The sequence below is a fragment of the Dicentrarchus labrax genome, unplaced genomic scaffold (genome assembly GCF_905237075.1).
Source record: "Dicentrarchus labrax unplaced genomic scaffold, dlabrax2021, whole genome shotgun sequence".
Classification (NCBI taxonomy): Eukaryota; Metazoa; Chordata; class Actinopteri; family Moronidae; genus Dicentrarchus; species Dicentrarchus labrax.
The window spans coordinates 3,190,960-3,335,138 of record NW_026136708.1 but is presented as its reverse complement, the minus strand read 5'-3'; the positions used below and the strand labels follow the sequence as shown (position 1 = coordinate 3,335,138).

At 40.3% G+C, this 144,179-nt stretch overlaps 2 protein-coding genes across 5 annotated transcripts; one reads left to right on the top strand and one right to left on the bottom strand.

Annotated features, from left to right (window-relative positions):
- Window positions 1-33,620: 33,620 nt before the first annotated feature.
- Window positions 33,621-43,425, bottom strand: LOC127368099 (spermatogenesis-associated serine-rich protein 1-like). 4 transcript variants are annotated; one of them, XM_051408565.1, is made up of 5 exons: window positions 39,900-43,425; window positions 39,641-39,787; window positions 36,645-36,750; window positions 35,644-35,703; window positions 33,621-35,390 (listed from the first exon to the last, which is right to left on the bottom strand). In XM_051408565.1, exons 2-5 carry the CDS (start codon window positions 39,777-39,779, stop codon window positions 35,255-35,257), a joined length of 441 nt encoding a protein of 146 aa, XP_051264525.1. In that variant the 5' UTR covers window positions 39,780-39,787; window positions 39,900-43,425; the 3' UTR covers window positions 33,621-35,254. The 4 variants fall into 4 exon arrangements, with proteins under 4 accessions (XP_051264525.1, XP_051264521.1, XP_051264522.1 ...); XM_051408561.1 differs by having other exon boundaries at window positions 39,641-41,216; window positions 41,621-43,425; XM_051408562.1 differs by having other exon boundaries at window positions 39,641-39,993; window positions 41,621-43,425.
- Window positions 43,426-43,761: 336 nt separating this feature from the next.
- Window positions 43,762-122,744, top strand: cnih3 (cornichon family AMPA receptor auxiliary protein 3). Its single transcript, XM_051408558.1, is given in 7 exon segments — window positions 43,762-44,682; window positions 44,685-44,783; window positions 61,942-62,010; window positions 73,669-73,716; window positions 104,025-104,137; window positions 111,025-111,168; window positions 121,047-122,744. Coding segments are annotated over 7 exon segments (537 nt in total). The 5' UTR covers window positions 43,762-44,646; the 3' UTR covers window positions 121,075-122,744.
- Window positions 122,745-144,179: the final 21,435 nt, after the last annotated feature.

Below are 144,179 nucleotides of genomic sequence, written 5' to 3'. Positions count from 1 at the left end.
AGGTATGAAAGATAACTTATGATCTTTTCCTAACCCTAACTACTAAAACTAGTAGTTTTTGTGCCCAAACCTAACCAAACTGCAACTGTTTCCAGCTTTAACCACACAAGCTTTATTTTGAAAGTCTAACCACTGCATATTTATTCTGGCTAACTTGACCACAGAGCCCTGTGCGACCTGAAATGGCGCTGTCGGTATCCCTCTAGGGTCATTTGTGAATATTTTGAAGCAGAGGGGCCACTGAGCATCTGAGTTACTGGTACTTTACTTGAGGCACACATATACTCCACTACATTTCAGAAGAATATATTGTACTTTTTTTTACTCTATTTTTTACAAAATATATGATATGAGTTTACAAAATATGACGCATTGTCATAAATTAACAGTACATAAAGTATTTAAAGTTTTTTCCACCTCCCCAAGCTCCAATATTAAAATTCTACTTGGCACGTCATCACCCCTCTAATTGGGGACATGCAGGAATCTGAGGTTAAGCAAGCAACAATAAATATGTAACATACGGTCAGATTTTCAAAATAAAACCTGGTTATGATAGTGAAACAGTCCCAGTTTGATTATGATTAGCTACAATAAATACTTGATTAGGTTTAGTAAAAAGGTTGTAAGTTAGAGGGACCTAAAGTCCTAAAATAAATTTTACTTGTGTATCGTAACTGACGTACTTTACTTAAATAGATTGTTTACTTTTGGTTTCACATGAACAGCAGTATCCTGGGTTAAAGTCCTGTGTTTGTTTGAGCCATCCATCCACTCCAACACCTCCCTATCCAGACTTTCTCTCTCCTTATACTACATCACCTGAGTGTATTGGTGGGAATGTCCAGAAATTACACTAAAGGGATACAGCATCATATTTGGAGGTGGAGAGACCAAGCGGCAGTATTAGACAACTTGGGAGTGAGACTGGGTTGAAACAAATCCAGTCCAGTCCGAGTGGGAGCTTGTCTTAGAATAAACCCTAACAGCAAGTAGAAAAATACCAATTGTGTTTCCACTAAAACAGGCAAACTGGCAAAATAAATTGGTTGTATAAACCCTTAATTTGTAGGAAACACGGTTGGATTCTTACAAGAGGTTTAATAATATTTAGTCCATTTCATTTAACAACCAAGCTTTCCTCCATGTTTGCTGTATATTTACATCATTTCTGTGACAGTGAGTGTGTGATTCTGTGGTGTGTCCTCAGATCCTGCAACTTACTTACCTCTTTAATATTTACCTCTTTTAACACAGCACAACCAGCAGACAGGATACTAAGACTACTGTATTGGGCCAAGAGACAACAAAGAGAGCATGGTTTATACTGTCGGCTGTGGAAAGGATGCTGGTAATGGGAGGTTTCACTGAGATAACTGCCTGTGGCCATCGTGCCTGGAATGGCTAATTAGCTCGCTGTTTACTCTGCAGTATATTGGGTAGCGAGGATCATTTTATGTGACACTTGACGCTACCTTAGAGGATCTCATTTCAGATGCACGGTTCGTCATACGATTACATTCTGCGTACCTTTAGGGTTTGTTATGTTTTAAACTGTCTCATAAGACAGTGGAGGACGTGGTGCACAAGGGGTGAAATACATATTGCACACACACACGAATACGACAGGCTGAGAGTGAGTGACAATGTGCTGTTGCTGCTCTTGAGGTTTAAAGCCATCACCAAGTGAAATTGTGTGACAAGGCAGAAGGAGCCTGTGATCATTTTCACTCCTTCTATTTCAGGGATTTTGAGGCATGTCTCTTGTATTCCATTTTTACCCACATTCTGCCCTCTTTTATCTTCCTGCAGCTATTTTTTGCTTCCTCGCATTGGAACAGCACAGAGTGCAGGATTGCAGGCTGATGCAAACAGGAGGCTGAGATGAGATAATGGTGTTTGGCATTGTTTTCTTGTACCGGTCTGGATTGTCTGCATTAGCGCTGTTTACCTCTGCCATTTGAATTTAGCCTTTGTGCAACTGACAGCTCAAGCTCTGATAAATATATGTTCCAGCAGTGCAGTAGGGTGAAGTATAGAGCTGGGATTTGCACGCACTGTGCACAGTAACGTGGGCTGAAGTGTCTTTGAGCAAGGCAATATCTCCAGGGATGTTGTTAGGTGGCTGACACTGACCTTCCTCAATGCACTTACAGAGACTTTTACCTGATGTTAAAGCTGAACTCTGGAGTATTTCAGTAAGAAGACTAATGGGCCGTTCATACATAGACTTAAAAGCTAGGACAGCCATAGAACTTTTTCACAGCAGCCATTTTGACATGAAACAGTAGGGTCAACACAGGGGTTACTGATGATACTAATTAAGGTTCTAAAGGTTATATTCAGGTCAAACAGAGTTGGAGAGCTGCTGTTTTGTGACTCACTGGAAAGGCTGTGCTGCACTAAATGGTATGGATAGTGTTACCGGTGTTTACCCTACTATTTTATGTCAAAATAGCTGCTGTGAACTGTCTGCTAGTCATTGTGATTGGGAGCTGGCCTTGCAGCTTGGTGCTGTCCGCTGAGCTTCACAGATTTAAATGGCGTCTATGGAAGAAAACAACTTTCCACTCAGAGCAGAGTATGTAAATTATGGGTTCAATACAACACAGACACACAATTTAATGAATTAAGGGTTTATTTAGCCCAAACCAGAGTTGGTGCTTGTTGGAACGGTGGAGAGACAAATCAAGGTTTTGGTGGGTTTTTTTATGTTTCTGTTGTGTTGTAACAATATTGAAAGGTAAAATTATTGTTTTTGTCAATAGAGTCTGGTGTTTTGAACACAACAATATAACTGCTGTTTCTGGTTAAACAAAAAGGATCTTACTCTTTCACAACAAGGTCTATCTCTGTAGGGTCCTTTCCATAATGTTGTCAGACACTTAGAAGAACAAAGTGAGCCTGTCAGTGGTATCGGTATCAAAAACCAGCACTTTTAATGGATGTACTTTGACCGTGCCTATAAGGATTACATTGTAGACTGTTCCGCCACTGCCAGCTGCAGCCCTCTCTCGCTCGATATACAGGACCAGTTGTAAATTGTTGTCCCCATTACTCACTTAGACACAATACACATTGGAATATAGAGCACAGGGTGAAAAATAACAAAGTTACCCTTTAAGTGTTGAGCAATTCAAATTTTAACCTGACAATGGTATTAGAAAAGAATCCGTCCAATAATCGATGAGATCAGTTTCAGTCTGTGGTGGCCCGACTGACATTACACTGTCTGTGTTAATAGGAACCCCGTAGATTGGCCCTATTTACCTAGTATGTTTCCAGAAAGGATCCAGTAGTAAACCTAAAGCAAAAGCATGAGCCAAACATCTCTGTGTACATTTCTTACGTCTTCATATGTTAATGTAGGATCAAATTTTTCTCTGTCAGCCAATGAAATCCAGTGTCTACAGAGTATCAGGACTAAGAGAAGAAGACACAGTTGGAGAAGAAGAAGAGCAGAACAGCAGTTCTACAGTAAGTTAAAAAGACCAGACAAGAACATTGATATTTGATGACTGCAAAAACAACAATATAACTATAAGAATTTCTTGATCAAACCAGTTTAATTAAGTTAGGAAGAGTATCACTGTGACAGCAGTGCAGCGGGATAAAAGATCCATTAAATGTCAGCCTAAAACTGACATTAAGTGGCATATAAGTCTAAAAAAGTACTTTTCCACAACCTTCAGACTCATTATAAGCAAAAGAGCAAAGTTTCAATTAAGCGTGACATTTAAAAAAATCCATTTCATTTCACAAGAATCCCAGATTTTTTCAGCTGATCTCTCCACATTTTCCTTAAAGCACCAGTGGATAACAGTAGTTCCAATCAATAAACCCACAGAGGCCTTGCAGACAGTATACAACCTTGGCAAATGTCCTATAGGGTCTCAGAATGGAGGAGCGGGCCATAGCTCTGGTGCTGTCTGAAGCCTACAGTAGCTCTGTTTATCTCGGGCTGCAACAAGGCGTTCAGTTGGCAGAGTGGGAGGTACAGCTTGTGAAAACTGCATGTTGAATAATTGATTGTGTACATAAAGCATGGATGTGGAAGAAAAGGAAGAGGAGGGGGAGGAGGAAGAGGAGACAGGACTGGGGTGGGGGGGGGGGAAGGAAGGAAAGGAGGCTACTGGAACAAATAAATCCACAGATTACCTACAGTGAAGCCTCACTCCAGCAGCCTATTCAATTCCTGCTTTATCTTTTCTCCACTTTTCCTCCACTTGTCCCTCTAATGCTTTCCTCCCCAACCCACTCATTTACTAAATTAACAGAATTGCTTTTCCAGTAAGAATTTTTTTGATAACACCGTAAGTAGACAATTATTGTGGCTGTTTAAAAATGTACTGGAATGTCACATCCACCACAATCCTCCGGGGACTATATAGATGTGACACCGTTTGCAGAGGGACGTCTGTGACATAAATTATGAAAGCTGTCTCCTGGAATTGGCTTTTGGACGCGCATGGAGATGCAGGTGGAGTGTGAGTGTGATGCCGCTAATGGTGCAGCTAGAATGGCTCCATCTCATTTGTGGGCTGCAGGTAGGGAAGTTGGTGGATCAACGTGCAGCATATGAACACATTTGTGCTGATCAATATTTTAAGTCCCGCTGAAAGACCTTTGTAATGTGTTTTGTATTTTCATGCTGCGCAGGGTGCAGTACAATCAGAGAATGTTCAGAGTAATCCATCCGTTTGGATCACATTTCAGCCCTAATAAGCATAGCCTTGTTCACCATTCTTAAAAATCCCTTCCAGACATGTATTCAGACATATACACAAGTAATCTGCTTGGAACAATATTGTGTGATCAGTATAGTTTTTGTTCCTGCTGGCCTCACCCCCTGTGTTCCCACACGACAGAATCTTTAATTTGAGCGACTAATTGATTGAAAAGGGACATCAAAAAAGATGCGTTGAATGACTCTGAATGCTGTGGCCTGTCCGTAAAACGTAGCTCTTGGCTTCAGGGAATTATGGGAGTTTACCGGCAGAAATTTAAAAAAGGAACACTCACGCAAGAAGATGAACTGCAGAAGAAACCCAGAAAACATGCAAACGCTGGCTGATAACAAGCTTCTCCACAGTGTTTTTTGACACAGCAGCTTGACAAAAATTTGCCATCTCAAACAGCATGTGTGACAGCAGGAGGCAGTCTGGATGCCCAGCCACCTGATGTTATTGTCTTAAAAACAGCATTGTATTTGCTGTATAATGAGAATATGGTGAAATAATAATCAGAATGAGGGCAGCAGCTAACAATTGCTTCTACCATAATCTGATAATATACATTTATTAATTTGATTCACTTACAGCCACAGAGGGAAATGGGGCAGCAGCTCGAGCCACTTTACCTTCTACGTGTGCACGCCCCTGTTTCTGTCTAGCTTGACAAAAGATAAAATGTGAATGGCATTGCTGCTTAAATGCCAGTAATCCACTGACAGCAATCAGGCAGACAATCACAAAGTTTAATTTCCCTGAGAGGCCTGGCTAGTGTCTGATAAAAGGAGATGTCACATAAAACTACACTCATCGATTAAGTATAAACATAAAACAAATCTGCACCATATATAACTGAGCTGACAGTAAGCAGAGAGCTTTGCAACTAATGGAGTTCAGTGAGAGGTTTATCCAGGATGCTTCCCGGGAGAGAGAAACAGCAGACAACAGTCCATCATTACTTACTTACTTGCAGGCCTGGGAATTCAAAGTAAAAGGCACCGTATCACTTAACAATGCAGTACATTAATGGAATGAGTCACTTAAAATGATGGCTGTGCTTTTTATAGCTATAAGGATACCACCAAAATGAAATATGATTAACAAAAAGAATTTGGCCAATACTTCAGATTCTACTACAATTCAGAAAGCAGGGAATAAATAGAAGGGACAGTTTTTACTTTTTTATTTTCATTGTTTAAACGATACTGCCCAATATTTTGAATTAACGCTGGATCAAATGTGTAATCAGCTCTAGTCAAATTAATCCAAAAGCATCATATATAATAGTTAAACACTGTCAGGGACCATTTTACTGCACAATTACTTCTTTAAGCAGATTTTGCTCCAATACATTTTACCTCAGCAAGGTGTATACGAAAATAATATGGATATGGTGTAATGCCAGCTTGTTCTGCTGACCCCAAGTGGCCAAAAATATATCCATTAATGCAGCTTGAAGAAGATTACACATGCATTAAACTGTGAAGTACATGTACATGCATGGGTGATCCACCTCCTTGAGAACACAGTAAAATATAATATTTGGATATATAGTAATGGATTTCATAAAATACACACTGGTATATATCGAAGACATTTAGTTTACTCAAGAAAGACAAAAATAAATCCCAATATTAAGTGGCCAAACTACCTCTGAATGATCAGCCTTTCAGCAGAGCTTGAAGCAGAGGAATAATGAGTGCTTGGGAGGTTTTAGTGGATTAGGAGGAAATATTTGGTTCTGCTATTCTGGAAACTGTGAAAATGTGTGATTATAAACTAGCCAACAGCCAGTTTTACTCAGGGTATTTCAGTCTACCATGGAAGGTGTTTCTTTCTGCTGCATACAAACTGTAGATTTGACTGAACCAAATATAGACATAAGCAGGGACATGATTTTTAAATAACTAGACGAGAAAACGGTTTATGTTTGAAAAAGAAATCTGAGATGAAATTTTTAAGTTTGCCAATTCTTTAGTTTGAGTGCAAATATAGAGGATAACAGAAACTAGAATTTGATGATGATATATAAGATATATAAGATTTATTAGCTGCAACTATTCAGCATACAGAGATAATGGTAAGTTATACACTTAGGTGTTTAAGATACTATGGTAGCGACCAGACAGGCTCCAAATAGTTTTTTCATAGTGTAAACCTCAAGCAGCATGTTTGTATGCGTGACCAACCGGCTGCCAAATATCACAACCAACAGCTTAGAAACGTAGCCAAGACAGCTGGTACTGTGTGTGCAGCTAAGGACTGATCCTGGTGAGTTTGGAGGACAACCTCAAGGACAAGTAGCTCTCTCTGCTGTACATTAACAGACAGGTACATTTGTATTGGTCATATTTTTTGACCATAGACCATTACAACATAGCTTCAGTTTGTGTAGAGTTGAATATAGAGATAGTATATAGTTCAGGAGGACATTTGTAACTACATTAACAAGTAAATATATAGCTTTGGAACCGCACTGTGGTGTTCATTTGATATTTATGTTTTTAGCTGCCTTTAATGAACAATATTCACCTTCGAGATTTATTATAGCAACTGCTGTAATGGGTGTTAATTTCTCTTAATTTTTTTTTAGAAAAGCGATTGAAAGAAATGTCAAATGAGAGACTGGTTGTGCCCTAATTTTTACTCTCTTTTAGCTCGGAACGGAATTATCTGGCTTTTTGGCTGCTAAATGTTCCACTATGTTCCGCACTAACTTTCTGTCTGCTATGGGGTGTTGAGTAGTTTACAATGGGATTCATCACTAAAAAAACAGCTAACTGCTAAAAATGAGTTAGCAGTGAGAGTGCAAAAAAAGCAAAGCTGCAGGTCGAAAAAAAACCCCGAAAACAATGAGCTAAAAGATGCTAAAAGAATGCTGAAGAGAACAGAAGAAAGTTGGATTATAATTTTCTCTGGTTTCATTACTAATGGAACCCTTCCATATAAAAATTGTAACATGATTCACTGTTAATATGAAAATATTAATATATAAATTGACAATTTTAAATTTTTGTGTCTCCCAGTTCGCTGTTACATGAAGATAACATACTTTTTACAAGTACAAGTATAATCACAGTAAAATGTGTCCATAGCTGTGCTCTTAAATAGAGCAACTTTTATTGAAAACAAACATGTTCTTTGAATGGTTCTCTCCTCTATTCTTGTGATCAAATCATTCTAAAGATCAATTCTGAAGCTGTTCTGCAAATAATTTCTTATAAATATAATTTCTGATCAACCCATATTAATTTCAGGCTTAAAATACCCACTTAGAGTTTAACACACCCAACCCAGTCAAGTTTAAGCCCTGCCCACTCAGAGTACATATGTGACCTGCTCCATCATTTTGAGTCACTTTGACCCAGAAACACATTTTGAGTTTTCTTCATGGCTGTAAAGAGGAAAGTCTCAGCTTTATGGCGATACCAAAATTATTTTTCTACTCCAAAGATTGTATGAGACAAGCCCTTCCAAAGGTCGACTGTCACCAAACCTTGTTTTTGAGAAAAAGCGCTCTAAAGATAGCAATCAACATTCCGCCATATTCCAAACGAATTGAAAGACATTTATAGACAGTTTATATTCAAATAAATAAACTTTACTGCTTTACATAATTATAATCAGAGACATTGTATGCTACCATCGGGTCAGCCACGAGTGGAATATCTTCCTCCTGGCCTCCGTCACACTCACTTTCTTCGCCATCACAATCGGAGCCGGCCGGTGTCGATAGCGCAAAATCCGAGTCAGACTCGGAGGTCGAGCTGTCACTCTCACTCTCAGCTGCCGGTGCGGTGAAATAGTCCATAATAAGGTCGATCCAGTTGTCGTCTGAAGTAGCATGTCTTACAGGAATTGAATTTAAAAGTCGAGCAATTTCGTCGTCGCAAAAATTAATTTTGTCTAGGCTGTCAATCTGTCAATCTGTCTCCGTGTCCAACTGACAGTTGACAGATGACGTAGATGACACAAACACGCTGTGTTTTGAACTCTGACACCTGTTTCGTTTTATTTATGCTCGCTATATTTATCCTTTGTATTTTACATTAATTTTGACATTGTATGAAAGCTGAGACTTTATTTAATTAGAAACATGTAAAAACTGAAAATAGCCCAAAATTGTATTTTCTTGTAAAAACGTGTTTCTACACAAACGGGCCGCTGCGACATCCGACTCATTTTGATGGAACGCGTCACATATATGAATACAGATAATTCAGTTAGACGAACAGATACAGATAGTAGCGTACTCACTCATCCCTAATAACTGTACTGAGCACGCTACAGCTGCTGAAAGACAGTGTGGAAGACATAGAAATAATGGGGTGGCACTTGGGGTGGCCAATCAGAATTCAGGCCTTCCCTCTGGATGTGCCCCTGGTGGTGTCCTAATACCAACTGTGCTTTATTAGCATACCATATGGCCACTTACCACAGGCAAAAATAACACCCATTTTTAAACTTGTTGTAGTCAGCTAGCTCCGTTTACCCAGTGAGAATTAGCTGATAACACAGCACAAAGCTGTTGCTATGGTTACCTGCAGTATAATATACCTCGAACTTTGAGTTTCAGTGATGCTTAAAATATGTTTGATATGTCCCAATATATATTTTTTCTACTAGCACGTATTTTCTGTGGCTATTGTACACACTACAGCCACTGAACACAGCGCAGAAACTTTTTTATACACACGCAAATGTCTAAACAAAGATCCACTCACATACAATCAAACCCATGTGTTCATTTAACACATATTTTTACTCAGCGCTGCACTACGGCCTCAACACACACAGGGGCATGTGCGTACCTATTTTCTGCCCTACCGGGATTTGTAAATCATTGATAGTACCGTGGGAGGCTGGGCAGTTTAATTTGACTGCTGCTGAAATTACATTATTATTTGACGGTGACAAATCTGAATGCGTTGCGACAGAGAGGGATGGATGGGGGTGGCACATTGTAGTATTAGCCCAGTTGAGGGTGTTTGGGAAGTAGAATTTAAGCTCATAGGTTAACAGATTCAAACAAACCGCGGTATTCCTGCCTCGACTGTTGCTCCTCACCTGCCTGTGTTGGTGAACTGACTGATTTAACAGATAATTTAAACTTGTTCAAGTGTGCTTTAACATACTCGAGCACATCCATCCAAGTCTGAGCAGATAAGGGAGTTCTCTCTCCATCTCTGTTTCTCTAAGGCTCACGCATGCTGCCAGCCCCCCCCACCCTTACACACACTCAAAGTCATTAGTCATCCACCAGAGGAATCACCCCCCCCACACCACAGCACACACACACACACACACACTAACATATATGCAAAAACACACACACAAGCGCTCTTAAACACAAAGACCGTAACTAGCATTTTCCTCTTGAATATTTCCCCAGGGCCCAGTATAATGTTTCTGACTAAGGTGGAAGCATACATTATAAATCTGGGTTGCTCCCTTTATGGCTTGTTGCTGAGAGGTTTTGTGTAAATAACAGGCCGAGTTACCTTGATTACTTCAGCAAGAAGTACAGCCACGTGATGATGTGCAGTCAAAGCAGATATCAGATAACAACATGCCAGGAGATCCCCTTAAAAGGGGAAAAAGAGCTGCATACAAACTAATCAAACTGTTGTTGAATATAATTAATCATTCTTTAAAAAAAAAAACTGCAGGCAGCACCCCAGAGAGTTCCTCACTGTAAGAATAAAAAATGCTGTAAAAAAACTGTAATGTTCCAGTAGCTGGAGCACCAAAAAATACTGTAAAATGACTAATTTTCTATAATTAAAATACTGTCTTAAAAACAATGAAGATTCCTATAAATACAGGTGAACACTGCAGTAATACCAACAGGCTAAAATGTACAGAAGAGTGCTGTTGTTATGTGATTCATCTTATTTCAATCTGAAGTTACAGAACTGTAATAAAGTCATTACAAATTACATACAATGACAGTAATAATTGCTGTTTTCAGTGATAAAAACTGTATTTTGACAGTTTACCGATGCTTATACACTGATAAAAAATAGATATTCAGCAATTTTTGCTGTAAACACATTCATAATTGAGATATCTGTCAATTAACTAACAAATGTATAATGTATTAACAGTACAGTACAGTACATTTCTGTGAAAACAATTATAGATTTGCAAATGTATTTTTAACAGTTTTTTGTAGAAAAAAAGGGAAATTTTCTTTAAATAAGCAGTAATTCTATGATTATTTACAGTTACAGATATTTCATCAAGGATTGCCTTTGTCACAAAAGAAGGTCACATGACACACAAGACAATTTGATACGTCCCAGTAAAAGCACAGGTGTAAATCATACAGTTAATGATGGCTGAATTCCATTTAGCGGCTTCAGTTTCAGGCTCCTGGTATTTGTGCATGCTGGCTCACTGTCACAGCTTTCTGGGACACCTGAATAGAACGGAGCCATCGTTAATGTTATTAGTAACACCTGTGCTTCTCATACTATGACGAGTCGAAATGGCTGCTGTGGAAATAGACAGAAGAAACAGCTGTAAAACACACACATTTCACACACATTTCGAAATGATTTACATCACGTGGTACAGTACACAACTCACTGCAGCTACATAGAGCCGAGGGGTACTGCAGAATTGGGTAATATTTCTCTGTGGGTTTTAAACAGTGAGAGAGTCCTTTAACACATTTAAATTAATGTAATCCATTGTTAATATAAAAATATTGATGAGTGCAGCTGCCTTTAATGTAATTATCTTCTACAAATAAGTCAGCGTGACAATGAATGAAAAGTTATATTGTACTTAGGTTCAGGTCGTACCTTTGGTAGATTTGGTTTGCAGTATAAGACACTCAGATGCATCTGAATGCACCGGACCACAGAACACTCTCCTGCTCTCCAAAGAAAATGAAAAGAAAATCAGTCAACGGTTCCAGTGCGTCTGTACCATAATACAAGGCATTTCTGATTTTACAAACGACTCAGACAAAAGAGACAGTGCTTCTCTAATAATCAGGACTTAAAGAGAGAGAAAAAATACAATAAATAACCGCTAGAATAAATAAGGTAAAATTGCTCATTGTACTATTGAGTGGTGGCTGCGGGAACAAAGCTATCTTTATGCCGCGTTGTTCTACTCTTTGGGACTATAATCCTCCGCCCAGACGGGAGTGAACCAATGACCTGAGACACTGAGGTTGCATTTGAGTTTTCTGAAAGGTAAAATTTGTTCTTCTTACTCTTCTACTGTACAACCTCATTACAAATATAGATATATTTTTGGCAGTTATTTCATAGTACAGCTGAAGAGTGACAGGGAGAGAGAGATGGGAATGACATGCAGCAAAAGGCCAAAGGCTGGGTAAGGACCTCTACCAGGTGAGCCACTGGGGGCGCCACTACAGTGCAACCCCATTTGTTTTGCAGTTGACTCAGACCAAACCTCAGCCAGTAGAGAATTCAACAGTAGAGCAACAGGAGGCTGATCTTGTTAACGCGGTAATGGGAACCTGCTTTGGGGGAAATGTGCTTTGTGACAGAATGTGATGAATAAATGGTATGAATTTAAGGTGATGGGGGAAAGAAATTAGGAATTCTAATTAGCAGTTTCTGGGCAGTGAGACTAAAAGATATTTATAGACAAAGACACAAAATATGAACCACCCCAGAGATGAATGAATGGCTGGTCAGGATATCATTTTACAGCACTTCTGTCTGATAAAGTAAAGCAGCTTACTGTGCTATGCAGTAATGTGAGCCTGTGGTTATGCTTTTACACTGACCACCAGACAGCTCCCTGGCATGTGAGCACAATACCGCATAGACAAATTGATAGATGCATGATACAAGAGTTAAATGATCTTTGCCTGGGGCATGTCAGAGTGTAAGGCAATTTTATGGTTATTGATTCTGGCTCCGGCCACATCTACCGCCTCGATATTGTCTGCGACCTGTCCTGCAGGTCAAGCCGGGGTCAGTCTGAGGTTGCTGGTGGCAACAAACGGAGCTTCCCCAGAGGCTCCCATGCAACAGCGCTTCCCAGATGGTGCAGTTCATTAAAAACAGCAGAGCCAATTTAGGTGAATTTAGGAGGATTAAGAGAATATATAAACTCTAGCAGTGGCTGTATAGGAATATGCAGTATTGCCAAGCTTCCTCCCACACTGTTATTCAGAGATCAAAGGGAACCGGCGAGAGCTGAGATTCCCTTTGTGGACACGAGGAGAGAAAAAGAGCAGAAGAAGGAGAGATGTTCTAATTTAACAGGCTGCAGAGATGAGATAGACGGTGGCTCCCTTTGGCAGTTCATCAAAACAAAATCACAATCTGCTGCATCACCACTTCCTAAGGTCGTCCAAGTGAAGAACACAGACCTGGGACTGATTTGCTTTTTTTTTTTTTTTGTGCAGCTAACGTGGGTTTATATAAATAATAACAAGACAGACAGATATATATTTAACTATGCTAATGGCGTGGCTCTCCACTTTTGTCCAATATTCATTTGATGGACCACTATGACGTTTTGTACAGACATCCGTGGTTCCCACACAATGTAATGACTAATGACTTTGATGATCCCATGACAACAGCTTAATAAGTGAAATGTTTCCATTTTTTTTGCATACTTGCCATGAAATTTGGTATAGACATTCATGTTCCCGTCGACATGGAACTTCTAATCTAACACCATTTGTCCAAAACTAGTTGGTGACAAAACACCTAAAAAAAACATTTTCATCGACAAGAGCTATACTTGTATTTACCACTTATTGGCTAAAATAATGACTGTGGTAAACATTAAACATCAGCATGTCACCACTGTCATTATGAGCATGTTGCAATGCTGATGTTAGCATTAAGCCAACATGTTGTGTTAGCATCACTGTGACTTAATGAAGGAGAACTGGATACAGCGTTGGAGGAAGGTCTCCATTCTATCCTGTGAAAGTTGCTCAATGGTGCATAAAGCCAAAAAGACACTTCCCATTGGAAAGAAATAACTTGCATGTGCACCACAGAAGTTAGCCAAGCCGGCTAGCATCCAGTGTAGCCCTTTGCTAGCTTGAACGGGGATGATGACACTACATGGACTGGCAGTAGGGCTGCAGAATTCATCGAAATATTATTGAAATTGCAATATGGTCAAGTGCAATATGCAAATGGAAGACGTTATAATGTTTTGATGAAGGTATAATGTGTGACTAACAGCACTATAATGAAGTGCTGCAGAGATGCCCTGACCTACAAGTCTTATTTTATAAGGAATCTAAGAAAAGATGTTTGTTTGGCACGGACCCCCAAATATTTCACATCATCATGATTTTAATAGGGGTTTTTTTCGGTGAAAATTAAATATGTGATGCAAAAATGATCATTTCCACACATCACAAATCAATTGCAATTGCAGTGTCTGTCAAAATAATCTGAATATGTTTTTACCATATCATGCAGCCCTAACTGGCAATAAACATGTCAGCACATTAACTCACTAGCACCATGCTGGCTCGACCTGCATCTTGAAGGTTGTAGCACTGTCTCAAGAGTTGATCCTGCAGTATATACTCAATAGATGTATGTATTCATCTTCAAATGTCCAAACAAACCCAGTCTAAATCAATCCTTTACTTATACTACTAATACTCCACGAGCACTTAGGACTGCATTATTTTGTGGTGAAGGACATCAGTGATGAACATCACAAAAGCAAATTTGCTTTGAGCCTTTCATGACTCATCACAGTGCCTCTTTTAACAAACATTCTCTCTTCATTAAAACTTATAAATTCAAGCAAAGACAAGAGTGATGTATTCCTCCAAGATATTGTTTCTACAGTCACTCTTGACTCATTCCATCACGCTGCCTCAGTCTTTCCTTGTGTCGCGGCTCCCCTGCTGTGCTGATTGTCTCTGGCGTATAGCTGACTCTATACTTCGGAGATGAATGTTTTACGAGGAAAAGAGAGGATGACACAGTGACTAAAAAAAGGCTCACTGCCATCCATTCCTGTCAGCCCAGTATGTCATCCATAATAGAGTACGGTTAGCATGTGTGAAATGGCTTACTGAAGAGCAGAGGAGAATGACTGAGGCTGTTCACAGAGAGCTGGCAGATCCTTAAAATACTGCCTGTTACTTTACAAGTGAACAGATCAGGATTTGTGTGTTCAGACAGTTTATTCATTTGCTGTCATTTTGATATCGATGCAGACAGTTAAGTGCTGGACAATCTGTGAAACCACAAACAGCCACTGCACCTGATACAGATATAGGCTGTAGCTGGTTAACAACATGCTCAAGTCTCTCTCTGTGTGTGTGTGTGTGTGTGTGTGTGTGTGTGTGTGTGTGTGTGTGTGTGTGTGTGTGTGTGTGTGTTTGTGTTTGTGTGTGTTCCAAGTTAGACTTGGAATGATTTCAAAACCTTCGAAGAACTCCAGATGGATCTTTTATCATGCTTCAGACCCTCTCCATTTAAGAGAGAGGGTCCTGGCCTGGAAACTGGAGCGTGTTTGATTCAAGTCAAGCACAGACTACCACCGCTACGTGGTCCACATTTGCATGTCTGTACACCCTGTGTGTGTGTGTGTGTGTGTGTGTGTGTGTGTGTGTGTGTGTGTGTGTGTGTGTGTGTGTGTGTGTGTGTGATTACATTTTGTGCCTATGTGTGTAAAAACTTTGCAACATTTCAATTCAGATTCATTTCATATCAGATTCCAGTGTGAACCCACATGATGAATGTCAATCTAGAGTAACACTAAATTCAGATAAATTCTGATATGACTGTTCTGAATCTAATTTGGACCACATATGAAAGTGGCCTAAATCAGAATTAAAAACATCAGATTCCATGCCATTTGTGCTGTTCACATTGTCATGAAAAAATCTGATCTGACTCACATTTGAGCGAAACAATCTGGTTTGGGCCACGTTGGCCAGCAGTCTGAATGTGGCCCTAGAATATGCTATATCCATTCTACATTGACTTTTTATGTAATTGCTTAGCTTCGATTTTCAGATAATTTTTAGATAATTTACATCAGTTAGCTTGGCCGACAAACAAAAAATATCTTCAGACACATCTGCAAGCAGTCTTGTTACTGTGGCTGCTGTGGAATGATGTTAGCGCTCCCCTTTGTCAGTTTTGGGAATGTGGTGAAAAAGTTGTTTTCAAACCATGTGCTATAACTCTCATGCATCTATAGACATATCTGAATTTGCTTTAGAATAGCAAGTGGCATCGGCCACTGAAACACCAATATTGGTCGACCACTAGTAAAAAGTAAAGAGTAAAGGAAGGTACTTTCAAATTGTACTTAAGTACAGTACTTAGCTATATTCCACTACTGTACCAATGTTGATATTTTGTGGTGGGTCGAGGTATTTTTGACACTATGTCAGAAACGTTTCAAAATCCTACACACAGCGACTTTAGGGGAACAGACAGTATTACCCCATGATAGGGAAGGTGAACCTCTCAGCAACCTATCAGGAGGAAAAAAATGGATGTCATATGAGTGCAAAGTGACAAAAAGAGATACAGGTGATTTCCATTCAGAACAATTCAACCAGAGATGGCACATTTCTTCCTCGCTCACTGACTGGTGCTCTCAGTGCTTCCACTGCTCGCTAGAAGCTAACAATACTGATGAAGGAGAACAGACTGGTGCAAAATAGCTAAGCTAATATTTTATTTATTCTTCCATTAACATATTTTATGAACACTGAATGCCTGAAATGAACGGGTTAGCACTACAGGGCTGTGATACTGAGTACGGCAGTTTTAGAAGACATAACGTGCTGTAATTGCACCGTTTCAGTCCAAGAAAAATCAAGTCCCAATTTATTTGCATATGTGTCAGCAGATCTTAGCAATGGAGCAGGGGGGGGGTATCTTCCATGATATTTTTGTCTAACAACTTGTATTTGCTGGCTGCCCTTCAAAGTCTACGTATAGCTTCTGCTGTATGGTCATTATGATTTGTGTGTAATATTTGATGTAGAATCCCCACTCTTTTCTCTTTTCCCCTGTTTTCCATTTATATTTTTTTTCTCTCTCTCTCTCTCTCTCTCTCTCTCTCTCTCTCTCTCTCTCGTGCATCATTTCTCCCTCCCTACTCATACATACACATCTCATTAGTTTCCTGACTGTTTGCTCCCCTGTGTGTCTCATCCTTGCACATACATCACCACATGTTTGATGGCAGGCCTGAGGGCCTCGCATGAACGGGTGAGATAGATGGCGAAAGGGTGACACAGGAACTGATGGGGAAAGTGGTGGAGTGCAGTGCAGAGCGTTGGATATGAAGGAGAGCTGGTTGGAAACAAGTCCGGTAGAGTTGTTGGGGATCAATATTTGGCAGTTTGATTAATATGTGTACTCTGCATTTCTCTGTTAGTTTTATAACTGGAAAATACACATACACATGTAAACTGTCCACATACAACACGTTCTCACTCCCAACTCTTAAAATATGCCAGCTTGGTCAGTGGCTGTAGGGAACCTTCTAGTGCCTGCACATACAGGGCTCTGCAGTCAAGTTAGCAACAATTAATATACAACGTCTGATTAGACTTAAAAATAAAGCTTGCTGAGAAACATTTCACATTTTATTAGATTAAATAGTTGCAGTTCGGTCAGGTTTAGGAAAAGATTGTGGTTTGGGTTCAGATAGTAGTAGGGTCAATAGTAGTGTTGTTTTTTGCGGCCTGTTTTAATTTTAGTTTTAGTCTACTCTTTGTGTCAAACTGTCGTTTTAGTTTTTATTAGTTTTAGTCACGTTTATACTCTTTTTAGTCTAGTCAAGTTTCAGTCGACTAAAAGTCTGAGCATTTTAGTCTTATTTTAGTCAGAATTATCCATGACTATTTTCGTCTAGTTTTAGTCGACGAAAACTGATGACATTTTAGTCTAGTTTTAGTCATGAAAATTGTATTTTAAACTCTTTTTAGTAATGCAATTCTATTTAACCCAGTTAATATAGTACAAATACCCAGTATAGTATAGACAAAACCAAAATTTTCTTTAAGTCACCCATTTCACAAGTTAAACAAGGTTATAGATACAATGTCACTCAGGACAGATGCAGCGCTGGAAAATCTAATTCAGTAGCATAAATCCTTGTTATGATTTTTACCTTACTAAATCAACCTCTGAGTGAGTGACTTGACTCGCAGATATTTTGGAGAAACCTACTCTCTCTCTCACACACACACACACACACACACACGTTTGTCTGAGTCGTTTTCAGCTTTTTTCTTGAGTTGTCGTTAACGTTAACCCACCGCAGCTGCATCTCCTAAATAATGCCGCGAGTGGGGATTGAGGCGGTGACGTCGCCTGCGTCTGCGCAGTGCGCTGATGCAGCCCCGAGACTCAGGAAACAGAAATATTGCAAAATAATAATAATAGTGATAATAATGCCTACTGTTTACATGGGTTTTGTGGTGTAGTAATAGTTCTAGCTTACAATTTACTTTTTCCCTGTTCATTTGATATGTGGACAACATAACAAATAGATGGAGGGGGGTGAATCTGATGAAATAAGTTCAACTCTCTTTCAAAATATCAGGTATTTCATGGAAATTACATAATCCAATATGACGCCATATGACGTCATAACATGCAAATTAGATGGGAAAATGTACTCCCTATATAAACTTTAGGTCATTCTGAATATTTGTCTCATTTACACTTTGTCTCTATCTCAAACCACTTTCAAGCCAGAGCCTTCTGAAATTTAGATGTCAAAATCAAGTATTTTTCAAAATAAAACCCGGCGACTAAAGGGTTAAAAAGAACTCAACTTTGACTTTTGGTTTCACATGGCACACAAACCGCAGTCTCATAGGTAAAAAGTTTGTTTGTCAGAACCAACGACCTAACCTCCTCCATATGTGGACTTTCTCTCTTTAAACTTTATCATCTGACTTCTACAGCACATCAAAACATTACTTCAGATGGGCGTACCCAGAAATGACACTAGAGGGGTTACTACTTCACCCTACGTTGAAAGCGTGGGGCCACAGACCAACCTCCCGCATCTGATGACTTGGAAGTGAAAATGGACTGCTTCTGCCCTCCACTGACTCGCTCTGACAGAGGGTGTAATGGACCACTGGTGAAAACTCCAGTCACACAATCACCAATTACCTATGTTGTTACGATGAGTGAATGCAGTTGGATTTCATTTATTTGAAAACCATAGCATTTTTGAAAGTTAATAATCATTTGTTAAGGTCCACGTGTTTAAAGCTGCATTCATTAATTTGGGAACACTGGCACACCAGGGGCCACTGCTCCTGTAGCGAACAGCAGCTGGTGAAGTATTGACACCCAAGAACCAGGTACCATTGAGTCAAACATTCCTTTTTAGTATCTGCAATAAAATCTGTGAATTTGCACTCACATTTGCAGTTAGTAAAAAACAGCCCCTCTCTTATTGTTGTGTTGGTTTTAATTTGCTCTTTGCCAGTTTCACATGTTGTAATTTGTTTTTACACAGTTTAATATTTTAGTTTTTGTTTCTATTCACCTTTTTAAAATGCAGTATAAGGATTTTGTGTGCCAGTTTTTCTTCGCCCTGACCCCCATGAACCTTAAAGCTAACAGACCATTTGCAGATCATTCTGCTACTGCGTACTCTACTATGTTATGACTTTATCGGTGTCAAACAGTTAATTTTAAGGGTTATTCTCCAATATCCCTGCTTGGAGAACTTATAATCACTGTCATTACTCTGACAGCCATTAAATAGCCTAAAAGCAATAATAATTGAAGGAAAACCACCAGGTTGAAGGCAGTTAAAGGCACAGCGTGTTCAGGAAAAGGTTGTGCATAAAATTACACATTAGCATTCAGCAAATCTCGGCTGATGAGTACCACAGTTGTTTTTCTGACATTTAGCCACATGTTCCCATGTTACATTTTCATGTGTATTCGACACTTTAACGATATGTTTGATATTCCTAGAGAGAGTATGATAGCAAGACCAAGCTGAAAGAATGAAACATGACATACTTTTCGAGAAATGCAACCCTGCGTGTAGCGAATGCGTCTCTGTGGCCACATCTGTGACAACGTTATAGGACATGTCCTGTCAAAGAGGGTTCAGTGGTGCATTTCTGTGTGTCACGCAACAGAAGCAGAGGTGGTCCCACGGCACCCGATGTCACACGACATGTGTTAAGCCTGTCGGGGAGTCTCTCTGTACATGGATTTATTTTGGTAGTATAATAGTGAGGTGACTTTAATGAATGGCTTGTCATGCCCACAAGTGAATCAGGAGGTGCTGAGTGGCATTCTTATTAGTCCTGATACAGCAAGTAAATAAAATGCTGCTTATCCAAGGTAACACACATTAACATACTATATAGCATTTATTAGCAGTATACAAACACTGAAGTACTAATGTATAACATACTGTAATGTTGTTGTATGCAGCTATATGTATGTTTTAAGTGTTTAAGTGTTGCAATAATGTACAGTTTATGTCAGCATATACATAACTTAACAACTCTGAACACATTTTATATTATTACAGCTGTGTTTTATTATATTGTCATTATCTGTTTATACAGCAGCCCCCTGGTGTCCACAGGAAGAGTTGTTAACCATTACATTATTAAACACTGAAATCTGCTTACAACTTTATTATAGTGTTTAAGTGTTTATATACTGCTTATGAATAAATGGATCTTCAGGCAAAATAGGAAGCTATGAAGGTAAGTGAAAGGACCAGTGTGTAGGATTAAGTGGCATCTAGTGGTGAAGTTGCATATTACAGCCATTTGAATACAGCTCAGCCTTCCAAGTGTGTAGGAGAAACTACGGCGGTCACGGAAATGCAAAAGGCTAGAAAAAATCTAGAGCCAATTTGGTTTGTTCATTCTGGTCTACTGTAGAAACATGGCAGTTTAACATGGCAGACTTCGTAGGTAAAGCTGGCTCTTTTTAATGTAATGAAAACATGGTTCTTATTTTCATACCTATAAATATTGTATTGTAATATATATATAGAACAAACTTAAAACACAACAGCAGCATTTTAAAAGCTTAGAAAGTTGTTATGGTTAACATGTTAGCAAACAGTTGCCCATTTAAAAAAACAAAATCCTTTTTGGCTCTGTTTTGGTCTCCACCAACTGCTGAGAAAAATATGTGGCTCTTTAAATGCTAAATGCTTCACAGTGTTCACCTGCTAGTTGCTAACTTTGTCATGGTTCAGTTCTGTCAGCGGAGGTGGGAGGTGGATGGGTGCTGGCAGATTAATATAGGTGGAGACTGCTTGCTGTAAAACTAAAGCTAAAATGCTCCACAGAGATTCTGGAAACTGCAGAGTTGGTTAATAATTGTCTGTAGGTTCATCAGTTTGAGTGACTCTATTTACTTTACACAAAGTCTTTTGATCTGCTGTTAATAGAGAAATATTGAACAGTGCAGCTTTGAAGAAAATACTGGAGTAAATTGAGGGAGTATTTATGTGCCATGGTCTCTCTTCTGCCCTACTTTTTTGTTCTGTTTTGTTGCTGTCTCATATCCTTGGGCAATTATCTGTTACCTGCTTAGAAAAAAAGGAAGTAGTTGATTCTTTTTGGATGAGCGCAGGTTTATACATTAAAGCGCTTTTTATTTTGCTCGAGGCAATCTTCCCTTAAGACCAAAATGCTTGATAATGAGGTCAAATGAATGAGAGGGATGGGAAGCAAGATCTGGTTAACATAACTTTACAGCACATCCTCAAAGAGGAAGAGTTGCCTGCTTTCATTTCCCACCCAAGATTAACCTGCAAAAGGAAACCAAATGATCGCTGGGAATTAGAATCATGTCAAAGCTCACTTATGTAGATGAGAGGATGGGGTATGTAAGTTAAAAGTCTTTAGAGTTATCAATAAAAAGTCTCCCACTTAGTCGTTAATGTGGTGAATAAAATATGAAAAGAGAAACTTATATATGATTTACAAAGGTATAATATCTCAAGTATCTCATGTTATGTGATCATGAAGATAAACTTTATAAATTACAAATAATTGATCAACAGCCATAAGATTTGTTATCAATGGTACCCAAAGGATGAATCCTAATGACTCGGCTCAGAATTTTAGCATGCTAACACACTAAACTAACGGTAAACATTATACCTGCTTAGAATAAGCATGTTAACATTATGTTATAAGCATTGTGATCATGTAAGCATGCTGATGTTAACATTTTGTTAAGTTGGTTCACCTTAAAGGACCAGTGTGTAAGATTTAGTGGAGTTGCTGATTGCAATCCCCTCGCCTCACCCCCCAGTTCCAAGCACGCAGGAGAAACTACGGTGGCCAGGTAACTGTTTGGTTTGTCAGAAAAATGGTGGTTCAGTATGGCGGACTCCGACAATAGAAGAGGACCCGCTCACTAGATAAAAACGGCTTATTCTAAACTAACAAAAACACAATGATTCAGATTTTCACAGGATTATACACTAATAAAGAATTTACATTATAGTCCATTTCTGCCAATAGATCTTCCTAAATGTTAAACACTGGACCTTTAAAACAGGAATAACATACATGTGTAACTCATATCCTGCACACCCAAAACACACTGCTCACAAACAATATGCAAAAAAGGAGAGGTAAACAATAACAATTAACAATTAAGATTACCTGAAAGGGCAGCTGATGTATGCTCTTCTTTCTTCTTCTTTTCTAAATAGTCAAACACATGACCTTTCAGATTTATCTTGCGACCTCTTGGGGGGATCCCAACCGACATTTTGAGAACCCCTGGTCTAACTGACTTTTATTAGATGTATAAACAAGCTTCACCAAAGGGCCATATATATTTACATGGATACTACATAGATGGTCAGTCAGATGAGCACAGAAATTAGGTTAATTGTTGCAAGAAAACCCCTTCAGGAAAGCACTATAAACTATTTATTTTTGTCAGAAAGACACATTTTCTTTAAAAGAATCCATCTTACACCATAAACCCATGGAGTGAAAGCTTTATTCCATCAGAACTCACTTCAACAACGTCCATATAACACTCACACACTGTCCAGAAAATAAAAACATATATGGTAGATAAGAACATAAAGACCAATACTCACCCTCCAATACATCATATGTCTCTGGCATCACGTCACATTAGTAAACTGATCAGCTACATTATTATAAACACAGTAAACAAATATCACACACTGTAATTTGTTTCAAACAGTCAATACAAGGGCAGTGTGTGTGTGTTTTTTTTGTGTGTGTGTACATTGTTGCTTGACTAATCTGTCTTCATTAGCAGAATGGGTCCTGAGTGACTGGTGTCCTTTTGCCCTGTAGCTCGGTGTTGCAGTCTCAGAAGCCGAATAAACACCCCTGATGCCGCTTTACAAAGGAGCCGAGTCAAATTAGAAAGGTGAGTCAAAGTCAAACATGCACCGGCAGCAGCCCTCGCCTGCAGGAGAGATACCGGCCCCAACAAATTAGTCCCAAAAAGACGGCGGGCCGGGTGACGGGGAGTGAAAGATAGAGAAAAAAGGGGAGGGAAAAGAAAGGGGAAAGACAATATCAACTTTTCTTTTCTATAACAAGACTAAAGTAGCACAGCTGGCAGTGAAGGAGCTCTTAAATAAATGAACCCAATTCCCCAGTGTGCCTTTAAAGGGGCAATTCGCCAAGCCTATTGTTACTGCTTTAATGTTGTGTATTGACTCACTGCACATTTACATCAAGGTGAACTCTTGGAGGGATTTCACGCTATGTTGAACTGGGCCTTATACTGTGTGCTCTCCTCCTCTTTTCTGCCAATGGCACTGGCTCCGCTCGGGGGGGGGATATCTAACAATTGATATGAAGAATGCTGACTCTGCTGCTGTCTTAAGATGAATTGAAAAAAAAATGTGGAGGAGCTTTCTGATTTCATGGCGGGAGCCAAATGATGAGCGATACGGGTTGAGAGCAGGGGACGCAGGGACCGGAGAGGAGAAAGACCATGAGCACAAAATGCCTAAAAAAAGATACAAGTTAACACAATTAAAGGAGGAAAGAAAAAAAAATAACAGGTAGTACAATGGGAAGAGACTCCAGCATGCAGCACCCCGCTCCCTGTGGCCCTCCATGAGCCCCATAACCCGAAAATAGAGTTATCTCTCTCTGTCTCTTTGAGCAAAACGCTGATCCAGCAGGCTGTGCCCTACACAGATAGGCCCTGATGCTAGCTGGCACCTTCAGAAAGGCAACTGTGCGACGCCTCGTCTTTGCTGCTACAGCCCCTAAAGGCTCACAAACTCCCAGCCGGTGACAAAACTGGCTCGACGTTCGGTGAGAGACACGGCGGAGCAGATACGGATAACCTGATAGATATTCAGATGGATGCAACAAATTGTGCTGCACGTCTCTCTCTCTCTCTCTCTCTCTGATTTCTCTCTGCTGGAGAGAGGGGATGCTGTGACTTTGCAGCAAAGCTCGCTTGCCCAGGCAACGCTTCAGCAGATCGTTGCTCCCTCTGTGCCAGGGCCCTAATCAAGTTCTCTATAGTCCGTCACGTTGTGTACAAACAGCAATGCCGCAGGTGATACGGAGGAGCCACGGAGATGCACTGGAACAACAGCAGCAATTACGTGGTGCAAAAGCAGGATATTGCGGCATTATGTGTCAGCGTACGTCTGCAGGTGTGACTCACCCTGCTAAAGTCACATTTCTTTCATTATCCTGCGAGATTCATTTACACGGTCAGTGATGTACATCTTTGTGACTTCTACTTGTGGCTTTTATGCTTTGACCATCTCACAATGGTTAAATTCAATGAAAGACCCCCTCCCGTCAGAAATCAGTGTTTCTTCTTGTTCCTACAGTATGAGGTTTGGTCTCCATTGTGCATAATGTGCAGTCTAACGTCATCTGCTGAAAGTGGAAAGTTTGTACAAAAAAAGTCCCCTTATTGAATTTCTTCTGGAGATTTCAGTCTCTTATCAGTGGATGGAATCTGCTCAGTTGTCATGGAGATGGTTCAGTTACATAATAATATAACAGGTGGCGTAACAGGTGCACTGTCCAGCTCCACAACAACAGAACAAACTTGTATCTGCTGATGAAGGCCACAGTGGCTGAAAGATCTGGAGGAATCCAGTAAGTGCACCTTGAGTTGTGAATCTCAGCTTGAGCCTTTAGACTTAGGTACCAGACGGGTACTAATTAACGACTATCACATTAAGAAGTTTAGGATGCAGCATTTATGAAACCTGACCCATATTAGGGTGTAAAAGTCAGGGTATCTCAGCCTCTGCGGGGCTGATTTTGACCATCTGTCTTTCACAAGTTCCCCAACTTATGCAAGTGCAAACATTCAATTGCCAGAGTATTCCTGACTGGAAAACTGACTGAGATCCAGTTAAACCATTTTTCTTGGAATGCATATTCTTTATATTGGTTTCTGTGGGCTCTCACTCAAATGTGGTTGCTTTGGTAAAAGATCACATGAATGATTTTTTGGGGATTTGAAAGTTTACCCATTGAACATATTTCCTCTATGCCTTTCCAGGAATGTTCCTAAGAAATAACAATTCCATTTCAGTTCCTTTCTAGGGAATTATTAGGAAGCTATGGAAGCTGCAAAATGTTACATATGTACGGTCTTCTGTTTGATTTTCTATATATAAAAAGCTTCTTCTCTTATGAAATAATGAATGCTTTAAGCTTGTGGGCTTTTTCCTTTCCTATAAAAGCAGAGTAAAAATAAACTGAAAGAAAAAAACTAAAATCCTGCTTTTGGTGTCAAAGGTCAGTGCTCCACACGTTTCTGCCTGCAGCAGTGTGGGGAAGCATTTGGCATCAATTTTATACAGGCAGTAAGAGCCAAGCAGGATGAGAAGTGCTGCTTCAGACGGCAGCGTATCGATCGGTGATTCATCTCAAACACACAGCAGCGAGGAATCCTGTGTGGGCTCCTGTGCAACATGTGCTCGTGGCGCTGCGCAGTACGAATGTAAATGATGCTCTGTACCTGCATGTGTCTGTAGCAGGAAGTGGCAGTTTGTCTCTCTGCATCCTCCACGCTGGACAGCTGCAGATCCTACTGGAGACTGTTGACAGGCAGCATGCTGAGAGGACAAAATGTTATAGGTCCATCGATGAGGGGAAGGAAATTAAAGACTGCCATCTAGTGGTGAGGCTGAGAATCACCTCTAGGAAATCCACTCATGAACTAATGAACAATTGTAAACTGCACTGCAAAAACAGGAATCTTGTTTCTGGGAGAAACAAGGCTGTTTTTTGCCTAAACAGAAAAATTATCTAAAAGTTTTTTTTTTGTTTTTTTTTAAATATATCTGTCTTTATAAGATATTACAGCTAATATTGAGCTGTATTTAACCAGTAACAAGTTACAACAATGGTAGAGTAAGACCACTCACACAACTTCTCAGTTTAAGAGAAAGTAGTCTTGTCCCAGTGTTGGAAGTGAAGCTGCTGTTTAGTTCTTCATTGTTTTAATAAAAAATGCTAAAAATAAGAATGCTTCTGCTGCCTTCATTTAACACAAAGTCCCTTATTTTTATTATGCTTTTTGAAGATGCTGTTTGCTAGCTAATTATTAATCTTAGATTGAGGTACATTAAATTCAGCACAGAAAATTGCCAAAATACTTTTAATTCTAAGAAAGTCTGTCTTAAATAACCTTAAAAAAAAGTTTTCATTGTTTGTAATAAACACAACTTTTTGGCATTTTTGGATTTTTATACTTAATTTAACAAGTTTTTTCTAGCCAAGCAAAATTGGCTTCCCCCACTGGCAGATGTGTTTCTAGAGGGGCTGTTTTTGCAGTGTGGGTGGGAATATGGATATGGATGGAGATAGATATGGAAAAAGCAATTCATGTAAAAAGCAATTCATGTAAAAAGCAATTCATGTAAAAGAAAAATACTATGTATAAAGTAGCTGAGGCTTGTCTAACTCAAAAGCACTTCTGTAAATCAGCAGATTCATTATGGTTGCCTTGCTGAGTAACAAGCACTTTGGGTGTCCCTTTGGGATCCTCCTATGCTCTTCAAATCAAGCAGCGTCAACACGATCAATGACTTTAAACAGGTGGCTGATCACATTAGGACACATTTAGGTCAGCTGAACCACTGAAACTAATGAGTCCTTGAGACAAAACACTTATTTGTATGCAATGATGAAATTAGGACAGAAATTGAACGGAAGACATGGTGGTATTTAGCTTTGTACAACATGTTTCATTTACCTAGCTTTAGTTTTTATCTGTAGTTTCTATGCACATTTCCAATTATTTGGAAAATCAATTACTGATTACAACTAATGGAAAGTGATTACATTACTTAACTTATTACTCAATAATGGAAGTAGTTGCATTGCTCATCACATCACTCCAGTTCTAGTCTGGTACCAGACTGGCTACCAATCCTGCAGGGATTTCTAAATGCAAAGTAGTTGCTTGAACGGTGGCTAGAATGGCCGCTAACAAACATACACCGCTGACTTCAAGGACACGCTTTCACTGAAACTAACTGGAGATATAGCCAATCACACTGTAACAGGGAGAGAGCTTTATAAAACATTGAAAATGGATGTTACGAGCAATGTTTTTTGGTACGAGGTTTACAAGCACAGATTGGTTCTGCAATGCAGATTTTTCTTAAATTCTGAGGCTAGGAGAAAGACCTTAGTCTCTAATAGTTAGCTCTGTCTAAGGTGCCTTTTAAATAATTCCAAATCCTCCACAACCACGTCAACAACGTTAGCAAGCCAGCTAAGGGACTGAGGTGAGACTTTTTATATTTTGACCCTCCCCAGAGCTACAAATATTTTTCCTTGAGCCTCCCTGAGTAACAGGGGGAAATGCATGACCTTGCCCCACCATATAAAACCATATTTTATTATTCACACCAAAGGTATCAGAGAAAATAAAAAGCAACGGCTGACCTTTTGACCGTTTAATAGCAAACTGTGACTCTTAAAAATTGGCCTTCTGTCCCCCCTTCCCTCACTGGGAAAAAAAGCCAACTACAGCCCAACTTAATGCCTCCTAATATAGTAACGTTACCTATGACAATCCCAGCTCTGAAGATGCATTCTGATGATATGTAAGGAGCTGATAGGATATTTGAAAACCATTCATTATTTAACCAGGAAGTCCCACTGAGATCAAAACTCTCCTTTCATTCAAATATAATATACAACAGGATGTCTCTCACGCAAACAACCACATGCCCTGTCACCACATTCTTTATGATGTACTTCAATTCATCAATGGATATAAATGTGTCTCACTTTAGATCTTTTGCAGATTATTCCATCCCCAAGGTGCATTCTCCTCTTCATCAGTCAAAACCTGGGTACATTAAAAAGCAACCTCTTGGGCGAACGTAGCTGGTAACTACCAGAGCTGAGACAGAGCAAGTTACAGAGATATGCTGGAAGTTTACCCAGAATTGCTTTGTAAATGAAAATGTTGCCTGCGAGTGATCAAGCTGCCAGTGTCCAACCCACCAAATCATAAAGAATGCGATAGTGAGTGAGGGATTTTCAATTTCAATTATCAACCGTAGAGATGCATTGTACGGTGAATCAAGGTTCCATAAAATGGAAAAGGCAGCATGCCGATATAATCCAATATCAATCACAAGAATTCAAGGATGGAAGACAAATGAATACAGTTTGACACTGGATGCCCATACAGCCAATCAGCCTTACACTGTCAACCCATACAACAAACTACAGGTGTGCAAGCAGCACTTTGTGGCCCTCCTTAAAATCAAGAAGGCCTCACGACCTCCCTGTAAAGCTTTGGCGACCTCTAGTGGGGATCCTGATCCCCAGGTTGGGGACCACTGGTCTACAACACAAGCACCAACAAACAAAACGGTTTTTGAGAAAGGCCACACTGCCAGCATATGAAGGAACACTTGCCAGTGAAGTTTCCATCCAGCAGCTGTCACTTTGAATCCAATCCAGCAAACTGACTTATCCATTGCTGCTCATATGTCCAAAACAGTTTCACATGCTTGGCTAGCAGTGGAGCTAATGGCAGCAGGACACTTGACAGACACAGAGGGTTGAGTTGCTGAGAGTGAGAAGAAGTTGGCCGGCTTGTACTTACCCCAATTGTAGCTAACACTGACAGCATACAGCTATCTTACACACCACAGGAGTAATGACAATGACTTCAAACAGATTTTTTACACTTTCACTGTAACAAAAGACAGAAAGGGAAACAGAATGGAACAACAATATAAGGCAGTGGTGGGGAGTGATGCGGGAAATAGTAAAATCAGAGGTATTGGGGGGGCCGGCTCTGCAACTTCCCAGGTTTGATTGTAGATAGTGGCCCTTATTGATAGGCTACCCCATCTAGACTAGAATGGAGTTCATTTACAGAAGTTCCATTTTCCCTGCAGTCAAATGTGTGACAGGCGCCACAGAAAATGGAAACGCAGAATACTAGAAACCTCATTTATCTTGGTGATACGTATTGACACATTGCCTGGGATGGATGGCGAAACAAATTGGAGCTGAGACAAGTGAGGGGACATAATGGATATGGTCGGCATGGGTGGTCATGTGGTTAAAGCATATAGAAAGCGTGGCGCAGTGGGGCAGGTTTGCACCGCTGTTACCCGCAGGCTACAGGCAGTTAGGGACTGAATGAAGATGTTCTTTGAAGACATTCATGGCTCTGGTTTCCCACTGGGCAGAGAACACAGCTGACTGTTAGGTAGGGTTGGGTAGATTCCATGTAATAGGGATTATGTAATCAGATTACAAAAAATAGGTGACTATAATTGCCACCATTTCCTGTGTGAAATATCAGGTTCTTTATTTGCTAAATGCTGCACTGTGAACACCAGTTAGTTGCTAACTGTGTTTGCTATTGGTGCTGGGTGGGTAGGGTAGTGTACAATAGTTATAGCTTTTTTTTCTTTTTATGGCTGGAAAACAGGGCAATGAGAGTGGATTTGAATGTATTGATCAGTGCTGCTTTAAAAATGTTAAAGCTATTAAAGGTTTTAATTTTTTTACAAATGGGACTTAATATAAGAAATCCACTGAAAGATATCCTGTCCATCTATCTTAGTAACCACTCTGACATACTTATCAACTATTGAGAAAGTTATTGCATGATGAATACCTTTAAAGGAAGTAAGCTCAGTAAAATGTCAATGAACCTCATTCATTCATTTTGCATTTGCAGCATTGTATAGCCACAACGAAGGCATCTAATAGAATATATGTCACTGAGCTATTCACTTAACTTGCTTGGAAGAACAAGTATTTTATTTGAATATAATTGTATTCTTCTAAAGTCTTCATCATATTGATGAGCTTGGACAGGCAAAGCAACATGTCAGCGTTTCTGTATTCAAAGCTCGTCATTAAGCAGCACTGTCGGTCCCGTTGAGCACAGGTTCCTGTGGGAGACAGCAGAAACACACCAGCCGATGGAAGCTTCTATAAAACAGATATTCTCCTCAGCTTTCAGCCCTCACTGTCAGCACTTTATGTGCAATGCAGTTTCAATGACCGCATTTTCAATTTCACTGTTATTAGACCTTTACAAAATCATTATTCAAGATGGGCTACACTGGCTTGATTTGCTCTGGTATTATACACATACTATATAATCTGCATCTCAATTTCCACAGAGTGAATGTGGTTTTTCATCCACTCCTTGTATGTGCAGGCAGAAATGCTGTTATTTGTGGTAATAGTTCTTGCTTTGGAACAATTGCCATGGGCAGGGTGGGGAAATTGCGTGCGCCTCCACCTTCTGCTAGAGTCGCTTATTCTTTCTGCATGCAACACTTTGCTGATTGTGATTCACCTGCTTTTCTGTTTTGGATGGCTTTATTCCCAGTGGCTGTGTTTAATACACAGTAAAAAACAAACAAAACAAACTAACATTTTAAGCAGCTGGTGTGCCAAAACAATACAGTAAAAAAATAGAAATAACTGACTCGTAAATTTTCTATGATTAAGATACAGTTTTTAGATTTTATTTTACATAACATTTTGTGTAATGTTTCATAAAATAGTGGTAAAATAAATGGTTCTTAAAGTATAAGTACACAGTATTAATGGTTCCAAAGCGAAAGCTATTAGGAGGAGAAGTGTGAATCAGGAGTTCCCCTTTTCCATCAAATTAACTCTGGTTCTTGAACTTGTTCTGTTCAGGATTCAGGAAGTTATAAATAATCAATATATTCTTATTAGGAATAAGCCTGCCTCCTGTATTTTACGGTTGGTCATAATGGTGGTACTTGTTATGAGGATGAGTGCGGTGTAGAAAGCTTGAGAAAAATAAGTACTTACTGATTTATCTCATGTTTAGCGACTAATGGATGAATTAATTAAGTGTAGCAGTTGAAGCAGCAACTACTGACAACCTACCTTGTCGAGGAATAGGTAATCTATTAATTATTTTTTAGCACTGCTTTAGCACTTAGTGGTAGAAAAAGATCCATGATCCCTGATTCCGCTCTGGGATCAGAACAATTTAAAAGACGCTTAAACTCCATAAAACCTCCACACATCTGGAAAACAAGAAGAAAACACACAGCACCCAGCTCCATTTTGCACTGAAAATGATCAAACACATGAATACCACCATAAAATAACATCTATGGCAGCTTCAACCTCAAAGCTGCTGTTGATGTTTTGGCCATGAAAATATAATATGGAGCCAACCCTATACTGCACACACACACAACACACACACACACACACACACACACACAGACACACACATCTGTGCTACCCACAAATAACCACTTAAATGCAAAACACCTTCCATCTCCATCCCCAGCAGGAGTTGGTGGTGCCTGTGGTGGTGGGGTGTGAATGGGAAAGCAACAAGGTGGTTGCATATTAGCTTATCTAGCCGGCCCAGGCTCTGTACTTGATTGCCACTGTACCCTCGCACCGCTAATTACATGCAAATCTTCAGGGGGGAATGGGTGTGCATGTGTCTCAACCATTTATGTGTTTCTGCAGTTACTGTCACCAGTGTGCCACATACAGTGTATGTATGTATGCTATGTACACTGCCTCACTTATGCTTTATATTTTTGCTTTATAGCAACTTTACAACTTAAGTCCGAATTGGACGATGTAGAAGGTGGAGGAAAAATGTTTTGTGTTTTGCTCTCAGATAGGTGAGTTACATCACATGCACTTTAAAAATGTCCTGCCTCATTTTGGGTAAATCAAACCTTTGACATTCCAGTTTGAGAGGACTGGGCTGGCTCAGGGATTCGGACGGGTTAGACAGGTGTATTTTTAGCAGGAATCTTAAATACATCTTCTTTCTTTCTTTCTTTCTTTCTTTCTTTCTTTCCCATGCTCAATAAAAAAATAAAAACTCTCACTTTCTTTTTGTCTCCTGCATTGTCTCTGCCTGTTGACATTTAAAGGGGTGACCTTATGGGTGGCAAGAAATTCAGCGTTCTGACATTCATTAAGAGCAATGGCCTGCTCAGTCAAGAATCACAAAAGATTACCTTTAAGATATCGGCGGCACACAGCAGAAGTCCATTCATGGCACTAACAAATTCTGATCTGGCACAGAGATAAACAGCAAATGTCACTGTAGCCAGGCGTTATAGCCGGGGGGTGGGCGGCGCATGGTAGCATGGCTAACCCTCTACCCACAGTAGTAAGCATTGTGTTCAAAGCCAAGGAGCACATCATTGTATTAGGACTTGTGTAAGGAAAACACAGTTTCAAAATGTCAGCCTCTGTGTTTGACACTGTACAGTTTCTGTAGCAAGCATCCAAAAAGACTGAGGCTGAAACAAAGCTAGCTAACTAGTTTGTAATTTTGATGTCTGGTGGGAAGGAGACTTGGGATTTAATACAGTATTTGAGAATTTTTATTTTTTATACGTGTTAAAAGGAGGTACACGCAATAATTTTAGTTTAGAACATTCAAAAATGAACTAAAATTAGCAACATAGTGTGAAGAAAAACCAGTTCTGACGTTGTGTTAAAGACGTACTGTTGCTGAGATATCTACTGCAGTTAGCATGGTAACCAGCTAGCCTTGGTCCATCCCGTCTTGTACTTCCACTTCGTACCTCAGGAGGCGATAGTGAGTCACATGACAGCGTAAAATTGCTTTTGTTAAAAACATATCTGCAGCCATCAGCAGGAAGGCTCTCTGGATAGGAGACCCTTTAATGTGGAGAACGACGAGAGAAAAAAAAAAAGGACTGGTTCATATTATAATATATGAAGATTTTATCACACAATACCAACATTTACACAGACTGGGGAGGTCTACCCAACAACATTATTTATAAAAAAAATTAATGATTTCAAATATGAAGTAATCCTATAAATATGTAACTCCTAATGAAAGCACTGAGGTGATAAATATTTTAAAAAGTAAGAACCTGTCAGAGAGCATTCGGGATGTTTGGTGGCTGATGTCTGTGGGAGGACTTCCTGTTAGAGCTGTTGTGTCTTGGAGTTGTAATGTAACAACAAAAAAAATGTCCAATGATTAACTTCAACGATGATGAGACACAACAGCATCTTTTAATGGACTGTTACAGAGCTCGGGAAGTCTGGGACGGATTGAAGGAGTTTGGACTACTGATAGATATAGAAGCAAAACCAGACTTGAGAATGGCCTCGCTTTCCACTGCCTGAGACAGCTCTTGGTCAGTAAAGAGATTGTTTTAAGTTTGAACATTTCTTCGAGACTGGAACGTAAACAGCTGTTAATGCTACACACTGGTCCTTTAAGCCACTGCTGGACTTTGGCTCCATCCCATGTAAAGGTTATGTAGGGGAGACACTGGGTTTTGTGTTAGGACAGTGAAAAGATCCCTTCACTTTTAATGCATAGAATAGAAAGAAAGAAAGTGGAAGGCACACATCATTCACTGACACAACAATGTGAAGCATTCAAGGTTGACGCCTTTTTATCAGAAAGCCCTTATTGCATTTAAAAAGCCATGGAACATTTTACCATAGCAGCAGCAGATACATCCAGAACTGCTGACTCCAGAGACGTAACAGGACGAGCAGCAGCGTAGTGTTCAGGATAGAGGCAGTAATTCTATTTTATTTGGTTGGCTTGAGGGCCATGGGGCTTATTGATTAAATCATTATCACAACATTGATTGGTCCATATCACAGAAACCCCCAGCACAGCACTTAGGGTGGCTCTGCTGTAACTATTGCTGTGACCGCATATTATTAAAGGGGTACTTGAATTGTATTGAACTGACCTAAATGAGTATTAAGATAATCGTTTAAAAATAATTATACAATTATTACAGTTGGGGAACAATTACCCCTTTTGGTAACTAGCAGTATTATAAGAATTAGGATATGCTGCATGCACAGTTGTAGTAATCACCAACTGTTTACAACAGTCAGCCAAATTTTACAAGGATATTGCCAAGTGGTCAAATGCACTTAATTCCTGCCCAGAATATGGAGAGCTTTACAATCATCCATAACTCACATTAAGCATTAAGTTACTTAGTTGTTGCTGTTTGGAAGAACACCGTCACTATGCACTATGAAAAAGAAGACATTATGAAATAATCATGTGAATAATTAAGTATAATAATTAACTGATACATTTAGAAATAATTACAGCTCAACCTCATCACATGACCCAGCACTGTACACTGTGTGTTCAATACAGATAGATGTATCTTACCCAAAGTAAATAGAGAAGGTGTATTACTTTAGTTACCATTCAGAAGTTAACGGTGGCTATTGGAGTGGCTAAAACTTTGAACCTATCTGCAAAGTTTGGTAACTGTAAAGGCCCTGACACACCAAACCAACATCAACCAACTAGCAGCATCAAGAGCCAAATGTTACATCACCTCACGTCGCCTGTGTCTTGGCCAAAAAGTGACACTAGAGCACACTGCACGTACGTTCTATGCCTGCCTCTCCATACCAGCAGGTGGAACACTGGAAGACCTAGAACTGCACATATAGACAAAAGCAGCCCTGTGGACGTAGGTTTGCCCACTCTCGCTCAGGTATTGTTAAACAGCAGCTTCTAATCGAGAAATATCCGTGTTCAGATCAGAGATAAAGCTGAAAAACGAGACGATCCTTTCATACGTGCCCTTTTCATGAAGTCGTTTGCTCACTTCTGTTTCTCTTCTGGTGCACTTAAGCTGCACAGCCAATCAGAGCGATTTCTCTCACCGATGGCCTGATTCAACATGATCAGTCGGCCTGACGAGAGCTGACGGTGCGGAACACACCGAAAAAACTAGGGCTACAGATGCTCACCAAGGGTGACAGGGCCATAGGTCTTACAGTAACTGATATCCAAGCACTTGTAGGCTGAAGAAGAAACAAATACAAGAACAGCAAAAGCTAGAACAGCCACCCTGAGTGACGAAGAAAAATGGAATAGAGAGACAAATAGACAGATGACTCTTTGACAATGTGGTAGATACATTTTGCTCTTATTTGTCTTAAATACATCAAAAGTGTGTATTTCTTAAAGAGTTCAGATGAAGATAAGAGTGTACAGTTAATACTATAGTAGCTGTATGATTCGTCAGCTGGCTTTGTCATCTAAGCCCTCCAGCACTGCCGTAAAGATGCAGACAGCAGGCTTCCACTCGTCTAGCTGCTTCACCTCCTGGATCTCCTCTTGTCTGTCCAGGAGTCTCTTTTTCTCTGGGTACGGCACGCTGTCAGTAAAGGCAAAAAACATCTTATTCCCTCACCCTACCCTTTTATCCTGCTCTATTTAAACCTTTGCCTAGCTTAAAAAAAAATACCCATTAAATTGTAGCTGTGTGAGCCAGCATCGAGGCAGTTCAAGAAAGCAGTTCTCTGAAATGCTGAGGGTAAAATCACTAAATAAAGCCCATCATGCAGTATAATGTAATACACACTGTACATTGGACAAAATAATGTTTGCAGGAATAGCTGTGAACTCACCATGTATTGGTAGAGGACTGCAGAGGGATGGAGGTATCTGCTTTGATATTGGACATTGTTCTGAAAGAAGGATCAGTTCAGTAATTTGGTTATCAGAAATAAAAATATTTAAAAAACAGAATACAAGCCCTCATCCCATGTGTAAAATCTGTTTTGCAGTTGGCTTCAGCTCTTCTCCTCTGCACGGATAAAAATGGAAATGGCACCATCTGCTGGACAAATGTCTCCAGTTCCTCTGATACAGTGCAGAGAGGAGCACCCTCAGCACTGTGAGGCCCTTTGGACACAAACATCCACCAACAGGCTCTGATGTATTTTGACTCAGTTTGCCCCCACATGACTACATAACGTATGAACACATCATATTGCTGCATTCACTTGTAGCTTGAAAACATTCAACTTCTGCAAATAGAAATACATTTTGTGCTGGTATGGGCAATATGAATATATAGCATGAAAATCAACATTCTGTGCAGTTTTCTTTTTTGCAGTTTTTTAACAGCTGCACAGATGTGATGGATACACTGCACTCTTTAGTGACTGACTGAGTTTATTCAGTAAACACTGTGTTGATTAAACTCCTTTACTCTTACAAAAGCTCCATTCAGCAACTTCAAACTTTCACAGCACAGCTTTAGGAAACAAACAGGAAAATTCAGATCACAAATGTTGGTACCCATCAGTTCACACCCACTGAAATTTTGGTTGGGAACACGCGTCCACATTTATGAGGAGGTCGTGTGACCTGACGCACTCAATCCACCAGATATCAGATTAAAAAGACCTATGCTGCAAAATTACTAAGCACCTTGTTTCCACCATTACACTTTTTCACCCAACTATGTCATATTTTTTCTTTTACTGAATACTCTGTTTGCTGCTAACTGTTGTTACTACCTGGCTTTATTATTAACCAATTACACAACAATCTATCAGGTGTTGGTGCACTGAAGAGCGAGACAAGCTTATATTACAGTAAGACTGTTCGGTAGAGGAGTTACCCGAATGTGCTGTGAGGTAATGTTGAGCCTAACTTGTGGAAGTTGTGGCTGTACTCAGGGGAGCAGAAGGGTCTGGCTCCAATTACTGCATGGCGGGGGGACACACCTAGAAGTAAGACATGGACACATGTAGATAGAGGACTTGTCTCAATTCACACCCCAAAAGATCCAGGATCAAGTGATATCTTTATTATTGACTATAACCTGTAATCTGTTCCTGTGTTTGAGGCTACCAGCTAATAAACGAGAATGTGAGGACTGCTTCAATGAAACAGGAATACAACATTTTCATAAATATATTATCAACATTAATACAGTACTTCAAAGCTTTCAATAAAAATACATCCACTGATGAGCTTTCTTACAACCAGTGTCCACATGAAAGTCAAACGTAAGCCTGTCGTCAGCTACAGTGGCCAGACCGGGGGAAAAATGACAAGTATTCGCATTTCGCGTTGGTGGAACATAACCAGGTTCTAAGTAGAGCTTCAAACTGCCAAAAGAAGAAACAGGAGCAAGAGACAAAACAATAGCATAGGCAAGTTATTGAAAATTGCATTTAAACTCAAACAGGCTGTTTATCAGCTGATCAAAAGTTTAAGACCATAGCCCAAAAAAACCCCAAAACAGAACTAAAAGTGTCAAAAAAAGGACTCAGTAGTGAATAGCCCCACCATTGTTGTTGATCACTTCAAAAATTTGTTTAAACATGCTTGATGCGAGTGTTTCCAGGAGGATGGTGGGAACGTTGCTCCATGTGGTGAAGATGGCTTCACGAAGGGCATCCACGGTCTGGAACTGACGTCTGTTTTTGTAAACTTCCCTTGCCATCCATCCCCAAACGTTCTCAATGGGATTTAGATCAGGGGAACACGCAGGATGGTCCAAAGGAGCAACGTTATTCTCCTGGAAGAAGTCCTCCGTCAGGCGGGCGTTGTGAACTGCAGCGTTGTCCTGTTGAAAGACCATCATCACCACACAGACGAGGGCCCTCAGTCAAGAGGGATGCCTGCTGCAACATCTCTACATAGTCAGTCGCAGTTTGACGTCCCTGCACAACCTGAAGCTCCATTGTTCCATTGAAGGAAAAAGCACCTCAGATCATGATGGAGCCTCCTGCACCGTGCCGCCTAGAAAACATCTCCAGTGGGTTCTCCTTGTCATGCCAGTAACGTTGGAAGCCATCAGGACCGTCAAGGTTACATTTTTTCTCATCAGAGAATAAAACTTTCTTCCACCTTTCAATGTCCCGTGTTTGGTGCTCCCTTGCAAAGTGCAAACCGGCAAGTTTGTGGTGTGGGAGGAGACGTGGCCTTTGAAGATGTTTTCTGTTCTTTAAGCCCTTCTGTCGTTGATGCTGTCTGATGGTTATTGCGCTGCAGTCAGCATCAGTAAGGGCCTTAATTTGGGTCGAGGATCGGCCTGTGTCTTCACGGACAGCCCGTTGGATCCTCCGGCTCAGCGCATGTGACATTTTTTGGGTCTACCACTTGACCTTTTTGTCCCATAAACCTCTGGATCTTTTAAAAAATTTTAAATGACTGTCTTACTGCGTCCAACCTCGGCAGCGATGGCGCGTTGCGAGAGGCCTTGCTTGTGCAGCTCAACAATCCTGCCACGTTCAAAGATAGAAAGCCTTTTTGCCTTTGCCATCAGGTGGTCATGACAGTGTGAATGCCTGATAGAAAATGACATGAAAGCCAGATTTTTGCACAGATTTGGACTTTTTAAGGCTATGGTCTTAAACTTTTGATCAGCTGATGAACAGCCTGTTTGAGTTTAAATGCAATTTTCAATAAATTGCCTCCTCTATTGTTTTGTCTCTTGCTCCTGTTTCTTCTTTTGGCATTTTGAAGCTCTACTTACAACCTGGTTATGTTCCACCAACGCGAAATGCGAATACTTAAAATTTTTAAGATTATTCTTAAGATTTTGTTCAGGAGTGTATCTGCACTGCTACACAAACTCAACAGCCTGAGATGAACAGCACATTGTTCCTGAAATCTAAGAAGGACTCGCTGTATATGCTGACTGACAGGCAGTGTTTAGTAACCTGCTCCCTGAGTTGTCACATTATCCTCTGTAACTTCACATCATCACCAATGCCATCATCCATGTTTGATCAGTTATGCCACAACAATGAAGCAGCAAGACTGATCCCTCTCTTTGTCTCATAACAGTGTCCTCATTTTCTTCCTAATCATTCACAGCATTGTCCGGCATTCCGTATGTTTCAGTATCACAGTGCATTTACTGACATTTAAATGCCAATAATATAACAAACTGCCCCTGCGTCAAATGTGTGTAACAAGATATATCAGGGTATCTACCAGAGTAACTTGTGAAGCCTGGCTGTGTGTCTGTGTGTGCGGTTTGTGTGTTCTTTACATTGTGTTAAAGTTTGACTGTTTTCTTACTCTTAGACTAGTCAACTAGTCTAAATTTTAATTTGTTTTTAATCGACGGCAAAATTAGTCACCAGGAACATCCCTAGAGAGGACAAAAGAACATCTGATAAAACCTCATTGACCTTCACACATTGTGACCTTTCGGTTAGGAAGTCAGCCAGTGTGTCCAGTCAGGATCAATGTTGTCTAAAATGGGAGGCTGCACATGGTTCAAAGCTGAGGAAAAATCAATAAAAACTAGTCTTGCTGTCTAGGTGTGCCAAAATCACATTTAAAAGTGTGACTGTTGCATCATCAACACTGACCTGTAAGCAAATTGGAGCGGGTCTAATTTGGTTTGAACCGTGGGAAAGAGTTCATCCTTCACAATCTTCTCAAATGGCTTTATCATTTTTGGCACAGGTACTATTTTGGAATCATCCTACACTCGATGGTGCATTCAGTTTTCAATCATATCTAAAAGAGACCATGATAACCTTGTTTTTAGAATCTTATCATTAAACAGGAGGAACGCTCTCTTCTCATTGTTCTTATGACTTAGCTGAGAAAGTGTATCACATATTGAACTGCTACATTTTCTGGACTCACTTTGTTTTTTCCTACTGTCGAAGACTCCTGTGGCCTGAGGTGGGGAATCCTGCACAGAACAGCTTTCCTCAGCTCGCACTGTGTGAGCTTGGGGCTGGTGGAGGTTCAGCATCGATCCATCCTGTTCCTTCCACTCCATCTTAGCACCTAAACGGGACATAGATTCAATACACACATACGGCACAAAGGTCGACCCAGTACTCTGAGCTGACCCGGAAGAAGACTTGAACTACCAGTTGCTACCATGATGACCACTGACCAATAACTTTACAGAAGAAGTAGTCCCAGGTGTGAACAGCAGCCACTGTAAGTGCATACCAAACAGCTGCTCCTGAGAAGGAGCTATGCTCTCCCTTGGATAAATAATGATTAGGAAACAGTGCAGAAAAAGCTTTTGATTGGACAAAAAGGATTATTAGTTGCTATGCAACACCATTTGAAATGCCTACTGGGAACTGAGCACATTATGGCCTTGGCCTCTTTCCAAACAAAAAATTAGAGGCTGTGCCAATTTCTGGCAATGCTGCTTTCACAAAGAGCTGTAAAAAAGGGCAACACCGACACATATAGCTTATCAGTGCTAAAACTGAATCCCCAAGGCTGCTGATACTGATGGTCCACTGCTCACAAACTGCTCCGAGGCGTGGGCACAACCCTGACACGCTGTTTTGTTTTTTGTTTGTTTTTCCCTTTATTAGACAGTGCAGCTTGAGAGTTGAAAGGGGGAGAGAGAGAGAGGGGCCACAGGTCGGATTTGAACCCTTATATATTTGCTACATGAGAGACCTGTGGGCCTTTCGCATATCTCTAATTTGTGCCTCCTTGCCTCCTCTCTCTCCTCCCTCCTCCTGTCTGTGACCCAGAAATCAATCTCAGTGCACCACTTGAATTCAACTTCAACTGCATCTGGAGCAGAGAGGAGAGAGGAGAGAGGAGAGAGGAGGCTTGCTGGAGGAGCTTTTGGCAGTTGGAGCTTACTTTAATACATAAATCACAACTTAGTAATAATTTATGTTATAACTAGGCTAAGTTTGAACTTACACACAGCTGGTGCAACAGGCTGAAGGTTCAGTTTACCTGTCATGGAAAGTACTTCAGAACCAGAGGTGACTGGCATTTTAAGGGAGTCTGCCACCTGATCTCAGATGCAGCATCAGAAAGTTTTAAAAAAGACAGACACAGAAAATGCTGAGCAATGACGCAGCAGTATCCCAAATCTGCTGCATCACTAGTTGCCGTGCAGACTCCACCGTCTGTCTGTCTGTCCTCACAGGCCTCCTGTCCATCTCTGACTCACGCTTGGACACAACAGCCTGTTGACGCCGCACCAAGTGGCCGTCAGGGCTGTTGTCATATCACCACATGTATCAGGGAGGAATAAGACGGTGACAGCGTGGTGGTTAAGTGTCACAGCCACAAAGGCAGGTCCTGGAGTGACTTAGCAGAAGTGTGTGTGTGTGTGTGTGTGTGTGTGTGTGTGTGTGTGTGTGTGTGTGTGTGTGTTTTCTGTAACATCTCAGGAGGGCTGAGTGACAGGCTCAAGTGTCAGACTACAGAGCTCTCACGTGAAGATGCTCTGAAAGTAAAAAGACGGCAATTTAGAGTCCTGCCTCCTCTTTTATTTTATTTTATTGAACACTTGTCATGCTGTGGAGAAAATGGAGACGCATAAATGATGCAATGAACTGTAAAATGTCCTTTTATGTTAACGTAACTTGTTACTCTCTCAGTTGATCCCCATTCATGCTTTCATTGAATTAATGTTATCTCTTTAACTTGAGCTATTAGGCCTGACCTGTTAGTGTGGAACAGTGTATGGAGGTTTCCTGTAATAGCAGACTGATGAATAAAGTCAACACAGTCATACAAACTCTTAAAAGGGTTCACAGGCCAGTCACTGTATGAGGAACTCCACATTAGGCTAACTCACTAGCTCCAAAGCCAGAAACAAAGGTTTTCCTTTAGGCTAACGTTACTTACTGTGTAACGTCCGCTGTCCACTGTGCGGTGTGTAACGTTACTTTTGTAACTCCTCAGAATGACGAATAAGTTTTATAAATGAAGTTACACGTATCACTCATTACTCAGCGGGTTATTTCTCTGACGTTTCTCAGCCAACAGCCTTCGTTTGTGGTGGAAATAATGACGCAGCGGTTTAATCAGAGGGAGCAGCCACAGCTGCCACAAGCTGTTGCTAGGCGACAAGGGCCACGCGTCAAGTCAGACAGGACAGGTGTCTGAGATCCGGTTTTAACAGAACTTTCAAAATAAAGCGCGCGTACATTTTTCCTGTAACTTTTTTTAATCTCTAGAGCAGTGGTTCCCAACCTTTTTCCTTCAGGACAATCCCTGACTAAGTGGCACATTTTATGGATATTTTATATTATATTCAATGCATAACAATAACAGTAGAGAACAACTGATACTGTACAATGAACCCAAACGGTGAACATAATAACTGCAGGAAGTTTGTGTAAACTGAGCAATTTGGTTGAATTTTCATCAGATTGTTTCCTGTGATCATTGATCAGAGATGAGTTTCCTGATATTTTTAGGAACTAACAATTCTAGTCTATAGTATGATTTTTTTTATTTCAGCAATCACACAGACTTAATAGTCTTTTTTTTTTTTTTTAACAAATTCAGTGTTTTATCTCCCTGACACTGGAACTAACACTAACACTTTCTAATGCATAAATAAATATAGCTCGTGTTCAGGTCTTCAAAGTTTAGATCTTAAATAACAATCTAAACTTTAAAAATAACAATTTCACTTTGTTTTCTTCTAAAATCAAGAAGGCCTCGCATAACCCCATGAAGCCTTGGCAACCCCAAGTGGAGGTCCCAACCCCCAGGTTGGGAAACATTGTAGCGTTATTTTTAACCTTCCATTCTCATGGAAAGTCAGTTACAGCCACATTGAGCTGTTGCATTAGCATTCAAGTCCAGTCAGCTGTGTTTACACAGTCAGAGGACCTTACAATCTTTACAACAGACGGCTGTAAGTGGCTCCCAAAGGTTGTTAGTCCAGTCCAGTACAGACTACTACCTTTTTAAATTTAAATACTGTTGTTTATGCCTTTAGATATATATAAATATATGTATGTCATTGTGTTTATTTTCCTGCTTCTGGAAAGCACAGTGCTGAAAGTGCTCCATTAAAGGTCCAGTGTGTAACATCCAGGAGGATCTATTGTCAGACATGGAATATAATATTCATAGGTATGTTTTAATTAGTGTATAATCACCTGAATATAAGAATCATTGTGTTTTTGTTACCTTAGAATGAGCTGTTTTTATCTAGAGATGCTGCGGGTCACCTTCCATGGAGTCTGCCATGTTGGACCGTCATGTTTCTATAGTAGACCAGAATGGAGAAACCAAACACTGGGTGTAGATAGGGCCTTGTTTTTGTGTGCCACTGTAGTTTCTCCCTCGTGCTTGGAAAGGGGAGGTGAAGCGACAAAGTTGTTATCTGCAACTACATTGCTCGATGCCACTAAATTCTACACACTGGTCCTTTAATAAATGATTATCATTATTAACAACAAATAAAACAAGTCTTTGCGAGGGCTTCTTGATTTGAGGGCGTGCTAGAAAACATATAAAAAATACACACTGTAGGCCTATAGCTCAGCATTTGGTTTACTGCTGTGAAGAATGGCCAAGCGTCAGGGAGTAGATAACACTGAATTTAATTGGATTGTTAAAAGTGATTAAATTATAATCTGCTCAAAATTCATCCAAATCCCTCGTTTTACACACCTTTCTTGCAGTTACTGAGCTCACTGTTTGGGTTCACTGGCCTTGAATACAATATGAAATATCTATAAAATATGTCACTGAGTCAGGGGTCACCAGGTTACTAAATGATAGAAAAGGGCTCCTTAAGGAATAACGTCTGCTCTATAGCACAATGACAGGCAGTCTATAAAAGCGCCAGACGGTGGCGCCAGTCTCACAGTTTTAATATACAGTATGCCTCAATCCAAGCTGATGGTTGTCTTTGAAGTCATCAATGAAACACTTAGTCCCCCCCCCCCTAATCGAAATGATCACTGCCTGTAAGAGAATCGTGTTCTGTGAGTGCGGATCAATCTGTGCGTTATATTTCTGTCATTCTGGACTCTTGTGCTTCCTGTCTGCAGCATGTAACCGCAAATTGCATTAAGTGTTCGATCTGGGCATTTTGTACAGGTGAGCGTAGCAAATGGCGTGGTATTGAGCTGGTTACGCACTCAGAAGTCACACAAATGGAAAGGATGGCTCGTCTTTGTAACCAATCCATTAACCCAGAACCATGCGCAAGTTCCAAATAATGTGGCACCCACATGACCCAAACTACACTGGCAATATCGACGGCAGGCCACAGTAAAACTAGACATCTGACCGCACACACACACACACGCATGCGGGCGCGCGGGCACACCGGGCGCTGCTCTTTGTAAATCCACCTGTTCACGCGCCTTCGTGCGCCCTCCGCTGCGCTCTGATAGGGTTGTCAGGGAGAGAAAAGAGCATTTATGAACGCCTTGTGCTTGAAGTGACGAGGAGCTCCTCTCACAACACCATGACAGCAGCACTGAGCCAGCAGAGCTCCTTCCGCCGCGGCTGAATGGATTACCTACAGATTCACCTCTCCCGGATGGTTTTGCGCAGAAGCTCCTCACATTAGTTCCCACTCCTCTCTGAGAGGACCCGCTGCCTTCTTCTTCTTCTTCTTCTTCTTCTTCTTCTTCTTCTCCTCCTTTCTTTTCATGATCACATACCTCACCGACACTGTGGACACTGAAGGCTGAACATGCCAAGTGCACTGATCTGAGAGCTGCTCTTGACTTCAGAGTCACATCAGCGCTGCTGGGTGGACGCGCGGCACGGCTGGAGAGGATTTCTGCAACAATTTGTTGCAAACACTGCCAGGGGCGAAGTCATGGTGCCGGTACCGCATCGGCTTCTCATGGCACCGTGAGAACTTTCTTCCTGGCTCCCCCCTTTTCTTGTTTTAGATGTTTGTCAGCGGGATCGTGCTTCTTTGGGAAATTATCCACCGTTTCCCCTTTCAATTATGTTCACTTTTGCTGCCTTCTGCTACATGCTGTCTCTGGTCCTCTGTGTGTCCCTGATCTTCTTTGCAATATGGCACGTAAGTACCCCCGAACTGGTAGAATTTCTGTATCTTATTTGCGTGTTTGATGTCTGTCCGTGTGCATGTCGGAGGCGCAGGTGTGATATTTGTGCGTAATAGTGCTCGACAGCCCACAGCCCTGCGCGTTCACTCATTTCAGATGTATATTCCCGCAGCTTTTGCACTGTTAAACACTGCAGGATTCGGTTTCTGCACATATTTTCCTCCACACGACAGGTGCGCACCTGTATCTTCAGCTCCTGCTCCATCATTCACACCAGCGTTTCCACCACTTTGTCACATTTCCCAGCCTTCCCTCTTTATTTGGCTACCTCACACATTCCCTCTGACCCAATTTGATATGCAGAAATGGTGGCACCCCAGCGCAGCATCCTAGATCAATTAAACAGCCCTCCTTCCAGATCAATTAGGAAATCTTGTAGAGTGTAATCTCCCCCCACACCCCCTTCTCATCTCCCCGCTCTGCTCCCTCCCTCCGCCTTTAATCAAGCCTCAGCTACACGCCAGTGCCAATCTGACTGACTGCATTATGATATTTGAATAATCTAATTATTTGCTCCCAGAGCAACATCTCCATCATGCAGCAGGGCCTTACGTAAAGACAGATTTGGGTCAGGTCTTTCAGCCTATATTGCCCTGAGTCTGCCTTTTGCATGGAAACAGCAAACAGACCTGATGCACTTGGGATGACTGATCCTCTGGCAATTACAGCTAATAGTCGGTCTGCCTGTCTGTCAGACAGCGGCCCATGTGTCTGCTCACAGAGCAGAAACAAAGAGAGCAGGACAGTGAGAGTGCAGACACCCGTGATAGTACAGTTAAAGGAGGCTAAATATACAGCTCCTTTCTGATTCTGCTGGTAGGGGAGAAAACATCTCCACATGTCCTGATTTGTGAGAGAGGGACAGAAAGCACAACACCTCCCTCAGTTGTCTGTGATGTCAGCGGTGGCGGAGGGATCACAATGGAACACATTATTCTGTATCTTCAGCAATAATCCACATCTCACCAGGCTTTATTTTTGTATTCTGCTTAAGCTGGCAAAAAACAGTGAGTGGAGATGCCTCCTCCACTGATTTTCCCCGTTCACGGTGACACACAGACATGCAGCATAATAAGCTGGGGCTCCATACTGCGAGAAAACATAATTAGGAAGAGGCTGCGAGGTGGGAATATGTGGAGCCGTGGAAAAGCGTTTCAGCAGAGCCAAGGCTGCACATTAACACCAGCCACCTGCCAAATGCTGGGAGATTCTGGCTGGAACTCTCTCACTTCTATCAGCCGCTTTGGCAGGTGGCCACCTCTCCGTCGCTCCTTTTTTTCCTTTAATTTCAAGAACTCATCTGGTTTCAAAGAACTGCCCAACTCACTGAATTCCGGCTGCCACCGTGGCCGTTTGACCAAAAGGTTAGTTTTTAACGCCCCGGAGTGCCAGCGCATCGCTAAAAAGAGCAAGTGTGCTGAGTCAAACTACCCAGGGTGAAATCAAGCTATAAATAACTCGAGCCAGTAAATGAACATAAGGACACAAGGCAGAGGATATGTGAAACAGGCCACAGAGAAACACAATGGAAGTAAAATGAGTAATGAACTGCTCTGACTCAAACATATTAGCAGTCCTGTCAGCAGGTAACATGAGCGCCTGAGTCATGGAAGTCAGCGAATGACAAATGACTTCACACAGACGGACTCCAGCTATTAATTGGCCATAATCAATCAAACCATACACTGCCAAGTTAATTAGCTCACATGTATGTGGCCTTATCTGCTCCTGTACTCATTTCAGGTGCTGATAAATCTTTCATTAACTTGTTTTGAAGTCTCTCAACACATTCCTCCTCCATTCCCCTCATTTACACATGGAGCTGTTCCATAAGACGTCTGTATGCGGGAAAAAAGAGGAGGACATGTTGGCTATCTTTGGAATATCTATTATCATTAATCACTCTCCTCTCTGACCATCCCTGGACTCACCGTGGGCTAAGGTGTTGAGGAAGAGCAGGTCGGGTAATGAGGAAGGAGCAGAACTAGGCTGGTTAAAGCCATTATACTTTTTGATGAGTATGGGGAACTCATGTTGATGAGTGGGTGCATTATACTGTACTTCGCTATACATATCACACATTTATCTGACGGCTGCAGGTTGTGTTTTTACAAACAAACAATGTCATCATCATAGAAAATATTCCTTATAAACTATCCAACAGTAGTTAAAACTAGCAGCTTGACCAGCTGGACCAGTAAATGTGACTTGGACATGCACGCATCTGTAAAATAATTCAATAATACATTTGTCTGTGGAATAAAACATTTTCTACTAACCTTGAATGCAGGACATTTAAAGTGACACCCACCCTGAAACCCAGGACAAACCAGCACCAAATAGCTGGCAAACTAGCACCAAATGAATTTGCCTCATCTTCTTTCTTTCAAAGGTTCCATAGTGTTGCTTTGAACAAGAAATGCTTTGGTCCTTCCTAATATGCTCTACTCACATACTTTATCCATCACCTGAACCTTACTCAAGCTTTAACATCAATTAACTCAAGTTCAATTTGGATACACTGCCTGATCTTATTGCTGTGATTTGACCACATATTTCGTTGTCTAATTACATTTAGAAACACGAACAAGCTGAACTTTAAAGGGCTGCATTCATGTAGTTTTACTGTTTATAGTATGAAAGCAAGCCATCTGATCAGTCTGGATTTTTCAGCATATTTCAAGATGGATCCCACAATGTCTTTAATTATTTTTTACTTCAGATATTCCATCATTTCTTCATCTTGTTTGGAGAGAAAAGTACATTGTTTAACTTACAGATAGACTGTAACTGTAAAGTGGTTTAAGCAGACATAGGAATAATTCAGTACAGTAGTAATATTGATGATAAGCATGTCAGGGTATTCTCCCTGCAGAATATAATGACACGTTGAGTGGTTTACTTCAAACCAGGTGCAGCAATCGGCAGAATCAATCTGTTCATTACATAAAATACAACACCACAGTCCCCCACGGGAGCACTCACGCAAGTGATTCCAAAGCCATTTTAATTAACATACAAGGTGAACTGCGACCTCCTCCGAGCTCTACGGCTCAGCGCTTCGCTGGTCAGACTCCGCTCGAGTGATTCTCCTCCCATGTAACCACAGCCCCTAATGTGCTCTAAGTGTCATTAAAGCTGGGAATGAGCCACTCGCTCCTCTGGTGCACCTCTGATAGATGGGAAAGCCCCGTGGTGCAGATATGATGTAGAGGTTGTCCTGGCAGCGTTGCAGAGGGCAGAATGTCAAATTGACATCATTTATACTCCCAATTGGGGTTTCCATTATATTGTGACAGTTTTGGTATTTAGTGCATGGGAGGTGCGGTGAGGTATGAAAGCATTTTTTGTATGGATGGAGCAACAAGTGAGGCTGAATTAGACCCAGAGAAAGCCCTAAGTTTAGTAGTAATTTCAATGACACCACTTTTTAATAAGCCACTATTTATGAAAGATGTATATGCTGTAACTTTGCTTTATTGATGATATTGATGATCAATATTTAATATTACCAAATTAAAAGGATAAACACCACCTGAGGTGTTTTTCACAACCTGGCAACCCCCACGTTTTTGTGATGCCTTCTAAATGATCTTTAAAGCATTAATAAATAGTTTACCATTAAAGAAATAGCTTAACATATCGGGAAATGTGCTTATTCGCTTTCATGCCCAGAGTTAGTAGAGCAGGTTGATACCAGTCTGTACGCTAGTGAAATACTACAGCCAGGGTAGCGTTAGCTTACCTCACTCACAGGTCCCACCAAGAAGTAGTGCATTAAATAACCCCTGTTTTTGAACTTATATATTATATATATATATATATATATATATATATATATATATATAAAGTGTGAATTAGTGATCTTTAGAGCTGCCTGTAGGCGGATGTTTTTTATCTCTGGACAGTCAGGCTAGCTGTTTCCTGTCTGTCTGCTAAATCAAGCTAACCATCCCCCGATTCTAGCTTAGCGTACATGAGAGTGGTATCTTCTTAGCTAGGCTAACTCTTGGCAAGAAAGCTAATATGTGTATATCCCAAAATGTGGAAAGTTATTCAAAAGTTATTCAATTAAGTTTAAATACCTTTCTTATGTCATTTCATATTACGCTTATATAGCTTATATATATTCATGTTCAATTAGTTTATCACAATCTACAAGGGTAATATTCCAGTATAGGAGTACTGGTTAGTTTCTGGGGCTCTGAGCAGAATATAATGAAGCTCTGGGTACTTAAAGGCAACAGGCCACACACACACACTGCATAGAGAACAATAAGGCCAATTGGGACCTGCTTATTTTTGCCCCACAACCCTCTTGTAGCTTAATATGGCCTTGGCAAATGCTTTTATTCCAAACTGTCTTTTCTCTTCACGTTTCCTTTTTTTTTTTCGCCTTCCACCTGCCTTCCTTTTATTCACTTAAATTACCTCACACAAAGCAAAGGCTGCTTCAGATAACACCGAGGCGACACTACATATCAGGATTTCACGCACACTTCAGCATGGATTTGGAGGGGAGCAGCTCAGCTAGCACCGCACTTGGCATCGCTTCCTCGCCGAGCGTGACTCTGCATCGCTCTGAGATTTTGACAAGTACAGGGTATTCGCAGGTTTAACAGAGCTGTCGTGTGAATAATCGTTCACACTGAACAAGCATAATGCTTCCTCATCTGTTACTGTCTCTGGTGCTCCAATGACGGGGCAGAATGAGAGGTGTTTTGGGGTTGCTGTTTGCAGGGAGGACAGTGGAGATTTTGAGGAAATGCACTCAGAGGAGAGATGAAATGTGGAAGATTAGATTTTCAAATGACAGAGGGTAGATTTAGCTTCAGACAAAGACATAGAAGTGTGGAAGAAAGATTGAAACTGAGAGCGATATTTAGCCAAGCGTGCTTTGTGCCACTTCCCTCAGCCTGCCACAGGCCTAAGCTTGTTCCCATGATCTGTAATGCCTCAGACATCTACTGTAGGGCTCTGCTGGGGATAGACTGGTCTGGCCCCAGAGGAAAGGGACAGACAAAGTCACAGGAAGATAGATGAAAGGGGCATGAGGCAGACTCTGGTGAAGGAGAGAGGAAGGACAGGAGCTGTAGGAGTGATGGGATGATGGAGAAGAAAAGGTAGAAAGGCCAGATAGACTACAGATTTCACTTACTGGGAGTTCAGACCAGGACCGATTGGATTGCTGGATACATGAGGGTACAATACAAAATGATGATCAGACATGAAAAGGAAAAGGCAGATGCAAAGCAGTGAGTGTGCAGATCAAAGGAAGACAGGTTGATAGTTAAAATGAAAGTTCTGTAATGTTCCTGGTTGAGTGAGGGAACAGTCCGTGAGATGGATCAAGCTTTCAAGCTTTTCTAGGAGATGAGCACATATGACAACACGGGGCACAAAGAAATAGATAAAGGGATGAAGGACGAGATAATTAACTAGAGACAGAAGAACAGACCACGCTTTGTGTTGTGGGGAGGGCACTCGAAGTTCGTACTGTCTTCATCTGGATTATTCATGTCTTAATAACACCAATGAAATAAAGATGAAGTACAATCAGCTTTCCACTCAACATTCTTCTCACAACTGTCCGCGGCTGTGTCCGAAATTATTCACTCATTCAATATTTAGAGGTACTTCAATGCAAAGGACCATATAGTAAGTCATGGCAGAGTAAAAAATAATAATGTCGGACAGTATGGCTAATTTCTTCATATCTGTCAGTGGTCTAAACTTGGCTATACAGTATGCAATAATTCTACGTTATGGCAGAATGAGAATTTGAATGAATGTTTTGGATGCTACCACCTAGCTTTTGGTTCATTATTAAATTGAGAATTCTGGTTTAGAAACGGCAACCTTATTTTTTATAGTTTTGGCCATTGTTTCCAATGGTTAGGCTCACACTGTATTGATCTAATGAACTTACGCTACATGAAGTATCCTGGTCCAGATACGTAATGTTCTACTAACTCGGGCCAATTAAAGATCCAGTGTGTAACATTAAGGGGGATCTATTGGTACAGATGGAATATAATATTCATAGGTATGTTTTCATTAGTGTATAATGACTTAGGAAATCAGAATTGTTGTGTTTTTCTTACCTTTTTATCTACAGAGGGAGCGGGTCTTCTTATACGGAGGCCGCCATGTTGAACCGCCATGTTGAACCGCTGTGTTTCTACAGTAGCCCAGAACAGACAAACCAAGGACTGACTCTAGATAGGGCCTTTCGCAAGTATTGTTGCTACTGTAGTTTCTCCTACACACTGAGCAGTATTCATTTGGTTGCATTCTGCAACTTCGCCACTAGATGCTTAGATCCAAACAGGCAATTCAGGTAATAATTTTATTGTTCATCGTCTTTCTCTTGCTAGTAAGTCTGGCTAAAATACTGAGTTGTTAAAAACCTGTATGATTGTCTACATGTTTGTGTGTCTTGTCTAATTTAACTACTTTTTATTGATTTTACACATTTTCAGATCTCAGCAATGAGTATAATGTTATAATTGCTACAAAAATAAAAGCCGGGTTTTATGAAACGTGAATTTTCCTGAAGATTTAATGTATCTATTTCTGCCATCTTGCCTTACCGTGGCTTTCGACAAAGCACCTCTGTCAGGGTTCCCATTATTTCTAAGAAATCCCTTTCCAGGGCATTTTGCAGGAGTTTTCTTGACAAAACAGGACAACACTTGTTCACAAACGCTCATTGTGAGCAACGTTGCACATTTTCCCTAGTTTTAGATTAGTTTCCTAGTTCGGTTTTGGTTTTTCTTCTTTTTTAATGATGCAGGTTCATGATAAAGTGTTTCAGCCTCATCAGGCGGTGTAAGTGAGGGGCTGAAAAAAATTTCCAGGACAACATGGATTATTTCCAGGATGTTTGGTCATTTTTTCATCAATTTCTAGGTGTATCCATGACTGGAAAACAAGTCTAAATATCCAGCTTTGTCAGCTTTTCCAGGACATGTGGGAACCCTGCTCCGTGGACTTGAAAATGCCATGATATCTATTAAATACCATGATCGGACAGGAATGATGTGAGGGAAAGGGAGAATGACATTCAATAAAGGCCAAAGCTTGATTTTTAGTGCCTTACTGACAGCACTGTCTTATTATTTGCTTAAAAGTGGAGATGCGTCTATGAAATACAGAACCGAAAGACGTAAATTCAGGTCCTCTGGGTGTCACTTAGACTGCAGAGCCACAGTGATTTTCCACCACGCTCTCCTGAACTGTACAAACTAGGAAGTAGCTCTTGCTCAAGGTGCCCTAGTAAGACATCAGGGGGAAGAAATGCATAGGTGATACAATTGATTGTTATCTCAATGAAGCAAACAGTCAACAGGGCTTTCTGGCACCAGCCACCGGAGGCTATAATGGAGGTGGTGTTCAGTATATAGCTGAGTTGGCTCAGCATAGATCCATGTTCATTAACCCTTGCTGGCTCCTCATCCATCATTCTGAGTCCACTGTTTCTATTGTTTCACAGCACAGTGCATACACTGTGGGATTAAATGGGTGATCCTCATCCTTCCCTCCTTTTCTGTTCCAGTTCATTCCTCTCATTTCACCTGCCACCTCACTGGCTCCTCAAATTTAAATACTGAACATTTGGTTTGCTTTCTCTTTTCATTCTTATTCATAAGCTTTGTTATTGATGATGTTACAAGAGACTGGTGGCAACTTTACAGAAACCACAGCGGAGGTTTTGTCAGATTTCCAGTGTTTTAAGACCAGGCTTGATTGGAGATGATGAGGTTTCCAAAGCCCTGACTGTTCCCATTAACCAGCCTCATCTTAGACACACTGCTTGCAATATCAGACCAATCACCATTCCAGCTTTTTCTCTGTGGGCATGTTTAGTTTGTGAAAATATCTCTGGGCCAAGTGATCACAATTGACATGGTAACGCCTGTGAGGATTCATGGATTTAGAATCAACTGGATTTGAATTGATTTTTTAATCTACACAAAGAGACTCGGAAAATCCGCTGTCGCCTCACACGTACAGTTGTGGATAACAGGTCGTACTGGCAGTAGGGTGAAGGAATATCAGCAGTGATGATGAGCAGGCTGGTGGAAATGAACAGATCTCTTTGTAGGTTTATTAAATAATTAATGAAATCATTCATTCTTTTGGTTGATATGTGTAAACATAGCTGCCTTGTATGTCCATACTCTGCCTATGAGACCAGGGTCAGATTATCCATGTCAGCGTCTTATTGCTTTCACTTTATTGCAGTGGGATTTCTAAAGATTACTAGGGGATCCTCATTTGCTTCCAATTAGTGATGTGTTGTTTGCGAACAAGTCGGGTCTATGAGTGGTTCCCAACCAATGGTCACCAAAGCATTCATAGGGGGCTAAGAGACCTTCTTGGTTTTAAAGCGTACTAGAAAATTTAAAAAATATACACAGTAGGCCTATATCTCAACATTTAATTCATTTCTGTGAAGGAAACTAAATTAAACTGTTTAGATTACACTGTAAAACCAGTTAATTAAACTTTTAAGTAAAACTAAAAAAATATTTTTGATCAAGTAGTAATTTTAGTCATTCTAAATAACACAGACTTACTTTTAACTTTTTCATTTGCACTGCTTTTTAATTTAGAAAATTTGAGTTTATGTACATTTTTCGAACCCTTTCAACATTTTTTTGAGCTTAAATAACTTATTGCATTACAGTGTATTATGTAGTATCCAAACTCAGAAACTGACACTGAATTGGTCAAAAAAGCAGACTAAAAAAAACATAAGACAGACAGAGGATTGTTTAAAAAGTTCCTAAAAATATCAGAAAGAACTCATTCACAGGAAATAATCTAATGCTAGAATTCACATTGGAATTGCATCTGATGGATGACTTGTTGCTGTGGCCCACAGGTAGAGTGGGTCGTCCACTAATTGGAAGGTTGTTGGTTCGATCCCCGGCTCCTTCTGCTGCACGTCGAAGTATCCTTAAGCAATATACTGAACCCCAAATTGTTCCCCGATGCTGTGGCATGTAGTGTAAAAGCGCTTTGGGTGGTCGGAAGACTAAAAAGGTGCTATACAGGTCCATTACTTCTTTATTTTTTAATAAACAAATACAAGACAGAATAATATGATGATCCTATAACACATTTGTTAAATACAATCCAGAAATGTTTCACTTAGACTTATGCAGGCTGTTGTTGCCAACATACAAAACTTTGTTCCATATAAAATAAATGTTCAATACACATGTAATAGTGTTTGATATTTTTACAAATATTATTTTTTTAAAGTAAAATTATTCTGTGAAATCTAAGGTTTAGTACAGAGGTCAGCAACTTTACTTTCATTTTTGCTCAAAAAAACACAAAACTGGTCGGTCTGGAGCTTCAAAACATATTTGAGCCTTAATTAGGATGCTAATATATATCCAATAAAATCTCTACTTTCTTCCAAGACTTTGCTTTGTTTGGATTTGGCATCATGCTCATAGCTAGAGCGACTTAAGACTAGTAGCCACAGCTGAGATTTGGTAGAATAAAGAGAAGAAAGTGCCAGGTGAGGACGTAACGTATGATGTACATTTTAGTTGACAAAATGTTAAAACATTTTTTATTCTCTGTGTAATGGCTACACATTTTTACAATTGGAGAATAGAAGAATCATTCAGGCCTACAACAGTGATAAATCCATCTAGTATAGTTTTTTGTTAAAGCCACAGGGAGCCACTGGAGAGGGGTTAAAGAGCCACATTTGACCCCCACAGCCACAGGTTGCTGCATAGAATAATTTAAGTGATATATATGCACACATATATATCATAACATTGGTCATAATATTGCTAAATTTGGCTGAATTACAAAGCCAGAAGTGGTACTAAATGAAGAACCGGGAAGCGAAAGAGCCACCTTCTGCAGAGCTGAGCCAAATGATCTGGATCTTTAAAAAGCCGTAATTCCCATCATTCTTTCCAATGTATCACAGGGAATTCAGTAGTATAGCATACTACACAAAAAGGGAAGAAAAAAGGAATATTGTCCTATTTTTATTCATAAAACATGGAAACCAGTCAGAGAGTATGAAAACTGAAGCAGAATAATGTCAGTAAGATTGAACTTACAGAGCCTTATGAAGTAGTGTTTTCTTCACTCTTGTGCTAAGGTTGGAATTTGTTCTCTTGAATTACTGTTTAACAGCAGGGAATAGTTATAGGTGATGAGATGTATTGAGGTGCTTACAAAAACTATTTATTCCCTCATATTATTGTCCAGTAATCACATTAGTTACATGTGTTCTTGTACAGTCACCAATCCCTAATGATGATATGATGAATGATATAATCCATCATTTGGGTTATCTTGGACATCCCTTAAAAGCAGCAGGGGAAATGGAACAACATGAACACATATTACACACCCAGGAGACACAAAGCAGCATGCATTTATTTTAGACAGCTGTCCTTTTAGCTCTGTTTTGGTCTCTGGCTTTTTGCTGCTACATACTGAACTATTCTCACCAGCAAGTCGCTGATTTTGTCTCTCTGTCGGTGTTGCTGGTCAGGTAGTGTACAGTGAGTTTATCTGAGGTTTTCACTGAAAAGAGCAACATGGTGTGGTTGGAAAGGAGGCTGACAAGAGCCAACAAACCAAACAGTGAGCTGTCACCCGGCTGGGCGATAATTCTTTGTGGGTTTGTTGCTAGGATGATCCTTTCACATTACATACAGGGTGCGAACTACAGGGAGCCAGCCTTGGCTCCTCTTAATAACACATGAACTCCTCTGAAAACATGATTCCTGCAATTTTGGGGGGGTCTCTAAAATATTGACACTATGCTATTTTTGCCATGCATTTCTATTTTTCTGTATCTTCATCACCATGGATCCTGTGTAGATTGCAGCTATTAATGATGTAAGATTCATAATTGAGGGTGTTTCATCTTTAATTCACTTTAATAAAGACTCTTGCCAACTTTAACTCAAAGTTCAACTGTTTAAGTCTGCGTGCCGAACTGCCATTATTCCCCAAAACAGTGAACTCCACTTAAAACCATGGTATAGTTCGCACACAGATATTCACCATTGTTGACATAAAATGGTAGGGTTAAGTATTGTTTGTTTTTTTTCAATACTGATGCTAAAACGGTACCGGGGGCCTAAATGGTGTCTGAACCAATACTTTAACAAGATGCACAAAATGACGGTTGATGACACATTGTTTTTATTGCTGAGCCAAATGTGAACTTGAAATTGGACAGTGGATTTTTTAATAATTTCGTCTATCTCTTCAGTTTGTTATGCTTATCAACTGCCTTCAGATCCAGTACTGTATGACACAAAGATAAACCTTCACAATAGCAGTCTGTAAGGTTAAGGAAGCCATTGCTGCTGGAATCAATGTTTCCATGGTAATGTAACTCCTGCCATTGATTCCAGAACAGACCCTAATATGATCCTGCAGTACTGTCACTGCAGCATCATTTCATGGGCCAGTAGGAAGGTGTGTTCACGCCTGCCTGTTTAATGTAAACGAGCGTATACGTGCTGAATATGCTCAGTTGATTTTCTGTCTAATAAAGCACCACTGTAGCTGCAGATGTGCTTATTATTTGGCTTTGGGGCCTTTGCAGAAAGTCCTGACAGCTGAATCACGAGTACAGAATGCTGATGTAGAAATTTTCTGGAAGGAAGAGATTTGTTTCATTTGATCTCGTCACAGTGCAGGAGGGGTTAACTGTGCCAGCAGTGTTTTTTAGCATTAGAGAAACTGCCTTCTCCAGCTGTCTGCCCCTGCCAAGGTGTTCAGCACAGATACAGGCCGACACTGACGGGAGCATGTCTGCAATTAAAACACAAGCCAATTTCCAGCACATGGACAGCCGCTGACCTCTGGGAAGTCTGCAAGAGAGGGGATATTTTGATTTTCCTTCTACAGTCCTAGAAGGGTCCACGGATCATAAAATGCAGAGATAGGGGAGCATTTAGTGTTGTTTTACAGGTTTAAAACAAAACTGGGACTGGTGTTTGAGGTTTCCTTCTTAGCTCCACTTTTCAAAAACAACATCAATATGTGAAGCAGGCAATCCTTCCCTGAGCGAGAATCCTTGCATGTGGATTTGTCTGTGAGGCATCCAAACTGTGCTGGACATTGCCAGGCATTTTGCTTCCCTAACATTTGGTTATTAAACCCACCATTACAAAAAACAAAAAGAATCACAAGCAATAAACACCAACGCAATCAGACCTTTTTCCATTCTTGTTTAGCTAGGCGCTGCAGTTTACTGAGATCAGATGAAAATGTAATGCTCTTTGTGGGGAAACTGGGCAGCCTGTGTTGTAAACTTTGCAACATGCCTGTTGCTTAATGCATAGGAACAGACAGATTGCATGAATTATATCCAGCACAGTTCAGATGACAATTGGTTGATGCATATTAGAGTCAGTGTTTGGCACCGGCTTCACTGGGTTCTAAATTGTGCATCAGAGGTTTGTGAGGAATGGTTGTGCAGAAAATTAACCCATATTGAGAGGGTTTAAAATCCCAATGAATAATTGAGACACAACTTTGAATAATTTAAGTGGACCTTGTAGTCTTTCACACTAGAGTGGAGGTTCCTCTGATTTCTGTTGTTGTTTTAAATCGTATTTCCATATGAATGCCTTGAAGGCTGCATAGAGGAAAAAAAACTTGTTTTTAGGTTGGTCATAAAGCTTCAACCGACAACAGCCCCACACCCAAATGCACAACAAATGCATCCATCTCTCCATTCCCCTCTTCTTCCTTGCAGACACACACATAGCAAGGTGTCAGTCCACTAGCAGCCACAGTCTGCACTGAAACACGCTGTTTATGCCGAATTCGGAGTGCCAAGAGAGAAGCAGAGGGTGCCAGCCTGTTTGCTGTTACTGCCAGCCAACCTTGACTTCAAAGCAGTCTGTTAAAGCGAACATCCACATTAAAATAGAACTGCATTTGCAAATACACAACCCACAGTCATTGCCAGCGGATCTTCAGCAGGAATCACCCCCTGAGCATGTCAGAGATTCGGATTTTGGTCCTCTGTTCTGCAGCTCTGGGGCAAATGTTGCCTCTGATCATGACTGACTGAACAGCCTAAGATCAAGGGGGGTGCAATTCTGTTTTAGGGTGGATTTTCCCTTAAAGGATAACCCAGTTATTACAACATGAGTCTTACTTTTGTAGTTTTATCCGTCATCCCTATTGGTAATAAAAATATTGTTCTTGCCAAGTTAGTTTCTGATATTTGGGAATGTGGTGACTTTGCTAAAAAGAGGTTTGATGGAACAGGTTGTAAACAAACCTCCAAACTTATTTGAAATGAAAAACAAACCATGAAATTATAACGTGTGTAACATTCAGGAGGATCTACTGGCAGAAATGGAATATAATATTCACAAGTATGTTTTCATTGATGCCACAAAATCCTACACACTGGTATTTTAATATATAATGGATATTATGGATGGAAATTGCTATATTAATATCCATCACAGTTTACAGACTGGCCTCGTGGTTCAGCTTTCAACTTTCCTACGCAGTCGGTTCAACTATAGTTTCCCTTTACAATACGTTTTGCAGCCCGAGTCTCATAGGTATAACCGAGCTGCCCTACCAGGCCTTGATTCGGGAAGGGGTCCTTGTTTTCCTAATCCAAGCTGGGTATCTTTCTTCCAAACTCCATAAGGGTTCTTGAATCACTCTTGCTATGACCCCTTCCCTTTGACCAATTTGCCATGGCTGGCATGGCTTCAGGAGAGGGTTCCAGTTACCATCATTCAAGCAAGACAGCTTCTTCTTCTAAAAAAAAACTCTTTCTTTGACCCCTCACCTTGCCTTGGGTGAACCTACCAGGAGCTATTGCTCCTGACAACACAGCTCCCAGTGCCATCTTTTGATAAGGGGCCTGGAGGCAAAACTCCTGATTTACCTGTTAATCAACATCCCGATGCTCATCTATGGCCAAGATAACGAGATAAGAATGAGATCACGGATACAAGCAGCTGAAATAAGTTTCCATCAAGAAGGTGAAGAACCACAGTTTCTAGTCGAAAAGAGGCAGTTGAGATGATTCCGGCATCTAATTAGGATACCTCTTGGACACCTCTCTGACACCCCCAACTGGGAGGAGAACCCGGGGCAGACCCAGAACACGCTGGAGGCATTAAGCATCGCCTCTGGCACAGGAATGCCTCAGGATGCCCTAGGAAGAGTAGCAACTATGAAGAAGGACTAGCTTCGAACCAGACCTGGATAAGAGGTGTAAAAAGGATGGATGGATTGTTACAAGCTGTTTTATTGTCTAACCACTCATTGTTCCTTGCTTCATCAAACCTTATTGTAGTGATGTTGTCATGTTTGCATATCTCAACAATTACTTTGAGTACAACGCTATCGTAAGTGACGGCGAGAGATGAGAATAAGAGCCGGGTTATACTAAACTGAATGATCCTTTGAGCCTCCACTAAGAACATCCAGTCTATAATGGTATTCTCATGTGGTTGTAAGGATGTATAGGCAAGGTATTTCTACTTTATGTCTGTTATCTTTGTGACAGAGTTTACGTAGAGCGCTTTACTATGTGTTTGGATTTATGCACCCATAAAGACTGAGTGTGTGTGTTTGTGTGTGTTCCCGTTGCCCATGAGGAACAGCCCGAGGGAGGCTAACACACTGTAACAGTGCGAGGCAACGAGCCAGGATCATTGTTGGGATCCACTGGGAAATAACATGTAAAGAGCTGCCTGTCAGTGCGGGGGCGAGCCCAGGGAAATAACCCGGGATTGGTGTGAACCTCTGCCGTCTCTCTGATGTTAATTCCCCATACTGGGCTAACACACACATTCACATGTACAAACTCACATGCCTCTGCTCCCTCTGTTTCCCTCTCATATAGCACACAATGCATGGATAACACTTCCGTACCACACAAACAGTAATCTTATGTCTCTTATTCTGCACACACACACACACACACACACACACACACACACACACCTCATGCTGCTCTCACATCTTAGAGCTCCCACATGGTGCACACACCCTGGAGACACACACTGTGGCTCATATGCAGATACACTGACTGACACACTCATATCTCTTCCTGCAGTGCCTATCCTGCTCTCTCATACACACTCCCTCCTGCAGCCCAACTAGTCAAGCCATGACATCTGTCTTTGTAGTGCAATTGCCTCCATTGCAACACACCAATGGAACTGTTGCATATTTTCTCGTTGTTCGTCATTACTTGACATTATTACTAAGAGCTGTCCCACAGTGCAGCAGTGGGTGAGGAGCAGGATCAGATGACACCAATTCAAGGGGTTCTGATTTTTGAGTCTCTTGCATGCAAATGTTGTGCCTCTGGGCAGATCTGATCCAACATTTTAACTGGAGCAGATTGTGTTAATGGTGACGAGGATGATTCTGAAATGGAGGATGTGGGTATTTGATGCCTCCTTGTCAAAGCGACTTAGAGAAAGCTCCAGCTACGTGTAATGTCCATGTTAAGGGCTGTTTTTGCCCAACAGTGCAGCAGGTGGATTGTTTTTTTTTCAGCAGATGATGCTGACATAACACACACTGCAGTGCAATTGAGATATGTTAACCTGAGGTCTCAGAGCAACTTTTTGGAGGAAACAAGGCAATAAAGAAAACTGGGATGTTCAATAAATCAGTCTGTGTGGTTATGACCTTAAAAGACAGAGTTGTTGTTATTCAGTATTTTTCTTGTTGTCAACAAATCCCATTAAAAAGTCCAAAACCAGAGTTAGCTCCTCTCGCAGAGCTTCCTGACTTCCCCACTTTTTATTGAAAACAACATTGGCATATACTGTAGTGTTCAATTTCACACTAACATTCTCACTTGGAGCAAATAATCTCTCACACAATGTAACACTGTCCATCAATAAAAGGGTGAAAAAAATACTAGACCCTCGTCCTCCACAACGTTAACAGGCCTACATGCAGTAGCCACCCATTTAGCTATGGCTGCAGTAAGTTTGTTCTTAATTGTGGTATCCATGTGCTTCTGTCTGAAGTCATCCATTGTCGCCTGGCTTTGACGAGGGGGCGGAGAATCTGCATCAGCTGTGTGTTTGGCCATCAAGTGGTATTTCAGACTGGACGTGCTGCGATGATAGCTCAGTTCACAACGACAAAACACACAGATCACGTTGGTCTTGTGAATGGAACCATTTGGAAACTCAGAACGTAACGTCTACTGCTCTTAAACAAGTGTGTGCGGCGTGCCTGTTGTTTTGTTTCCAATTTTGCTAGATCCGGTGTGGTGTTGTAGTTTTTCTAACGTTACTAGTTGTTGCAACAGCATGTGAAAAAAACTACAAAGTGTGCTAGGCCAAAAAGAACGTTAATCTCGGGCTAAAAAAATGTACGCCGTTTAAATGGGTTTGCGTTAACGTTGTTAATAACGCGTTCAACTGACAGCACTAGTTTTTAGTGCTAATTAGGGAATGTTGGCACAGTTACATGCTAAATTAAGGCGGTTAACATTGTAAACACTGTACCTGCTGAACTTCAACATATTGGCATTGTCATTGTGAGCACTTTAATTACTTAATTAAAATGAATTGTAATGAAACAGAAAAACAAACAGCTGGACTCTGTAGTTTTTAGCAAACATTGCTCAAACTGTTGTAAATAGTGCATTTGGTGAGGACTATTTTCTTCCGTGGACTAACACACATTTAGTCATTTTCATTGCAATGTTGAATGATAACACGGTTCCTTATTACATGCTAATAGTGTGGCTCACTGATGTGTTTTTAGTTTTTAGACACAATGAGTTCTGTTCTTTTTCATGGATAGAAAGTACTTGTTTGAAGTATCCTCTCACTTTTGGTTGTAGGATTAGTTCTCAGTGATAAAACAAGAAACCCTAGAATATCACCAACCTTATGAACCAATTGGGTTTTTTTTGTTATTTAACATACAGGTAGTGATAATCTATACTATTAACACGGTTTTCTGCAACCCAGACACACGGGAGGTTGTCTGCAATAATGATGTGCTTTCAGAGGGGGGCATTTCACTCTATATTGCCCCTCTATTTTACTGATTAAATACTCATCACTTCTTTTCCTCTCTCCTTCGCAGATAACGGCTTTTGATGAGCTCCAGGCTGACTTCAAGGTGCCGATCGATCAGGGCAATCCACTCCATGCGGTAGGTTTGCTCTCCATGCTCATTTTCATTCCTACCAGACACTCTGTCTACATGTTTCTTTAGATTATTGTCTTATTGTTTATGTGTGGATGGCAATTGTTGGCACATATGGGAAACCATTTCAATCCATTTGCTGGGGGCACATACATTAATACAGAACGCTACAGACGAGATTCTCTGTCTGTTTCACTCAGTGTCTCTGTCTTTCCCAGTGCTGTACTTTCTCTTCTCACTTTCTCCGTTCATTTTAAATCAGGCAGTATACTAGTTTTTTCTGTGCTCCTCTCCTCACTTCCTCGCTCAGAAGCAGACTCTTATTATAGGGCTTCAGGCCAAAGCATCAAGTATGAATGAATCATCTTTTTTTAGGAACAAATCCTGGAATCCAAATATAAATAAAATACATGCAACAAAAGCCACAACCAAAGATAAACATGAACCCTACAGTTTCAGAGACTTACCAGTCAGAGTGCAAGCCATTTCTACTACAACTGAACCATCTAAACTAGCGTTACTCAACGGGGGCGGTACCACATCGCGGGAGACGTTCAGAGAACGTTGGCAGGGCATTAAGGGGCTCTTGGAGGGCGTTTTGTTTTTAAGGCGAGTTTACATCAAATATTCACAACAAGATGAGTTAAAACTTTTATCTACCTGTAAAGAAATGTAGACTGAACATTAAAACCTGCCAGTTTACACCACTGCTACTGCAGCTCTTTCTTCCTCTTCAAAACACTAATTTCTCTCGAGGATACACGAACGTTATCGCCGTGGTTACATATTCAGAAGAGGGATATTCTCTTCTGATAATGCTGTTGGACTTCCTGTTAAAGCAACTTAGCTGCTTGCATGCACACACACATTATAACACTATTCAGTTCAAGTGGCTTTTTTGCCATGCCAGCACGTAACATGTGTTGTTTGCTAACACAGCAACGCCATCAGCCGGTCTGTCACAGTGTAATTTATGATCACAGTTTTGGATTGATGTCCCAAGTTTTCACCACATTCTTCTTACCATTGTGAACTTTAGTGCAGGACAAACCTAAATCACTTCCAGTATCACCTTAAAAGGTGCCAACAGACTCACTGCTCCTCACACCCACAGCTTCAGTTCATCCCTGATGTTATTTAAAGGCTGTTTCAGGCTAATGCAGGGATTTAGGCTTTTAGTGATACTTTGTATCCAGTCTGCTATTTAAACAGGAACATTTATTTATTTCAGCTTACAGGATATTATGTTTTAACAATAGCCAATTCACATGTAAATACACTGGATTATACATATATCCTCAACTCTCCCAGGCTGTCTGGTAAACAAATTGGACGTGCAGTGAATATTAAATATAATGTTGTGCTTTAAGCTGTGTTCTACGAGCTCTGCATTAATGCATTTTACATGTAAATGTAAACATGCTAATATATGTAAGTGTGATGTGAGTGAAAAAGGTAGTGAGTTTCTTTGAGCCTTGCCTGGTTTAGAGTGTTTTTCTCCTCCCCCTCACCCCAATCTCATCGCCTTCCACGAGCTTGTCTCTCTCAAACATTCTCGCAGTGAAGAAACAGGCAACTATGTTCTGCTTCATCGCTCCTCAAAATTGCCGCAGCAGCAATCAGGAGAAGTTGTGGAGAAAAATGTACATTAGAGTTGGCCGGCATGGGAAAGCTGCCCCCGGTGCAGTTGTTTTAGGATGAATTCCAGCCCTCTAAATCCTTTTCCCTTGAGTCTTTTTGGCTTTTACTAACACAGTTGGCTCTTAATAATGCATGGTTGTACAGTACAGCACGAGCAGTTTGTTTGGAGGTGACTTTGACTTAAGAGCTCTTGACTGTATAGCTTCTCTGCTGTATTGACTTCTATACATCCTTTGGGAAGAGTGGAAGAAAGACAGGAGAAAAGTTGGAGAAGGAGACTGATAGAGGAAGAAATTGCAAACTGGGTGAAAGAGGAAAGTTAGAGATGGCGACAAAAAGAGGGAGAGATGGTTGAATGAGGATTTCTTAAGAGGCAAATGAATTCTTCAGCTTGAAAGACTTTTTCAATACTCTGAAAACAGTACATTAGACCAGATTTCCCCACTCAGTACCACTTTCATATTTTTTCATATTTGCATATCATTATGCAATGCAGAACGTTACAAAGAATCCAGCGGGGGAATGGGTACAAAAGGTTCCATCTAATTTTCTCTTCTTTTTCTTTTCTTCTTTCACTCTGCCATGTTTCTTAAACCCATCCTTCCCTTTTTGCCTCCCGCTTCTTATATGAAATGCGTCACTGCTGCCAATTTCCGGATGGAAATGTGGCCCTAAAATGCATGATTTCCCTTTCAAATACATTAATTAAATACGTTCTCAAAGTTGTAGCTTAGTAGCATAAGTTCTTATGACAGGTTCAAGTTCATGTCTTGGTTCCCACAAGCCCTGAAAACCCTAGAAAGATTGTGGATTTAGTAAAATGAATATTTATGCATTTTCTACGGCCGTAATGGAAGTGTACTTTGAAATATTTAAAGTAACTTGAATAGCATTTGCAAGAACCATGAAAGCTGTCATTCATCATGCTATCTATTCAGTTAAAAATGATTTCTTGCATGCTTGAAGATTTTTTCCAGTGACTGTGACTGTTCTGACAGCACAGAATGTACGACAGATATACAAGGATGCAGCCAGAGGTGTTCACACGAGAAACATATGCACGTGGAACATTCAGATATTCTAGAGGCAAAGTTCTGTCTTGGTACTGTTGATACAACATAAGGAACCAACTTATAACCTGGGTCTTTATTACTTTTCACCTTTTGTTATCAGTTTTAGTTCAATTTCAATTTTCAATTTTAATTTCAATTTCTTTACTTTGTCTTTTTAATCCAGCAGTTTGATGGCTTCATGGTGAATACAGTAACCAGCCATAACTCTCTTTCCCTTTCTCATGTCATACACTTCCAGAAATGATACGGCCCATCTCTCACTAGCTCTTGCATAATGTCTCCCACCCAGCTTTCCTTCCTTCCTCTCCTTCTTGAAACCAGGCAGTCTAATTAGCAGTTTCTGTCAGCTTGCTCCCTCGGGGAGGAACCTCACACTGTGCAGACCATTCGCACACACACATACAAATACAGAGATGCAATCTATCTGTCCCCTCTGTCAAATTTGCAATAAACTATGTAAAACTTTCCTAACTTTCTCTCTTTTTGTTTCTCCCTGTCCCTCTCCATCTGTCACACACACATTTTATATTGGCAAGTTGTAGTCCAGTGTAGAGGAAATAGTGAAAACAGAAATAGTGAATAATGTCACAGAACATGGAGATGAGTTGTTTTTACCCTCAAGAAAATCTGCTTTGGTTGTTGATGTTTGATAGTTTGTGTTTATTAATTTGACGGATGTGTTTTAATGTGGACAGCGCTGTTGTGCGAGAAGTTATTTTAACTCCAAAAATTGTTGAAACAGATTACATCAAAAATCAAAGTGACAAAAACTAAATTTTGTAAATTAAAAACGATTCTTGATGATTCAGCAGCTTTTACGTGTAATTTTGAGTGATGATAACTTAGTTTCGTAAGTTAGAGAAACATTTATGATTGAGTAGTTTTTACCAGACATTTTGTTTTAACATTACAAATGTAAAAAAATACTGAAGCTATTTGATCAAGAATGTTTTTTAACTTACAAAACTGAGTTAGTTTTACTTAAAATGTTCAATGCAATCAGTTTAAAACATTTTTGGAATTAAATTACCATCTGTTCTTGTATGCATGTACTACATCCTTGTGTGGGATTACCTGCACTGACATTCCTGCCAAGATTGTTGGGAAATAATTTCACTATGTGGAATTCAATCACCAGTTTTACTAAAGAAATTTTATACATCTAGATAAGCTAAATGGATGTAAACTGACACCTCCACTTCAGCTGTGAGTTTATTTGAGTTTATATGCTTGAAAAAGTAATATGTTCTTCAGGACTTCCACTTAGACTGACACTTCCAGCTCAATCACCTACTGTATACTTCGAATGACATTTTACCTAATTTTAGCAATTTCATTCAAACTGACACTTCAACTTCACACAGCGCTTTCATTTTAACTGCTGTTTTCTTAGTGTTTATATTTTGACTGCCACTTCGACTGCAAATTCAACTACAACTGTTTCAGTATGCCAAATCTTACAGACATGTATCTATCTAGATTTCAACCTTACAAGAATCATGTGTTTGGCTCAGCGGGAGATTATATGATAGCTTCAGAGTTTTTAAAGTCTCTTTTAAAACAATGTCATTTGAAAGTTATTGGTCACTGTAATCATTCCTCCTGTCCACACTGGCCATGAAGAGTTCCCTTCATAGCTCATTGTAAAAGACGGGGGATCGAATCTGCAGTCCTCGTCCATTGCACAAATGCTTTCTAAAGTTGGTCTGAAGCAGCTGCATCAATAAGAGTGTGTATCTTTGCCCTGGCAGTCTCCTGTATCCTTATTTTTTGACAAACCAACAAACAATGTCTTGATCGCAGTGGTAGCACAAAAAGTTAATTACATACTACAATAATCATAACTTAGATTAATCTAACTCAGACTGCTTAAGGCTCATTTCTACTCTGACAAAACTTTTGATTGGGTTTTTTGCACTGAACCAGGATTGTTTGTCCCCCATCTCAAATATCATCTTCCTTCATTTTCTCTTCATTTTCATAATGTTTCTGCCTCACTTTTCAGAGGACATTGACTGGAGACAGGCCACAGCCCTTCTTTGACTCATAGGCTGTGCAAAGAAAAGTAATGACTGAATACATGAATGAATGAATGAACCAATGAATTAATATTACATTTAGAGTGCAGTTCAGCGTTTAAAACTGATTTTTTTTTTTCTGGGGAAATCAGTTCATTTCAATGGAATCTCTACAATCAGTGGATTTGCGTCAAGTTCAATTTTGACATTCTAAAGCCCGCCACTGACAAATAGCAAGCTTTCTTCACAGTGCTACTGGTTGAGGGAATGGAGAGCCATACAGTGTCTAAAATGAGGATTGTAGCTTATTAGCTGTGTTTCACTCTCCACAAGGTCCAGTGTGTAGGATTTAGTGGCATCTAACAGTATGGACACCGCTGTCATCTGTATTTGATGACCTGGGACTAAGAATGGACGGTGGGGTGTGTGGAAAGAACGACGGTAGCTGCGAAAAATAGAGCCCCCTGAATGTTAAACACTCGACCTTTAACCCTCTTCTGTTACAGTATAAATAGACACAGAAGAGAACTGCTGTTGGTAGAGTTACATGGTTTAATTAAACTGTGTGAATTTATTTAAAGCAAGCTTGTTAACAGTTTGCTTGCTTGTTCAGGCATTGTGACCAACTAGCACTAGAATGTTCCTCGCATGCTAGCATGTTAGCATTAGCTGGCCAGTACTCCACTAACTAGCTCTGCAAGTAGTAACTACATCACCAAGCTTCTAGCACCGCCTAGTTCACGGGGATCTGTGAATTAACTTTGCTGTGCCATTTTCTGGTGTGAAGAAGCAAACAGGCATCTCTGAAAAACAGTTATATTCATGTCGGCACACACACACACACACACACACACACACACACACACACACACACACACACACACAAAACCATAGATTTCTTGCGTTCAAATTGACCACGCCCCCTTTTTGGGTGAGTGCCGTAAAAGTGCCCAGAGGCACCATGCCTAAAAACTTTCACATTTTGCACATCAAACAATAAAAAAGGCAGTTTATTACTTTGCTAATCAACGGACAGTAAAAGTTCATCTTCAAATCTTCATCAAAGGTTAGTTACTGATGTTACTGAGTAAATGACATGTGTGCCAGTTGTGTCTGTAGATTGAAGATAATCAGTAAAGAGTGTGAGTGATGGTGTAAATAAAGTTTTTACTGTGAATGCTTTTTACTTTTAGAATGGAGTTTGGTTTGACAGCGTGGGTACAGAGGGTATTCAAACCGTAATAATCCACATAAACTGAGCTGACCTACCTTCCAGTAATGAACCTTGTAAACACTGTAGGAAGTGGAGATGAAACTCACGTTTTCTTCTTCTGTCGGCTCGTAGTAAAAGATCGATCTGCAGTTTACAGTAACTCCCATTGGGCAGACGACCAAAACAGAAAAGTAAAGTGTGTCTCAATGTCAGAAACAGTGACAGATGTCAGATATATGAGATTCAATAAGGTAGTTGTCTGTGTCAGGTCCGTCCACTTTGATGGGGGTAGACTGCAAGGACACTCATCAACCCCTATTTGTGCCTTTTCCCTATGTAATGACACCGCAATGACACAACATAATTGCTGGCCATAGGATGTTGGCTCCTAATAGCTAAAAAGCAATACAGTATATATATTATGGTACTGAATTGGCAAAGACCTCGGAATTTACATTTACACCTGCTTGCTGTACATGTCTGATATCATTTCACACATAGCACAGACACACACAAACACAGATGTACTGTGATGAAAACATATTTCAGTTGATTCATTTAGTCATTTAGTTACTGCGTCATTGTCATGCTCCTAACATCTGTTCAACCTGGACGCAGACTCCCGTGAGGATGCTCACTCCTAACAGTACATTCACATGCGCACATCGCTCTATTATGAAGGGATAAAGCTATAGCCAGGAGCACTGATAATATCATCAGAGTCTGAAATCAGAGTGATAACAGAGGGACGAGATGAAGGAAGGAGAGTCTGGTGGGTTTTTCACTCAGTTGTTTTATGAATGTGATATTTTGGCTGTATTTTCAGTAGCTGTTCATCAGCATCCCACCAAGGACACAAGGTCGACCAGCTTCTGGAGCCTCTTCACACCATTTAAACGCTCCCCTCCACCCCTCGTTCCCCGTATCACTCCATCTCCCTCGCCACTCCACGCCTGTCTCGCCCGCTTAAGTTCAAGCTTTACTTGAGTCGGGGGGGGGGGGGGCATTTAAACACAGTTTGCGTCTCCACTTCATCTTTAGGGGCTCATTGTCCAATCGTGCGTAACGCCAGCCACCTCCTGTACATGAGAATTTGCTCTTAATTGGCCTGCTTGGTTAAATGAAGGTCAATTTAACCCCCCTCACCTCCCCCCCCCAGCTTTACTTGAGTCAGAGTTCTCGCGAGAACATTTCAGAGGCATCAGCCTAATTGCTTGCTAATGAGTAGACAGTTGCGGGTGTGTACGTGCACATACACCGGCACACACACACACACACACACAGTGCGGTGTTGTGTGGAATGTATTTGCGTGTCCTCGTTCAAACCCGGCAGGAGATGAAGGCGAGGGGAGACGGTGTGTTGCAGGAGTGAATTGGACCGGCCCTTGATGAGGTGCGTGGTCCCAACCAGAAATAGACGCTAGCCGTGGAGATAATTGGCTATCAGACTGGGATTTCATGGCTGTTGTGGTGTGTGTGTGTGTGTGTATAAGTATATATGTATGTGTGTGCGCGGCGGGTTAGGTCACATCGAGGACAGAAGGAGGGTTAAAATTCTGTGTTTTAAAGAAGATGAAAGACTTCCTGTGCACGCGGCAGGAATCTGTAATCTACCACTATGAATACAAATTCTTACCCCGGCCACACTTTCCCGCCGTTCCTCCTCCTAATCATGGATTCCCTTTTTGCCCGTTGTGCCGCTGCCGTAGCATCGCACTTCAAAGTCAAACTTTCTTCAGCTGAAATGGCATCTCCCTTTACTTTCAAACATTTGAAATAACAAAAAGCTGAAAGGCAGCGCAATGTATTTTTCTGTCTTTTTTCCCACGCTCCCTTCCATGTGAAATGAGGTAAAGTCCCATGAGGCGTTTTGGGGAGAATGGAAGTCGTGATATTTAAGTCTCAACACACACACACACACACACACACACACACACACACACACACACACACAGATACACACAGACACAAGAAATGAATAAATGATACAGTGGTCACCCTCATTTTTATACTTCTCACTTATTCCCTCCCCTCTCTCCGTCTCTCTGTCCCTCTCCATTGTTACAGTGGTGTTACCTCAGACTTGTTTGCTGCCTCCTACCCAGAAACCTCACGGCTGCATTATTTACTGCACACGCATAAATTAAACATTTTCAAGAAGCAACCTCTGTAGCAGTCTTCACTCCATAAAAATAGTTATCAAATATGTATGTTTACATCTTCGTCTATGTATATATTAGGAAACGAGGCCCTCAGCGTTTAAAGAACAAATTGGCATTAACCTTCAAATGCACACAACAGAAAATTTTAGAACACAGCCACTACTGAAGCAATAAAGGGGTAGTATAACAATTTTGGGAAATATTATTATTTGCTTTCTTCTCTCTTTCTTTCAGATTTTTTGGCCACTTGGGGGCAGCATGACAAGCTAAAAACACAGCACTGACATATTATCAAGTTGTAAAGTTGATATGGCCAGTGTGTTAGCACACAGTCGTCTGTTCACTTTCCTGCAGACACAGACACTCCACCACCTACTGAGAGCAGACTGGTGCTGGAAAGTATCTAATGGGAGCAGTGAGACTGAACCCAAACAGTAAAATAAAAGGCAGTAAAACCAAAAGTCATCTGACTTATCCGCTAAGAAATAGTAAAACTTCGAATAGTCGTTTTTCACATTTCTGTTGGTGTACAGGTTAAACACACGAGATAAAGTGTCTGTGACAGCATCCAATCATTTTTTGAGGAGGCGTTGTCAGTGTCAGCTAATCCAAAAATGGGCAAAGACTTGAGGCTGATATGGACCTGGTTACTAAAACCAGTGTTAATATAATTTAAACAGGTGACTGATATAAACATTCACGCCCATAAAGTTGTCATGAACAAGGAATCTAGCTCTAGAGACCAAAACCATTTTTGGTTCCAGGCTGTAAACAGGTTTATTTCTGGGTCAGTGTACTCTGCAGTCAACAAATTTTTGTTTTGAAATGACAAAACCAAAATTGTAAAATGAGGTGTTTGCTGCCAACCATTTATACATGGGGGAACAAAAATGCATTTACCCATTTTCCTTTTTTTTAAATGAAAATAAATACAACCCCCCCCAGAAAAACAGAAAAAAACTACCTGTAGCCAGCCTCGAGTGGCCATTCGAAGAACTGCGGTTTTTCCTTCTTCCGTGTTGGCTTCATTTGTCAGCCATGGTGGTCGCTGCTTGGGCTAAACATTTCCTGCCTTATCTCCCGAGGTTACAGGGCCTGCATGTTATATAATTCCACTGGCCATATATACAGTGGCGTTGGTTGGTGGCTCATGAGCGCCCTCTCTGGGTAGCAACTGTAAAGGCCACTGATGAGTGTTTAACTTTTCCAGTTTATGAGCAATATGTCAGCGTTGTTAAAGTCAGCACTTTGCACAAGCACCAAGTGGATTTAAGGTATTTCACAGCGTTGAACTTGTAGTGAAATGGCACACTCAGGAAAAGGCTAGCTAGCCGCTGTGCTAAAATAACTTGTTGATCTGTTATAAAGCTGGAACATGAACTCAAAAATCATACAACAACCAAAATGTTCTTTTAAAACTACTTGAAATCAAGGTGTTAGATACACACATATACACACATATACACACAAAGTGGCACTGGAGGTGTTAAGGGCTGCCAAAAAAAGCCACAGTGACTAATCCAAAAGTGGAAGGTAATCTTTAATTCCACATACAACAACAAACACAAACAGTCAATCAGGACTGTGTGGCCCTGCAGGTCCCCTATTTAGCCTTGATTTGTGCGTGTAAATACAGTGCTGCTGATTCCAGCCGCAGAGAATAAAGCTTCACACATCACTGATGATTACCTGTTTAAAACTTAAACTTGGACCACTGACTAATTTAGCTATATATGTTCTGTTTTAGACTGTCTTATAATATAATGACCAACAACTATAACCATTAGTGGACTAAAATTAGATCCACTTAGACTCTTAAAAAAAGTTCAACACTTCAAACAAATTACAGTGAATTTAAGAGCCAGAGTTAAGCCCTTGGGTGAATGAAAATCATATTTCATGGGTTACTGTGTGTTTGAAATACTCACAGCTGTGAATGGGCAGAAGCCACATACACACACACCACATTATGTCTGTCTGAGCCTCTCTCTCTCAACCTAGTAAGCACCTGCTTCTGTCTCTGATTCTCTGATTCTCTCTCTCTCTCTCTCTCTCTCTCTCTCTCTCTCTCACACACACACACACACACACACACACACACACACACACACACAGAGACACTGTAGTTGAGCAGCGGTAGAGTCACACTGGCTTCTTGCTCGCAGTCAGCAATAAACACATGGTATAAAAAAATGCACAAGTAAGTTGAAACCACAGAGTGCTTAAATAGGGGCAACATTACAGTGTGTAACGTATAGATGCAGATAACGCCTGTGGTTTCCCGTATATGAAGAAGACAGAAACACTCAAACGCAGTGTTCATAGGCAGCAAAGTATGTTTTCACTCCAATTACTTACATTTTCACACACTTTAATCCTGTTTTTCTTATGTGGTTACTAAATATTAGTTCAGCTTTAGACATGCTGGCTTTGATGTTCTGTGTGAGCCTAAATATTTTTTTATATACTCTATCGTTCCCATGGAGCCTCTGTTGTTGACGTTTGCAGCCAGCTTATATGTGAAGCAGAGATGAAGTCAAACGGACAGTCCGCAAGCACACAAACAGCTTGACGCTCAGATCAATATATGATTTATAAGCAGCCAGAGTTATGCATCACCCCCTGTGGAGCAGGCAGCGCTGCCAATCAAGTCCAGATTGCGTCTCTATAGGAATTAGTTAATATTTGATGATGATGTTAAAAGCTGTGGTGAAATGGTGGCTGTTAGAGTCAGCATTGTGGCGAGTGCTGATTTAAGCATTTTACAGTTGATTACACAAGCTGAGAACGCTCAAATACTGAAATATAGTAACTTACATAAACATTGTGATCACTACAGTGACTGCTGGAGGAAAACTCTTTTAATCTATCCTCCAAAAGTACTGTATATAAGAGAATGTCCTGCTGTCACACTATTGTGGCGACAATCCCATGATTGGTTGATCAGTGGTCCTGATCAGGGTTTCTCTGGTGCTCCCAGTTTTAAAAGAGAAACCATCTGAAACTGAAGAACTGAGAACAGTCATACCTGATCCTTGATTCACCACCAATTAGCAATACATTTTACATTTGTTTTTTGTTGACACAAGACCCATGGCAATAAAATGGTATCCTACCTGATCCTGTTAGACTGAATTTTGTGGCCTAAATGCCATTGCCAGAGGTAAAAAGCTAACGTGAGTTGGAATAGTTTGCAAGGGTGTGAGTATGAACACAACAAGGCTGTAAAGGCGGACTAGTGAGTAGGCGTGCTGATGTTTAATGTCACCGACAATCTCTGTAGTCTCATTTAGCCACTTTTTAGCGTTATGTTTTAAGACACGTAAAAGCTTTAAAATTCATGGGTGGGATATTTACTGACATATGTTATGTTGTAAAACTAAATTTGCTAACCACAGTTAACCACACACTTTATTTCCGGGATTTAACCAAAAACCATTGACTTTGCGGTGAGGAATCGGAAGTAGAGGAAATGCTAACTGTTTTTAAGAGGTTTTAGCTCCTAACTTCCTGAATCCTGCAATGTTATAAACTTTTCCCTGTTTTTCTCCTTACAGAGGGAGAGACTGCGGAACATCGAGAGGATCTGCAACTTGTTGAGGAAGGTAAGCAGAGAGGGACAAATATCATCTTTCATTTGTGTCGTTCAGGTTCTGAATGTGATCGGTGTCTGGCTTGTCATTATTAATGACAGAAGCATAGGAACTCCACTAAATAAAATAAATAAAATTTGGATGGATAAAAACATTGCATCTTTCATTGAAAATACCAAACAGTTTGCAGATGACACCTTACTCTCACCTGATATCTGGTATTAAATACGTTTTGACTTCATGAATCTGTCTAACATGCAACCCAAATATTTACTCTAAATGATGACATCTTACCCCAGGCAGCATTTTTCACAATTTCCTCATCACTTTTCAGCAAGTTTAGGCTTCTGCTTGACAATTTAGTGTTTTATTTTTGAGTTGTGTGAGTTTTTAGAGCTGCATATTGGTATTCTACAGGTCTAGTTTCAGTAGTTCAGTTTTTAATGAATTTTTGATTTTCACAGTGATGCTTCCTTTGTCTTCCTGCCTCATGTTGAACTGACATCAAAGCAGAAACAGAGATTGAGCGGTTCTGTGCTGTGCTCTGCCATGCTGTCTGTGTGTGTGTGTGTGTGTGTGTGTGTGTGTGTGTGTGTGTGTGTGTGTGCAGACAGTTTGCCTCAAGGACTCAGTATAAGGATGAGAAGCCTCCTCCCGGCTTCAATGTGACATCTGTTTCTCCCTCCACCTCTCTGAAACTCACACTGTGTCTGCATGTCTCATGCATGTGTGTGTGTTTGTATGTGTCTGTTTATGCTGGAGGTCCATTGGTTGAACAGCTGATCTTGGTTATCAGTGTTGTCAACTCGAGCCCCCAGGCCCTCCACTGGCCCCTGGGGAGGACATCCTCCCTAAAGCACTTGTGCAGAGACAAATAGACACATGGATGAACATTCAAACACACACAACTCAATGTACAGTACGTGCACACACACATACAGATGCACTGCCCTTTGCAGCTGTGACCTACTGTGCAGGGATCATTGAAGGTAGCTGCAGACAGGATACCACAATGTCACCAAGCAGCATCTTAAAGTAAAATAGTATTAATAGATGCAACTCTGATCAATATTTGTTTCCATGAAAAATCAGAGACCTTCTAAATCTGTGATGAAATCAATATATCATCAAAATCTCAGCTACATGCAATAAAGAGCAGATTGATTTTTGTTGAGAACTCCAACTTCAGTTTCTACATGCACATTAGCTGCACTATCATCAGTTGTAAATGAGAAAGCAACCCCATCCTCACAAATCTGTCAGAAAAGTGACAGCTGTGTGATCATATGCTACTTTTCCAAAGCACAATATTACCGCCCTTCTTGGCAGCCCTCAACCGTTCTGCGCTATCGAGTAGTGATGTGTGGAACATCTTTTCACCGGATCTCTTCCTTCAAGTCAGTGTATGTAAATGTAGCAAACCTTTTGAGTTCTGACTTTTTGCAACACATGGCGTCAGTTTCTCCATGATACTCTGCTATAGTACATACACAGCAGCTAATGCTACTTGCCCCACAATATTCTTCAGATGCATTACCAATCATCATGTATAAGTTCACATTAATTAAGATAAACTATCCATTTTAACGCATTGATTCCCACAATGTAAGCCTAACACAAAATGTTGCAGAAATGTGATTTGACTGCATCAATTTGTCATTCTTCCTGGGCAAGTAACAGATGTCCCCTCCCAGTTCAAATGAATGGTTTATTCTATCTCATTCAATGTGACTGTGTGAGAGTGAGTGTAACTGCCAGGCTCTGGACTCGACTCAGAAATGGACATCCTCATTCAAGGCAGTGATTCCCACTCATTCATTGGTTGTCCCGCTTCCTATGTTTTGAGCGACCACAGGCAGTGTGAGCAGTACCCTACGACAACAGCTAGTGGGTGTGGGCAGTGTGGGAAAAATCAGACATTCTTGTCTTTCATGAGCAGTGAGCACTCGGTATGTTCAACAGGCTGACCCCGAACATTTCAGAACACTAAAAAGAGTCATTCAAAAACATTTGTTCATGCATTTTGTTTTGTTTTTGGCTAATCCGGTAAATGAATCATGAGAAATCAAGGTACTTAATCACATTGATGCAAAAATCTTACCTAACCCCCTCAAAGGCCTCATGCAACCACAAGTCTGACCTCAAAAGAGGTGAGATAGCAAAATATGCAAATAGCAAAAGAAATGTCTATCATCTCACAGTGTATCATCATATTGTCTAACCCTACTGCAGTGTATTGATTGACAAACAGCATTATCTAGTGGCTCAAGAACTTAACGGTCATTTCCTACCATAAAACATAACCCCCTGACCCCCTGATACATTTACTACCCCTCCTAATACTGTTTATCTACCACAAACTGAAGCAAAGACAAGCAGAAAGACAGGACATCCCTGCCAAGTGCCTCTATTGACAATTTCCTTCTTCATACATCTGGTCAAATTCATACATCTTTTCACAGTTTTTGAACTTCACACGCACAATTTATGAGCTATATTTCGACTCTGTTGTATACTGTGCCTGTCAGTGTGGACGCCTGAGGTCCTGGTGCAGGAGGATCTGCTGCATTGTGTAGGTTTTTCCCTCCTTTCTCCGGAGCTCTTCTTTCCCCTGCTAAAACTATTCAGCTCAGTCCAACTGGCACAGTCGCAGCATGGTGGTCCTGATTGATTTGGTTAAAAGCTTTGGCTGTGTTTCTTTATGTTGGCACACCTATTTGATAGTTTTCAGTACAGACACACATACACATGCAGGCGTATGGACACGTGCCATGTTTGTTCTCAACGGAGTGTGTTGTGTTCTGATGGGCTTTGGACGCCTGAAAAACCATGCAGATGACAATAGCTTGAAGGGATATACTGTGTTCTGTAGTCTCAACTGTGTGTGTCTGTGTGTTATTCATTAGATATGCAGTCTCGTGGCTTGAAGCAATGAACCGGTGCGTTGTCACAGCAACTGAGCAAACCTGTGTGTACTCATTAGCGCTCTTCCTTCCTTTATTTTTGGACCTGTCTTACCCCTTTTGCTCTGTCTCTCCTCCTTTTTTTCAACATATCCACCTCTTTTTTCTCTTTCTCCCCCTCTTCTCTACCTTCCTGAGTGTATAGTATGTAGTGTTATAAGGTGCCAGGGGAATATTTTTGAATCGCTGCCATGCGTCTTCAGAACCCAACATCGGAGGATATTCACCTGTGCTTTCATGTGATTATCAAATCAGTGACTTTTAAAATTATTTTCCTGTACAAAACAATCCTCATGGGTGGTCTCAGAGAGAAGGAACTTTGCAGCCACTGTAAGAATACAATCTTACAGTTTGAGATAGTTGTCTGCTTGATGTTGCACCATTAAAATCTTGTGTTTATACTAAATGTTTCAAACTCATGACTACAGACGATGTGCCATAAACACTAATCCACTGAATAAGCTGTTTATTTGTATCAATGGTATAATTAAAATTATAATCCAACAAGTCCCTGGCTTTCAGTTCCATTACATTTATGGCTGTATAGCTTACCTTTTAGGGGAAATTCAAACAGTTGCGGCTGATAGGGCTATACAAGTATCAAACCATCAGTAATGGGGTGCCACAGGGATTTATTCTTTATCCACTACTATTTACATTATGTATGAATAACAGAAATCCCCTTTGTCAATAATTTAATGTCTATTGTGATGCCGATGACACAGTTCTGTATGTCCCTTGTTTTGTAATTGTTCAGTAATTAAAACTTTAACTGGTCTCTATACTCACTGGACGATTTATTATGAACATCTGCACAGAGCTTTTGTATTAGATTGTGCAGGTGTACCTAATAAAGTTGCCAGTTAATGTATATTATGATTAAAGGCTGTCTGTCTATAAAGCTAATTTCAAGACTTGTACCTACAGTTCACAATCCAATTATTACATACTGGTAACCATAGATATCCCATATGTACACACTATGCATCATTTAAATGGAATGAACAGCAAATAACTAGATTTTTCCTTTGTAGGTTTGAAAGTGTTTTTATCTGATGTTTCCTATGAATCTTGTAATTTTTTTATTAATTCTTAAGTCTTTAGTTGAAAAATATTACACCAAGTGCATCATGGAAGACACACTCTGTTGTCTCACTTCTGAGACTCTTCTGACTTCCCACCCATCTTGCACTCTCATTGCTATCATTTGGTCTCTCTCTCTCTCTCTCTCTCTCTCTCTCTCTCTGTGGCTCTCCTCACATTGGAAAGAGATGAGAGAGGAGTCAGAAATTGAGTGGTGCTGTGCTGTGCTGTGATCTTTGCTTCTGTTAGGCACTGAGTGTGCGTGCGCATGCATGTGCATAGTGCACACTTTCACATGCCTATGTGTGAGTGGAGGAGCACTGCTGTCCAGTTGTCTCAGTGCAACTGTGTTTGGGGTGTGTGAGTATGTATGTATTTGTGCACAACAGTGATTGTATAGATCCAAGTGAGCAAACAGTAAACAGGATCTTTGATTTTCTATGTATTATCTGGACTGACTGAATACTCCAGTCTCTGGTTTCAGTGTTAATGTCTACGCAGTGACTGCAGTAAATTCAATTCAGTTCAATTCTGTTTTATTTGTATAGCGCTAATTCATAACAGAAGTTATCTCAGGACACTTTTCAAATAGAGCAGGTCTAGACCAAACTCTTTATAACATTATTTACAGAGACCCAACAGTACCACCATGAGTAAGCACTTGGCGACGGGGACAAGAAAAAACTGCCTTTTAAGAGGCAGAAACCTAGGACAGACCCTTGGGCTGTAGGTGGGTGGTCGTCTGCCTTGACCAGTTGGGGTGAGAGAGAGAGAGAGAGAGAGAGAGAGAGAGAGAGAGAGAGAGAGAGACAGACAGACAGACAGACAGGTGCCATTTATATTGTGTGTACAAAAGACCTGCAAACTCATTAGCATTGCTACCAGTCTCCTTACAGTGGTGGTTCAGAGGGGAATGAACACAGTAATTCAACAATCAGATGGTGAGAGGTCTAAGAAAATAAACTCACATGGACTCTCTGACAGAACAGATACCCTTTGATTTAATCAGTACATCTGTTACATATAACAACACTGCTACTTTTGCAAACTAAAGTGTTTTTAGGCTTCAAGTATGTTTTTTTCCAGTGTACGCTTGTAACTCCATTGAATGTCTGTGGTCAATGTCAAAAATTGCACAGCAGAACTGCACCAGCCTGCTGTAACTCAAGACTCAAAAGTCGGCCAGCAGCACAACCCGGGGCAGTTTGGAAAGGTTCAGCTTTCTGCAAATGTACTCTGATGCTCAAGAGAGACAGGATAGCAATCACACTCATTATCATATTCTTGGGAAATAGAAACATGGTTTTCTCTAACTAAATTATGCAAAAGAAAGGCTGATGATCTCCATCAATTCTCAGATTCTCTTACAAGCTACTGAGACTTGAATAAGAAAAACATTGCATGGACATGCATTGGTCGGGAAAGGAACTACTTAGTCAAAAGCCTGCATAGTAGCAATGGGGTAAAATAACCACCCAATCAGAGCTAAGTAAACTACATGCCCATGTAAACATACCCGCAAGCTTCAGGCTTATGACAGCCCTGCCACTTTGATTCAGTTTGTGTGAATAGAGTACTGCTCCTGCTGACCTGCTGCTGTTGCAGGGCTGCTGTAGTGAATCTGTTGTCAGCTTTTTAACATTTCAGCAGTGTTTTCCATGTTCTGTTTTCCATGTGAGTAAGCGAATAAAGATCGTGTTGCATGTTTGCCCACTTGGGGAGGAGTGACTGTGGCAGTTTGCATGTATAGTGATATGACATGCATACAGTCTATGCCTAACATCCTCGTAACTCATGCATATAAAGCACATAGATGCACTCAAACACAAACGCAAATGTTTTCATGTCACACTCACTATGCTGTCAGATTGTAAATGGTTTGCATTGTTGAAGCACCGCTAGCAAGTCGTCTGCAAGCCACAAAAGCACTTTAATGTATCTGTGAAATGGCTTCACTGTCCCTGTTTTAAAATCCCAAGAGCTACATGTTCTTATTAGCATCTTCTGGATTTAATGCCAGAGGCAACTGACCATTGGAATCAATCAGTCAGTAGGGTAACAGAGGAGTGATGGCACTTTTCACTGCAGAGTGCTGGAAGGTTGAAGTGAAGTCCATTGGGATCCTGTCTGTCTGAACAAAGCTCCGCAGGCAGCTGCACACAAACACTAGAACTTAGAACAGCTCATTAAGAAAACTGAGCTGATGACAAAATGATTGAATTGACAGCACTCAAATATGAACTTGTTTTGATAAAGACATGAATGATTTGATTCAAATAGTGACACTTTGATAAAAGCAGAAGCACAATGTGGTAAAAGTGGGATTTATTTGATAAACATCTGCTCATTTAACCCGCTTGCTTTTCATCATTCAAAGCCACCAGTCTGAGCCTTTATGATATAAAGATTTCATGACATGGGGGTTGAACTGCCTGGAGAACTGTGTATCTTCAGTGGCGACCCCATGCTGCACTAGTTTTCCTAACTGGAAAGACAACCAGAAAAACATCATACATTTTTGAACAATCCTGCCCTTTTGTCCTTCCTTTCAAACATCCTGTGTCTCTTAACTGACTCTCTTATAAGTGATAGCCCACTGAGCATGGCCATGCTGAGAGCAGTGAACTAGGTAAAAAGGAAATCAACAAACCACTTGTGAAGAGCACGACAGGGTTACAGGCGATAAGCAATGAGCACTGAAGGGAGTTCACTTCAATGAACGGTGACCTAGAAGGGGTGGAAAACCACGGTGATGTAAACACCTGACATCTGTTCATGCTCAGACTGGCAATCTGGTAATTCTGGCAGATGCTAGACTGGCCGGCCCACCTACTGGGCCACCACCAACAATGTGGGGGAAAAAATGTAACCTGCCGGCCAAAATTGTCAATATGCTACCTATACTGCAAGGGAGGTACAGGAAGTGGTACTGACACTCGCCACCTTCGCCCGACCCTTCAAGTGGATCCTTCCATCCAAGCAATGTCAGAGGTCAAGTTGAAGTGAGGACAGAAAATACAACTGAAATGGATAAAGGACAAAAGAGTTAAATTCACCAGTAGAAACTACTTAGCATAATCATGAAGTCATTTGTGAACTGCAACCAATCAGATCAACAAACCATAGTCAAACTCTTACTGAAGTCAGTCGGAAGAAGAGTGAAAACATCTTTTCTATCATGGAAAAAGCCTTCAGTGCTGTTCTTTGCTCTGCTTTCAATGAAGAAATACTCTCCAGTTCTGATCAGTGTCACACCAAGCATTAAACCATGCCCCTAGCTCATGCCGTAGCTGACAGCAGTTTCTCATAGGATGCGTATTGGTCTGAATCGCTATGGTTTAGACCAACTAGCATAGCAAGATGGATTCTGTGATTTTGTGATCTTGTGAGTCCAGCATTCCTTGCAAGGTTGAAGTCTACAAACTATTAAAAACCCACCAGTGGGCCACACTGTTGCACTGGGTGACATGATTTATTACCATGAACACATACTGTACTTTATTTTGACTCAATCCCACATACACCATCCTGCTGTTCTAAATACTCAAGAGAGAGAGCACCAAATGTGGATTCATCCTCCGCTGAAAATAGTCCCCAATAAAAATGCACTATATCCCCCTGTTTGACTAATGTTTTCTAAAGACCACAGTGACCAGGAAACTAGCAAGTTTTTTTTTTTACTATTTATTTTGACCTTTATCTTTAAAGATGTATAACTTCAGCAATAAGAAATGGGCTTGGAGATGAGCATATTGCCAATATTGTTCATGAGATATATCTAATTTTATAAATATTTTATATATTAAACATTATTATATTTGCTAATCTCAGTTTCTTAGTATTATTAACAATTAAATACATGTATGGCAAGTCATGGAACATTTTTCAGACGTACTCACACAAATTCACTTAGCTCCACATAAGCAAATTGTGACAATGAAAACCACGTTCACATATATTCACAGTAAGTTTAGCTTTAACATGACTGAGTGCATGAATACACACAGCAAAGACAGAGAAACACGTGTGCATGTGCATCAGATTATAAAAGGAAAATTATGCAGCTGCCAGACAGTAAGTAAACCAAAACAACAACAATGCTGTTGAGAAAGGACTGTGTGTGTGCTTGTGATTTCTTCTGTGTGATCCCTCAAGCAGGAACAGCTAAGTTCTCAGTCAGTCAGAATAATGAGCTTATAGGCAAACCACAGCACTTCCTTCATCCCACACACTGTTACCAGGAGAAAGGACCTGAGAGGTGGACAGAAAGGTGGAGACAGGAGATGGGGAGGAGGTGAGAGATAACAGGGAGATAGAGAGGGGCAGGAGGACGTACAGGAGAAAGAAATTAAGGGGGAGAATCAGGGGGAGGATGGAAAGAGAGGAAGAGGAGAGGGGGGAGGGGGAACTCCTCTTTGACAACAAAATAGCAACCACCGTTAGGCCCAGCAGGAAATGAATATTAATAGTGTGCTGCATGACTTACGCTGAAAACAGCCCAGATTTCTACATACTGTATTGTCTCTGTGTTCCAAAGACCTGAAGCTGAAGCTGCTATTTCCTCTAGCTAGTACTCATGATGGTCTGGAAGCTGTAGAGACCCTTAAAGGCATTTTATACATAATGTAGGGATTGATTTTCTAAATTAATTAAAAATAATAATAAGCCATATCTATAAATTGCTGGCATGGCTTAGCTTACACTTTATTAGGTACACCTGTACAGTTGAATGCAATCTACCATAAATTTGACTTTTCTGGTGTCTATAATGTTCTTTGTTCTTTTTTTCCCCATGCTGTAAAGAAAAAAACAACAGCTCGGGATTCCCTGGTATTTTATAAAATATATGTATTTGAAGCTAAGCCATGCCAGCAATTTATAGATATGGCTTATTATTATTTTTAATTAATTTAGAAAATCAATCCCTACATTAAACAATGTTAAGAACTGTATCAGATTGCATCGTATCGCATCATATGGAACAGAATTGTTCCATATTAAAATGCGCTGTCCCTGAATCGTATCGTAGCCCATGTATCTAGATACCTCTAGAGATGCACACCCCTAATATATTGGCCGGTATTGGCTTATTGCAGATATGTATATTATAGCCAATAATAGATTTTTTTAATCTCAGCAACAACAATTATCAACCTGAAAAATCCTGTATTGGTCGGGCTATAGTTTATATACATATTGTATAAAAGTAATTACATCGTTAGCCTTCAATACTGCTGCACACTGTCTGTGACAGCGAGCAGCCATAAACTTCAAATGTTGAGTCAGACACCAGAATATTGTAAAAAAATAAATAAAAAAATAGTTTGTGGAAGATTAAAGGCATAAATGAATAATTTGGACAGGGTGTAAGACGGTGCCAGTTCTCTGAAGACCAGAGGTAAAGGATAATGCAAAATAGCTTAGGCTTAGCATGAAAGCATGAATGGGCTACATACTGCAAGAGGTGCCTGTCCGTCCTGCTATATTCTTGACTGAACATATTCAATTTGGGAAAAATATTCCAAAAAACCTGCATTAGACCTGTAATTTTTCATTTTACTTGACTTCTGAAGCACAGACTGTGCAAGCAATAGTACTGTACACACATCCAGCCCTCCAGTCTCCAGACAGCCCCTTGGTGAAGCCAGACTTTGTAACCAAGGTGCTAAAGAGGAAAACTGTGCTCACACGTGAAACTGAAGGTATTACATACAGTACACTTCATCTGCCAACACCTGGCTGGATTTACTAGAGCATGTTGTAAAAGCTTGTAATAAAAGATTGGTTTGCTATTGGTTTTAATAGCTCTTTGCATGCTATTGCATTGAGTAGGCATAAAACAAGCAGCAGAATACCCAAACATTGTAGAAACCCTGCATGAGGTGGTACCTCCAGCCAACCATCTGTCCACCCAGATGCCACTTTTAGCACTTTATTATCTATCCCTCCATATGTACAGTAATGGGCATTTCTCTTAACACACAACCTGTCACAAACTAGATTCCCACTAGTGGTACAGAGTGCAGTATTTCCAACCTGGAGAACTGCAGTATCATGGTGTGAACTCACTCCAAGAATCCAAACTCAGCCGGTCAGCCTGCCTGCTGGAAGTTAACTCACTGTGGAGTCGAGCCTAAGGGCAAAACAGCACTCAGTGCATTCGTAATACTTCATACATAACCATGAGGATTTCTTGGTTAACTGCTTAGTTGACATGTGGTGGGACAACTCTGACAGGTCACATCTACTACATGACATGAAAAGTAAAAATCAGTAACTCTACCTTGTGGAATGATTATGAGGATGAGTGATTTTAATCAAATGAGAACTGGGACACAGCCATAACTTACATTAGGGATGAACGAGTACACCAATATCTGTATCTGTATCTGTTGAACCAACTACATTACTCGTATTTGGATCTGTACTCGGAATGGGTGGGGCTTAAATCATAAGTGGGTTGTGTTTAAACTCGAAATGGGTGTGGTTAATTTGGCCATGTTGTTAATTAGTAGTAGTTTATTCACAGAGTTTAGCTTCAGAGTTTAGTACAGATGTTGGCAACATTTACTCGTTTAGTACTGTAAAGAGTGCATATTCTGTACCGGATACTCGTTTCAGCCGAGTATTCGACTCAACCCTAATTAACATGTTATCACTTTTACAGGTATAATAACCTTTGACTCATTTCTATATAGAATACTACATTTCTCAACTTTAAATGACAACCATATTCACTCTCTGTGTAAAGCAGAGGAGACATGTACCTGATATTGACGACTCTCCTCGTAGGAGTGGAGCTAAGGTCTGCCCAAAGAAGTTGCTACAATTCTCGTCAGGTGCTTTTTTGAAAATAAATTACTCCTAAAAGTCACCAAATCTAGAGGGGAGAAAGTCACTAAGTCGCTTGGAAACCCTGGTGTTTCTAGAAGCTTAGTGATGTGGGGACTACCACATGGCTTCTTCTGGCTACTGCTGTAGTAAGTGAGCTAACTGCTAACGCACCTTCAAGCCAGAAGCATGCTAGTGGAGTGGATCCACTGGTTCCAGCAATTCCATTATAATGAACAGATTACTGTTTTCAGACGCTGGTGTGACCGAGCCTTAATAGTAATGCATTAAACTCAAACATTTCCAACATATTTCAAAAAGGCTGGTAAAGTGAATATATTAGAGGAGATGAGTTAGACACCTACCCTGACCTGCTTCTCAGACTGCTGTCTCTTTTTCGCTCATCACTCCTGCCTTCCCCTGAGTCCCTGCAGGTCAGTGTCTCTGCAGCTCTCACTGTAGTAACTTTCACAGTCCTAGAAGTCCCTGTCACTGGAGCTGCGGGCTGCATGGAACTTTTCCCCCTATTCTTGGAGACTGGACCTAATTTAACAGAAAATAATATAAAACAGGATTCACATCAATTATCAACCAGGTCAAAGTGAGCACAAACATTGGAGCGTCGCTGCATCTTAAAACAGAATTGTTGCAGGCTGCTCTTTCCTTCCCTCCTATATGTTACTGATGTCAAGGTGAAGCTTGCCCTTCGTTCTAGTTGCAACCAATCAGATTTGAGGATGCAGAGGAGTCGGGTAGGGAGGGATGGAGATGAAGGGGGTCCCCTGTGGTTCCCATAAGGCTTTTGAAGTTCCAGTACAAAGGTTCTCTCCGCCTCCTTCCTTCCCTCCCTTCCTCGCCTCCTATCTCTCTCTGACTCACTCTCATTCGCTGTGTCCATCATGCGGGTCACATCCATCTCACTCAGTCTGTCTCTCATCTCTCTCTTTGTCTTTTGTTCTCCCTCTTGTGTACACACGCGCACAAACACAAAAACACACATGCTGTAGATATATATACACACACTGTGCATAGGACCCAGCAGCTAGCATGCAGGTGATGCAGTGTGTGAGGTATATTGTCTGATGCGGGGCCACTGAGGGCCTGTCCTGCATACTTTGATAAAACTCTGTGAAGTTTGCCAAGACACAGGACACAAAGGGAAGCTGGCTGCACTGCACAGATGGTGCTTCTGTTTGTGGGATTATGGCTCTGAGAGTGCGTGTGCGTGTGTGACAGACACACACATGTGACGATACAGAGGGATGCATTTAGACTGTAAATTTCCCTTTGGGGCTGTGTTCATGGATGAATGCTTCTGCAAGAGGTGGCTGTCAGTCCTGCTATTTTTTTGACTAAACATATTCAATGTAGATATTTATAAGACAGCAGAGGATGAGAGGGACACATTTAGACTGCATCAGTGGATACTATCAATGTTATATAACTGTTCATCTCAGTAGTAGCCACGTTCAGTTCAGTGAATCTCTAAGTGGTATCTGGGGACCTCCTGGGGTCCTGGAGGGGGTTTTTAGGGATACCCACGATGAGTCGTTTGATTTCACAGTTACTAAATTCACTAGCAATTATCCCAGTTGTTGCAGAAAACATAAAAATCACAATTTCACTTTTAGTCTTACTTATATTGACACCCAAATAATTGAGAACTGTTAAGTGTTTAAAGGACCGGAACAATTGCTTAAACATTCATGGAATATTTGAGGTCATGAAAACATCTGAGGTATCCTGACTCAGCAACTGATGATGTGACTTTGCAGATGACTGAGAGGCTCCATGCTGTGCTTTTGATTGAGCATGCATGGGTTATTATTGCATGATGAAATACAATGGCTATTGTTGTGAAATTAGATAACCTAACCTGATTTTGGGACTATTGTTCTCTGCAAGCCTGCCTAGCTGGATTTGATGCAAAAAAACAGGGAAATGTCTTTCCCCTAATCCATCAATGATTGTCCCTCTGACTTTCCTCTGTTATCTCTTTATGACCAAATCTAATTTTCTCTGTCTGAGGCTCTATGGTTTTCAATCTGTACATCTGTTTGATAGGGCTGTGTATTGGCGAGAATTTGGTGATGCCATACGTATCACGATACAGGGGTTACGATTCAATTTATCGAGATATTTGCGATACTGTATGCAAGGCGATGTACCGGTATTTGAATTTTTTAACAATCCAATTAGGAAAACCTAACCACAATACGCAAAAATCTGAGTAAGGGTAAGTAAAAGATTTTTTTTTTTCTGCAACCAGAACATGGGATCTGCATTTGTATTTGTCACAAAACAGAATATTGTGGTACTTGAGTGCGTGGATATTTTCCTGCACCCCACAGTGTTTGAGCCCCATGTTAAGGTCCTTTAGTTAAGCTACTCCTGTGTGCATTTTCTTTTGTGTGCTGTTTGCGTGCAGGTTTTCCAACACCAACATCATCATCATGTTGCTGTGGTCAATTTCCTCATAAAGATAATTATTAAATACAAAGATTATTGCAAACAAAACTGTTAGAAAACTAATAGTAATGGTACTGACAAACGCAGTGTTTCGACTCAGGGCAAAGATGTTCAGTGATAGAGGCATAGCTGTGTTACTGCTGCACCATTTCTCCATTCCAAAAGCAATTGCTTGGAAAATTTAAACAGCATTCTCTTAGTCATCCAAAGACACAAGCATGGGCACAGTTAGGATATCTGGGCCTATCTGAGACATTGTTGCTCTGGGCCCCACTTAATTACTGTAATTTGTACATCCCAGTAGAATCTTTATAGAACGTCTTCAGCACTGGATCCCTATAATCATCGTCACTTTTTACCCGATTAGCGTTGAGCTGAAGGAAGAGTGCCAAAGAGTTATTCAAGAGACCTACGTTTGTAATAGGGAGCCAAGGACAACCTTCGGGATTGCTTATTCAGTTAATACAAGTAAGGAATGGAAATTGCTACTCTGATATCATTGATTTATGTAGCAGTTCTTAGCCTTGAATGACTAAAAAGAGAATGCTGGGGATAAAAATATCGGTGTGTCCAGTGGGTGGCACTTGATGAGAGGTCAGTACCATGATGCATTGTTACTAAAATAAAAATAATTCCCCCATGAAGGAGTGCATTTGCTCCCTTTATCTCTATTCTTCAGTCACACTTCCATCTTGTCCTGGACCAAAGTGTTGGTCCAAAAGTTGTAAATGTGTTTTCGCTCTTCAGAGGACTGAAGACACAGTTGGACAGACTTAATTGGAACAGTGTTTCCTGAATGGTCAGGAAACTTGACTACTAGAGTGAATAATATCACTATAACGTTGGTGTTGATGTAGTCACTACTCAGTGAGAAAGCCATTTCAAAAACGAAGGGTATTCCTTCAGGTACTACAACATCCCAATTCTGAAATCATGTTAAATCCCCACTGGCTAACAGTGTAGACTTTTTCCAAAAAAGGACAGGGTATAATCTAATTGAATGGCTAGGCCTGCCAAAGACAAGGGGCTGCGGAGGAAAGGGTGGAAGAAGAACACTCATTAGCTTGTCAGCTTGTGTGGGTCTGTGCTAAGAGGCCAGGCAGAAAAAGAAAGAGGAGGCAGACACAAGGAGAGAGTGCTAACTAGCAGAAACAACTGAGAGGTTTCCAAATGGAGTCCTCAGCTGCTATAAAATACTCAGCCCAGTATCCCTAGGAATCAGTTCATATGGACGATGCCACACCTAGCGATTTATGTCCAATGCCAGCATCCAGTGCCAATGTTGGAAGCAGTGTGCCCTTTATGTAGTGAGGTGGAAAGTAAGGGAGTGGAGGGTTTTTGTCCCATTACAGACATGCAATTAACATTGGTCTTTATATTGACTGTAACAACAATCTTGTCTTGTTGTAACTGCCCAACCTTAATCAAGTCTTGACCATAGTTTATAAAACCATGATGACTTTTTTTTTTTTAATTTTAACTGCCATTTGCAAAGAAAAGATGGCATTAGAACAAGGCCACTGGACGTACAAGAAAGTTGGGCATTTTGTGTACAAGAACAGTAGATGGATGCGTAATCGTCAGGCATTGGACGTTCAAGAACATTGTCACTGAACATAATCTGGGGTTTTGTAAAATCTTCAAATATCACCATCTATTTGGGTGATAGTTTTGTTTAAAACTCACACTAGACTTGCATGTAGCAGCTCATAAAATCATGAGGATAAGTGCTAGCTTGATCACGTTTGTGCCTTAATTCACACTGCCTAGAGTGAATCATCCACTCAGGTCTTTGCATTGGCAATTGCGGCATTTATAATTTGCATCCACCATTTTAAGCACACATTAAGATCTTTGATGTTGGGATTTGAAAGCAAAGAGGTACAAGAGAGAACATCTAGTACCTTCTACTGCTTTGTTAACTACACATGACAACCCCATGCACAGTTTCTCTACAGATGATAGCGATTTAATTGACACTCTGAGAAGACTGGAGGATCCTCCTGCTGTGATGGGTGCTCCAGTTCTTATTTGTGACACTGTCACATGCTTTCAACAAGACATGATACTGCGTGTCTCTGTATGTGTGTTTGTCAAAGTCAGAAGGATATTTTACTTGGCAATCCTCACTCTGACATCCCGCATTTAAGTGACCCCTGCTCGAACAGAATAAATGCTGACATCTAAAAAGTAAAACTGTGGCTGGGAAATATTTTAGTTAGCAGTTACAGTAGTAGTATTGCCAACACAACCTCGTCTGTTTTTTCAGGTGAAATCTACAATACAATGATTTTTCACCATATGCAGTGTGTCCCAGTGACCATAGTTTTATCCCGGCTGAAGGCAATATTTCACATGGTGGCAGTCTCAAAACTCCACCCAAATGTATGAGGGCTTTTAGAATGTACTGAGGCCTGGAGCAGCTGTCTTCACCAGCTCATGTGGAAAGAGAATTTCATCAACTCAATTGCAAAAAGAAGACACTTCCAATTTCAAGCCTATCATTCCTGCCCTCAGGGTGAAAGGGCATCAGCAGAGTGCTGCTGAATACTGTAGTGAGCTCAGTTTGTATAAGTTGAATATGAGGAGCCTTTGATGTTTTAGCTCAAGGGAAAGTGGTCTTTCAGCAGCTCAGCAATCAATGAAAGCAGTCCATGAGTATGTAATATATCACTGTGGTCGTGCCAGATTCTTATATCATGAAAATATCATTATTAGGTAATTAAGTAAGTATAGACAATTGTAAAGGTTGAAAATAAACCCAGAGATAAGTCAAACTCATTTGGAAGACCAAACCAAGGCTATTCTATACATGCGCACTTGCATTTTTCCTGTGCAGTGCAGGATTATTGTAAATATACGCCAGCACTGACTTATGGTTTTGTTTCAAAGATAATGGTAGCTTACTTTGGAGATATTGTACATATAATTCCTCTAATCCTTCTGTTTAAGTGAATCACTAAATCTGAAGGCTCCATATTATATCAACATACATTTCAGGTTGACCAAATTTTCTGTTTTAAAATTCAGTTTCACAATAACTTCAGTCACCACCACCTCAAAACAAACAACAGGAAGATTAAGAGTGGGATAGTTTGTGTTTGAACTGTAAGCCTGCAACAGTCCTTTTTCACAGCAGCCATGTTGAACTGCCTTGTTTCTACAGTAGCCCAGAACAGACAAACCAAACACTGAGGGTCTTTAATGTTTTTAAATGACCATCATAGTTTCTCTTATATGCTTGGAAGGCTGAGCTCTACTCAAATGGTTGCAATCTGCAACTACACCACTAGATGTCACTGAATCCCTCACACTGGTCTGTTAAAGCAAGACTAGGTACTTTATGAAAGTTGAAATGACAAATTGTTCCCTTTACACAAGTTGAGGTCATAAGTAATAAAATGCAATCTTAACTCAATGCCGTCAGCTGTTTTATTTCTACATCCTTACTTAGTTTGACCAGTAGCTAAAGTAAGACATTTTACACAGCCCTATACATAAGGGCTTTAAATTACTGAAGCCTGTGTATGTTGCCGACCACAGTCTAGTCTTGTTTAAATTTTACTTGTAACAATTTTGAGTTCAGTTTAATTAATTTTTGCTTATTTAATTCAACCTCTAGCTAAACTACATCAAGGTAATGAATATAATATGTTCCCCACCTAACAGAAGCCCTCTTATTATGCCTTTGTTTCATCTGAATTCTGTTTGAACAACTAAATGAACCACGTGGGTTCCTGTTCCACGGCACCTCAGAGGGATATGAATCATCTAAAGGTCGTAAAATATGTACAATTATTTTTTTTGGCCAAGCTTAATTACAGTTGCCTGTTCTGAAGGGATTTGAGACAGTAATTGGCAACTGGGTCTGTTTTGATCTCAAGCAGGGGAGGAAAAGCTGCTGCAGCTAAAGTGAACATCCAAGCTCCATCCAGAGTGAAAGAGTGGACCCAAATGAATAATGCTGAGAAGAGTATGGTGAGGTTGAATGTGGGAGATTAGAGAAAGAGAGGACCGTAGGTTTCCTGGTTGGCAAGGTAACTCCTGTACATCTGTGCTTTTCAACTGCAGTCTGATTGCTGCCTTTTAGTATTAAAATATAGTTTGCGTTGCAAGTTTTACAGTAGTTCCACATAATGTATGTTTCTGCTGTATGCTGCTGCTACTACTGCAGATCATCTCCCTTTTTTAAGAGAAATCATTTGCATGACGTGTATGTTCAGTGTTCATACATTTAATGGGTAATTTTAACACAAAGGTCAATTTACTTGCCTGCATTACGAACTGGGCATGTGCTTTTACAAGATATGGGGGCTAACAAAGCATTTTGCCCCTTACCAGTGACAGTGAAGGTGGAAGAAAGGAAATGCGTGATAGAGATGGGGGTATGACATGCAACAAAGGCCGGCAGCTGGAATCAAACCGCCAATGTTGTGGTAACATGGCATTAGTTGGAACCACTCATTTACCAAGGCACTCTAGCTTAGATCTTCTTTTAATGTGTCTTGTTTAAGTCCACAATTTTAAGCTCAATGTCTAAAACTGGAAAGAGTTTACCCACATTTAAGGCTCTCTTTGCAGAAGCCAGTAGCACAATCTATTTAACATGCACTGGTGGACATAATATAATTTTACAGTAATATCATTAATTTGCTCATGTCTTGCTTCAAACATATCAAACACACTGACCCACATCAAGTCATACTTACCTGACATGCAGATGACTGATGAGCGTATTTACTAGGTGCATAATAGTCGCTATAGTGTTTGTACCTGCCATTGCCTAGCTCCTATACAAATAAGTGTTCTGTGGTAAATCAGTGCCAAAAGGAAAGTGATGGTGATGACTAACAAAGACAGTTTTGTTGAGTCTTATTTTGTCTCTGTCCACTTCAAATGAGCTACCATTTTACAGTTTCATGTTTATTTTCTTATCTAACTGGATGAATTAAGGGTTTATTTTGACCAAATCAGTGTTGCTGATTGTTAGAAAGACTGTGTAAAGACTAACAAAGCCGTTTTTGGCAACTGTGTTTTATGATTATCAGTTAGGTAAAATGATTGGTTTTGTCAATGGAGTCTGGTCAACCGTAGCACCCATTGTTTTGGTCTGAGACAATAGTGCTCTAGTGGCAGTGGATTTCCTGTATATCCTTTAAGGCTCTTGCTTTCTGGCTAGTGTGCTTTCACATGATATTTTATATGTTTCAACAAACCAGAGCACGTCGACTGTTAGTGTATGAATGTGATAAACTAAAGTCAGGAGTATTAGAGACTGGATCTCTTTTCTTTATCACAGAGGTTTGAACCCAGGTTTCTCACGCGCCAGTCAGCCAAATCAAAGTCTGAGAGTTCAGTGAGTGAGTAAATCTTTGTATCATAGTCCACAGCCCCGGTGCACTGCTGGGATGTGTGCTGTCATACCTGCTGCTGCTCTGCAAGCTGCACAACCACGCGGGTGACAAACCAACAGTCAGCGTGACTGGGGCGAGATGCCGAGTGGGGAAATGCAGGCTGTGAAACTGGAGCGTTTGCTCCGCTGCACACAAAACATACCACATCTTTTCTCTGCCTCATTCTCAGCTCTTTTATACTCTATTTATTTATTTCCCCTCATTAGTTGTGAGGTTTGCTCGGTGACCCGGTGTTCTTACCCAGCGTCCCTCAGAGCAGGCCTGTCTGAAAAGTCACATTTGTAAAAAAGCTCTCCAGCCTCTTTTCAGCTGTGAGTGAGCACACTCCGTGGCGGGTGGCCTCACTAATTGGACCTGGAGAGGTTGAGGCCGAGTCGAGGCGGCCCTGTCAGGTTCCACTTGGGCTCTGAAAGGAGCGTGGGCAGGAAGCTCTCATTTACTATGTTGGACGGTGATTTGCAGTAAGAGTCTGGGAGATGTTTGCATCAGCAAAGCAGCACTCGGGCAATCAGGGGCAAAAAGAGCATGTGAGAGTGAATAAGCAGAAACACTTTCTGCGGGGGATGACAGTGGTTGAAAATACATTTTAGATGGAAGAAATAATTAGAAGGGCGATGTATTTTACACAAAAATGTACAGATTGTAAAACATACCCCTGCCAGCCCAGTCAGATAAACTCAAGTACCCCTTTATTAACGCCACCATTTATCTTCCGAATGTGCTCATTTGAATTAATTTCAATGGATGTTATTGAATTATCAATTATATTTGGATATAATAGCAGTAGACAATATTTTTATAGAAATGAATTGGCCATGTTTAGTTTGATTTGGTCAAGTTTGCATTCGTCCTACAGCAATATGGAGGGTAAAAAGCTGGACGTTCCAACCATTTATTCATTACTTTTAGCTAACTATCTAATCTCCTCTGCTTATTTCTAATTAGTTTAGTTTATTTTTTTTTTTTTACACACTACTTATTGCAGTAACACCTGAATTATTTGTTATAATTGACTCAATATGTGGATGCATTTTTTTTTTATCAAATCAAAATAAATTAAAAACTTTTAAATTAGTTAAGCTACTCTACAAGTATCCCCAGGCAACAGTACAAGTTCCCTTGGTTGTTTTTTTAAATTTGTTTGTCATGGTTTTTCTTCTTTGTATTTGTAGTCTACTTTTCATTGTAGAAATGTTTTCAGGGAATAGGTGATCTGCAGAAGAAGATTTGACAGAATTATATGATAACATGTTAAAAGCACTTTATATTCGATATCCCTTACATTCTGTTTGGTACATTGCATGGATGGTTTTAAGTGCAAGCCTGTGTATTAAAAGCTCTTTAGAGAGTAACACATGGAATTGTAAAGGGGACACCATACATATAGAAAATCTTTTATAAATTAATAAATAAAAATGCACTTTTCCTAAAAAGTCTGGTCTGTTTGTGCCTGGCTAAATTGACTTGTCTACATGACAGAACAACAGATCACTTACTGTTTAATCTAAAATTGTATCACAGTTAAAAATCTTTCTTTCTGCTATATTAAAGCTGGCTGTCTAATTAGAATGCGGGATTATATCTGTGGCCAGGCTCATTAGTGCTACAGGCGAGGTTTCCTACATTTTGCCAGTAGATGGTAACATGATGCAATGTCATCCATATGCAGAGGAAGCACTGCTGAGGGTTAGAGAGAGGGTGGATGTGTCTTCAGCCATTGTCAACTAATGCAATTTAAAGGAGGGGGCTGACGTGCAACATCTTAGTCTAAATGTGCTTTTCATGTGTAACTGGCACTGCAATTAGCTGAGCAGAAGTCAAAGCAGCAGCACGTCCTCATGAGCTGTCATTAATGGATTAGTTTATTGATGAATTATTCATGGTATTCCTGGTAGAACAGATAGGCGCACCTTTAGCTGATTTTCATGTGCCTTAAAGGTCCAGTGTGTAACATTTAGGAGGATCTATTGGCAGAAATTGAGTAAAATATTCATAGGTATGTTTTTATTAGTGTATAATCACCTGACTATAAGAATTGTTATGTTTTTGTAACCTTAAAATTAGCTGTTTATATCTACAGAGGGAGCGGGTCCTCTTCTACAATTTGCAGTTGTGTTGCAGTTTTAATGCTAAGCTAAGCTGAGCTCCTCCTGACTCCAAATGCATATGCAACACACAGACATGGGAGTGGTATCAATCATCATCATCAAGTGACTCTCAGGGAGTATATAAATAAGTTTCCAACATTTATGTTACCTTACGTTATTAGAATGGCCTGTTGGTAATGAGTATCACTGCAGGTAACATGCACACAAGGGAAGCACATCATTAAGCTCTGTGTTTGCATGTGGCTGGGGCTCAATATTTATCAATTAAAACATTGATAAGAAGGCTTCTAGATGGTGGACATACAGGATGATGTTTATTCTTTAGCTCGAATTCCGTAATCGTTCCTTTTTTCTGACATTTTTCTGTTTTGTGTCTTACAAGGCTTTTTCTTTCAATATGTACAGTCAGAGATAACCCCAGTTAGACTTCTCACACATTCATCTCTTGTAATAAAATCCACAGTTCTCTCCATATGAATCAACAAAGACTAACTGTCTCAGAGCTTATGGAATTTACTATAAATACTGAAACTGCTAATTCCTCACTGTCCTATTATTGCTTTCTGCATTTCCCTCTTTTCCACACCTCATTCCCTTTTTCTTTTTCACTCCTTTCTCCCACTGTTCGGAATATAGAATTCATACATAATTCATGTAAAAATGCTGGATTTTCCTCGGAGCACTGGTGGCTCAGCAAACTAAGGACCAAATTTGAATTCTCATTTTTGTAGATTTGAATCTGGCTCTTATGCGTCACCTCTACTCTTCACCCTAATGGATCCTGTCACTCAAGGCTGCATACTATCCATCAAAAGTGAAATGACAGTCTGAAACTCTTGTGAAATACCAGGAAAAAACTGTGGGCCCTGAACTGAGCCCCATTTTTTGCCTATATTTGTTTATACCATTAAAGTATGTTGAATTAGCTATTAGCAGTTCCTGTTTGCACCCATGGATGTACGGATAACCATCAATGGATTACTTTGATACTGAAGAAAACGTAAAGATCGGATTATTCTCAGCCAAGTTCTGAAGTTAAAAAGATTTTCTATGATTTTGAAGCACATTTTTGGAGGTTTACTTGCAATGGACATCAGAGATATTGAGATCTGACTAAGTTATGAGTCCAAGATGAGAGTATAATGTTTGATGCACTTCTTCTCTTAGCCATAATAGTTCCTGTACTCCATACTATTTATCAAATGGGAAATACCAGAAAATAAAATGGATTTTTTTCTAAAGTAGCATCAAAATACCGTATGTTTTGCTGTTTTTTACTCTAGATAGCCATTTAAACCACTTGCTTTAAATATTTTCAGCCCATTAAATAGCCATTATCAGTTGTCATCGGGAGCCTAGATTTGAGGTATTATGGCCCTACTTTACCTCCTAATTGCCTCAGTAGTCCGTTATCATCTACTGTATTGGTAAACTGGAGGTATGAAGGTGCAGTAGGTGGCGATAATGACAAGAGCAACAGACTGTAAAACACATCTTAATAAAATAAGTAAACATTAACATAATTAATGTGGAGTTCACATGAATTAAACCTAACTCAAAAAAGAATTGCTGAAGCAACTCAGTTGTTTTGAGTGAACTCAAATGTGTGCAGTATTTTAAGTATTGGTGATATATTGACTCATTTTCTTGAAGTTGACTTTATATCATTACAAAAATGTCAGCATTATAATGCTGTATTGTTTTGATGTTAGTCACATTAAAAAACACAGAGAATGAATTGGCTGCCATTATGATAATACATTAATTTTAAATTGCTTTTATTGTATGTCAGCTGTTTTGATAGTTAATGTAGCAATTTGCTTTAGTGGAAGGAAACTGAGTAAATTCAACTTGGTGGTAACATTTGTATAAAGAAGATTTAAGTTACTTTATTCAGATAAATTCTGTTCACACATTTGACATAAGTTTGGAGAAATGCTGCATTTAAGTGTAATATAGCCTACTAGTTTTAACTTCAATGAACTGAATGTATTGGTAGAATTAACTATATTTACTCAAGTTACCTTAACAATAAATACTTGCGTTACTGCTACTCAAATATCTTTCATGCTTAACTTGTGAGTTGCACTAACTTGTCAGGTTTTACAGTGTACTGTAGTAGAAAAAGTAAAAAGTCTGCATTAGGAGGAGGCTGGGGTGGATGGATGGGTCAAACTAACTCCCATGAGAAACCAAAAGTCAGTGTTGACTTATTTTGAGTTACATACATAAGTTAACTTAAGCTAATACAAATGTATTGATACATTTCTGTACACATTCAGCATCTGAACAGCCAGTGTTGTGAGCTCAGCCAACGTGGCGGACAACATGGTTGCAGCTGTACAGAGTGTTCCAAAGTGCAGCCATGTATCATGGGATACTTGTAGTCATTTGGAGTAAAATATAGATTCCCACGTGAATGAAGCCTCGCTAGTGTTGCTGCTGGGTGGATCAGATGGGTGTAAGGGCGGCCCCAGGGCACCGCAGTGAGAGAAGCAGATCTCCAGTCCCAGCCAGGCAGAGTCCCAGATGGGTCCCTCTGTCAGCACACAGCACCCACACACACACACACACACACACACACACACACACACACACACACACACACACACACACACACACACAACACAGCTTCAGAGGATCTACACAATCTGTGATTTAAGAAAAAATAGTTTGCTACCCATTAGCATGGAAATTGAATGTGTATGCTCCAATACATCCAACACATACACACATATATCTACTGTATCGTGAACATGCTCACTGGGTGCAATGGAGTCACAGCAGGGTCGCCAGCTGTGTATAATGTAGTTTAGCAATTTTATATAATTTCCATTTTGTTTTGTGTGTGTTTGCATTCTGTCCCAGCAACAAACATGTCACACTAACTGAGCCGTGAAATAAAAAAACAGAATCCTCAGGAGGATTTCAGGGTCAGGTCCGGACCTAGCAGGGTGTCTGTGATGATGGACGGAAAAATACATGCAGTCTGTTTGTGATGGTAAACAATAAACCGTTTTTGTATAGTGGAATGTAATTAGACAGTGATAAAATATAACAAATTACAGCACAGCTGTTCACACAAATTGTCCTGACTGCTCATCAGACCTTCACTGAATAGTTTGTGGTCAGACCACTGGGTTGAAACTGCAAATAGGACTTTCTGCTTTCTGCCCAAACTGTAAATAGCAGAAAGGAGTTCGGTGTGTCCAATTCCCCAACTCCACAGCTGACCTTGAAGGTGGCAGACAGGCTGCCTGTGCACACGGTAGCACCGCAAACTTCTGCAATTAAAGAGTAGTGGCTTGCCCAGGGACCCAGCACGTACCTTTCCAATGTTCAAATATTGTTGTGCCAACAGCGTAAAGCTGCTCGTTGATGATTGTCTTAAGTCCTGTGTGTGCAGCATTTTTAATTATCTGCTGGTAACACAGAACTGTATTCTTTTTTCCAACAACACAATTCTGTTCCAGCTCTGTCGCGGCAGCCAGTGACAGTCCACTATCACTGTATATGTCCACAGGGTACGTGAGCGGAGCACATGCAGCTTTTTCTCTGCTCTACTATCTTTATGCACAGTGATCTACTTTTACCAGAGCCGACTGTGTCTGTGAAGTTCATGATATTATTATATTTTATATATGATTGTTCTACCGATTGGTACTTTACATACATATAGCAAAACTAGTTTTTCTTGGTATGTATGCAGCAGCGTAAATATTGTAATTGGCCCTGTTTCAAATATTTTTCTTGTAGCGATCAAGAAAAGCGCAGCAACTCATTACAGGCCTACACAGTATGAATGAATGGATGATGGCATCTGATCACACAGTTACCTGCATTCATTAATCATCCTCAATGGCACATTGGCCAAATGTTATCACAGACACAGATTACAGTAAGTGCATTTTCCAACATTTGATAGGTTATATAAATCCCTGATCCCACTCTATAACACATGGGTGTACTCACCAATTAGAAAGTTCATCCTACAGGCCTTTCACTCAGCAAGTCATTAACAACACTGCTCACATCCAAATTCCTTCTCTGCTGTTCTCTATTAAACATACTCTATAGAGTATAGCCAATCCACTGAGCCTTTGTTGTCCCATGCTGCTCGTGGTAACGTGGTATGTGAAGGCGTGAAAGGGCCCACCCACGGCAATTGTCTCTGTCCCTCATGGACCCTTATAATGAGCTGGGCCCGTTGCAATGTTGCTACGTTGAAACGTTGGTACCTACGCCACTTTAAGTATGTGACATCTTGGATGAATTCAGTGACACCAGAGAAGGAATTTTATGGTTTTCATTCTCATCAGAAGACAGACAGACCCTCCTGAAATAGACAGTAATGGAGACGTGACAGAAATGGCACAACCAGAACTTGATAACTTGGAAAGAAAAAGATGGAGCCCAAAACAGCTTCAATGGTTTGGACTTGGTTCAGGTGGCACAGAATTTTTTAGAGCTTGGGTCGGGCTTCCTTATTAAACGTTGTTGGAGTTATTTTACATTCTTAACAAGGCCTCTTGAGGACACAAGGCTGTTTTCATGTTCACATCAGATTCTTATGTTGTTGTCAGTTAGTTATATGTACGTCTTCGTGTTTGCCTAGTTGCTGGAGTGACGTGTCACTCTTGTACCTCGATCTGAGTTCTGTCAGGCAACATGCATTAGGGAGTTGAACGAGGAGGGGACAGAAAACGGAAAATGTAAAGCTCATTGTGACTATTTGTTTTTTAATGAGCTTTTTGACTGTGTGGAGGGGATTGTGTTTGCGTGTGTGTGTTCTCGTCCATGTATTGCATGCATGTGTGTGTGCTGCTTCCCTGCCTTATGTGTGAAAGCAAATGGATATATTTAGGTTTTGTCTTAGCCGCAGTTTTCTCGTCTCCCGCTGTTGAAGAGCTATTCAGTGAAAATGTGTTTTTCTGTTATTAGGAGGCATGTGGCCATCTGAATAATGCATCTTGAACACTGCCTTGTTATGGCAGCGTGTACAGTAATGTTCAAGGCTAGGCGGTTCAGAATGGCAGCGTTATGCATCGCCGTGCACGCTGTTAAATATACATGAGTAGTGAAGTGGCTTTCTTTGTGAATAATATTAACTACAGCGGTGAAAAGCCGCTGCAGATTTCAGTGGACTAAGACATTTGGGTTATTCAGGTGTTGACAGGGATTTGCATGGCAAGCAATTTCAGCCACCCATGTAGGGTGGAAGGCCAGGCTGTGTTAGTTGCGTGCCAAGTCTTGTGGTAGCCAAAGATTAAACGTTGACTCTAATCTAAAGTGATAATCTGCAACACTGTCAGGGTGTAGCAAGTAGCAACATCTGGTGTTTAGGTATGGAAGGCAACAAGAAACATAATCCATTGTGAAAATAAAAAGCTTTTTTTATTTTTTTAATTGGGGTCACATTTTTTACTAAATACAAAATGAACAATTTTGTACGGAGCCCCTATAGGGACATGGGGAAAAAAAAAAAATTAAATGTTTCTAGTGCACACTAGATACTATCTTGTGGGCACTAGATACTATCTTGTGCGCACTAGATACTATCTTGTGGGCACTAGATACTATCTTGTGCGCACTAGATACTATCTAGTACTATTTAGTGAGCACTAGATACTATCTAGTGCGCACTAGAAACGTTTCATTTTTTTTTTTTTCCATGTCCCTTTAGGGGCTCCGTAATTTTGCAAGCTTTAATTTAATTTGAAATTTTACTTTTTAAACTATATTTCAAAATGAAAATAAATTCAAAATGTTTTGTAGTGTGTATTTTTTTTTTCACTGGCTATTAGGCTATCATCTGATCCACCTACAAGGGGATGGGCCCCTCCACTTCCACCAATCCTCCACACCACTTTGTTTATTATTTGTTTTCTTTTATTTACTTAATACATCTAAATAATAATAAACGTTGTTTTCTACTTTCATGTTGCTTCTTTTGAGCCAGGGTAATAACAAACTGAATGGAGGCTCGTCCGGCATACTCTGGGATTGCTTATTTTTGGTTATTCTTCTACGTTTTGGTAGCTTTCTGCTGGTTTTCTAGTGGGTTGTGGAGGTACGTAATCTGTCTCTGCCTTTCGTTTCATGCACAGTGAGCCAAGTTAGAGTTTAGAATTATACCCTGATATGTAGTATTAGAGTTTGGTTCTTTAGCTGCTAAATGCTCAGTGTTCACTAGCTAGTCGCTAACTTTGTCTGTGTGTCATTTGGTCCTGAGCAGGTATCGTACAATTGGTTTATCAGAGCTTTTTCATTGGAATTGGCTGTCTGTTGTTGCTGGAAATAGGCTTGATGAGAGAATCAGAAGTAAAGCTGTGAAACCAAAACAATGAGCTCAAAGACATTAAAAAGCTTTGTAGAGCTGAGAGTAGTCGCAGTCATTCTATCCATTGTTGATTCAAAAATATGAAATAGTTGAGTTATAAAAAATAAAGTAGTAGATCTGTAGAAAATACAGCTTGTCGTTATATTGAAAATACAACATATTGTAATTTGAAAGAAAACAGAACTTGAGAAGTAACTGCACACAGAGTCTCTCTCTGCCTTTGGCTTCCTCTGATGAAACTTAGCTTTTTGTAGATGGCACTTATTTTCTCTGTCGAGATATGGGTGCTATCTAATCCTCTGATTCAGACACAGAGCCAATTTTGGCTTGAAACATACTTTTTTTTCAATTTAATAAAGGAGACATTTTTACAGGAGCAGATGACAGTGTTGCATGTTCTTTTTGGAGATTTAATTCATAGTTACAGTTGGACTGGAGCTTTTCACACTTGCGTCTACCTCCTCATTTTTTTCTTGTCTTCTTTTTTTCTATAGAGACCACTTGTGCTGCTGATAGAAATATAAAGCCAGTATTTGGTGTTGCAGAAAATGTAAAAGCTTCATAAACAGAGTTTAGGCTGACTGTCTGTAATATAGTGGAAGTGTGACGCTGAGTCAAACAAAAGTCCTAACCCAGGCCGTGAATAATGACAAGAGAATAGCAGCATTTTGCATGTGGATAAGCAGCAGCCCTCTTTCAGCATACCTCCTTACTGTACTTTTTTTTTTTTATCTGACAAGCTTCTTATCTAGATTTCTTGCATCTCCCTTTCTTCTTGCTTTCAACACTTCAAAAGCTTTTTTCTCCTCCCAATAATGCATGCTTTTCTTTAAAAGTGTAGTTCCATGGTGATAAGGACTTGAATTGCTGGTTTTGCATCTATTTCTCCACAACCCTTCAGATAAGAAATAGGAAAGCGAATTAAAGCGACACACATTTTAAGTATACGCACACACATCAGCTGTCTTTTGCACCTTGTCATAAAGTGTGTTTCATTTCCAGGCGCTAAAGTCAAGAATATGCTGACTATTGTGTAAGTGAGTTTGTCCTCAAGAGACTGTACAACATTAATCCTGCTCAAATAGATTGTATCTTAAAGCCAGTGTTTTTATCAGAGGAGAAATAACATAGGATTTACAGCCGCACTAATTCATATCCTCATATTAACAATAGATCAAATGGCTATGTGTGCTCTGAAAGATGTCATTTCTAGAGACAAATCCACAAAGAATTATCACTTCACTATGGCTCTATGACCCTTTCACCTTCTGTCAGCTCATCGTTTCAGTTTTATGGCCTGCAGATTTACTGTTTTGGTGGAGTTTTGATGCTCACTCTTATCAACTTTGATTCCAGCAGTCACAGGACACTTTCATCTATCTTATTGGTTATTTGTCACATGTATTAGCCTATCAACATTGAAAGCTGCTGTGCCACAGACAGACAGAGAGTCAGATACAGTGTATTTAGTGTAAGGCTGGGGATATTTCTGAAGTTGCAATAAAAATCAGAATCTTGTAACTTATTTCTATGACGATAAAAGCATGCCCAGTTTCCCAGTTACGCCACTGAAAATTCCCGAAGTCACAGTCCACAGGATTTTTGCTCAAAGTGACGGCTTTTAAATCAGCTCTTCACTAACCCATCATTGAGCAAAACACGGCACACATCTGTCTTTTCAAGCTTTTTGCTCGACTCTGCATTGAGATTCAGGGAATTATTACTTTAAAAAGTAACAGCAGCAGTAAAAATGGATGGTCCATAATGCCAAATTAGAGGATTCAAAACGGTACTCCTGGTCCAGTATGCAACTGAGAATAAATACACTGAGAATAGAATTCACAGGACATCTTGTGTCCAGCAGGAAAACCTTAGAAATGAATTTGTGAATTTGTAATGAGGTAGAAGGAGTAGATGGCTTTTTAGGGGTTTTAATGTGGAAATTCAATTTAATATTTTTGTAAAAAAATTCACATTTTACACTATTTCTATGTATGTCTCAATACATGTCTGACAGGGATTTTTAGCTTTTGGGCATAGATAGACATGCCACCTACTACCTGGTATCATCTGGGGCGGCTGTCGCGCAGAGGCAGAGCGGGTCGTCCCCTAATCGGAAGGTTGCCACATGAGCAAGATACTGAACCCCAAATTGCTCCTGATGCTGTTTGAATGTGTATGAATGCGTTAGTTTCTATTCAATGGACTTTGCCATGAGTGAATGTGTGTGAAAAGGTGAATGTGGCACGTAGTGTAAAAGCGCTTTGAGTGGTCAGAAGACTAGAAAGGCACTATACAAGTACCATAGGTCCATTTACCATAATTCCCTACAAAAAATACATTTCTTTTATCCTACACATTTTTACACCAAAAGAGCTTTAAATTAGCCAAACTGACTGCAAGAGAATGCAATTCAAACTTTTTGTTATTATAACACTGTACAAACATAAACTCCTTTTAACTTCCCTCAACTTTTTATTTTGGAGAACAAAAGCGGGCCTTGTTGCTTGAGGGGGAGATGGGATTGGCGGCGAGGACTCTCACACATATTCTCACCCTCGCGCTTTGCCAGGAGCTCGTCTTGCTTCCTGCATTCGGAGGGCCGAGCCCTCCAGTTATTATGATAATGATGGAGCGCTGCCATCAGTGTGTGCACTGCCCATTGTGAAGCTAAGCTCTCCATAATCTAGATGGGGGCATTTAGCCATTTGGAATGCTTGCAGATAGACAGATTTGCAGTGGCTAAATATAGGCTAGGCTAAGGATTTGAATGCTAATGATGATACTCGAGGTGTATTCTTACACCTGTGGGCATTAAAATGATAATGTGGCATCTGCTTACCAACTGCCCTTTAGTTTAGTTGAATATAGTGTTGCTTCATCCATGCAGTTCTTATATTAGACCAAATGTCATTTGAGCGGTATTTGCATTTAGTAACAATAATCTCCAGCAGTGCAGTGCAGGAGGAGGAGTGTTGGAGCCTAACTCTCTGCTTGTCGACATTTAAGTAGCTCTATCGGTGATTTAAGTGTGAATAATCGATTGCTCCTTGCTCCACTCCTCTTCTCTCTGACTCATCCTCCTCTACCTCATGCTTCTGTCTCTTTCTAGTTGGTGCTACCAGAGTACTCCATCCATGGACTCTTCTGCATCATGTTCCTGTGCGCCCAGGAGTGGCTGACTGTGGGCCTCAACATCCCCCTGCTCTTCTACAACACATGGAGGTGACTATCCAAGTCCATTGTATATTTATGTGTGTGTGTGTGTGTGTGTGTGTGTGTGTGTGTGTGTGTGTGTGTGTGAGAAGAGAGAGAGAGAGAGAGAGATCCTGGATTGCACATTGCATTGATTTAGGCTAATTATATGAAAAGTGACTGGTGCTGAAAAGCTGTAGGTGACAGGGCTGATATGATATACTTGCTTTGGCCCATTTTTAAGTGTGGTAAAGCACTTTCCATTATTCCTCGGAACTATGTCCATATTGAATGATTCGGCAGCACACTATTGACGTTCAATGCCATTGTTGAATGCCAATGAAGTAGTGTGTCACTATGTTCTGTGGCAAGGTGGTAGGGGTGTCGAGGACTGGGTGGTGGATGGGTGTTCCAACTTTTATGTAAGAGATTGCATACCAGGTGATTTAGTTGCCTAAACTTAACCATACTATAACCCTATATTATTTACCATGACCACAAAACTTCCATAAACATACCATAAATCTTATTAATTTATTCTAGAAAGTGAGAATTGTTAAAAACCATGGAACGTATTCTGGGGTATCGTTGAATCGTCCAATAGTCCCTGTGTGAGTAACAGTTGATAAAAACTGCAGTGAGTCCCTACAGGAAGTTGCGATATTGCAACAAGTAGCGCAAATTCGACTAATCCCTGTGAAGCATCATGTTGCAATTTTGTCCAATCACCTCAACTTTAATGCAGAATTTACCATTGTAGTTTTCTGCACGAAACGTTGAGTCATATGTTAGCAAACTCACTCCCTTGTTTATAGTTGTGAACATGCAGACCATGCAGATGCAAATGTCTCGCATTTACCCTCCAAACTGTGTGATTTTATTTACAGTATAAAACGTTGCCTTCAATTTGTAATGAATTATACCAAAAAAATCGCAACTATTTTAGCAATTTTATCTTTCTCCAAGTCCTTATCACCATGAAATGCCTAGAAACACTGCAACATGCATAACATTTTTAAAGCTGCTGTGACATAAGGAATTTTAGGCTGCACCAATCCCAAAAAAGCCTGTGAAGTCCTGGAGGGACTGTGCCCACTGGGCCCAGTGGTTTTAGGAAATTACTTAGCCTTTTTCAAAAAAGAAACTTTACATTTTATAAACAATTATTTAGAGTATTAAAGATTTTTGTCTTCAGTGGAAGAGCTCATATGTATTGAAACCCTATTGTTGGTTTTGGTGTTTTCATGGGATTTTATGTCAGTAAGAAGAATTGTTTTGTCTTTTAAGATTAGAATTAGTCTTAGTTTATAATTAAGATAAATCTCACTATATGGGTGAAAATTAAACAATTTGAAAAACTGTATATGACAATAAGGCTCATGATACAGTTCAGGATCGAAAAGAGTATCCACTAGGTTGCAGGTAATGGCTGAATCATCACCTAGCTGATGATGTTTGGGCTTTTGGAGTAACAAGGATGATTTTATGGTCCTCTGACTGAAAGTAGATAAAGAAAAAGTAATTTGGTCCAAGGTGTTGAGAACAAGGAGAGTTTCACCGGCTGATAAAGGAGCTCTCTGCTCGCTGCTGTCACTCTGTCTCTCTCTCCATCTCTCTTTTTCCCTCCCTTGTTTCTCTCCACTGGAGGTTCCTCCGCAGGCTGTCGACTCTCTGCCCTCATCTTGCATTTGGCACCGCGGCTACAAGAGCCTGAGCTGTCTGTGCGCTTTTCTCATGTGACTGCTGTGAGAAAATGTGAAAAATCGAGCTGGTTCTAAAAACTTTAATGCCAGATGAAAGTTTTAAGGTCGTTGTGTAAACATGATTGACACAAGGTGAGGTCGTATTTGTTTTTCGTAAAATTTCATCATTTTTGGATGAATAAAACAAACTTGGTGTGTGACAAAATGAAAAGACCAAAACCAACAGTCTGTCTTTCAGTACTCTCTGACTTTTCAACCCTCTCAGTCCTTAGCCTGTTATTTCCTACTGAAGACAGAAATACCTCCTTTTCTTTAGTCCTTAAGTTTTTTTGCCCGTTTTTTGGCTTTATTGATAGAGACAGCTGTAGATAGACAGGAAAGGTGGATAGAGAGAGGGGGGGGGGGGGGATCACTTTTACCCTATTAAGTTCTTTTTAGGAACTGGACAAGGAAAAGTTTGGGTTGATTGGGACTATTTAAACACACATTCGGGGGAGGTGAAAAGTTATAGAGAAAAATGGGGTGTGTGTGTGGGTGGGGGGGGGGGGGGGGGGGGGGGGGGGGGGGGTCAAACTAATCCACAGTTTGTGAAACAGTGGTGTGTTTTAATAGATTTTGGACAACAATGGAGCTCTACGGCACAGAGGAAATAAGAATAAGATATGCGTATAGCTAAAAGCAAGTATATCAGAGTTGCAACACATCTCCAGCCTCTGAAAGGCAATGTCTGAAAAATGGGTCACCAGTCAGTGATCTTCAGATGTTTTTTGCTGCTCCTTCTTTGCCTGTTTCTGTCTTTGTAGCTGTTCTTCCCGCCGGTGCGGGTTAGACGTAGACTGCTGGCAGTCAGTTTAAGCTCCTGTGCTCAGCTGGTGGAAGTTGCAGAATGAGACGAGAGGAGAGGAGAGGAGAGAAGGGCAGAGCAGAGGAGAGGAGAGATGAGATTAGAGAAGAGGAGAGCCAAAGAGAGAAAAACATCTTGCTGTCTCATTAATTGGAGACTGCTGCCAGATGCCCACCGGCTACAGATGCTGCTTCCTGCGCAGCTGAGAGACGAGAAGACAAGTAAGGGAAGGGGAGGGAGAGAGGGTAAGACAGAGATGGAGGACAGTACAAAATGAAGGAGGAAGTAGCGGGAGGCAGGACGGGTGAGGCGAGAGAAAAAGTGAGTGACTGATAGGAGAGAGGTCTAATATTGACAAGGTGATTCAGAGGAGAGTGAGAGAGGGAGGGAGGGAGGGAGACACTAATGGTGAGCTATTTAAACACAAGCTCATGGATACAGTATGTGATCACAGCGACATACTGATGGGTCCACATGTCTATGTGATGCTCTGCAGAGTTACAGATGCAGCCAGGAGGCTCCGAGGTCAGATTGACAGCAGCAGAGCTCGAGCTATTTGTCAATATGAACTTGTATTGGAGGATGTCTTGTAGACAGGAAAACCAGCGCTCTCTCTTTAAGGTTTCTCTCAAAAAGTTAGGTCACGATTGCTTTTGGAGTTGCCCTAAGGCTTTCTCACTTACCTCTAGTGCTATGTAGCTATAGCCATGCAGATATTTTTGGTATTCAGTGCATTTAGTTGTCCATCTCTTTGATATTCCTGCCTTGTTTGTGGTGCTTGAAGCAATGAAAATGACATGCTATGCTATGGTCCAGGAGGATTGAAGGGGCCACAGGAAGTTAATTACTGTTATTTTGACCTCTGGTTTGGCTCACCCACCACCACGGTCAGTATTAGGAGCAGCCGCTGTGGCTGTTACACACAGCTCACAGAGGCAATAAAGGTATTGTACTTTAAACCCCTTAGCGCTCACTGCTGCAATTTGTGTCAAAATAACTCCAAATCTTAACACACAGAATAAACATCCATAAATCTGCATAGAAATTACAAAAATAAGTTGTTGTACCAGTAAACCAATTATTGTTGAGCTGTGGCTATGTTGCAAACAGGAAGTGCTAACAGCAGTACTTTTAATCAGTCCCTCCAGAAAAACACGGTTATGCGATCGCATAATTCAATGCATAATCAGCCAAAGTCTGCATATTTATGTGGGGGCCGCATTTTTTCAAATACGCCGCACTTTCGCCGCATAAATTGATTAATCCCCGCATTTTCGTTGCAAAAAAGTCACATATATCTTAGCAGAAAGTTGAAAAATGTTGCATTTACTTCACACAAGAAGGGCCATTTTCCCCTGTTGCCATGGGAACGTTATGAAGTGACGTAATTACGCAACGTGAACATCATCGAAAAGCTGCAAACCCCGCAATGAAGCCGCAGTTTTGCAAGATCCCGCAATTTTTGCAAGTTCCCGCCATTTCATCGCATAAAATTGCATAAATATCCCGCATATTCCATCGCATTTTTTAAGAAAACGTGCCGCATAATTAAGGATTTTTGCCCGCAACAATAAAAGAAAAACTAACTAAAACTAACTAACCCTTTTTCTGGAAGGACTGTTTAATGGTGCCAAAATGTAAATTAAAAGTGCAGCTCTCAAGTTGTAGTGTGTATGTGCCTGGCCTCAGTAGTGAAACCTTAATTGCATACAGTCTGGGATGATGTATGTAACAGGTCCATTCATGGGGGACATTTCCTTGTTTATTAAGAACAGAAGTTTTTGCCAGACTAAAAGCTCTCACAATATGTGAATGAGGGGGCGTAGAGGGAAATTGCAAGATATGCTAGCCATGTGGTGCTGTTTCTTAAAATGCTTTGGTTGCCAGCTGAATCCTTTTCAAAGCCTGTGTGTGAGTGTGTGTTTGTGTCCTGTTTAACACACTGAGCATCTCTACATGTCTATGACAAGCAGGAAGTGTTCGCCCAATGACTGTTTTCTTCTTGCCTTTGCTCTTTTTATTTAGTTTAATTAGTTCTTATTTATTATGAATGACATTTTAAGAGCTAATTGTTTAAACTGCAGTAGTGTTGTTTACTGTCAGCTAACCTGGTTTACCTCATCATCAGTCATTTGTGCATGTATCTTTTGTAGAAATACATGGGAACTATATTCAGTGACTCATTACAAGGCCCTTCTGTCACTCAAAATACATCAAGATGCACTATTTAAGATTTCATACATGCATGAGTCATCTATCGACTGACGTGAATTAGTCAGTGTACATTGTATTGTAACTAATTAATGACAACCAAATGTACGTTCATTTCACAGTCGTGAACAACCAGTGTACATGAATGAACAGTAGTATGGACAGGCATAAACCCTCTGTTAGTCTGGGTTATGACTGAACAGACCACATGCATTATGATGGCAGCTTCCTGGTTGGACTGCGTTAACCATCATACCCAGCAACGCATAATTTCAGTTTAAATGAGTGAATTTCTCTCTGATGGGATCTGTGGGACTGAAAAATGAACAGCAGTAAAGTTGCTATCTTAATGCAAGTGGTCTGTTACATTAATAAACAGTTATCCATTGTTACAGAATCCAGTTCATTTGTATCAGCTCTGGGGTCCATTGAAGGCAAATTCCCCCCTATAAAACGTAATGAGGCAATTGTGTATCAGTGCATAAACAGCTCTCTCAAAGCAACAGGCAGCAATTGGAATTCCCTCTACATGTTATCTCATGGCGGCTTTCCTCGAGTACGCATAAAACATATTTTCCATTTCAGAATTCTATCAGCCCCGTTAAAATAAGTCTCACTGGGATGTAAAAGCTCCAGGAAACATCCTACAATTCCCCAAACCCACTCTGCTATTAATCACAGCCAGGTTCTGTGTTTTGGTGACATCGCACATCTTCATTTTACAGAGCTGTAAGAGAGAGAGAGAGCTGTCTGTGTTCGCAAATATTGATTGTACTAAAAGCATAGCAATAACACATGCAGTTTCTATTATAGGGTGGATTTTCTCTTCAGGGTTTAAATCAGTCAGCGCTGGGTGATAAATGGTTGTAATTTGAATTTTTTTAATTAAAATTTCATTTAGAAGTTTTATTGAAAATTATTGTTATTGTTATTGCTCATTTTTATGCACAGCAGTTGGAGCTGTAATTCACTTACCGAGCTGACTGTATTTAGGAACTTAGGATAAACCCCAGCCCTGATACCTTTAGAACCGCATAACTGACCTGGGTGAAAATATATTTGAATAACAATTCAAATATTTAATCATACTTTGTTTATCTTGTTGGGAACTTTAATATTTTGCACGACAAGATAAGTCAAATTGCTCCTTATCAAGATATCCTTTGCTAAGTCCTTCTCCCCTGACTTACTGTTACACCTGTGAGGCTTTCCATTTTAGCATAGCACAACTGAAGATCACAGTGATACCACTCAAAACTGATAGTGATTTCTGAAACAATACAGTTTGTGATTTGTCACAGAGGTTGACAATCGGCATCTCATTTCTAGATGGTGACCTTCGATTTTAACGGTTAAAATCATGGCCGTCGCTGGCAGATTAGCTAGCTAATTAACATGAACTCTGTGAGTTGATTTGTTGACCATAAAAAAGGGTTTTAAATAGGCACTAGAAAGCTACACGCCTGTGCTAAAGGACTAAAACTACATGTCGCTAGCAAGAGCTCAGCATCCTTACCAGTTGAAGACATGGAAATAATTAGCTCCATCTGAGAGCTAAGCACTTCATTTATGATTTGTTCTCGCTTTGAGGATGATGCTAACTTTAGCTACAGTGAACTCTGATATACTAGCATTCTGGCTCTCAAACAGTGGGGGTCGGTCTTGGACGGACCTAGCTTGTAGCCCCACAAAAAACATTCTTAGCCAATGATGTGCTACCTAGCTTTGCAAATATTTCTAGGTTACTTCCGACGATATTTAGCTAGTTAGCAATTATATCTTACGTTAGGGCAGATAAACACGATGTTTAATACATTCCTTACACTTTTGCTAAGCGCCCTGCTTCAAAATGTGGAATGAAATCCGAAGCTTGACAGGCCGGCCGTTTATGTTAGCTAAACTACGGCACAGTCGCTGCTCAGGGGAGGGAATTAGCAAACGGTCAATTCCCACAAACACATTCAACTACTATTTCGCCCACGTCTGCTGCATGATGGTGTCCCCCTAACTCATCATGCCATCTTTTTCCATGCTATTTTCTTCCCCATTTTCTTCCCATCATCTCCCCCGCCTACCTCGCTCCGTCCTTCCCTCCCCCTTCCCCCTGGGGTCTGGAACGGGTCAACTACCCGCGATGTGGTCTTTGCCCTCTGTGGTAGGTACTTCCATTCCCCAACGGACACTAAGGAGCTGCTCTACGACCCGGCGTCCGTGATGAATGGCGACACGCTCAAGTTCTGCCTGAAGGAGGCCTGGTGCAAGCTGTCCTTTTTTGTCCTCTCCTTCTTCTACTATCTCTACTGGTGAGCATGTGACAGGCGGTGTGGGGACATAATGGGATTACATGTAAAGAGATTACATTAATCTGATTACAACAGCTAGAGTTAAAAAGTACGAAACTGAACTGGAGCTACTTAAAAATATACATAGATGAGTTTTTGGAAGTATGTGGTGAAAATGTAAAATTAGGAAGTTGTGGAAATGAACACTCACATCATATGTTTGATTCCAACCATACTGCTATCACATGGTTATTTAACTTGGTTTGATTTCTCAGCTCTGATGAAGCAATGTGAGTGCAAATCACTGAATAAAGCAACCATTTCTCTGACAATCACATGCAAGTTCTATCGCGCACTGTAGATCTGTCAGGTTAGTTAGGTTCACTGTTAGGACCACTACTGCTAATGCATGTGATGTTGAGAGAATTTGATTCTTTACTTCATTGACAAGCACTACAAGAATGCTCATGAGGACAGCCGAAGGATAAAACTGCTACGCATTGGTTAACATTGATTGATTATTCTGTGTTATTACACATAAGAAGGTAATTGTAAATTATGGCATTGATGAAATTGCATTTAGTTTTTTGCCTGCTGTTACATGATAACAATGCACACTATATTCCTGTCCATGTCTAATAATGCTGTTATTAATCACTACGGATTCTTGTTCCATGTGTCATGTGGGTGCTGCAGTGTGTGGAACCTGGACATATCCCTCTAATAGGTCTTTTCAATGGAAACACTTAAAGGTACAATCCTTATATTTTTTTTACTTTTTATTCTATGGTAGTAAATTGAGACGGTTCAACATAATTCTTAAGAAATTTTGACACTAATGGTCTTCCATATAGCCACCATAGTGTTTCATAAATTCTCTTGATCTTGATCTGTATACATAAGGGCCACATTTGCTATTAATGTGCCATGAAAGACTGTTGTGGTTATATGGAGTTTAGATTTTTGTGGAGCCACGTTGGTTACAGATTGTAGTTTTTTGATGACCGAGCTCCAAGATAAATAAAGAGAGGATTTTTGACCAGATCGCGAAAAGGATTGCAACTTTAACATGGAGTTGTTCTTGTATGTGTGTGATAATGCTGTGATTAAACATTTAACACATGCTGGAAGATGTCTTTTCAGGTACTTTGGTAATAGTGATGTTAATATGTTTATCACAGCAATACCGCACAGGTAGAAAAGCAACATCATGAGCAATGTGGCGAGTCTTGTTCTTAGTCTATTACAAGATACTGTTTGTTTTTCTATATAAAAAAGTAGCATCTCTAGAGTAGCTACTCTTGAATCTGACAGTACATCCTATAACCAACATATCCCAGATAATGTGAATTAGAAAATTGCAATATACAAGACCTCAGTCCCCTGGCAAAAGCAACTTGTTCTTCAGCTACAGCTATTATGATACTGATATTATCATATATTATTACAAAGAAGATGTCAGCACATGAGCCCTGCATTTTGCAATTCAGTTTCATATGGATTGAAGTATAACATGCCGCTTCCTGTCCTGACTTTTCTCAAACCAGGGCACTCGGCACAGATTCCAAACTTGATTTTCTCTCTAAAGCAAACAACAAACTATGTTTGTTTTCCACTGACAGCAGCAATATCCTTTCAAATATCTGTTAGATATCAGAAGGACTATAGACAATGAGAATATAGTGTTCTCCCTCCTGGCATGGTGTAGATTCTAGGTGAAAAAAGAAAGAAAAAGAGCTAATGTTTTATGCTCATATCTCATCCATTTCCATACCAGTGCCTACATCAATCAGTAGATGAAGCCAGTATGTTGTAGGTTCAGTGGACAGGAAACCTTGGAGGTGAATTTAAAGGACCATACTGTTAGTTTTGAATATTTTAGTTCATTAACAACAAAAAATGTGTACTGTTCAACTTAAAGGTCCAGTGTGTAACATTTAGGAGGATCTATTGGCAGAAATGGAATATAATATTCTTAACTAAGTTTTCATTAGTGTATAATCACCTGAATATAGGAATAAGAATCATGGTTTCATTACATTTTGATCTACACAGAGAACCATATTTCTACAGTAGCCCAGAACGGAAAAAACAAAACATACTTGGAACACACACACAACACTTGGAAGGCTGAGCGGTATATTCCACTAAATCCTACACACTGGTCCTTTAAAGGCTTTGAGTGATTCAACAGTGATGTTGTATAGTGTTTATTTTATTATTAGTGTGAGACAAATGAAAAGTGTGTGTTTTGGTCCTGTTGTGGACGCTGGGTGTCTGTGGTTGCAAACCGAGCATTCAACTTACACCATCTTGCTTCTCCATATCACTCCATCCCGTCCTGCTCCAGCTCATGTTGGACTGATCTGCTGCTATAAAGACCCCTGGCAGCAGCAGCAGCAGCAGCAGCAGTGAGGTACTTCTCTACAAAGCAGGGTGATGGTCCCTTCACTTTCAATTCCACCAAGTTCAAGAGGGCGGGTTTCTTGAAATTCTTCTTAAAAGTTCAAACTTAAAACTGACACGATATTAACCATGGTGTTGTATCACATTTAATAATAATATTGGGTTTTTACTGAGTTTGGGTTTCCTGGACATTAATCTGTTAATTGGGCAAAGCCATTTAATCTTTATAACTTTAGAGTAAATTTCCTTATTTTTTGTGATTAAACCATTAACTATTGCAGTATGTTTAGTTTATATATTTAGTATATCTCCCACAAATAAAATTGTCAGCCATGTAGAAAGTATGAGATGATGTTGACAATATTTATTTGGATGGGAAACAAATGCAAACATTAATGGGTTAACATTAAACTCCACCGATTGTGCACATTACCATCTTTGTATGTGAGTACTATTGCATATGGGGAAAAACAGTTGTATAGTAAAAGACTTCTGTGGCTGCAGAGGTTGCTGTGTGAAGTCTTATGAACTGCCTCAAGTGATGTCATCTGACTAAAATTAAACAAATCTGATGGTGTGGAGAAATGAGCTCACCAGACCCCCTAGCATTACACGCCCAAATCTCCAACCCAACTAGGCAGAGTGCTCTTTTAATATTTCCCATTCGGTCCATTGGCACATTATAACAACTTTCTGGTTTAACTGCAACTGTTCACTTTTTGTTTCATTTCCAAATGAAGAGATTTAGATAACACGAATTAAGTGGGTGTTTGTTTACAGCCTGTGTGACTCACTGACCTGCTGAGAGGTTGCCATATAACCACATTCCAACAATTATGCTTGTGATTTTGATTATGATAACTAATAAAAACCTAAGACAATCAAACCCCAGGTTGTAGAAACTCTTTAAACAGTAACCTTTTAGTTGTCTGCTAAATTAGGTTCTTATAATCAGTGTGTATGACCCAACTGGGACGTTCCAATGACATGCAAGGGCTGAAATCCAGCCACTCATTTGAGAAGTGGACTCCTGTTTTGCAGACCGGGGTGATGGTGGGTATAAACAGTGAGTCAATATTAAATGGTTTTGGTGGATACAAACAGTAGGTGGGTGTATAGAACTGGTTGAACTGGAAGTGAAGCGGCCTGAAACCTGCTTCATGAGGCTTGTTTCTGTTTTCTTGCCCTGTGACACCGACCCTTTCTTTTTCACTGCTCCCCAAAACCAAACACAGTCCAGCACCACTCGCCTGCATCTGTGAGCTAAAGATCCTTCACAATAAATCTTACTGAACACACACACACACAAAACCCCACGTATGCACATAATGAAATTGTGCACGCCCTCGCTGACACACAGATGAACACACAGCTCCACCTGAGCGCTCACCTCCACACCTGGGTGACGGGTGATTTAAAATCCTTTTTGGTTGCTCAGTGGAGCTTATCTGGTGCAGATGATCCGGTGGAATTACTCTATAACTCTTGATTTCGTCCACCTGGGCACAGCAGGAGGACAGAAGCACAGGCTCAAAGGGCATCGAGCATCGGGCTAAATATATTTCTCATACGGTTTCACCTATTCAACACATTTTTCACAATTCCTCAAGAAAGAATTCTAAATAAATCAATAAGAATGTTGTTTCAGTATAAATACTAGCAGAGACCGTCCCTGCTGGTTTGCCCATGTCTTCCCTGCTGAGCTCTGTGCTGTCTCACCCTCCTCAGCTGTAGCTCCTCTGACACTGGATGATAACGAAGCCCTGTCTGACGAATGGACTTCCCCTCAGAATGTGACCTTTCACCTCTTTTCTTCCCGCTTTCTCCTCCTGCACCTGTCTCAGGGATGCTGTGTGAAATGTGATGCACTCCAGTAACAAATACTTTCCCCCTTGCAAGACATATACAGGTTTACTGCCTGTGCTCGGCTCTGTTTAACCCCTGTGGTTTAAAATACTTTCCCTTAGCATGTTGTTGTATGCTGCTACCTGCGTGCTATCCTGCTCTGCACTTACAGGTTGAACCTTTTTCTCGTTTTTTTGTTGTTCTCCCCATCTTCCCGGGCATGACAATCTAGCCTGTCTATTTGCTCACACAAAAACACACACGAGGTTAACCTCGGCTCATTAACTAGACAGATGTTGAAAGCTAATGGAACATGAAATAGGCGACATCTGTCACTAAAGGAGAGCGCTTGATATGAAATGTGTTTCACAGGCAGGGGATGGCCTCATAAAGCATGACTTAAATCCTTCATTTAGGGACTATAAAGATAAATGTCATGAAAATGTGATTATATCTAACATTATGTATTAGTGGTGAGCCACCTTGTCAGAAAATCCCTCTTTTATGAGTATCATGTTTTCAGTGGTAGAGCTACCGTAGCGGACTGTGGACCAATACGTGCTTGGGCAGACACAATGCATTTTTCAGTGAGGCAGTAGCAAATATGTTCCTTCATTGTTTTTGCTTGTATCACAATGTTCAATGAAGTGTATGTGTTTGCCAGTGGACTAGATTAGATTTGAAATGCATGCTGCTGTTGGCATTAAGATGTTGGCTACTAGAAACCAACATTATAAAAGTACCACAAGAAGTTAGCAAACTGAAGTAACCTTTTTTTGTGATGTAATGTTGTTAGGCCATCGCACTGGCTGATTAAAAGAACAAACACAGCCGGCAGCAGATTATATCAGCTGTAGTTAATTAACATTAATATGGCAAGAAATGTACACAAACACTGTCCAACAGCACTGTCCAATTGGGAGTGGGCTGTATGTTGTTGTAGTTCAGTTATGACCAATAGAGTGGTGGAACAGCAAAGATCAGTTTCAGAAGCTGGAATAATCCAGTTTAACTTTCATGCATTTATCAATAATTTCAGTTTATCAAGTCCATCAGGACTCAATAAGGACCTCCATCATTGGATCACCTATGAATGAGTCTGTCTGTCCACCACTTCGGTCCAGACTTAAAAACCTCAACAACTATTGGATGCCATGGAATTTTGTACAGACATGGTTTACATCATACTGACTTTGGTGGTTCTTTGACTTTTTTTTTTTTTTATCTAGCACAATCATCAGGTCAAAATTTGGATAGTAGTTTAATTATTACTAAGTATCTTCAACCCCAGTTGTACTTTGTATTTAGTGCTAATTAGCAAATGTTAGCATGCTAACATCTTACACTAAGATGGTGAACATGGTAAACCTTCTAAAACATCAACATGCTAGCATTATCATTCTAGTGACATTAGCATGCGTATGTAAAAATATCACCAATAGGTAGCACACTGTTCCTACCTGGAAACTACCTAAAGACGATCTAACATTTATATTTCACATGTTTTGGACAAATCTTTGTTGACTCTTTGTTAACAAAAATGTTCCATAAAAATACAAAATATTTATATTAATATGATAAATATTAACACGAAGCGCACAGTGTGCAGGGGATGTTGATACAGATAGTGTTCAGTGAAAATTACATAACAGGAAAGGGGAATTGGATTTGTCTTCCTGTGTGCATTTCACCTCACACATGCACATGCTGCAGCGCTCTCTAATTAGAGCTACGATAATTGGATGTTACCTCGCTGATGCACATTGCTCCTGTGTAATAAGGTGTCATGTGAAGAGCATGTGTTCAGCAATAATTCACCTTGCACTGGCTCCGCCGCTCACAGCACTTAATTGGACTCGGACACATTTATAATACAGCTCCCGTTCTAATGGCTGGTAATGCCTGAGAACAGCATCCAACCCATGCACAGTTCCTGTAGCTAATTGTCTGTGTATGAACATGGAAAATATTACATAAGGTTTTGAAAAGGAACTGTTATTATTATTATTATTATTATTATTATTATTTTCAATGAATATCTGCTACTGTAAAAAGTGAGAAATTGACCATATGCTTATGTGCAAGTGTGTTTTTCCCCTAAATCAAAGTAATGTGATAAGTAATTATGAATATTTGGCCAATTCAACAGCATTATTTTTTCCATAATCACGCAGCCTTAGGTGTCAGCACTCCTCTTTGCCGCAGGATCTCATATAACAAGTCATATTTAAGCATACATTATGTTTAGTTAATGTCTAATTAGGCTGGGGCTGTTATTTAAAGAGCTACAAGTCAATCTACTAATGACAAAGCCAGTTCTCAGAGGTTTTAATGGGAGGAGGTCGAGTCTCTGAGGAGGAAGCAGCCATTCACTCTCAATCTGTCTGTCTCTCCCCTCACATACGCTATACCCTCGCCTGTCTCTCTCTCTGCATCATATTTTCTCTACGTCGGTGGACACTCATGAGTCAACAGAGTGAACTTGCAGTCTTCCCACCAGCAGAGATTAACGGAGGTGTTAGGCGCTCGGAAAGGCCTCGGGGATGAACACAAACGTTTGGAAGCATTAGTTGCTGTCAGCGAGGTGCTGATCTGTTCTTGTCAAGTCACAGCTCAGCGAGACAAGTGTTGAATCCCCAATCTGTGATTTCAGCTGTTGCTGTTTCATGCAATTTTTTATTAATCTCTCTTTTTTTTCAGGTAAACATCACACATCACTGTGTCTTTGATCAAAACAAAAAAACAACAACTTTGAAAAAGAAAATTGGTGAAATCACTTTGTCACTTTGCAGCGATGTTGTGTTTTACAGCTTGTTTTCGTACACACTCATTGCATTACATGATGCTCATCAGCTTCTGCTTCTTTTTTTGCCATCAGTGGCAACTTTTCTACAGCTGCAGTCTTTTCAGAAACAAATAAAACAGCAGAAACATGCCAGGAAGGATTCTTTTTTTTACACTTTTAGGCCATGGTAAAAACCTAAAAGTGGAAAATTTAGACATGTAATGTAGAAACACAGCGTTATTGGACACAGTGAAAAGGCATTATTGTAACAGTTTCACATGTTCATTATTTGGACAGCTCGGTATTTAAGGATGGTTTGTCACAATGCTCATTATGTTTTTATATTTTTTAAATTTAGCTATTCTAATCCCGGTCATTTTGTGCACCTTTCACTAGCTGTAGGTCAGGGTTGCTATTGCAATTATTGTTGAAGCACATTCAAGAAAAACCTTATTAACTTAGAAAAGTAATACAAGTCAACAGTAATAACAACTTTCTCCTTTCCTGTACTTTGATGTACAGTTCTAGCCTCAGCTTTGTTAAAAAGATGAAATTTTGAAGATGGTTAAAAAATAGTTAATGCTAGCTAATGTTGTTAAACGCTTGCTAGTCTACATTAATCGTTACCTAGCTAATTAGCTAACATTAGCTATCAGATGTAACTACCTAGCTAACAATAAATGCAGATTATTTAGCTAGTTAGCTAGTGCTTTGTTAACATTGGCTAGATTAAGGTGCGACTATATGTCGCTTTTATCTTTAAACCATTCAAAATGTGGTTGTCTTTCCACCATAGACGAGCCTCGCACATAGCATATCTAAGGAAAGGGAAAGCTTCTGACCAAAGCTTGTTCAACGGGCGGGACTTAGGAAGGGTCAATTTTATATTTGAAACTACAAAGAAGGATTCTCTTAAACCACTGTGTGTGACTATAGTAGCAGATAATAAGCCTGAAAATATTAGTAGTTCATATAAATAAAATATAGTATTCGGACTGAATGAGATTTCATTTGTTTTAAACAGACAGTGAGTGGACTGGAACAGTACAGACGTCCACAGACATCAAGATGAAGGAGCAGTCTGTGCCTCAGTTGGAATCTTTCATATCTTTTTGTGGACTTTTTATGCAATCTAAACTGGCTCTAGACTCATGGCTGTGTTCACACGTACTCTTTTATTGCACAACAAAGCATCGTGGAAGGTTTTATGTGAGTGAGAAAGCTGCTGATTTTAGCTAAAGTGTTCCTGTGATTAACATCTGATCCCACCGCTTGCTACAGACACAATGCAGTATTTAACAACTCGTTTATTGCAGTATTCAGTTTCTGCATTTCTTTTCCGTTAATACTTGTAGTGAAAAACACAGGCAACTGTATCTCCTTTTATTGATTGGTTTGAAGAAATAAAAGCAGTTTCTATCAGCCATTACTTTTCCAGAAAGCTGAACATTTCTTAACTTTGGGAGCTGACTCTCTGCTCTGACAAAAAGCTTTAAAATGAGCACCCTAAGGCCATGTCCTGTTTTTTGCTCTGTAAAATATAGGCTTTAGCAGCTTATGTTGCTTCTCTGTCAAGATATAGTGGTCAGTAAAACTGAACAGTGGCCACTGTCACTAAAAGTGCGATTATAGAAAAATGCAAAATGCTAAAATATGGTGTAACAAGGCGCTCGGACCAAACACAACAGATGCATTATAAAATATTATTCAGGAAGCCAGATTTGACTTTTAGATCTATGAGTTTGAGAGCGTATCAGATGCCAAACCAGTGCACAGTAGTTTACACAGTAGAGAGACAGGATTTCACAACTGTGGAAAGCTATCACAACAGCTGCCATCTTTCACGCCATGCTCATGTTGGTTGGCTCTAAGGCAAAGCTTCAGCTCTGTGTGAAATGAAGCCGTCTGATTCATTTGAATGAGGCCAGTCCAGCGATGCAGTTGGGGTGCAAATGCAAAGCAGTACGGCAAAAAAAGTTAAGCCAGGCTCAACCTTTGCTGCAACACAGCACAACGCCACCTGGCAGGGATGAACGCCATGTTTCTACATGCTCTGGGAATGAGTGATCAAATGTGATGAGGTTCAACAAGTGTCTGGGACACTTGGAATCTCAGCAAGTCCATTGTCTGTGATCTGTCTGCTGAGAACAGCCTCGTGGATGCCTGAGCCTGTCTGAATGCCCGCTCAGAGTATCACAATTAGGGAAGAGTCAGCAAAGAGCAATATCAATCTCATATTTGCTTACATTAGCTAACATTAGCCACCATAAGCTGCTGGTCACACCAGAGCGAGTAAGGCTGTAAAACCCCTGAGTGTCGGTCAAATTGAGCAAGGGCGAGTTTTATTGCTTATGAGATCAGCTTTTCACTTGCACTGTTATTTATTTTGTCAGAAGGTACATAACCTTGCTTTAACCCAGCTTTATTACTGCTGTAATGCTACCAATCACAGTACAGTACGTGTGAACACAGCATTAATCTGAATAATGCAGATTATGACAAAAGCTTCAAAGGGACATCACATAGAAAAGTTGCTGTCAGCAGCTAAAATAAATAAGTCCACTTCTGAGTTTTCACCTTTCAAGTTATCACAAACAGACTCCCCATTAAATCTGCAAGCAGCTGAGACATTGAGATGAATCAGCAGAAAAACTAACTATGGATCAATTAAATGTTTGAACACACACACACACACACACACACACACACACAGTGCTCGAATGCTTCATCTGAATGCTTCAAACAGGCCATTAGACCACTTGAATCGTTATGTAATTCTCACTCTGTCACCTCCTGCCTGCCTGTCCAATTACGCAGGCGTTGACTCACTTCCTGTTTCCTGTTTCTTCTTCTTATGTTTCAGTATGATCTACTCCTTGGTTACCTCATAACAACTGATGTATCAGCGACACTGGAGAGAAACAAAAAAAAACCTCTGGATACACAGACTGCCGATGTCTCGGCCTAGAATTGAAAGACAGGAAATATAAGAGTAAAGAAGAGAAAGAAAAACACTTTCTTTTTGCTGTAAAGCCAAACAATGGACCGGACGGAGGTCGAAGCTTCTTTTCTGCTTCGTCCCCTCGAGAAGGACGGGCATGTTTTATGCTCGACTGTATATAAAAACTGAAAACTCCTGTTTACAGTTTGACTGGTCATAGAGAGACCCGAGTTAATCACTGCCTGGCCAACGTTTGTACCACACTGTCACACACACACAAACACACACACACACACACACACACACACACATTCACAGCCTCCTCTGGAGCGATACCGTACTTACTGTACAGTAGCAGCGCCGGTAGCCCAGAGGACGAAGAGCACAGTAGCGTTTGCACAGTTTGTCTCAGGCACAGCATGGTGAAGCACTGTCCAGCCCAGCACAGCTCACCGACCCTCAGTCATTCCCTCTCGTCACCTCGCCGACCGTAGCTTCACTGGCGAGCCCAAAACGTGGGACAGGTGGACGAGCGGGTGGACGGATCACACTGTACAGAAAAGAGAAAGCTCTGAAACACCAGAGCAGCCAGTTTCCCGATATCCCTGAAACCCCCCCGGACGGCACATACAGTCCATGGCCTGTGGGATTTTCTTTCTAACATTACGTGAATGGCTTTTGTGACGTGTGCATTTTGGTGTATTCTTTAACAAAAGGCATTTCTAATTGAATTATGATCTACCGCAAAAGGTATTCTATACAGCAAATGCCTTCTTAGTGTTGTCCTAGTGTCGTTCTATTGTGGGAAACTTTTCTAAAACTCAGACTAAAAACTGACACCTGTCCAAGCTTTTATAGTAGAGGAGCACACATTCTTTGCACAGATAGGTCTTGCACAATATTCGCAATATTTGGCTATATATTAGAGATCATACATGATAGTCTAGCCACACAGGTGAAGGTCTTCCAACATGTAAAGAACTATCCAGCCCTGTTTAAAGATGGGGCGACAATGTGAATCTTTTCTAGCTCGATTTACACCACGGACCAAAATGTTGTCTTTTAAATTGATTTATTTATGTCTCTTTGTCGGATACTGATGGCTTGCCTCCATGCTCTATCTTAAAAAGACATATTATTTTCCAGTGTAACCACACCATGTTAAGAGTGAGTAGTGAGTAAAGAAGCCGTGAAAGGTGCCACGCATTAATCTGTCTTTCTCTCTGAGTTGACTCAGAGCAACTGGAGCAGAGGGTATTGCTGTAAAATGATTCCCAGAGAGAAACTTGCACCCTCATATACAGGTCAGAGGTCAAAAGTCAGGCTCAGCTACTGCAGTTGGAAGGAATTCAGTGTCTTGCTCATAGAAACTTTAGCAGGGCAGGTGCATCTTCCATGTGTAGCACAGTTTTCTAACCACCGGGCCACTCTCTAGATCTTCACCATCATCCTCACACGATGAGCTCACTTCGTAAGCCGCGTCTCAAGGAGCAAATAGGAATGCCCAATTCTTGTTGTTTTCTCTTATTCTAATTCAAGCATTTTCTATCCTTACTGTGTATGTGACCGACCAAGTTGAATTTAGATATTGTTTATGAAATAAAGTATTTTAAAATCAAAGATTTGGTGTTTATATTTATAAATATACACTTTACCCTCATCATACTTTGTCATATATGTCTTGTTATAATGTTTCTTGTGCAGGAAACGCATAATCATCAAAATAACAGAACAGGAGTTCACCTGGTGCCAATCGAGGGAGCGTGGCTATGTTCCCACAGGCCTATGTTCCTACATTTCTAAATTTTTTTCCAAAATTAGGCCCTATGTTCCCACATTTCCTTTTTCATAAATTTGTATCAGATTTTATCCCCCTTTCTCCCCCTAACCCTAACCACATAGGGCTATGGGAACATAGGGCCTAATTTTAAGAAAAAGCTTAGAAATGTGGGAACATAGGGCTGTGGGAACATAGGGCTGACCCCCAATCGCTCTAAGCAGGTGGGTGCACATGCACAACGCCTGGTAACACTTAATGCCCATTTGCACTACACTCCTTGACTGTAGCACAAATCAAAGCTGCACCATGAAAGTAGAGCCTCTTGTCAGATGATTACTGTCATTAAAATCAAAACTACAAAATATGTGTTGCAAATAAAGGTGCAAGTTTCCCTTAAACATCAAGAAAAAAGACCTCTTTCCTGTTTCATTATATGTTTTTGAAATAATGAGCCAAATGTCCATTTCATCTGAGCTTTTAGTACAGGACGTGATCATATTATTCATTAAAATATATAATTATGTAAAAATATATAATCAGTTATTTAACAAAAGATGGCACCAGCATAATAAAAATGAGTGACTTTATCTTAATTTAAGGCACCAGAATTTTATTTTAGCATGTTTTAGTAAAACAATGAAAAACTAAACAGCAACTTGGGACAAGACTCCTTGTATAAATACTCCATTACAAGTAAAAGCCCTGGATACATTTTATTTTGTTAAAAGTACAGAAGTACTGCAAAATGTACTTAAAGTATCAAAAGTACAAATAATCGTTAACCAGAGTGGTCTCTGTCAGTATTATATTATTGAATATTCTACTACTGGATTTATATTACTGTTCCTTTAACAGAAGACTGCGACAGTGAGCTCACAGTTAAGTTGACCCCTGTCTGTGAGAGAGTGACAGAATAGTTTTAATATGACTGTGTGTGATTGTGAACGACAGTGCGTGTGTCTGTGCAAGCGAGCGAGTGTGTGTCCGAGCCGTGGCAGACAAGCGCTGACAGATCGGTGACAGCCTGTCTTCCCAATATGCACCTGGGTGCTGTCCACATCGCTGCCATATATTTCATCGTAATTAAACCAGGCACACACTGCTGACCTTTTGGCCCCTTGTTGTGCGTGTGTGTGTATGTGTGTGTATGTGTGCAGCCTGGCAGTGATGTGTTTGGATTAGTCCCCCTCCCGTACCACCTCCTCTCACCTCCCTCTGTTTCTGTTCTCTTCCCCAAATCCTCGCCAGCATCCAGCTCTCCTCTTAAAGCTGTGAAATGACATTGAGCTCTTGTCCCGCGGCTCTTGCACACTGTGCTCAGCCGTCTGGAACCCGAGGTTTGTCTGTAAAACTCTGTTTCTTCAACTTTTCACAGCAAGGGAGCCAATTTTAATCTCACTCTGCATGGGACTGAAGCTCACTGATGCATATTGGTGCTTTCTCTATGCGAAGGCCCAGCAGAAATAGGCTCTGTGACTCATGTTAAGTTCAAACACTAGGACTAGGATGGTGAGTCAACTAGAAAGGACTGACATGGGACACAAGAGAACTGTAGTTATTCTAGGGCAGTGGACCACGTGACTGTGTCTGCAGGTTTTCATTCAAACCAAACTCTACAAGGTATCTCAGCTTTTTGGCTGTCCTCCTTAGGTAGCCTTGCTAGGCAGCTGGACTCGCGAGATCACAAAATCTTGTGAAAATCCATCTTACAAGACTTCAAGATTCCAACCACTCTCTGGTTTGGACTAATCAGCATCCTATGAAGATACTGGCAGCTACGGGTGTGATTCACTGTTATGCATGTGTGAGAAGTGACTGTCACTTGAAAAAGGTTTGCGTAGATCCTGCTAGCATCATAAATATCATATATATTTATTGAAAGGACGAAAAGATGTTTTTGCTGACTTCGGTAAGAGTTTGACTTCATTACATGGTTTGTTGATCAGATTGGTTAAGTTTGACGGTGATAGATGGTTCATCCAATCATCTGCCAAGTATTTTTTGAAAGTGTATGACCTATTCCAAACAGCTTCCATCAATGAATTCCCAGATGGTTTGATGGTTCTGTGTAACAAACCATCTGGCACAGTCAGGTTATTCCTTAGGCTTCAACTTTTAACTGTTGTTGAAATGAGTGGAGAACCACTTCAAAAATGTTCTGCTCTGATATAACTGATGCTAACATCATCTACGCTAACCACAAACAGTCACTTCTCACACACGTCGCCAAACACTCCTATCATGCTGTTGCTGCCAATAGTTCCTCAAAGGATGCTGATTGGTCTGAACCACTGTTGTTGGAAACGAGCGCATTGCTTGAAACAAATTACCTTCTAACTGAAATGTTTTGTGACTGACAGGTCAATCACCATCAATAGATTGGCGCCCATGGGTTAGGAGTACCATAGCAGATGGTAATCTCCACATGTGTGAAGGGGCCTAGTCCAACTTGCTCAACTTTCTTATTTAGCTGATTTTAAGACAACACAGATCATCCCAAGGATTGTTGATACGATTAGGTTCCATCTTTTTTTCTCCCTCAGAAGTGTCTCCAGGCAGACGTTTCTCCTTACGTTGCACAAACACACAAAGTCACAGAGCCAGACACTGGTCCTGAAGTTGTTTAATAGCCACTGAATCAGCTTTTTTTGTTCTTTGAGTCCTGCTTACTGACTCAGCCACTTTGTCCCCAAAACACCTCTCAGCTATAACGCCATCACAACACTTGCCAGAGAGCAAAATGCCTGCTTTTCACCTTATCGCAAAAACTTCAGTCCGCCACTGTTTTTTGCTCTCACTGCAAGTCCTCCACTTTCTTCCACTGTGATCCTTTTATCCCCAAACACAGCGAGAGGAAGACAGAGAGGTGTGGGGAGGGCACACGCAGCTAAGCATTATGGGCCTTGACACGTGTGGTTGTGCCGTCCTGCAGAGCTGGACGGGCAGTCTGTCAGTGTCCTCTGTGCTTCAGATGGCCGTCCTGTCAAACTGCATTACCCACAACACCACTGGTGAGAGGCTGATTTCACCATCTGGTCATCTTTGTCTATAGATCAAACTGTTTGTGGCAACAATTCAAAGGTCCACTGACTGGTTTGACAAATTTAAATAAAGTACTGCAATTTTACCCTGATGCTATAAGCCCTGAAGTTTGGGAATGCATCTCAGTAATTTATTTTAAATGAACCAATATAGATAGACTCTCTTGCTCACTGTCTATACACACACATACACTCGCCCTGTTTTTGCACATCCCACTCACTCTCTCTTCCCTAGTTCCTCCCTAATCCCTTTTTCTCACTCTGTATTTCTATATTTACCTTTTCCTGTCATCTTTTTTTGCCCCCCACACTCTCTCTGCATCTCTCCCTGTAAGATTTCTCTGCAATCCATTTGTATTCATTTGTCACAATCTTTAATGCAGCTTTTCTTGATGAAGTTGTAGGTGGCACTCCTGTTTGTTCAGCCATCTTAGTTATGACTTTTCATGCTAACTACACCCACAAACTGTTGTTTCAACTTCCGAAACAGCAGTGCATCACCTCCTGTGTGTCAGAGTTTGTTTCTAAGAAGGACCTGCCCATCAGCTAGACAGTAAATGCAACAAGCCTTTGTCACTGAAGACATTTCGACTAGTCACAGTACGAAAAATGTATTTATAATGTGAATAATGGCTGCATTCAATTTAGCTGCTTTAGTTTCAGGGTCTCACAAGTCACAAGTCCTCAAATGAAATGAATGAAATACTTTGTTTGTCCATGCCCTCTAGAGTATATTCTGATCTGATGCCCCTATAGGACAACATCATTTCTCTGTGCCTTCCAAAACTCACATTTGGAAAAGATTATTATTATTTTATTTTATCCCCCAAAATACGGCCTATAGTAAAAATGAGCAAAGGAGGAAGTCAGGTGAGGTAGTACTTTGGCGTCCACTTAGGGCAGAGTGGATGTATAGGTAAAACACAGGACTTTCTGCTGTTTGTGTCCCGTGTGAAACTAAATTTGACTTATTTTAAGTTACCTTCGTAATTTAACTTACGTAACTAACATTCTTTCCCTAAACCTAACCAAACTGCAACTATTTTACATTAACCACGTGTTTATTACTGTTACCATAACAATGAAGCTTCACAGAGAATTATCTCTGCAGTTCTCTCCTCAGCTCTACAGAGCGTTTAAGCCTCTGTTAGTGGACTTTTTTGGCTTTATGGCCTTTGTATTCACTGTTGAGCAGCAACAGTAAACAGTTAGCAACTAGCTGGTAGCCAGCAGAAGTTCTGGTTGTCGAGACCAAACTAAGCTAAAAGGAGAGGGAATTTTGGTGGCCAGAAACATTCCAATCCATATTGCTGTGTGTCTGTGTGTCTGTGTGTCGGGCAACTGTTTGCTAACATTCACTATAACTACTTCATGATATGTCAATGTTGTGTTTACGGTTTGGTGTCCCCACGTGGCCAAAAAAAGAATAAATGAGTTATGCTTCAATTTACAGAAATTGGTCTGGTTGAGGTTAATGTTTGATTGAACATCCCTGTACTATCAAAATAAAGCCAAATAAAGTGTTTTCCTTCCGGCTAATGTTTCCTACACCAAGCAGGTTATTGTTATATACCTACTGAACCTTTCCAGAGAGTCAGACACAGCTTAATACGCTGAAATATGGCCCTCAAATAGGAGAGGTTTATAGTGTCTTCCATTTTAATGTCAGAGAAGACTGCAAATGAACCCATCTGTAAAGAGCACTTGTACCTTCACAGCCTCTGGCAAAGACTCCAGTGATAGAGGAATCCGCCTTTACTGCCATTTGTATGAATCCTGTCTCTCTTTAATACAAGAGGGAGGAGAGTGCTTAAGCGTGTCTCTCTGAGGAGTTTCTGGGCATTTAGTGATAGTGAGGACAGACTTGAACTGTTTTTCAGTACGAGATTGAGGTTCGTGGTGGATCTGGGGTTGATCATTGGCCAAGTTTTTCATCAGAGCCACTGGTGATCTATCTAGTCCCCAGAGAGGAGTAAGCATCCGATAAAAGTACAAGTTGCGACTCCTTTTTGGCTCTTTGTTTACTCAACAACACAGTGCTAAAAGTTAAAGCCTTAATGGTGTCTCTTTCTTTGTGGAAGTTGCTGTTTTGCTGGAGAAAGGTGCCAAAAACACATTTCTTTTCTGCAGTGTTACATGGCAACGATTTTACTGTGAATAATACTTCTAAGAGGTGCAAAGATTGATCGCACAACATTTGCCTTTAGCTTACTATGGTATTTTTAACCTTAGAAGCTTTCATTTCATCATGATGTATTACCATCAGTTTCACTGTTCAATACTGTGTGCTTGGCAGGGTCATTAATAATGTAAAGGGTTGCAGTCTGTCACAGGAAATGTGCTGTCGATGTAAATACCTAAGAAAAATGTCCCCAGGCTCTTCTAACATAAGACCCTACCATTTTTCTAACTGTTTGGTCATGACAACAGGTAATAAGGAATGATTTGGACCAAAATCATTTACTGCAAAAATCAATGTATCTAACATACTATATTCAATTAAATAAACTTCTCACATAAAGGGTATGATCTATCCCATAGTCAACCATCCCTCCATTCTCTCTACTGTCTCTTACACTAGACCTCTGAAAGAAATTCTACCACATGCTTGAAATCAATAAAAATCAAACCAAACCCATTCCATTGGGCCTATAGTTTGAACATTGGACTGAATGTCCACTCTTTTTCAGTTATGGCAAGCATTCCTCCTCTTTGGGTGTTAAATCAGAAGGTTCAAGTCCAGACTGAAGGCATGAGTCATTCACGTTAAAGTCAAACTCAAGTAGAATATTTTTATTATTTTGTTTTTCCTTTTTTCGTCCAGCCATTAAATGTATGACTCAAATCCAACTTGACTCCATGTCATGTGAGTCCACAGCTCTGATGCACAGTAGTCTATCTTATAAGCAGTGCCTGAATTTTTATCCTTTTTACCAAGGATCTTAGCATTAAACTAGCTGTTTTTACTGGCAGTTACACAGGCATTTAGCAGTATCTCCCCAGCACTGGGGGCTTGCATCAAAGCATGAAAGTAGTTATTTTTCACAACTTGTATTGTATACCCATTGGAAAAATACAGAGGTCTATACCACGGTGACCTCAATGGTGGGTACTCAAGAAGAAGTAAGGGTGCTCATGTGGACCAAAATCTGAACTACTGGTACTCAGAACTGGGGAGTACTGGCCCATTTCAGGCACTGGTTTTAAGAGTTTTCTGAAATTGTCGAAAATGCATTATTTCATAATGAAGATCATGAATATGGTAAATGAAAAAGTGCGTGGACCTTGATTTAAGATTATTTTGTTTCCTAGGTCAAGAACAAACAATAATACAATAATAAATATTAATTTTAGATAACATTCATCTCAGGTTTTCTCTCAGGAATTTAAAAATACACAATCTTTTCTATTTTTTATCCAATTTTGTGAAATGTGGTGTTTTGGAGTCATGATAACACATAAACAGTAAAAGCTAAGTGGGTACATACACTGTGTTAATCTACAGTAAACATTTAAAGCACTATACTGTATATATTTCCTATCTTCCTGCAGGCACAATAGGTGACATTGTGGTCTTGCCCAGTGTGTGTTTACTGAAAACAACATCTGCTGTGACATTGGGGGGATGAGAACACTTCTATTTCACTTAAAGCCTCGACTGTACTGTACAGCTGTCTGCCAGGGGCCAGGGTTTCTGTACAGATGAGGATTACAGTCTTTGTAACACAACATGGATTCATGTGACAGGTGTCAACACTACTGTAGCCACGTACAGTAGGCCAGATAAGTATGCATGCATATACACACTGCATGCATGTCCGGATAGGCTGGCTAACTAAGTGAGAGAGTTGAGGCGGAGCAGCCAGAGGACATCAGAGGGAAAAGCAGAAAACATTGTCTCCATAAATAGGATCCAGTTTCACCAAAATCAGGGACATAGTTAGTGGTGTGTGACTACTGTCGTAAAGCGTTACGCACTTATCCCGAAAGCCAAAGGTTACAGACAGAGGCACCATTCACAACATTACAAGTCAGTGTACCATCAACATTATTTTAAAGCTGTTATTTTATGGTGCAAAAGTTACATAATATTGTAAATAATTGCTTTTTCCTCTTACGACTGAAGCTTGTAATAGTGGATATTTCAATACAATCAAATAAATTAGTCAAAGGAACAAACTTAAAATACTGCCTACATTCAAGTGCACTCAATTTCTGCTACAACAATTCATTTTTGGTTTAATTAGCTCATGTTAATTAATTCATGTGAATTAATTGAGCTTAATGTTTTTGGAGGATTTTACTTCTTTTATTAACTGTGTTGTTTTACAGTGCAGTGTCATACTTTGAAGCAAAGGAGAATGCTGAGAACGTTTGGCCTCTGGTGTTCTTTATGTCAGCACTTTAAAAAAGGCATTGTTTCAATAGAAAATGGTCAAGAAAAACCTACAGCTTTTAAGTTAGCTTGTGAAACCACATCTCAATCACAGTGTAGCATAAGACCTGTCTTCATTGTTAAGTTACTAGCTTTGCCATATAACTGAACAAAATGAAGGTGATTATTCAATGTATTATTTATTTAAATTATTAAATGTTGCAATTTTTCACTTTTCACAGACACGAGAGATTTAAAAATGGGTCTTGGTGTTAAAGTTTAACATACACTTTACAGTCAATCCCTTCATTGACAAGACTAGTGTAGTATTACGAGTGTGCAAGTTATGCCCATGCTGGTGCATGTAGCTTGGTTAGGCACAGATGCTGGGCTCTCTGTGGGAGTGCTAATTACCAAAGATATGTTCCTCGCGTTGATGCTGAGCTGACCTTCAACACTGTTGCATTAACCACAAGGTTGGCAGAGCTCACACAAGCTCCCACACACTCTCTGACACACACATACTGCTGGGAAATACTGTTACTCTCCTACTTTGTCGGAGGAGCTGTTTGTCCATGGCCTTTAACTCAGAAACAGCTTTAGAGGGGAAGTCCTTCCTCTCCATCTGCTAACAGCTCAAGGCTGAGCACTGAAGGTGCACTGGAGAGAAAAATGGGTGAAGGCTACGTTCAAGATGTCATCTGTGCTCTCATGCTTCACTAACAAAATCCTCCCTGAAGTCCAGTTCTGAACCAGATTTTTTTTTTTACAGAAGCACCAATCAATATTTTTAAATTAAAATTAGGTCACATGACTTCTGTATGAGTATTGGGAAAAGGACCACCAAAAAGTATCACACAACTCTGAAGTTCCCCTGAACTCTGCACTTTTTAGTGTCTTTGAGCTTATTGTTTTGGTTCTACGGACCTCAGCTTGCGTTGTTTCAGTCTCACTACTTTCATCAACTTAATTTCCAGAGCGGCGGGAAGCAGTTTTTAGTGAAATAGTGAGCTGTGATAAACCCACTCCACTAAATTAAAAAATCTAAAAACTTAAATCTAATACTACAAAACACCACTGGTAAGGAGTACAAGATGGAATCTTTGCAAAAGAAAACAGAAAATGATCCTAACCTTGTTTCTCAGTTCATGTACCTGGTTTCATATTGGTGTACATCAAAGATATCAACTGGACAAATAGCAAACAGCAAACTCTACAGCAGACCTAAAGTCTTTATCTGTTGGCTTTTGTTCAGCTGATCATTAATTACCAACCAATTACCAACCAACATGTTTGATGTTTTACCCAGAATTTGCCTTCATTATGGCAAACAACAGCAACACATTTCACAGGTGGTATAAATAGAGTTACAGCTGAGGGGGTGGAACCCAACCAATAATTCAATTATCCACTTTAGTTTATAAAACACTTCATCCTCTGACAGATGGGAGCAGAATTGTACACAGAATACTGAAATAGGCTGTTGAAAATAATATGAAACATAATAGAGAGACACAAAGCAAGACATTAATCTCTGAGAGGCTGGCTTGAACTTTAAAAATCCACTCAAGCTCATTTATCTGAAACAGGAGCACAGTCAGTGGCAGTTTTAACCGCTCGTAACTTACATTGTCATATAACTTACTTTGTAATGTGTAAAATACACAATAGACTGAACACGACCCTCTGAGAAGTATGAAAGAATTAAATGTGAAATTAAATATGAGGAATTAGATATATATTGGATGATTCTGCGCCTCACAGTCTACTTACAGTGCCAAGCAGTTAATAGCACAAAGCTAGGTGAAGCATCCTGAAAACAACATTCACCCTTTTCTTCCACAATTTTCCATCAAATATACAAAAGAGGTAATTAATGCCATTTCATTTTGTTTAGGTTTACTGATCTGCGACAAGCTTGTTTATGCACAAGTGCAAGTAAACCACTCTGTATGCATCACAGATTGGAATACTTTATTGATTTTTTTGTACATTGTGGTATTTTATTAATTTCTATAGTGTATTTACATAAGTTTTATTATGTTGAGGTGGAAGCGTGTCTGTCTGCCTCACAACTTTTCTTGTAAAGGCAATAAAATTCCCATATGATTCCTCTGGAGAGCTAAAGGAAATGGTTGTCACTGAGAAAAATATCCATCAAAAATTAAAATCTATTTTGCAAAGCAGCGAGATCAGTAAACAGCCTACCAGGTGTCTTTGACTTACATTGGGACAAATCCAAAAGAACTGACACTGAACCTCCAGGTTTAAGCAAAGTAATGTTGTGAAAGTTGTTTTTACTTGTATTCCCACTGCTGAACATCTGGCTACAACTCTTTATTTTTAGGCTGTATAAAGAGATGGTAAAACTCTACCTCGATGTGCATGTCTCCCATTCACACAGTAGACTGTGGAGGTGGGTGGGAGTGTTGTAGAGTTTGTGTTTACTTGTTAACAAAGAGTCTTGGGGCTGAATCAGACAGTTGGACTCCCAAAATAGACCCTACAACCCAGACTTTCTGCTTGTGCCTGTGTGTTTTTGTCTTCCCACAGAGCCAGTGGGGATGGAGAGGTGGACTGCTGTAGTTAACAATGTAACAAGTTTGTGGCCTTGGATCAGCGGGCAAAATCCCTGTGGGGAAAGTGATGGACAAACACTCACCTCTTTCTCAACCTCCCACCAGAGATTTAACCTCCAGTTGCTCCCATGTAGCTGCTGTGCTGTCACCAGTAGATGACTGCAGCTTTAGAGGGCAGAGAGGACTTCATCTGTGGAGTCTTGTGTGTGCCATATGAATATACATTTTTCTTAGTGTTTAATTATAATCTCTTAATACATAGATAAGTCTTCAAAAATAAATGTTTTATACATTGTATTCATGGTTCTCAATTTTTAATACACATTTAGCAAATCATGGGTCATTGTAATCCATACCTGCCAGCTTTTAGGTTTCAAAATACGGGAGAGATTTTCAGCAGAGGGTGGGACGGAGGACTTTTATAGTTCTAGCTCTTTAGTTTTATAGTTATAGGATTTAAGTTGGTACCAAGCATGGATTGAGGAGGCCACCAACAACTTCAGCGATGACAAGGACAACATCATAGTGGAGGTAGAAGGGCCCATCAGGGGGACGTGGAGTTTAGGGCAACAATCATTGATTACATAGTCAATCATGGCTCCAAGCGAGAGGCTGACCAAAAGGTTCAGTCAAATCTGAGCCGGCATACTGCGGCATCAACTGTTTGTATGTTAAGGTCACTTTGTGACTTTGCTGGCCTTTACAGTGAATTCACTGTACTGTGTTTCACTGCATTTACACTCTTAGAAAAACTTGAATCTTTAGGTTTTAGAAACAACAAATTTTCATTTGCAAGAGTTGCAAATGTTAAATTATTAAGTATCAAAATAATGAATACATTTTTGAAAAACTGAATTTTTTCTTTTTCTAAAACTCAAAGATTCAAGCTTTTCCAAAGAAGTAAAGTAGATAACCTCAACAAAAGATTATAGGTCGGCTAAACTTTTCTTTTTGTTTATTTTAAAACTTAAGAGATCGAGTTTGACCTAAAACTTAAGGGGATGTGGCAGTAATATTATTTGTCACAAGGCCAGGACAGAGGGGTGTCTTTTGTCTTTTAAAATGTAGCAATTTAATTACAATTAACAACTGGAAAAAAGTCAATTCATCCCATGAAAACCATCACAGTCGTCATTTAAGTCATCTTTACACTGTAAATTTAAACATCTAGTGTTTAGGCTTTTACTGTGGTTCATTTTAGGTGGATGAATTGAGTCTTATGTATGCATACACACATTCAAACACAGGCAAATTTACCACCAGAAGGGATTCTTTTGCCATTATCCCTCTTTGTTTTTGTCTATTTCTCTACTCGCTCTCTCCTTCTTTCACTGTTTATTTTCCCCCGTTCTTTCTCTCTCTCTCTCTCTCTTAAAAACACACACACACACACACACACACACACACACCATTCTTATCCCCCACTGGCTTCATGTTTAGCATGCCAACCTTTCATCTGTTTATGTAGGATAAGTACACCATAACTAATAAAAATGGAATCCCTGAAACACACAAACAAACATACATTTATAGTGAAAAATACACAATAATACATAGACACACATGAACACAGTCATTGACAGACAGACACACAGACAGACACTAAGATGCAAATGCAGTCTGGAGGAAATCATATATTTTTTTCCTTTGAGCTTTGCATCTGTTCTTAGGTAACCTATTTTTGAAGGGGATTTGGATGTGTGTGTGTGTGTGTGTGTGTGTGTGTGTGTGTGTGTGTGTGTGTGTGTGTGTTTGTAATGACTCAATGACTGTCTTACATTGAATGTTTACAGTGTGAGCCAGACCTCAGCGTTTACTAAAACACCAGGTTCACAAGCAGTGGGCTACATGTAGTCTGTGCTGTGGGATTACAGTAATCTGATCACAGCAAGACTAAAAGGCTGAAACTCGGCTAGCAGCCCCTATAGGCCGCAGTGATCATTACATCCCACATACTGAATGTCTTAGCTAGGCATGCTATTCATATGCCATTTCACGAACAACGACCACGCCATCAAATGTATGAAATATGAAAAGTTTATTGCACATAATGAACGAATGTGAACAGATGTGGTATATTGAGGGATGAGAGGAGGGGGGTGAGGGATGAGGGATGAAGGGATGAGGGGTACGGGTCGAGGGATGAGGAATGAGGGATGAGGGTAGGGTCGAGGGATGAGGGTCGAGGGATGAGGGATGAGGGAAGGGTCGAGGGATGAGGGAAGGATCGAGGGATGAGGGTAGGGTCGAGGGATGAGGGAAGGATCGAGGGATGAGGGTAGGGTCGAGGAATGAAGGGCGGTTGGTTGATTGATGAATGAATGGAGGGGTCCGGCACAATGTAGGGAAGAGTGGGTTGCAGACACTGAGTCTGTCACTTCGTATCTCTTTAAAGAAGCAGTGGTGGTTTGGGGGGAGGGATTGGAAAAATGAGTCAAGGAGGGAGTGAACGGATAAGGTGTGCTTAAGTTTTGAGCGGAAATGAGATGATTGCAGGGCGTGGTCTTTGTTCCCAAACCTAGTTATAAAACTTCATATATTGTTATTTTCAAAATTAAGCTCTTCATAAATGCCATTATTTGGCATTTGCCTGGTTCTGGTATGACAGCAGTAACTCAACAAAGGAAAATCGTGAGGTCACAGGAGCTCAGAGCTCCGATCAGTCCTGTTGGACATTATCTTGTGTTTGAAATGGTTACATCATGTCAAAAACAAAATGAAAAAGGGTGTAATGCACACGATTAACCCTTTGAACTGCAATAATAATGGTAAGTAGTAGAGTATCATGAAATGATTCATATCCCTAAAATTACTTTATATATGCTCCCTTTAGGCAACATTATTAGGAATCACTCCATTAACTTTTACTGTTATGCAGATGATATGCAGTTATATCTATCAATCAAGCCCGATGAAATTAATCAGTTATCTAAATTACAAACATGTCTTAAGGACATAAAAAACAGCTGCAATTTTCTGATGTTAAACTCAGAAAAAAACCGAAATTCTTGTTCTTGGCCCCAAAAACCTTAGAGACTCACTGTCTGAAGATATAGTTACTCTAGATGACATTAACTTGGCCTCTAGCACCACTGTCAGGAATCTTGGAGTTATCTTTGATCAGGATTTGTCATTTAACTCCCACATTAAGCAGACCTCTAGGACTGCCTTCTTTCATTTACGTAATATTACAAAAATTAGACACATACTATCACAGACAGATGCAGAAAAACTAATCCATGCATTTGTTACTTCAAGACTGGATTACTGCAACTCTTTATTATCAGGTTGCCCCAATAAGTCCATTAAAACGCTCCAATTCATTCAGAACGCTGCAGCACGAGTACTGACAGGAACTAGAATCAATACATCTTGGGCGGCTGTGGCTCAGAGGCAGAGCGGGTCGCTCCTAAATCAGAAGGTTGTGGGTTCGATCCCCAGCCCCTGGTGCCACATGTTGAAGTATCCTTGAGCAAGATACTGAACCCCAGTTTCTGTTTGATGGACTTTGCCATCACTGAGTGAATGTGTGTGAAAGGGTGAATGTGACACGTAGTGTAAAAGCGGTTCCTGTGTGGTTCCTATAGTCTCTAAAGTAGAACAGGGGCCAGAGCCTTCAGTTACCAAGCTCCTTTCCTATGGAACCAGCTTCCAGTTGTGGTTCGGGAGGCAGACACCCTCACCACATTCAAGAGTAGGCTTAAGACATTCCTCTTTGATAAAGCTTATAGTTAGGACTGGATCAGGTGAGTCCTGAACCATCCCTTAGTTATGCTGCTATAGGCCTAGACTATCGGGGGATTTCCCTTGGTGCACTGAGCTCCTCCCTTCCTCTCTCTTTCTGCACTCATTCATGTTCCATTAATGCATGTTACTAACTTTACTTCTTCCCCGGAGTTCTTGTGCTTTCTCGTCTCGCAGGTTCTTATCGATCCTGGTGGAGCCTCCTGCCATGGTCCTGCTAGATTGCCATTGCCAATACTGTTGTTGCTGTGCACCTGTCTGTCTCTCCTCTCTCTCTCTCTCTGTCTCTCTCTCTCTCTCTCTCTCCCCTCTCTCTCTCTCTCTCTCTCTCTCTCTCTCTCTCTCTCTCTCTCTCACCCCAACTGGTCGAGACAGACGACCACCCACCTAGAGCCGAAGGATCTGTCCTAGGTTTCTGCCTTTTAACAGGCAGTTTTTCCTTGCCCTTGTCGCCAAGGTCTTGCTCATGGTGGTACTGTTGGGTCTCTGTAATTAATGTTTTAAAGAGTTTGGTCTAGACCTGCTCTATTTGAAAAGTGTCCTGAGATAACTTCTGTTATGAATTGGTGCTATACAAATAAAATTGAATTGAATTGAATTGAATTGAATTAAAATCTGTACAGTCTAATCTAAAAGGTTTTATAAGTCAATAAACCATAATAATTGAAGTAAAAGTATTGAAATTGAGTCATAAGTAAATAAATGGACCTGTTTTTTCATCAGATTTGATTAAATAGAAACAAGAAACATGAAAACAATATTTCTGGAGACACACAGAAATTATTGGAACATGTAAATGTTTTAGTTTTTGAGATATTCAATATAGCTGCTCCTCTCCTCAGCTCTTTTCCACCCACTCCAATCAGCTCGCACCACAGCGCATCAACCACAGCACACAGCGTGATGCTGTTAGAGACGGAAGACTTAGCTTTCTGCTGCAAAAAGTATGAATGCTCTAGCTAATATAGTTTTTATTTTAGGTTGATTTAAACAGGATAATGTAAAAAATGTCTGCCTGTGGGAGGTTTGCTTTTCGAGGGTTAATGAGCACAGGAAAAAAAACAAGAACTAATTCAATTAAATTTTATTTGTATAGCGCCAATTCATAACAGAAGTTATCTCAGGACACTTTTCAAATACAACAGGTCTAAACTGTACTCCTTATAAAAGTATTTACAGAGACCCAACAGTTCCCACCGTCTGCCTCGACCAGTTAGAGAGAGAGAGAGAGAGAGAGAGAGAGAGAGAGAGAGAGAGAGAGAGAGAGAAAGGTGCACAGCAACAACAGTAGCAACAACTACACTAATAATACTAATAATACACTAATAATAATAATAATAGTAGTGATTGATGATGATGATGATGATGATGATGGTGAACATGAAGAAGATGATGATGACGACAACAACAGCCACATCGATGGGGGACAATGAGCAATAATAATAGTAACTGTAGTAATAACAATAATATCAGTAATATTAGCAGCGGGAGTCAAGCAGGACCATGGCAGGAGGCTCCACCAGGATCCACGAGAACCTTCGAGACGAGAAAGCACAAGAACTCCGGGGAAGAAGTGAAGTTAGTAACATGCATTAATGGGACATGAATGAGTGCAGAACGAGATGAATAAAAAAACTGAATAAGAGCTGTGATTTAAATTATAAAATACTGAATAAGTCAATAGACTCTCCATGACAAGAGAGCCAACTCCACCCGCTGAGAAAGCCCATGTGATACAGTTAAAAGCCCCGGGGAAAAAGTTAGTATTAGCTAGTTATATCCTGACAGTAGAACATGAGCATGAATCTACCTGGCCTGAAAAAATACATCTAAAATAGAGTAAAAGAGCATACACACTGATATCATTTTACAAACTTTAAATAGAAGTTGATACTAATTCCAGTTAATATACTATTAATAAATATATTGCTTTTCTTACTATTTAAATCAAAGTTGTCAGTTGGAATACTATTTTTAATGACACAATCTGAAACACACTTATACACACATTCACCCACACACACTGGACGCCATAATAAATTACCACAAGTGGATTTATTATTAGAGGTGTGCTTGTCTAGGTGTGTGCCAGGATTTATTAGCTACATTTCGTATAGCTGCGATGTCCATGTCAGCAGGTCATTTCTTGCACAATTACGAATGTGAGCAGAGCTATAATATTACTCCATGTACTGTTTGGCTTGGTTTCAATGAAGACTTTTACCGAGCATGTGTGTGTATCTCTGGACTGATATGTACAGTAGGTACAGATGCGTGTGTACATTCCACAGCGTCGGGCGGGTGTGAAGTGAAGTACTGCCTCTGGGAAGACTAAAATAACAAGAACATTTAGACTTGAACTGTCAGCACACGCACACATACAGAAATAGCTGTGTGACAACAAAGCCTGGACAATTCTTATTGAAGAAACTGCTTACAGCACATAGTGTCATACCCCCAATCTATGTGTTATAGAGATAGAGGGGTGGGAATGAGAAGAGGAGTGTGTCAAGTGAAAATCGAGTTTTTCAGTACTTCCGTTTGGCTGTAAAGGCACATACATTTCACACTATCACACCTACAGTACCTGTACTTTCAAAGCTACTAACAAGGAGTGGAAACACGTTTAATAGAGGTTTTTTGATTGTTGGTCAGACAAATCAGGCAATTTAAAAACAATCTTTTGCTCTTGAGAACTTGAGATGGCCATTATTAGTATTTTCTGACATTTTGAATTAAGTTTCTGCATGAATAACACATTTAATAAATGTTTTGCTGTCCCCATTGAAGGTGGTTCAGAATCAGTTTTATTGCCAAGTAGGTTTTCACATACAAGGAATTTGCCTTGGTATATTGATGGTTCTTGTGATGTCATTTGGGGCCAGAGTCTATGCAGTAGTGATCAAGGTTGGCACCGCGGTTTCGAGATCCTGCCCAGGTGACTCAGTTGCAAGCAGGGCTAGATGCCAGTCAGTACTTATTAAAACCAAACGTATGAGAAAAATGAACACTTGAACATACATCAGAGTTATAAGAATTACCTAAAATGTATTTGATGTGTACTTTGATTTTTTAGTTTGGCCAATGTCCCATCTGCTAACATGGAGGCAGCGAGCATTATGATCTGTACTGCAGCCAGCCACCAGGGGGCGATCGAGATGTTTTGGCTTCACTATTGGGCAGCTGTCATGTCATCCATTTTTATATAGTATGCCGATGGTGCATAACAATAAACATAGTACAAGAAGTACTGTAAATGGACTGTATTTATATAGCACCTTTCTCTAGCACTCCACACTACATGCCGCATCACAAACACAACTCATCCACATTCATAGGACACATTCATCCAGGAGCAACTTGGGGTTCAGTATCTTGCTCAAGAATACTTAAACATGCAGCAGGAACAGCCAGAGATTGAACCACCAACCTAAACCACAAAACTAACCTAGTCACCAAAAGACCCACTCTACCTCCTGAACCACAACCATCCCAGAAGCATAAATTAACAATTACAAGATACTGTAATTAGGCATACATGTCAATCATTTTTTTCAATTCTTTGCATCCCTGCCACCATAATTAAAGCATACAAATCACTGTATTCTGCCACCGGAAACAGGTGAATAATGAGCTGAGAGATGCATGAACAGCAGCAGCACAGAATGAGCTAATGAGTTTGACAGCTCAAATGGGCCACCCAAATGGTGATGGCAGTGTGCAAGCTCAGCTGACACATGAGATGACTCAGAGCACAGCATCACCTTCAGATCTCTACTTCAACTAACTTCCTGATTGTATTGAAGCATCCTGGGTAAGACCAGACATAATGCTACAGACTGGCGACAAAAGAAAGAAAAAAATGGACATGAGTGGAGAAACACAACCAATGCACATACTTACTTATTATCCCATAGTTCCACCAGTGGCCTACTACCAGGGGTTATCTTTAAAGGTTCCATCGTTAATAGTGACACCAGTTACTGTTAAGTAAACCGCAGTCAGCGTCCTGTTGCTCGCACTCCGTACACAGTCCGTAGGCACAAGCAAGTATCAACCTGGGCATCGGCCAAAAGTTACATTACTGAATGCTGGAAAATAAATTACAGTTATATTTAGTATAATGTTACAATCTGTAGTGTTCTTATGTTTCATTTGTGCAATTGACTCCTAATCCTACTAACGTTCTTGCCATTTAGTCAGCCTACCTTAGCTAAGAGTTAGCCAGTTGGCTGCGACTGCCTTGCAACTTTGCTTCGTAATTTATTGTTGACTAAAATCAACACCAGTTAGTATCATGGGTTAGCTCATGAAGTAATTTTGCAAGATAACATTAGCCAACTAACATATCAGATATATAACAATATGTTGTTAGTGATGACATTAGCGAGTAAGCAAGCTCAGGTTAGTCAGCCAGCCGCAACCAAGCCACACTGCATTTATCCGGCGCCAACTGCCCCGCAGCCCCCACCGACAGAGTAACCTACAAACTGCAAGACAGTCGATTTACCAGCCAGATCAGTCCCGAAAGTCTGGATTAATTTCTACGAACACAAGCCAGTATTGTGTTCTATCTTGCCCACATAAGCTAAGGCACTCGCAATTTCCCCGCAAAATTCCACCCGCATCCCTGGATAGAAATCAGTCCACAGGCTGTTACAGGCAACAAATTATTTCTAGTCTAATTTTTTAAGTTACATCATTAATTCATTAATGCATACGCATAATATATAAAATGTTTCAGCACTGACAAATGGCACCTTTAAATGGATATGCCTTTAAATGATAAAGATGATATTGGCGTGTAATCTCGTGATGATCTACAGTACATGCTGCTTCAGAAAGTAATACAGCATGACAAAAATAACATTCCCCAACACCAAGACTCGTTAAGACTTTTATAGATTTCAGACTGAACATGTTCTGGGAGAAAATATGTTTTGGCAGTTTTTCAAGAGCTGTACAATGAGTTTGACAAACACTTTTCTGGCAGTGTTCACTTTATACTTTCCACTCACATCAGTTTGACTTTGTCTGTTCTACAGCTTGAAAAGAAGAATCTAACCATTTGACCTTCACCTATGGACAACTGTGTGATAGAGCGATTCAAAGCCCTTTTAGATGACTCACATTCACTAACCAGAGACCACTAAGCAGTGCAGACAAAAAGGTCACAAGTCCACCAACACTGCTTTCTTGTACAAGTTGTTCTCTCTTTCTCTCTCCCGACTTCCTAAACTCTAATGATACTACATATACAGTTAGCCTTGATTCTCTGCTGTTTCAGAAGTAACTAAACCTTATTCAAAATACCAATGACATTTGTGACAACACAAATAACTAAAAGTCCAACAGAGCCTTTCTCAACATTATGCTGTGTGCTTTACCCATAAGTATTTAAAAGAAGAAAAAGAAAATACTATAGTCCCATAAATCCTGGACCATCATGCATTAAACAAAAGCAGATTGACAAAAGAGGCAAGTCCACAATGTACATGTACGAAACCAAGTTCATGTGTTTCCATGCTGGTAAACTTTAGTTTTTTTTGTATGCTCACAAAGTAGGCTAATCATTTCTTAATTTCTACAAATAGATATCTGCATATGAAAGCAGAATCTATAGACAAGGGACCAAGATTTTTTTGTTTTCAGAAATGTATTGGTTTCTGTTTGTAGACTGAGTAGTATTGATCACATATGAGTGGGCTTTGGTTGCATGCAGGTGAACAGTTTGTGTGGAAAGCAAAAGAAGTGGAACCCTTTGGCTGAAATGCAATCTTGGAACCTGTTACGACCTCAGTAGGGAAGTCCAGGGTAAGAGAGGCGCAACAATTAATAATTTAATCGGGTGTTCAAAGAAAGAAAGGATTTGTACTATTAAACTATTTATTTAAACGTAAATGAGTTCAATATTAACACAAAACAACTTCCTAAAAAGAAAGGCAGTGAAAATCATTTAAACAAAACAAACCACTGATCCAACAAATAAATATGAATAACGCTCTCCCTCCACTGAGTGAGTAATGATAATGACACACGACGAGCAGCACCACACAGCTATACTTCACGACCGACAGCACCACAGCACTACCTGGCGGCTTGGCCCACTGGCCTCGTCTGCTTCCGTCAAAGTAGTTTTAAGGCAAGCGGCACGATTGTTCAAACTACCGCAGATGTGACTGACCAGTCGGAGGGGAGGGCAGCATCTGGAACAGGGCACAGGACAGAGCTTTTTTAAGATGTCTAAATACACTGGCCCACAGAATCTAAATTACTGTCATATGATAGACAAAAGGTTTCAACTAATTAGAGAGAGTTGTTAATGTGATATCATTAATAATGTTAATATGTAACTCGATCTTTAAAGATGTTTTTGATTTAAATAGCTTTGATTTGAGAAAAGGTATCCCCTCTAATGCAAAAAATACAACAGATTTCGGTTTTCAATCCTTTAGAAACTATTGAGTGTTTTAAACTCTGTTTTGCATAATAATTTGGAACACTGCATTTTGAGTTATTTTGCAAAAAATGCAATTGTGATTCTAATTGTGTTTAATAAAATCCAGAATACGATATAATTGTTGAGGAATAAAAAATTTTATTGACTGCCAATTATATCGACTATTTAGTAAGAAAAGTAAAAAAAACAGTATATGCATAATAATTTGGAACACAGTGTATAGGAAGAACCGTGTCTCTTTTTTTTATCAAAACATGTATTTTAATTTCAGTTTGATTTCCAAAGCATGTGAGGTCTTCACTTATGTATCAAACAATGCTGAACCCAGGCTTGAACAACACAAGTACAGACTATAGAAGAATCCTCGGGGCTTGTCATTTTTCTAACCTCAAACATGTCTCTCCCTCTGATTTTGTTCCTCCTCTCCCTCTCCTTTCAATTTCTCCTCCCCCGCCATCTTATCCAGCCGCCCCCCTCTCGCCCTCCCTTTCCCATCCCCATCTCATCTCCTCTTATTTTCTCTGTCATTTTATACAAGGAAGCCAGTAACAATGGCTGAGAGTTGCAGATCAATTTCCCTGCCCCCTGGTATTGAATGGTGTCTTTGTGTTGGGGTAATGCATCACAGTCAGCGACCTCTCTTCTGCCGCCCGACCCAGCGCTTCACTAGAAGCTATCATGTCGCCCAGCTCCCTCCAATCTCTCACTTCCTCCTCCGTCCTCTGACACTGCTGACACGTTCAATTAAACGAGGCATTGTTGCTCTGGTGGAATTACTCTTTAATAATGAGATAGTTTCTTGAGCTCTAAGGAGGTAAGATATCTCAAGAGCCCCATTAATAATCTGGGCGGGCAGCATGAATGAGTAATGCTCGGTCCTTCCTCGACAGCAGCAGACACTCTTAACCTGCAGTTGAGCTTCTCAGTAGCCGATAGCATGAGGTTGAGGTTGATCTTGTCAGCTGCCCATTGTGCATAAAGTGAATTAAGGTGTTTTAGAGCAGTGGTGAAAGTGTTTCTGATAAAGGAGGGCAATAACACTGAGCCCTACATTGTCCTCAACTCATGCAGTAATT

Bases quoted from the DNA above. Each gene is read 5' to 3' on its own strand.
- LOC127368099 (XM_051408561.1), bottom strand. From the start codon at position 39,800: ATGTCCCGTTTAGGTGCTAAGATGGAGTGGAAGGAACAGGATGGATCG. The intron at 36,751-39,640 runs GTGAGTCCAGAA...TCTTACTTCTAG, and splicing joins CGACAGTAGGAAAAAACAAA to GTGTGTCCCCCCGCCATGCA. The intron at 35,391-35,643 runs GTGAGTTCACAG...CTTTACTGACAG, and splicing joins CAGTCCTCTACCAATACATG to CGTGCCGTACCCAGAGAAAA.